This window comes from Euleptes europaea, chromosome 13 (assembly GCF_029931775.1).
Source record: "Euleptes europaea isolate rEulEur1 chromosome 13, rEulEur1.hap1, whole genome shotgun sequence".
Lineage (NCBI taxonomy): Eukaryota > Metazoa > Chordata > Lepidosauria > Squamata > Sphaerodactylidae > Euleptes > Euleptes europaea.
This window is the reverse complement of record NC_079324.1, coordinates 18,554,393-18,696,843: the sequence shown is the minus strand read 5'-3', so window position 1 is coordinate 18,696,843 and position 142,451 is coordinate 18,554,393. Positions and strand designations below refer to the sequence as shown.

The window sequence follows — 142,451 nt, the reverse complement described above, 5'->3', positions numbered from 1 at the left end:
ATCTCAGAAGCTAAGCAGGGTCAGCCCTGGTTAGTATTTGGATTGGAGACCACCAAGGAATACCAGGGTTGCTGTGCAGAGGAAGGCACTGGCAAACCACCTCTGTTAGTCTCTTGCCATGAAAACCCCCCAAAAAGGGGTCGCCATAAGTCGGCTGCGACTTGACGGCACTTTACACACACACAAGGAGTCTCAAACTGGCTTACAATTGCCTTCCCTTCTCTTCCCCCACAACAGACACTTTGTGAGGTAGGTGGGGTTGACAGAATTCAGAGAGAACTGTGACTGGCCCGAGGTCACCTAGCAGGCTCCATGTGGAGGAGTGGGGAAACCCACCCGGTTCTCCAGATTAGAGTCCGCCGCTCTTAACCACTACGCCACGCTTGCTCTCCAGAAGGTAAGGAGTGGGAAACCATCGTGTGACTCAGCAGGGCAGGCAGACGGGAGGCAGAGAAATAGCCACCACTGTCCCCCTACCACTGGCAATGCAGGTGTCGGCCGGCCGTATGAGCCAGGAAGCACTGCCCAAGCAAGCCATTTGGGGAGGGGCTGTGGCTCAGTGGTAGAGCATCTGCTTGGCAGGCAGAAGGCCCCAGGTTCAATCCCCAGCATCTCCGATTAAAAGGACCGGGCAAGTAGGTGATGTGAAAGACCCCTGCCTGAGACCCTGGAGAGCTGCTGCCAGTCTGAGTAGACAATACTGACTTGGATGGAACCAAGGGTCTGATTCAGTAGAAGGCAGCTTCGTGTGTTCATGGAAGGATGGGACTCCTTCCCCGGTAAGTCACACAGGACCCCTGCTTGTATAATAATAACAATAATAATAATAATAATAATAATAATAATAATAATAATAATAATAATAATAATAATAATAATGTGAAGTTGGTGTACTCCCTTGGCATATAGGTGTTCCTGAGGCATAATCATCTGTGGTCTGAAACACAGAGAGCAGGTGGATGACTGACATCCCCCCTTCCTTACTAAATGGTGCCCCTGGATCATTCCTCCCTGCAAAAAAAAAAAAAAAAAACCCAACAAAACCATAAGGACTTCTTCCCTGCCCTTGCCTGCTCCTCTGCTTCTGAAGGAGGCCTCTGACTTGTATTTATTATTTACTGAGGGTCATAAGCGGCCAGTCCAAGGTGCAACAGCAGGTTAATAAGATGGAAACATTCCCCAGAGAGGCTGAAATTGCTGCATATTTCAATGCAGTTGGGGGGTGAGGGGGGGTTCAGGTCGATGGCACGGAGAGGCTACTCAGCTCTTGGTCTCAGCAAAGGAGGTTCAGGGACTCGATTCAAATTAAGCCCTGGCAGAAGAAGTTGCCCGACTCAGTGAGACAGACGCAAACTCTTGTTGGACCAGGGAGACTTGGGTTCACATCCCCAGTTAAGGCAAGTTAGATGATGATGCCGGGAGAATCCCATGTATATTTTATTTGCACGGCCAACTAGTTGTGTCCAAAGCAGGAAGAGAGGGGTCTATTTTTCCTTATTAAAACAGAGGATGTTGGTGAGGGGAGCTGATCTCTGTCCCCTCCCTCTCTTTGCTTTTCTGTGTTTGGCCACTCTAAGGAGTGTTCTCCTAGCCCAACTCCAGTACAGGAAATAAACTGGGCTAGAAGAAACATAGTAACAGCACCAGAAAGCAGCAAGATAAGGCAGGGCAGGAGGGAAGAATAAGCTCCCCTGATCTGCACGCTCCATTTCTGTTAAAATAGACCTCCTGCCCAACCCTCCTTCCCTCCCTTCCAACATTTATACCCTGCTTTTCCTTTGAAGCTAATAACCCATTCCTGAGCCAAAAGTCCTCAGGAGGCCAGGAAAGGGCTGCACCGGCATTCGGGCCCCCTGCACCGGTGCCTGTGCCAATTCCACACACCGTCCTCCGGGGGGTGTTCCCGGGATGTTCCTGTGCAGGGCCAGAGGAGGGGCCACCTTTAGGAGGCCTCCTAACCCCTATCGGCCCAGGAACGCCCCTTTCCCTTACATGGAGATACGCCACCTTTTGAGGACCTTTCCCTTACATGGAGATACGCCCCTTTCCCTTACATCAGGGGTGGGGAATCTTTTTTCTGCCAAGTGCCATTTGGATATTTATAACATCATTTGCGGGCCATACAAAATATCAACTTAAAAATTAGCCTGCTATATTTGGTCAAACATTTAGCCAGGAGGCACGACCGGAGACAGCTCCAAGTGTCTGCCACATAGAGTTACTCACTTTTGAGCTCTGTTGTCCCCGGCTGGACCCAAGAGATTCAGGCAGGGCAGCATCCTTCTGAGCTAGAGATCTGCCAGGACCCATGAAGGGCCAGACCAAATGATTTCGCGGGCCTTATACGGCCCCCGGGCCTGACGTTCCCCACCCCTGCCTTACATGGAGATACGCCACCTTTTGAGGTGACGTATCCCCATGCAACCCAATGGAGCGATTGCATGGGTTTTCCATGTAAAAAGAAGGTTTGGGCCTTGGGGGGGACTTCCTTTGGGAGCCAGCGCAGCTGTGCTGCCTCCAGTCCCCTCAGGAACGGGCTGCCTGGCAGCTTACTATACATTCTTAATAACATCCTAGTAAAAATAAAGCCCCAATTCAGCCCCAGCCTTGGATGTATAGACACAAATATGCATCTTCCATGAAGGGAGAAACTACCAGCATAGTGGAGTCATTCATGTGCTGAGCTAGAACTTAAGTTCTAGAATCTCCACTCATCCATGAAGCTCATTGGGTGACTTTCAACCTAACCTCCTTCACAGGGTGGTTGTGAAGATAAAATGTAGGAAGGGAAAACCAAGTATGCAACCCCTGAGCCCCTTAGGAGAAGGGAAGGATGAACATTGGATAGATGGACTGGGATAAAAATATAATGAGCAACAGGACAGTGAAAAATTCAAACAGTGGGGCAGACGGAAGATAAAAATAGAGTCTTAAAGGGTTTGTTTGCAGTAGGGCTGTTGATTCAGTTCGGGCCGAACCGAAAAACAGCCGAATTTCCCCCGATTCGGCTGTTTTTCGGTTCGGATGAACCGAACTCAAAAAAGGCGGGAAACGGGGGAGCCGAATTTGCTGACTTCGGGGGTTCAGCAAATATATTCGGCAGATTCATGGGGGGGGGGGCGCGCCTTCACAGGGCTTCCATGAAGGCGCAGGGAGGGGGCCCTTTAAACAGGTCTGTGCCTCCCAGCTGGGAGGTGCAGATTTGTTTAAAGGGCCCCTCGCGCAGAGAGCGCAGAGGCGCTTGACAACCCCCCGCCAACCTTCCCGGGAGTCCCGGCAAGGCTGGGTGGTCTTTAAACCCCTCTGCGCTGCCTGCGCAGAGAGTGCAGAGGGGCTTGACAGCCCCCCACCAGCCTTCCCGGGAGTCCTGGCAAGGCGGGGGGGGGGGTCTTTAGACCCCTCTGCGCTCTCTGCGCAGAGAGCGCAGAGGGGTTTGACAACCCCCCGCCAGCCTTCCCGGGAGTCCCGGCAAGGCTGGGGGCGTCTTTAAATGCCTCTGCGCTGCTTGCACAGAGAGTGCAGAGGGGCTTGACAGCCCCCCGCCAGCCTTCCCGGGAGTCCCAGCAAGGTTGGCGGGGGGTCTTTAAACCCCTCTGCGCTGCCTGCACAGACAGCGCAGAGGGGCTTGTTGGGGGCCCTTTAAACAGATCTGCTCCACCCAACTGGGAGGTGCAGATTTGTTTAAAGGGCCCCCCACGCGCCTTCAGGGAATCCCCCTGAAGTAGTGCGGGGGGGGGGGAATTTTCCCCCGAACTCCGGATCCCCCCCAAATTTCGGGGATCGGAAGCGGGGGAGTTCAGACTTCGGCACGGCCCGAATTTTGCCGAATCTGAATTCTACCAAAAAAATTTTTTTAACAGACCTAGTTTGCAGTATTTGTCTAATAGTTGTTCGCACTCCCCAGGGAACTATAGGAACTGTAGTTCTGCGAAGAGAGTGATGAATGGCTAACTAAATTGTCAGCACCTTTAGCAAAATACAGTTTGAACTTTAAAGCCTGCCATTATAGCCTTCAGGGAATCTTGCTAGGGCTCTTGTGGGAGGGGCTGATTTTAAGGTAGGTAAAAGGTAAAGGTCCCCTGTGCAAGCACCAGGTCATTCCTGACCCATGGGGTGACATCACATCCCGACGTTTACTAGGCAGACTTTGTTTGCAGGGTGGTTTGCCAGTGCCTTCCCCAATCAGCTTCCCTTTACCCCCAGCAAGCTGGGTACTCATTTTACCGACCTCAGAAGGATGAAAGGCTGAGTCAACCTTCAGCCGGCTACCTGAAACCAACTTTTAAGGTAGAGGTACCAAATTTGCGGCACAGCTGCTGGTGGCTCTCTTTAGAAGAAGCTCAAAGTTTGGCAAACAGTGGGTCAGGGGGTCCAATTTTACGGGCCTCCAAATGGAGGAAAAATGGGGCCCATAACATTGGGCCCCCTGACCCAATCTTATCAAACATGGGGGTCCTTGTAAGGAGAGTGACCAGCAGCTATGCTGCAAATTTGGTGTCTCTACCTTAAAAAACAGCATGCCCACTCCCAACCCTGGAAAGATTCCTCATAGACTATAATGGAGAAGAAGGGAGGGGGATTTAAGCTTTAAAGCGCTTGCTGCAAATGTGCTGAAGTGGTTTTTCTTCCTTTTAAAAGGAGCTGTAGCCGGTGATCCCAAAACAAACCCGGAAAAAGTCTAATTGTTTTGACATTTTTGGGATCGGGATTTGCTGGCTACTGTTTAAAGGCAAAAAAAATTCCAGCAAAAAAAAAGCCGAAAAATACCAGATTTTTTTCAGTTCGCTTTTACCGAATGCAACACCTATCTGGCATCAGAGGACTTCCATACAGATACGAATAACCTTAGATTTACGGAACATTTTCTAGGTTCCGCCACTTTATAGAAGAGACACCAGACTCATCCTTCTCATGTCCTACTCCGACCTCAACTGCAGGCTGTAGAATTTTGTCTTTTAAGGGTGAGCAGTGATCAGAGTGCTTCATGTAAGGCAGCTTGGCATACTTATGCGTTCCCAACGCAACCCTGTGTGGAAGGTTAGCAACTTGGCCACAGTCTGTAAGGATCTGAACCCAGATCTCCATTTACCCGGTTTAGATGACCCGTTCACTCACCATGCACAAAGACAAAGCGGGCATGAGCATGCTGGCCATGCTTTCACATGCTTACCAACTGGTCTGCATGGGGCAGGCATGAGGAGAAACTGTGACCAGCTTTTGAAGCATTTCTGATCACGGAGAGGGTGCTCATGTGGGTGTTTCCCCTGCAGTTTCATCCTGTGCAGGCTACTCCATGGCTGCGTGGAGACGGAGGCCCAGGCCAGTAGCCTCTGGCCCACTCTACCTCCCTACATGGTGACCGAACATGCATGCTGACAGATGGCCATCTAGCCTCTGATTAAAAACCTCCAGGGAAAGAGCGCTCACCACCTCCTGAGGAAGCCTGTTCCACTGAGGAACCGCTCTGTTAGAAAATTCTTTCTAATGTCAAGACGGAAACTCTTTTGATTTAATTTCAACCTGTTGGTTCTCGTCCTACTTTCTGGGGCAACAGAAAACAACTTGGCACCCTCCTCTATGCGACAACCCTTCAAGTACTTGAAGATGGTTATGATTGGTGAGGAACTAATTCATGCTAAATCCAGGTTTGAAACACAAACAGATTTATCATGGCAAGCACAGGAAAAGAGGGAAATGGGATCACCCCGAGGGAGGGCTCAGCTTCGGCTCTTCCCAGAGCCCTCGTTTTGTATATTCCACCATTAGCAGCACCAAACTGGTGAAGCCCCAAATTGTCAAAGGAAATGGAAGAAAACCGAGATGAGTGGCTTGCACAAAGAAGCCCTCTACACAGATGTTTTATTAACACCGCTGCACAGCAGGAGGCATATTTCAACTTGCCTTTCGCCGGTGATGAAAGCAGCATGGCCTCCAGCATGCCCATGGAGGCTCTTGCTTTGACTCGGTGCACATAACAAATGTCGGGAAGAGAGGGAAGGAGGTTCACCACAGAGGGAGGACCAAGCCAAAGTCCTCCAGCCAAGCGCCCCACCTGGTTTGCCACTGTGTGAACAGACTGCTGGACTTGATGGACCTTGGTCTGATCCAGCGTGGCCTTTCTTATGTTTGAAAGCATTAGAGCTTTGTGGCTTGGACAGGGAGAACATATTTCTAGCCTATGCTTTAGAAACAAACAACCCCCATAATTGGAAAAAATGGACAGGAAATTATAGGTACCAGAATATCTGCAAGGCACTATGGGATACTAGCAACAGTTTCAACCACATGCCTAACTAAGCTTAGAGTATTATCAAAAAAGAAGAAGAAGAAGAAAAGCAGGAAACATTGCTCTCATTCTGATTTGACTTTGGACATCATCCCATGGTAGGGCATAATGCCAAGCAGTCCACCTTCCAAAACAGCCATTTTCTCCAGGAGAAGTGGAATAAATGTTTCAAATAAATAAAATAATAAATAAACAAGCCATCAATGTAGTCTGGAGATCAGCTGTAATTCCGGGAGATCTCCAGCTTCCACCTGGAGGTTGGCAACTCCACGGGTCTCCAGCTCCCCCATGGCAGTCTGAACAGTAGCATCTCTACATAGGGAAGGTGCCACCTTGTCATTGCAATAACTTTATAAAGCACAGCTGTGGACAGGTGAGGGTAGATACAGCAAAATTCTCAAGTCTCCACTGTCCTGTGTCCATCCCATTAAATATGAATTATTTGGAGCTGTGAGAGGCGGTGAACCTGGCTGCAAAGGGAACATCTCTGCTCACTCGGAGGCCCGAAGAAGCTAGACATCCCTGTGCTGGGAAGGTCTCCTTTAAACTCCCTGTATTTGCGGGCAGGAGGTTAATTAGGAAGCCAGGTAATAAGAAGTCATTAAATCTGCCAGCACAATGCTGTTAGCATAACAAGGCCAAGCTGAGAAGGTTAAAACATGGGCTCTTGTTTGCCCCGGGGCCTTCAATTAACCTCTCCGTGTTTTCAGGACGCATGAAACCCCTGAGATGGCTTTCCCGGTCTTTCTCGGAGGCTGCTAATTAGCAGGACATGGAAGGCTTGGCAAACAAGGCCACTGAGTTAAACACCATTTGTGATGCCAGCTCTAGGGTAAAAGTCCTCCCCCATCTCTACTTTCTTCCTTTCCTCCTTGAAATCTTTCCTCAAAACCAACTACTCCTGCAGTGTCTTTCTGGGAAGGGTGATGATGGTCTTCACTTAGGGTAGCCCACCACCAGGTAGTAGCTGGAGATCTCCTGCTATTACAACTGATCTCCAGCCGATAGAGATCAGTTCACCTGGAGAAAAATGGCCACTTTGGCAATTGGACTCTATGGTGTTGAAGTCCCTCCCCTCCCCAAACCCTGCCCTCCTCAGGCTCTTCCCCCCAAAATCTCCCGCCGGTTGTGAAGAGGGACTTCGCAACCCTATCTTCACTGCTACTTGCCAGGCCAATAGATGAATTCCAGACGGGAAGTCGACCTGGGAATTCAGGAAGACTTAGGCCATTTATGCAGGGGGGTTTTACCTGGGATTTGCCACTCTCTAGATGCATGTTTTCCCCACCCAAATTCTCAAAACTCTGCATGGGGGCTTATTGTTGAGTTTTGAGAACTGGATGGGGGAAATGTGCATCTAGAGAGTAGCAAATCCAAGGCAAAACCTTCTGTGCATAAATGGCCTTAGTGCCTTGGGCAGCTTGCATTGTCCCACGTAGGAAGAAGAGGTGCCCTGGGAGTCGGAGAAGGGGTATGGGTCTTTTATGCATGGCTGTTACTCGCTGTCACCCCTCCGACGACTTCGGGTCTTTGTTCGGATTATGCATGCCGTTTCCGACCATCAGAGGTCCCTCACTCTCCCCCTGCATTTCCCTGCACTTTCCCGTGTGTTTTTAAATTTGAAACGCGAGCAAAATGGGGGGAAATGCAAGGGGAGAGCAAGGCGAACTCTGACGGTCGGAAACGGCATGCATAATCCAAACAAAGACCCGAAGTTGTTCGAGGGGGTTTGTGGAGGGGAGGGACTTTAATGCCCTAGAGTCCAATTGCCAAAGCGGTAGGGTTGCCAAAGCGGTAGGGTTGCCAACTGCCAGGTAGTAGCAGGAGCTCTCCTGCTAATTCAACTGATCTCCAGCCGATAGAGATCAGATCACCTGGAGAAAAATGGCCGCTTTGGCAATTGAACTCTATGGCATTGAAGTCCCTCCCCTCCCCAAACCCTGCCCTCTTCAGGCTCCACCCCCAAAATCTTCTGCCGGTTGCGAAGAGGGACCTGGCAACCCTACAAAGCGGCCATTTTCTCCAGGTGAACTGATCTCTATCGGCTGGAGATCAGTTGTAATAGCAGGAGATCTCCAGCTAGTACCTGGAGGTTGGCAACCCTACCAACTCGAGGGATGACAGCGAGTGAAACAGCCATGCATAAAAGACCATACAGTATCCCTTATAATTGGCAGGAAGTGTGATGCCTCCAGAATAACCACAGCAGAGACATACTAGAAGCTGCCTTTGAGCGTTTGACTGGACGACAGCACAAGATTTTATGCAGCAGGAGACGGTGGGCATGTCTTAGCCTTACCAGGTGCCCACCATGGTGTTTTACCAGAAAACAGGGTAGGGATGCCAGCCTCCAGGCCGGACCTGGGGATCCCCCAGAATAACAGCTCATCTCCAGACTACAGAGATCAGTTCCCCTGGAGAAAATGGATGTTTTGGATGGTGGACTCTATCCCCTTGTAACCCACTGAGGTCCCTCTCCTCCCCAGGCTCCACCCCCAAATCTCCAGGAGTTTTCCAACCTGGATCTGGCAACCCTACCCCCCTGCTATTCCCCGACGGTGGCCGGGGGGACCTGATAACCCCAAAACAGGGGCTCCCCCCACTAAACTGTGCCAGAGGAGCATGGATGGAGTACATGGCATCGGTCAAGAGAAAAGACGAATCTTTCCAAGGGTGTTTCACAATTCACACCTGTGTGTGGAATGGCCTATAGTCTCAGTTCATCCCCTCTATGTTCCTTGCAAAGCTTTTCTAAACAGAAAATGCCTAGCGCGGGCCACTCTTCAGGGTAAACGTGATGACCCTGGAAGAAGTCCCACAGGAAACTAACCCCCCCCCCAAAAAAAAACCATCCTGCCCCTTCAAAAACAATTGTTGCTCATATTTCTCCTGTTATGGAGCCATTTCTGACAGGATGTCCAGTCGGATCTTGAGTCTGGCTCCACCACAATCCAGATTTGTAGACAAGGCTTCCTCAATAGCCCTCATGAGGGATGTAACGGTCCCCCAGTCACATGCTCTACTTGTGACTTGCCAGCTACTATTGGGCACGCTTAAATCCACACAGAGCCCACTGTCCTCGGAGAAGAAGAGCTCCATTCAGCAGTCTCACATAAAGCCAGTCACCTCTAAACTGCATGACCAACATTTACCCGCAAATCATGCTTCATTTACAGAGAAGAACTATTTTTTTTTTGAGCCTTTGTATTCTCTCTGTTACAATAAATAATAAAAAAAAGATCGTCTCGGGGCCTCCCAAGCAAGCTCTTATCATTTGACTTATGGTAGGCTGAGGTATTGGCTTCTTCCCAGTAAACTTTGACACCACCACCACCCCCGCCTCCCCCAAAGCAAAACCACTGAGAGTCACCACAGACTGCCTAACCCGGACAAAGATTCCCTCTGAACCACTCCTCGCACCAACCAGACTAAGCTCAAACATCATAGGAAAACATAACACATGATTTCATGGCTCCACGAACCCCTCAGGATGACCAGGGCATTCAAAGTTTAGTCCTCTAAGTCCTGCCCGCCCCTTGCTTGAAAGCTTACTGCACAAAATGTATGAACCTCACATAGAGCTGGCTCAAGGTTTTTCAGAGAATGCTTCCTCCCAAGCAACCTCCCTTCCTGGTAGGGCTGTCAACTGCCCGGAGTTCTCCTGGAATTACAACGGATCTCCAGATTACAGAGATCTGTTCTCCAGGAGGAAATGGTAGCTTTGGAGAGTGGAGTCTATGGCATCACATCCCCACTTTGCTCACTGACCTTCCCAAATTCTGTCCTCCCCAGGTACCATCCATACATTAGAATTTAGTATCTAAGGTCAAGAACAAACATACATAAGGGCCAAAATTAATACTAAGTGCAAATGATCTTATGCAATTATATATGATGAGTTTATTACAGACAAAAATCAACAACTTGTATACAGCCCTACTATAGCCTCTATATTTCTATTATAAATATGAACATAAAACACAATTAGCTACAAAATACAACCTGACAATTAGACCAAAACTGAGACCATAAGCATTTCAGCCATGCAACCTTCTTCAGTGGTCTAAATCCATTAAAATCCAAAATGCAATACTATTTTTTAAAAATAATAAACTTTATTACATACATACATAAAATTGGGGGAAATAAAAAGAAACAAAAATATCAATCAAATTTACATACAGTTACAGATAAAAGTAATAATAATAATAAAGGATAACAAACTCAGCTACGCATATTAAAGCCAGCAAAAACATTACTCATCTTCCTCTCCACGTTCCAGATTTTTGAAAGTTTTTTCCATTCTGGAGATTATTGGGATCCAGACAGCATCTAGATCTTCCATATCTTTATCATTTTTATAAAAAGTCAGCTTAATTAATATGTACGTTTAACTTTCTCTATCCAATTTTTTATATCCGGGAATTTGTTTCCTTTCCAATATCTTGCAAAGTTAATTCTAGCTGTTGTTAACATATGAAGGAATATGTCTTGTAGATCTTTTTGTATATCTGGTACATAATGCAGTAAAATGGTCTCAGGATTTTCTGGGATATTTATTTTGAGACTGTTAGCTATAATTTTGATCACTTTCTTCCAGTATGCCTTAGCTCTTCTTCAACCCCACCACATGTGTAGGAAATCGGCTTCAGCACAGAATGCAATATTATTATACAAATATACAAATATATATCAGTATAACAATCTTTATGACTGAATAAAAGTGGTGCTTATAAAATATGAAGTTTACTTATATGAACACCATCCAGGTTTCCCTTTTCAATTTTAGGCTTCAATAAATCTGAAAAATTATTTTCTTTTATAAAACCCTCTTGAATGGGGAGATGCTGGATATCTTGCCTACTGTGGTTTTCTATATAAAGATATTGTGGTTTGTATTTGAGAAATATATACTGATTCATTTATTCAGACTTGATGACATCTTTATGATCGGGATACCCTGATCAGTGCACCATAGTTCTAGAGTTTTTAGGGTTTTAATTCTGGAGTTTTAAATGTTAAGTTTTTTCCCCCTTTTGTTGTTGGCACCATCTGTACATTGCCAGGAATCTCCCATGCCAAAGGTGGCAACCCCATGTCCTGACTGTTAACTGAGAAATTCTGTACGTCTTGTGGTGTTATGCCCAAGCACACATCAGCACAAAAATTCATCATAAACTTTTCACTTTAGCAAATGTGGCATCAACAAGCATAATAAATACTGAATGAAGAGTAGCGGACTAACAGCCCTGTGATTAATAACTCTTCAGGAAAGGAGAAGATGGGCCATATTAGTAAAAACATCTCTGTCCCCCTTTTTGCAAATAAGGCCTTCAGTTTCAAACATGTGATAAGTACATGTTTATACACAGTCAGCTCTTCTGAGAATGTTTCATCTTATGATGAGCCAACGTGCTTGTGCTATGATCATTTGATAACCTGGACATGTGAAAAGCCAGAGTAACCGCAAGCCTTTTATCCAGGGCCGGATCTAGGGGGGCGAGGGGGCAGGTGCCCCAGGCGGCGGGCAGAGAGGGGGCGGCGGCAGGAGGAGATGGCTCATTCTATAGCGCACGCACCCCTTCGCCCGATTAAGCTGCTGCTAGGAGGTGGGGGAGCCAGCAGAGATGGCTTGTCATGCAGCATGCACACACCCTTCCCCCAACTAAGTTGACTGTAGATACGTTCATTGTAGGTTGGCTGTCAGCTATAGTGTGATGTGCATTCCATTATACAGGCAGTGTGGTGTAGTGGCTAAAGAGACTATGATTGGGGAGATACAGGTTCAAATCAACACTCTACAATGAAAGCTTACTAGGTGCCCCGCCCCCAGCCTCACATGGTTGTTGTTATGAGGTAAAATAGAGAAGGGGAGAATAATATGGCAATCTGCTTTGGGTTCCCATTAGGGAAGAAAGCAGGGAATAAAGTCTAGATCACGTTGTGCCTGTGGGTGCCGTGGTGCCCACCGACACCTTTTCTGGTGCCTGTTAAGTGTTTTTAAGTAGTGGGTGGGGCAAGGTAGGCTTTTTCCCAGGTGGGGATTTTGCTGTTGTTAATAATTCGGCAATCAGCGGTCAGGATTTTGTGAGTTATTTTGCAAATAATGTAGATCCTGAGAGTGAACTGAAGGTCCTTTGGTGGTCTTCAGGTCCTCTTTTGGACCAATTCAGCCATGTCTCCCTGTCCGATGTTGACATGATCTTTGCTGCTGTGAAGCCTACCAGTTGCCCCTTAGACCCACGTCTAGGGTTGCCAACCTCCAGGTACTAGCTGGAGATCTTCTGCTATTACAACTAATCTCCAGCCAATAGAGAACAGTTCACCTGGAGAAAATGGCTGCTTTGGCAATTGAACTCTATGGCATTGAAGACCCTCCACCCCATAAGGAATGTCTGGAAGTTTCCAAGCCAGGCTCCTCAACGTGGTGCCCATGGGTGCTGTGATGGACAAGGGGTTAATCTGCAGCAAGCTCACAGAAACCAAAAGTGGGTGGAGTCAAAAAGCTGACACTGGGCGAAAACGCATGGTCACTTTAGCCTCCTTCATTCCCTGTTTCAACCAGGATTCAGCCAGGATCGAACGCATGCGTTTCGCCGAACGTGCGTTCGATCCTGGCTGAATCCTGGCTAAAACAGGGAATACGCTAAAGCGATCATGCGTTTTACCCCACTCTGAGGGAGAGAAAGGGAGTCGAAGCTTGGTAACCAGCCTGAGAGGAAGCTGTGAAAAGAGTCTAAGATTTGTAACCAGCCTGAGAGAAGGCTGTGATAGATTCTGAGCTGGGGAGCGAGTCTGAGAAGAAGCGTGACTGTACTCTGTGAACCTACGGGTTCTGTAAAGCCTAAGATAGTAGAACACACAACCTGTGGAGTGACAGGATTGAGAACTGGGTAAAAGAGGGCCCTTTCTCAGGTCACAAAGGGGAATCAGAGACTATTCTGGATGCAGGGAAGTGTGGAGGATTACTGCCTCTGGTGTGGGGTAGTCAGAGAGAACTGGAAGAGGGATTTTGGATATTTCCCCATACTTCTGGAAGTTCTCTGTGGAGACAGGGATTAAAAGTCCCTTCACCCCTGCTAGCTAGGCTGGGAACAGAGTCTGTGAAACTGAATCTGTAAGAGTTCTGAGGGACAGAACTAAGTTTGTAACTAAGAACTGAAGGAACTTAACTTGTGAACACATCTAAGCTAAAGACAACCCGAATAACACCTAAACTAAGCTATCTCTCTGAAGGAATCTTGCATGTGTGTGTGTGTGTGTGTGTGTTTGCGTGTGGTTTTGAGTTTTCCCTCCAATTCTGCCTTTTAATCTAAAAATCCATCTTGTGAATACTGTTCAATAAACTTCCCTGTTCTGTTTGTTAAAGTTAAGAAGACTCTTGTGTCAAATTTCGCTCTGAGGTAAATACTGGTGTGGGACTAGAAGAGGAGAAAAATAATCTCCCCACAAATGCACTCAGGCTAACACTTTCCCTCAGCACACACAGTCAGGCTGAGAGAGTGGGGTATTAAAGAGGGTGAAAGGGGGGGGTGCGTCATAGGTGCCCATAAGGAATGCCTGGAAGTTTCCAAGCCAGGTTCCTCTCCATGGTGTCTATGGGTGCCATGGTGCCCAGCAGTACTTGCCTTGGCACCCACAAATCTTTTCAGAAAGTGGGTGGGGCCATTGTAAGGCATGGCATGTTATCGGCTTAGGCTGTCCTCATTCAAATGAAAGAGTTTTCTACTGGATGATCAGGAGGACTAATAAGCACCTGAGCTTTCCTTAGTCAGTCTGTAGTTTCATTTCCCCATCAGGCTTTCCTTCTTCCCTTCTTTGTTTTGATTATGCATGCCATTTCAGACTGTCAGAGATCACCTTGCTCTCCTGCATTTCCCCGCGTTTTGCCTGTGTTTTCAAATTTGAGATAAAACAGGTTCCTGAAACTTCGCGCAAAACGTGGGGAAATGCAAGGTGAGAGTGAGGCGACCTCTGATGGTCAGAAACGGCATGTATAACCAAAACAAAGACCCGATGTCGTCGGAGGGGTGATGGTGAGTGAAATAGCCATGCATAAAAGACCTATATATACCAGGATACTCCTGGGTGAAAACTCTCAAATGAGCAGGCAGTTGTATAATTAAAATACGGTTTTATTAAAGCATAATAATAGTAAAACAAGAAATTTATTTCAACCAATGAACATACACACACAAGACATACAAGAGCTAACCAAGAGAAAAGGGAGGAAGTTAGATAGGGTTTCAGGGATGGGTGATAGTTACCAGTCTTGAAGGGACATCCAGGGAAAGCACCGTTGAAGCAGAAAATGACCAGCATTTCCAGGAGCAAAGGAAAGAGCCCACACACAAGAGGGGGTGTATCCATGGATCCAACTCACACACACACTATGAATGGCCAAAGGACCAATATTTATACCCCAAAATGGGTCCTGAGGCAGTATGAGGTAAGCTGGAAGGAAAGTCAGAGATAAAAAATTGATTGCTTTTCTGGAGTTCAAACAATAAAGTAGGAGATGCTTGATGAGTCATCAGGATCCAAGAGAATGACTGGACTATTCTCTTGAATACTGATTGGTTTCTGGGATTGGTGCAGATAGGGTAAGTAATGGTCTGCTCAAAGTGCTGACTAAATTACCTTATAGGGTGACACAATGGGGATTATTGTCCAGCCATTGTCCAGCTTGGCACACCTGAGGGGTAGAGTTGCCCCATCCAGGTTGGGGAACTACTTGAGATTTGGGGGAGGAGCTTGGGGAGGACAGGGACCTCAGCAGGGTATAATTCCATAGAGTCTCCCCCACCCCCAAAGCATCCATTTTCTCCAGAGGAACTGATCGCTGTAGTCTGGAGATGAGCTGTAATTCCGGGGGATCCCCAGGTCCCACCTGGAGGCTGGCATCCCAAAGTGCTGGCATGAAACGTTCTACCCTTAAGCACTGCTGCTGAAAAATGTGGTAAAACACAACAGATGGTATGACAGTATTTTGTAAATGAGGACTTGATGGGATACTCAGATAAGCCATTGCAATTCTCACTGAAATATTTGGCTTAAGCTATTAAAAGAACAAATAGAGAGATAAGTGAAAGAAGATATTTGGGAAGCCTGGAGTCACAGTGAATGCCTTGATTGTCGCTTGGCTGATTTTGGCTTTAAGAGGCTATCATGGGTTTGCAATTTCATTGTGGTGTCAACACTAAACCCCAGAGCAGATGCATAAAATGCTACAATTTGCCTTAAGCAACACAAGTATAAGAATGTTCTCTATGAAGACACTGGTATCATTCTGAATTTGACAGTTGGGGAAAGCATGATGGGTAATTTTTGAGAGGGTGGTTGGCTGAAGATCAGAGTAGGGGCAGGATGAAATCACACAAAGGGGGAATTGGTATCTTTCAGATCAGAGTGGGCTGGTGCCTCAAGGGTTATGAGATGCAGCATGGGCCAACCCATCCACTAAGCATACCTGGCAATTGCCCAGGGTGCCAAGCTGTGTTCGAGATGGAGGGGCAAGTCAGTCTTTCTGCAATATCAGTCGGGATTGGCCTTGGTCTGAGGCAGCCCTGGGCACTGCTGCTTGCATGATGCTGCAGCCCAGGCAGCAGGTGGGCAGGGCCTTCCCCTGTCGGCAGACAGGGCAAGTGGCATCCCTGGCATCCCTGTGCCATGTCCTTCTACCCAGCTGGTGGGCAGCTGGGGCCTTCTTCTGTCTCTGGTTCTGGGAGTGGTGGCACTGGCAGCGATTTGCATGGCAACCAGTAGCCCCAGCAACCACAGCAACCATTCACACTGGTTCCTCTGTTGCTTGATGGCAGCATGACATAGTGGCAAGCTACAACCCCATTCTAGTGAAGGCAGCCTGAGTGGGGGTAGCTTCTCCGGTAGGGTTGCCAGCTCTGGGTTGGGAAATACCTGGAGATTTTGGGGGGTGAAGACTGAGGAGGGCGGGGTTTGGGGACGGACCTCAATGGGGTTTACTGCCATTGAGTCCACCTTCCAAAGCAGCCTTTTTCTCCAGGTGAACTGATCTCCTTCGGCTGGATACCACAGTTGGCCAGGCTCTAAGTAGGAACAGAAAAGAGACCTGCTTGAGTGGTGAGTGTTTTGTTTCTTTGTTGCTTCCCTAACTGCTGGGGAGCATTAGCTGAGGTTACGGTGCAGGAGGTCACTGTTTGAGGGTGTGTGAGTGTGTCTAGCCTGCTGTAGAGTGGTGCCTGTTTGAGTAAGTGTTGTTTCTGCTTATCTCTTTTGCTTGAGTGTACCCAATTGAGGAAGGTGATTGCCCCTGGTTGCAGAAGCTGATTGTTGCTGATTAGGGAGGGTCTGCTTTGCCTGGGGCTGACTGCTGGCCCCACCTTTTGCTGGGTGAGCCTTTAATTGTGTTGGGCTCCTCCTCACCAGAGGCGCGAGCCTTTGGCGCGTGCCGAAGGGCTCTTGCCCTGTGGCTCTTGGCCTGGGGACCCTTTATGGTGGGGAAAGAATCCTGCTATTAGGGCAGAGTAGATCTCTGTGCCCTGCAGGAGTTCTGAGCAAGTTAAGCATCGGTGCGAGTTTAGCAGCAGGGCAAGGAAGCCCGGGCAGTAGATCCTTATTCAGTACAAGAGGTGCACGGGGCATAGAGGGTAGGGCACTTATTTTCATCTCCAGGGTAAAAACACCAAATAAAAAATAAAATACCAGTTATGAAGATAGAAAGTGAGCAGGGGGTGGGCGGGCTATCCAATGTGTTGCATGGAGTGTCACATGTATGACTGTCTGCCTGCCCGACAGAAGTCATGGGTGTGTGCTCAGTGCAAAGAGCTCCTGGCTCTCAAGGAACAAATTTATTTTCTTGAGACCAAGGTAGCTCAACTGGAGGAGCTGAGACAGGCAGCAGGAGAGAGGTGGGTAAGGACTCCGGGATGCAATAGTTGCATCCCAGTCCCAGGGTGAAGGCTCCCTGCCAGTCACCAAGATGGATCCCTTGGTGAAGGAGGTCATGTCTCTGAGGTAAGGGGATGTGGTACCTTAGAAGGGACCCTTTTCTTGGTGGATGAACAGATATCTTCTCGTACCGAGGATATGACTCTGAGGGGAGGGGAGCTTCTTGTAGAGGGAGACTCAAGCCTTAGAAATGTAGACAGCCGGGTTTCTGGCAGGCTCATGGCCTGCATGGTGACTTGCCTGCCTGTTGTGAAGGATGTGGACATAACCTGTCATTTAGATAATTTGGTAGATAGTGCTGGGAAGGAGCCAGTGGTTGTGATGCACATTGGCACCAACGATGTGGGGAAGTGTAGTCCTGAGTTCCTGGACTTGAAGTTTAGGTTGCTAGGCAGGAAACTAAAAGACAGAACCTCCAAGGTAGCTTTTTCTGAAATGCTACCTGTTCCACACGCAGGACCAGCTAGACAGGCACAGTTGGGGAGTCTCAATGCGTGGATGAGACGGCGGTGTAGGAAGGAAGGCTTTAGATTTGTTAGGGAGTGGTCAACATTTTGGGAAGCTGGGCCTGTACAAAAGAGATGGGTTCCAGAAGAAGACGAAGAAGAAGAAGAAGACAAAGAAGAAGAAGAAGAAGAAGAAGAAGAAGAAGAAGAAGAAGAAGAAGAAGAAGAAGAAGAAGAAGAAGAAGAAGAAGAAGAAGGGTTGGTTTTTATATGCCAACTTTCTTTACCACTTAAGGAAGAATCAAACCGGCTTACAATCACTTTCCCTTCCCCTCCCCACAACAGACACCCTGTGAGGTAGGTGGGGCTGGGAGAGTGTGAATAGCCCAAGGTCACCCAGCTGGCTTCATGTGGAGGAGTCGGGAAACAAATCCGGTTCACCAGATTAGCTTCCACCGCTCATGTGGAGGAGTGGGGAATCAAACCCAGTTCTGCAGATCAGAATCCACCGCTCCAAACCACCACTCTGGCTTTCTACCAGGATGGAACCAGACTGCTGGCACGTAACTTTAAAAAGGTGGCAGAGCAGCTTTTAAACTGAACCTGGGGTGAAAGCTGACAGGAGCTAAGAAGCATCCGGTTCGGCCAGACTCATTGCAAATGGACAAAGGGAAAATTGCTTCTGATTGTCCATGTGGGGATGGGGTAGATATGAAAGGGAATGATAAAGCAGGATAGCCACTTAAGGATGCCCAAGGGCACATACCAGGCAAGTCAAAAGAGAGAGTGTGTGTGTAGATGTTTCTATGCTAATGCTAGAAGCCTCCAAGTGAAAATGGGGGAGTTAGAATGTTTGGTTTCAAGGGACAACATAGATATAGTGAGCATTACATAAACCTGGTGGAAGGGAGAGAATCAGTGAGATACTGTCATTCCTGGATACAAACACTGTAGAAATGACAGGGAAGGGCATACTGGGGGAGGGATGTTGCTATGTACATCAAAGAGAGCATAGTGTCTAATAAACTAGAAACCACAAAAAAGGGCAGACTTGTCCACAGAATCCTTCTGGGTGACAATACCAGGCCCCAAAGGTAATTTAGTACTGGGAATGTTCTATTAGCCCCCTGACCAAATGGCTCAGGGTTATCTAGAGATGGAGAATGAAATCAGGGAAGCATCCAAAGGCGATGACGTAGTTATAATAGCAAACTTTAACTACCCTGATATTGACTGGATAAATGCATGCTCCAGTCAAGTCAAAGAGATAACATTTCTAGACATTCTCAATGACTGTGCCTTTGAACAATTGGTTATGGACCCAACCAGACGGGAGGTGATCCTGGATTTAATACTCAGTGGTGCTGCCAGCGACTTAGTGCGGGATGTGGATGTGGATGAGCCAACTGACAACAGTGAGCACAATGGCATCAAATTTAATTTATATGTATGTTGAGAAAGTGCCTGGGAAATATCACACAATTGCATTTGACTTTAAAAGAGGGAATATCTCTAAAATGAGAAACCTGGTAAAAAGGAAGTTGAAAGGAACAGTTAGGAGGGTTTAATATATGGAAAAGGTTTGGGGGTTACTCAAGTCCTCAACACCAGAGGCTCAGCTAGATTGTATACCGCAGGTCACGAAAGGTAGTATAAGGTCCAAGAGATCACCAGCATGGCTAATGGGTAAGGTGAAGGAAGCTATTAGAGGGGAAAAGGCTTCCTTCAGAAACTGGAATGCTTGCCCAAATGAGGCATACAAAATCAAACACAAACTTACACGAAGAAAATGCAAGCAAACAATTAGAGATGCAAAAAAAGATTTTGAGGGACATATTGCTAAACACATCAAGACCTATAATAAGAAATTCTTTAAGTACATTAGGAGCAGGAAACCAGCTAGGGAAGCAGTGGGACCATTGGATGACAATGGGAATAAAGGAACAGTAAAGGATAATAAAGCAATTGCTGAGAAACCAAATGAATTCTTCCCATCTGTCTTCACTGTTGAAGATATAGGGCAGATACTTTTTCCTGAACAGATGTTTTGGGGAGAAGAGAATGGGGACCTGGGGCAAATAGTGGTAACAATGCAAGAAGTTCTAGAATGTATAGACAAACTGCAAACTAACAAGTCACCAGGACCAGATGGTATTCATCCTAGAGTTCTTCAAGAACTCAAATGGGAAATTGCTGAACTTATGATATCAGTTGTAATAGCAGGAGGTCTCCAGCCACCACTTGCGGTATGTTATTCCAACCTTTAATTCTGGTTTTGCATTTTGCACTTAGCATGTTTGTAATATGGGTGGTGAAGGTTTTTTGTACACTGTGACTCTTTTGTTTGAAATAACTTTATAGACAGGCACTTTGCCAAACAGCCACGCTAAGGATAATCCCGACTGAAGAAACCCTCTGCGGAGAAATGGGCGTACTGCTGGAGGCCCCTCTCGTGGAATCCCGTGGCATCTCCTTGGTATAACTATGGGAATAAGCTAATCCCTACGGGAGCTTGTGGAACATATACTTTTGCTCCCTTGAGAGTATGGACTTGTGTGCTTCCCTTGAACACAGTGTATGGCAATTGTATTGCATTGAATATTTTGATATGTGATTGTGTATAACCTGAATAGCCACACTTGGAGATCATTGTTCTTAAAGAATTCTTCATTGTAAGATAATTGTTTATTCTTTTCAGCCATCAGTGCTGGTTTAGTTTTATTATATTCTGAGTTTTGGCACGAGGTGCTGTTTGAATTCTAACCACCTGGAGGTTGGTAACCTTAGTCTCTAGAGTGCGGGGGGCAAAGATATTCACCCAAGGTGCCAATAATGCTTGGGCTTGCCCTGTTCTCATTCAGCCCACCCACCCCATACAACCTGATGGTGCTGCAGTTTGGAATTCTCTGGTTTGAATTTTCCTATTTGTAACGTTTGGCTGCATTACAAACCATGCACTATCCTCCCCCCCCCCTGCGCCCCAAATTATTCTGTAATTATTTGCCCGCTTACCAAGAGGACAAGATGCATGAATGCAGCCAGCACCATCAATGCACATGTGGCAACATTGGGAGCTGGGAGTAGGATTGCCAATCTCCAGGTGGGGCTTGGAGATCTCCAGGCGACAGAAATCGGTTCCCCTGGAGAAAATGGCAGTTTTGGAGGGTGGACTTAGGAAGGGATTCCAGCCTCCACATGGGACCTGGGGATCCCCTCAAATTACAGCTCATCTTCAGATCAGTTCCCCTGGAGAAAATGGATGTTTTGAAGGGCGGACTCAGTGCCGGATTTACGTTTAAGCTAAACAAGCTATAGCTTAGGGCCCCACTCTCTTGGGGCCCCCAAAAAATGTAAAGGAAAAAAAACCTGGATGTACATTAAGTTTGCTATGAATAAAAAATCATTTTAAGTTACAGCTTAATAATTATTTCACTATTAATATACTTCTTCTTAATTGTATTTCAGTTCAACAATTACTTATTTTGTTATGTGCAAATGGCTTTAGATACCTATTAGGTCCATAAATTACCATATAGCATATATTCAACACAAAAAACAGTGACAATTTGTTGTTGACAAAGGACAGTTGGACATATAAAGGGCCCCATTACCTTCAATAGCTTAGGGCCTCATCAAACCTAAATCCGGCCCTGGGCGGACTTTATGGAATTGTATCTCACTGAAGTCCTACTCCTCCCCAGTCTCCATCCCCAAATCTCCAGGAGTTTCCCAGTGTGGATCTGGCAACCCTACCCCCCACCCCCATCTCCTCTCAACAGCCAGGGCGGACCTGGCAACCCTAATTTATGGCATCACATTCCCACTAATGTTCATCTCCTCCCAAAACTCTGCCTCCCAGGTAGTGTTGCCAGGTCCCTCTTCACCACTGGTGGGAGGTTTTGGGGGCAGATCCTGAAGAGGGCGGGGTTTGGGGAGGAACTTCAATGCCATAGAGTCTAATTGCCAATGCGGCCATTTTCTCCAGGTGAACTGATCTCTATCAGCTGGAGATCAGTTGTAATAGCAGGTGATCTCAAGCTAGTACCTGGAGGTTGGCAACCCTACTCCCAGGCTTTGTCCCACATCTCCAGGAATTTTCCAAAGCAGAGCTGGCAACCTTAGCTGGGAGGTAACTCTTGCAAAACCAGCAAACTTTTTCCTAATGTTGGCTCGGGAATGCCCATTTCAAGCTGAGCCCGGGAAGTTTCACCCATCACTTGTTTTACCGCATGATCTGTTGTTTGTGTAGGCCAGGCCTTGGGATCAGCGGATATTTGTACTGAATTGGGTATGCTGGAACATTTGTCATAAGACACTCATGTTTGCTCAAGTCTTGAAGCTGCAACGGTCAGTTCTCGCCCGCTGGAGAACTGCAGCCAGGAGTCGATTTCTTTTTTCCATCTGGGCATTCAGAGCCAGTTCCCAGGCTGCCTTTTGCTGAATGGCCGAACCTCCTTTCCCCCTCCAAATTGTTTACTTTCTGCCTTCATGCTCCATCACCCGCAAGCATTTCTAGTTAAAAGTAAAGAGAGGCCAAATGCCATTCGTCTCAGCTAAGGGCTTGATGACTTCACTTCTTTGTGCTCTTTTCCTGCATCAAAACTGTCACTTTGTTGGCTCTTTCATTGGGGGCTGGTTTCAACTGGTTCCGAATCAGTCACAGAGACACTCAGCATCTTATTTATTTCTCTACTTATTTGTTTCTTTTGGTTGGGCTCAGAGCGGCTCGTATCATATTAATACAATTAAAACCCAACAGTTTACACTTTAAAACCATAGAATCACTTAAAATCTCCCAAGGCGCCCCAAAACCACATCACAGAACCCATTGTGGGGACCTCTACAGAGGGAAGGAACAGAGAACAGTAACCGCTTTCAAAGGGAGGGATAGTGTCTACAAAATAAGATAGATAAATAAAAAGAAAGGGAAGACCGGGGTGGGAGAAAGGGAGGAGGGAAGGGAGGCCAGCAAGATGGAAACCTTTGCTGTCCTCCATCATAGGCCTATATAAACCTATACAAAGAATATTTTCAAGGTGACCCCAAGGTTCAGTTCTTACACACAGTTATCAGTTCCACAAGGGGTACTCCCTCGTGGAACTGATAACTGTGTGTAAGAACTGAACCTTGGGGTCACTTTGAAAATATTCTTTGTAAGTATTGAACAGCCAATTGATGTATACATTTATTTTTCAATATATATGCTAGATACAATACTATATACTGTATTTTATTTAGGATTGGGGCTGAAGAAAAGACTTGAAACGGCCGTCCCCCATCTTTTCCCAAAAAGTGTTTCTTTTGGGAATGTACCTACCTTTGGAGTCTTTGAAGAAATATTTATACATAATTGGAAGAATGTGGCAATTGGTGCATTGAGACTGCACTCAACTCAAATTGTACATATTGTATATAACTTTGGTTGTTCTTATACGGTATGTACTTTTCACTCTGTTTTGTTGATGTCATTTATGTGTAAGCACCAATAATACTTTTTTGCTACGTTTGTATTGGAGACTCCGTTGCGGTTTCTGCTAACCTCCAGGTACTAGCTGGAGATTTCCTGATATTACAATTGATCTCCAGCCGATAGAGATCAGTTCACCTGGAGAAAATGGCCGTTTTGGCAATTGGCGAAAACCTCCCGCCAGTGGCAAAGAGGGACCTGGCAACCCTACGCAGGGCCTGGGTCTCATCTTCCTGGGGGCCAGCAGACCTCAGGACAGCATGGAGGGCAAAGTGGGATCTTTACTTGTAGGAGGGAATCAGCAGAAACTGTTGCTCCCTCTTCCAAAACCAAGAGTGCCATTCCATTGGAGGAGCACAGCAATAAAAGCCTCACAGATAGGGTTGCTAACCTCCAGGTAGTGGCTGGAGATCTCCCACTATTACAACTGATCTCCAGGTGACGGAGATCAGTTCACCTGGTGAAAATGGCTGCTTTGGAAGGTGAACTCTATGGCATTGAAGTCCCTCCCTTCCCCAAACCCTTCCCTCCTTAGGCTCCACCCCCAAAATCTCCAGGTATTTCCCAACTTGGAGCTGGCAATCCTATTCACAGATAAGTTTTTTAAAAACAGGGAATACTGAGCACCTATCGGGAATAATGGTTAAATTGAGATTACTCTTAATAATAGTGGTGGTGGAAAGTGCTATCAAGTTGCAGCCCATTTATGGTGACCCCATAGAGTTTTCAAGGCAGAGGGAGTTTGCCATTGCCTGCCTCTGTGGTCTTTTATGCATGGGAGTTTTACCTGGGGTTCAATACTCGCTCGACCCACACTTTTCTGTTGCGAATCCTAAAAATGCTATGCACCAGCATAATCGCCAGCTGAAATTCGGAAACATCTGAGACCCTTCCCCTTGAAAACAGTGCTTTGTAATTGGTTTAGTGCTTACTGTGAGAAAAATATCCAGTCCCCCCCCCTCCCTCCTGTGGAAACCCAAGTGCCGACTTTAAAACATTTTCACAAAATGGAGCTCTTTAAAAAGAAATGGGGTGAGGGGAGAGAATCCCAAGCATCGTTTCAAAACCCATTTTTATGTGACAAATGTCTGCTTAGAAAGAACTCTGGGTGGGAGACAAAAAGCAGGAAGCATTTGAGCCCCCGCCCCTTGAAACACTGATTTGTTATTTACTTTGAGAAAAACATCTCTCTCACACACTCACACACATGCACGGCTCCCCTGTTCCGCGCTTTGGCTTATGCATGGAGATGAGGACCTTGGTTGATCTCAGGGGAGATGGAAGAATCGGGTTTTAACAGCATCAGGAAGTCCTGAACATTGTGAGGGCTAGGCGTGAGGTCATCTCTGAGGGGTGGAAAACTCATGCATAACTCCAAGGAACAACTGGGTCAGTCCAGGAGCGAACGTGAGTTAAATTACCCATGAATAAAGGACCAGAGTCGCAACCCTAGACTTCCTTGGTTGTCTCCCATCCAAGTATTAACCAGGTGGCAACCCTGCTTAGCTTCTGAGATCTGACAAGATCAGGCTAGCCTAGGCCATCCAGGTCAGGGCCTTCATAATAATACAGAGGAGAAAATTAAGAGAGCCACAAATAATAACATGGAATTTTCTCCTGACATGTTTTTCTCAGTAGTGACAAAATTGGTGATGGTGGGGAGTAACGGTCAGGAGACATTATCCCAGCTCTTCACCTGAGTCGTGCTAATGATCCAACTAGGATTGTGCATAGTGATATACCCAAACTGAAAATAAGCCCGATATTAGCCATTTTGGTAATTTTGGGGTTTCAAGTTTACCGAATGCCAAAACCTGGGGGTCTGCCCGAAGCCGAATAGGTGATTCCTGAAAAAGCCGAATATTGATTTGGCTTTGGCTATTCGCCTTTGCTCAGGTGCATGGCTCTGTGCTTTCTCCCATTTTTCTCTTCTTTTTTTTTTACTGGTTTTGTTAGGGCCCCTTAGCTGGGCCCCATAGCACAACCCTAGATTCAACTGCTGCAGCAGCTGTTACTCCACAGGGAATGTATTTTCAAGAAGATGGGTTGGTGTTGTACTTTGAGGGTTAGGAAGGGATAGCCTCATCTGTCCAGAACAAGAAGGGCATAAATATAACGGCAACTTGACAAGGACATTGTAATTTGGAACAAAAAACAAATCAAATTAATGTTTTGAAGCACAGGTTATTTCAGCAATGAGAGTAGCTGTAGAAGCTTAGTTGCCATATTGCATTCATTGGTGCAATTTTATCTTAAGGGCTGAGCTTTAGGGGAACCTCTACAAAGATGGTTGTGAATAGCACCAATTGGCCAGCTACCTATACATCATGAGGCCACTTCCCCCTTCCTCTCCAGAGCAGTTTTTCAACTTCTTAGCAATTAAAAAAAAAATTTCATTAAAAATAAGGCCAGAAATGAACACTCCATTGGATGAATTTACATGCCATACTTGAAAAAAATTGAAAAGGTGGGCAATCAGTCTGAAGCACCTTAAGCAAAAACCACAAAACCAAGAAGAAGAAGGAGGAGTTGGAGGAGTTGGTTTTTATATGCTGACTTTCTCTACCACTTAAGGGAGACTCAAACCGGCTTACAATCACCTTTCCTTCCCCTTCCCACAACAGACACCCTATGAGGTGGGTGGGGCTGAGAGAGCATAACTTGCCCAAGGTCACCCAGCTGGCTTCATGTGTAGGAGTGGGGAAACAAATCCAGTTCACTAGATTAGCCTCCCCCCGCTCATGTGGAGGAGTGGGGAATCAAACCTGGTTCTCCAGATCAGACTCCACAACTCCAAACCACCACTCTTAACCACTACACCACACTGGCTCTCACCCACTGAAACAACATCCAGTTTCTTAATTAGTATGTCTGTGATTGTTATTCTGAGTGTAGTATACTCATTTGGCTGATGGAATATGTATTGTACCACCTGTTTTAATACTATCTGTACACACCCTGATGCTGTTTCTCTTTTCTTACTCCCAAAACTACCAAACCACAGAATTGACCCATTCCACTCCTCTTTAGTCCATCACTTTTAACTAACGCTGTTCCCATTCCCCTATGACCAGTGAGGAGGTCATAGCAGACCATCTGTTGGACTGAACCTGCCTGTACAGGCTAATCCACCACCACCCCAACAGAACTGGAAGCACCAAAAAAGTAACAAAGGAAGGCCATTTATTAGGATTGCAAGCTTTAATCAATCATCTCACTGGATAATCCATTAAAAGCAGAAATTACAGTCTGATACCTTGCGTTACATCTTGATTAATGCTTCAAAGAGTTCTTGATTGAAGAAGAAAATACAACTGTCTGCCTCGCCTCCTCGGACATTGCCAGCCAGCCACCCCCTCACATCATAACCTAGATCAGAGGAGGCCAGCGGGCTGGCTGCCCACCAAAGTTGGAGAGAGCAGGAGAAGCCAGCCAGGCCACAATAGCAGGAAGAAGAGCCGCCCTGGCAAGAGCCCCTACAGGGGGACCTGGTGGGGGAGAGAGGGCACTGCAGTGAGGGGAAGTTGAGGCTTGCCCGAGGCAACTTCCACCACCATGAATCTTAATCAGTTTGGTCAGTGGCTGGCAGAGCATCAAGAGAGGGTGCTGCGGGATGTGATCCACCAGCAGCAGGAATCACAGGCCTCCCTGGTGAGAGATTTATGCCAGGTGTTAGAGAGGTTACAAACCTAAAGGATACCTATGCAGACTTCCTCATCCTGTCATTCCTAAGGGTCCCCTGCTGACCAGGAGCTGCATTTCTCAGAAATCAGTGAGATGGGAGTTGCAGGAAATGTCCATTCTGCCATTGGCAGATTTAGTCTGGATCCAACTCATATTGCTTTAACACAACAGCAAATGTGCTAAATACCTATTTTCAATTGTTTTATAAAGCCAGCCAAAAATCCTGGTGGTGGTGATAACGGTGGGTGTAAGGGGTCAGGAAAGAAAGCACTGACTGCCATCCTATGCTGAGTTACTCCAGTCTAAGCCCATTGCAATGGATGGGCTTCGACTGGAGTAACTCTCCTTAGGATTGTACTGTGAGACTCATCCAGTGTGGATGCTCCACTGCCGCTGTGAATGTCTCTGTATTCCCTGGAACAAGGGGTTCGCAGTGCGAAATCATCCCTCTGTGAAAGCAGCCCCCATGGCAGTCCATTGTTTTCAGCGCAGGATCATAGCCTTGATGATTAGTCATCTTTCTATGCTGCATGAATGTTTCTATTCACAGTGGGGCAGGGGACAACGAATACCGTTTTTTAAAGTTGCAAGACTCCATTTGGAAGCATACAGGGTGAAGCTGCTTTGTGGCTGTTTCATAATTGCTCAAGGAGTCCCCAGAGGTCTCACGGAAATGCTGCCTGGCCCTGGCTGGCCTCTGGTTTGATCTACACAGACCTCCAAGCATACAAGGTCTAGCTCCAGCTCGGAGCCGATCTTGCTTTGGGATCAACAGGGCCAGTATTACTGCTTCCTGAAATAACTGGTGGTCTCATTGAAGAAGAAGAGTTGGTTTTTATATGCCCACTTTACCACCTAAGGAAGAATCAAACCGGCAGTGGTCACCTCCCCTTCCCCTCCCCACAACAGACACCCTGGGAGGTAGGTGGGCCAGAGAGAGTGTGACTAGCCCAAGGTCACCCAGCTGGCTTCATGTGTAGGAGTGAGGAAGCCAACCTGGTTCTCCAGATTAGAGTCCGCCGCTCATGTGGAGGAGTGAGGAATCAAACCTGGTTCTCCAGATCAGAGTCCACCACTCCAAACCACTGCTCTTAACCAGTACACCACGCTGGCTCCCTTTCCATTTTATCTTTCAATTTTATCAAGTTCAGGATTTTTTTGTGTGTGGCAAAAGGATAACCTAATTAATGGCAGATCAGCTGAGGAAGTCACCATGGACTAGTTCTCATAGAGGGAGAAATCTTCATGCCGTCAGTCTACAGGTAGAAGTGACTGGATGCCCCTCACTAAAACCAATTCTCTGCTTGTAGAAAACGAGCATGTCAGGGACATTGCTAAGTTGGAACCCTTTTCCCTGGCATCTAAGGTGATGTGTGGAGGGGACCTTGTTATGGAAGAATATGAAATCATACGAACGCCTAGCTATAAGCTTAAGTGGAGCTGTTCCTCAGTGGAACAGGCTTCCTCAGGAGGTGGTAAGCTCTCCTTCCATGGAGGTTTTTAAGAAGAGGTTAGATGGCCATCTGTCAGCAATGCTGATTCTGTGACCTTAGGCAGATGATGAGAGGGAGGGCATTGTGCATCTTGGCCATCTTCTGGTCACTAGGGGTGTGTGGGGGGAGGTAGTTGTGAATGTCCTGCATTGTGAGGGGGGTTGGACTTGATGACCCTGGTGGTCCCTTCCAACTCTATGATTCTATGATTCTATTCTGTGATTCTAGTAGGACAATCCAGACTTGTCTTCCCACCTCAGTGAGAACAATATGAGAACACAAAACTGGCCATTTTTAGGTGAAGGCAGCATAATTTCAACCTTCTTCTAGTAGTTCAGTTTTTTTAAAAACCTGATTAAATACTCCATAAAGGATATTTTACACAAGCAATGAAGGGAATTGTTGAGTCTCTCTGTGGACATTGCTCCTCTGAGGCATATGAGGTTCCCTTTCCATATTTCCCATATCGATACCTCTGAGGTTCCCCAACAGGGCCAACAGACAAGGATCAGGGAGAGCTGGGTGCAAATGCCCACGCTGCCATGAAGCTTACTGGGTAACCTTGGGTCAGTAACTCAGACTAACCTACCTTGCAGGGTTGTTGTGAGGACAAAATAAGGGTGGGAATAACCATATAAGCCACTCCAAGCTCCTTAGAGGAAGCACAGGGTGCAAATGTAATTAATAGGGTTGCCAGGTCCCTCTGCCACCGGTGGAAGGTTTTTGAGGCAGAGCCTGAGGAGGGCGAGGTTTGGGGAGGGGACGGACTTCAATGCCATAGAGTCCAATGGCCAAAGCGGTAGTTTTCTCCAGGGGAACTGATCTCTATTAGCTGGAGATCAGTTGTAATAGCAGGAGATCTCCAGCTAGTACCTGGAGTCGGAGATTGGCAACCCTAGTAATTAATGGAGCAAAAATGTTCAGAAAGCACTCCTCTGTTTAAGTTCAGCAAGACCCACTGAGCCACAAGATCAAGATAATGAGTCGGGGCCTCCCTTTCTCTCTGCCTTTACCTCCTCCCCTCCCTACTCCTCTCTGCCCGAAGCACACGACGACGTATGATTTTCCACTGCCTCATGACATCTTTTCAGTGTCTGTCATTCTCTTCTGCCCTCTTCTGTTCCTGTGCCCATTGGCTGTGGTGCCTGAGTCCAGAGGAGGGGCATGCCCATGGGGCCATCTATAATAACAGCCCCCCCACACTCTATTTAGAAACCCTTCTGCAAACTCCATCCGGCCGTGCATGGAAGCTGCCTCTCCTTCGGTGCTAAAGGGACTGGATCTCGCCGGCTGACCTCCAGAGCTGCTCCGGCTCACAGCACAGGAGAACCACCTCAAGGCAAAGATCCTTCTTGTGAATGAGCTCAAAGGGAGCCGCCTCCACCTTCACTTGGACTAGAAAGGTAATGGTCTGAGGCAGGGACTTATCCTAGGGTTGCCACCCACTCCGGATTTGTACAGACTGTTCCCATTTGGGGCTCTTGGTCCTTCACAAACACCTGTTGTTATGAATGGAGGTTGTCTGTATTGGGGGCAGAGGCAAAATAGTGCGTCCCTGAAAGAAATCAAGTTACTCTCACTTCCGACATTTTATTTGAGGATCAAGGCTGGCACTGGTGGCAAAAGAACAGCGAGTGTGCTTTTAAAAATGGGGAAGGGTAATTTTTTGTAGAAAAAATATATATGTATATCTATAGCTCAATCGATTACTAGATTGAACTGAGTAGAGACTAGTGAATACTATGAGCCATGCTCACTCTGAAACCTGAAATTGCGATGTAGGAGAGATGTACAGTAGCTCTGCTCTACTCTACCATTAGCCTGGAGAGAGATGACTGAGAGGTGATATGATGATAACCATCTTCAAGTACTTTGAAGGGCTGTCATATAGGGGATGGTGCTGAGTTGTTTTCTGTTGCCCCAGAAAGTTGGACCAGGACCAACGGGTTGAAATTAGGAAGACGTTTCTGACAGAGCAGTTCCTCAGTGGAACGGGCTTCCTTGGGAGGTGGCGGGCTCTCCTTCCTTGGAGGTTTTTAAGCAGAGGCTAGATGGCCATCTGTCAGCAATGCTGATTCAACCTTGTTGAATCTGCGGGCGCTTTTGGAATTTTGGGAACGGGTCGTGGATGCCACCGCAAGTTGGTGCTGGGTCCAGTCATAAAACTCTGGGAGGTTCCAGGCCAAGCATCATCCTATGATGGAGGCAGCTCTGTTCAAAATGGTACTCCCCGCAGACACAAAGGCGATGCCTCCTGAAGGCATCGCAAAGGTGGTGGATGCCTTTTCTGGAGCACTTCCCATTCCAGTGAGACAGAGGAGGCGGGTACCACGGTGTCCACAGGCACAACATGGGGACCGCTGCTATAGTTTATTTTGTGTGTGCTTATATAAGCATGGTAATATTTTGATTAAAATTTTAAAAACCTGAAATGTTTTCTAACGTCTCGATGGTTTTCTTTTAAGCTAACACAACTATAGAGATCGTGACTGGTAGCCGTGTTAGTCTGTCACTAGCAGTACAAAAGAGGAAGAGTCCAGTCGCACCTTAAAGACTAACAAAATTTCTGGCAGGGTGTGAGCTATCATGAGCCACAGTTCACTTACTATTGAGCTGTGGCTCATGAAAGCTCGTACCCTGCCAGAAATTTTGGTGGTTTTTAAGGTGCGACTGGACTCTTCCTCTTTTCTGCTACAAGTATAAAGCTAACTTTTAAAGCGCTAAATTGTCTGAGCATGTAAACAGCAACCTGCTCTGCCGCTCTTGTGCAGTTAATTTTCACTTGATACCCTTCTCTGTATTCCTCTGCTCTTGGTGGTGAAGTAGTGGCCAATGAGAAAGTTTTTCTTTTTCTGTGGTGGCAATCAAACTATGGCACTCTATCCCTGGGCATATGTGCCTGGCGTACACCCTATTTAACATTTAGGCGCCAACCAAAATCCCTTCTGTTCTCTGTCGTGGTGTTAGAACTTTATACGGGACATTGTTCCATTGAGATTATAAGAACAGTGATATATTTGTGTATATATTTCCCTGTATAAGAATATAACAGCTTTCTAACATATTGTATAAAAAGTACATATGATGGTTTATCTTGTAAAGGAGTACATATTTGGACACATGCAGGTTTTCTCTAAGAAGTAAAGAATTATGTGTATTGGTGGCTGCGTATTGAATAATTCCTTAGCTGGTTGCCAAAACCTCCAGGTACTGGCTGAAGATCTCCTGCTATTACAACTGATCTCCAGTTGATAGAGATCAGTTCAGCTGGAGAAAATGTCCGCTTTGGCAATTGGACTCTATGGTAATTGGACTCTATTGGACTGCCCTCCCCAAACCCCACTCTTCTTCCTCAGGCTCTGCCCTAAAAACCTCCCTCCGATAGTGAAGAGGGACTCGGCAACCCTACCTGTAGGCCATGTATGGATAATGGAAAGTTGCTGTTTAAGTTGATAGATTGCTTTGTTGCAATGTGTATAGATTGCTTTGTTGCATAATTTTAATCATTTGTTGGAAATCACGTTTTTGAAATCACATCAACCATTATATTCAGTGTATCAGTGGTACTTTATGAATATGTGTGTACCACCTGGAGGTTGGCAACCCTATTTATAGGTGGTTCCCCAGAGGTCAGTCTGAAGCAGGGAACTATTCAGTGTCTTGGGTCCATCACTGATAGAAGGGATTTTTATCAGTGGAGTGAGAACTGGACTTTCCCCTTCCATCATGCCCTGAAACATCTTTTTTTTTTCCCTCTTCCCTTCTTAATTTTTTCTCGCACATCATGATCCAGCATGATGAAGAGTTCTGGGTAACTCAGCGTCTTATTGCCTACCTACTGCGTTGTGATATTTATTTATTTGCTTGTTTGTTTGGTTATCTAGAGTGAGGGTTGCCAGGTCCCTCTTTGCCACAGGCAGGAGGTTTTTAGGGCAGAGGCTGAGGAGGGCGGGGTTTGGGGAAGGGAGGGACTTCATTGCCATAGAGTCCAATTGCCAAAGCGGCCATTTTTCTCCAGGTGCAGCGGCCACTAGGGTTGCCAGGTCCCTCTTTGCCATCGGTGGGAGATTTTTGGAGTGGAGCTTGAGGAGGGCGGGGCTTGGGGAGGGAAGGAACTTCAAACGCCATAGTCCAATTGCCAAAGCGGCCATTTTCTCCAGGGGAACTGATCTCTATCGGCTGGAGATCAGTTGTAATAGCAGCAGATCTCCAGCTAGTACCTAGAGGTTGGCAACCCTAGTTTAAGTGCAGCTGGTATAGTCCTTGGTGTATTATTTTGAGGATACTAGAAGATAGAGGCTTTTTTTTTTTTACTAAGAAGATAGAGGCTTCTGTTGGGCATGCACAGCTTGACATATGCACTATGAAAAGGGGCAGATCAGCCCATAGTGGGTGGTAATATGGGAGGAGGGGAGGGCTTGGGGGATCCATGAAAAATATTAATTCAAAATGGAGGTTCCCAGGTTACTAAAGTCTGAGAACCACTGACCTAGCCAACAGTCAAATCTAAGGTTTGTTTTTAAATTGAGGACACTAATTTTTAATATTTTGTGGGGTTTCTAGCCCTCATGGTGGCTGTTATTTGGTCAAGCCCTTTAGGTGCAATAATCAGATTCAAGGGAATTCACTGAGAGCTGAAATGTGTCGTTGTCACTCCACATTTAACTCAGATTTCTCAACCTTTGTCTTCCTTCTACAGGAGACAGCAGGACCCGTTAGAAGACATCTTTAGCACTGCGTCCCTCACGCACTCTGGCTGGGCCTTGATCTTTGGTTTCCAATGGGCACCCTTCCACTTCCTCTCGCGTTCACCTCTTTGGCATGCCTCATCCTTAGCGTCTACAGCCAGACGGCCAACAGTTTTAGGGACAGCACCATCTCTTTGGAGGTCCTCGGCCAAGATAAAGCTTACAGCCTCATCCAGCCAGATATCTTCCTGGGCTCCAAAGTTGCCTCCAACCAATCGGGATTCTTTCTCAGAGATGCTGTCACTCAGGCCCCGCAGGTCTCAGTCATGTGTGCAAAGCGGACGGAAATCAGGCAGGCCTTCAAGTACATCAATACCTTCGTGTCCTGCACCATCTTCATAGTGGGCATCATCGGCAACTCCACCCTTCTCAGGATTATCTACAAGAACAAATGCATGAGGAACGGGCCCAACGTTCTCATCGCCAGCCTGGCTCTGGGGGACCTTCTCTACATCCTCATTGCCCTGCCCATCAATGTATATAAGGTAGGCATCCTTGACAAGGATGGAGAAAGGGAAGCAAGAAACTCACCTTGGGGTGGGGGTAGGGTCACCAACCACCAGGTAGTAGCTGGAGATCTCCTGCTATTACAACTGCTCTCCAGCCGATAGCTTGCCTGGAGAAAATGGCCGCTTTGACAATTGGCCTCTATGGCATTGAAGTCCCTTCCCTCCCTAGACCCCACCCTCCTCAGGCTCCGCCCCAAAACCTCCCACCAGTGGCGAAGAGGGGCCTGACAACCCTAGGTGGGGGGCTTATCGTTTCTACAGTGCCCTTTCTTGGAAACCAAGGCTCTGGGGCACAAGACAATACCACAGTGAGGCCAGTGGTTCTACCTCCTTATTTGGAGTAATGATATGCCCCATTTAAGAATTTTAAAAATGTGTGTGTGTGTGTGTGTTTGCCCTGACCTGTATGGGGCAGGTGAGCCTGATCTTGTCAGATCTCCAAAGTGAAGCCGGATCAACCCTGGTTCGTATTTGGATGGGCGAACTCCAAGGAAACCCAGGGTTGGTTGGGGAGGGGCTGTGGCTCAGTGGTAGAGCATCTGCTTGGCATGCAGAAGGTCCCAGGCTCAATCCCCAGCATCTCCAGTTAAAAGGACTAGGCAAGTGATGTGAAAGACCTCTTTCTGAGACCCTGAAGAGCTGCTGCCGGTCTGAGTAGACAATACTAACTTTGATAGACCAAGTGTCTAATTCAGTAGAAGGCAGCTTCATGGGTTCATGCTATGCAGAGGAAAGCAATGGGGAAGCCACCTCTGTTACCCTCTAGCCTTGAAAACCCTACTGGGTTGCCATAAGTCGGCTGAGAGTGGTGGCACTTTAAACACACATTTATTTATTAATTTATTATTTTTAGTTCGTTAGTTAGCTATATCCCACTTTTCTTTCCAGTGGTAGGAAATGGGAGAAAATTTATGACATGACAGCTTCCATTTGAATAATGGTTTAATTGCACAGGTGCCCTCCCCCACTCCCAAAGTGGCCATAATCTATACTTCAGCCATCTCACCTATCTCAGTGTGTCCACCTCAAGTTCTTCTAGCTCCAGGTGGATTTTTCATGATTACCGTACTCTTATCATTGCTTTGATGAACCTGAAAAAACCCAGCCCACATTAGCTACAGTGACTGTAAGCATGACATAGACTTTGAAAAGGGTAACCAAGAAGTATGTAAGCCACCGTGGCATAGTTGTTAGAGTGTTGGACTAGGATTCAGGAGGATCAGGTTCAAGACCCCATTCTGCCATGAAGTTTATTGGGTCACCTCGGGCTAATTGCACTCTCAGTCAAACCTACCTCACAAGGTTGTTGTGAGGATCAAACAGAGAAGGGGAGGATAATGTATGCTGCCCCGAGCTTGTTGGGGAAATGGTGGGATAAAAGCATACGAAATGCATAATTTTGAAGGAAAGACACTGGCCATCAGGAAAAGCCTCTGAACTTAAGATGAATTAACTGTTATCGTTAAAATTCAGAGACGCTAAAATAAAATCACCAATTTATTATGAGGACATCACTGGGTTCATTCCTTTGGAGCTTCACTGGGAAATGAAGCAGCCCCACCTAGTGAGGAAGGCTGGCTAGAGCATTCCTAGAGTGTTGAATGATGAACAAAAGGTTATGGGTAGGGGATGTCAGATAGTTCTTAAAATCCAGATGGGGGAGGGGGTAAACATAGCAGTCTGCTCCTAAGAATGTGTGGAAATGATCTTGCGAAGTATTAATATTTGGGATCCAGTTATTTAGAATATAAACTAGTTTTGATTAGAAGAACAGCTTTGGTTGCTTAAAAGGCAAGCAGAGTATAAATGAAAAGATCAAAATGAGCTGGACATATGTTCCTGGATGTTAATGGTTTATAGACTTAGCAGGCCAGGAAGACGCTATAAGTAAAAACTAAGGAATGCAATAGATGAAGGAACAGGAGGAAATTCTGTGCAAATATAAAAAGGTGTTTTTTTAAATTGAACAACAGTTGGCAAAGACTGTCAGCTGCCATGTTTCATGTGTGTGTTACCGTATATACCCGTGTATAAGCCGACCCGCGTATAAGCCGAGGTGCCTAATTTCTCCCCAAAAATGGGGAAAAATTAGGCACCCGTGTATAAGCCGAGGGTCGGCTTATAACCCCTCCCCCCCCCCGGCAGGCTTACCTGGGCTCCCGGCAGCAAGCGGCGCGGGCCTGGCGGCGGCGGCGACACAACCAGGCAAGGGCCGGGGCAGCCTCCCTGCAGCCGCCCCAGGCCGGCAGCAGCGGCGGCGAGGCCGGGCGAGGGCCGGGGCAGCCGCCCCAGGCCGCCCTCGGCCTTGCAGCAGCGGCGGCGAGGCCGGGCGAGGGCCGGGGCAGCCGCCCCAGGCCGCCCTCGGCCGGCAGCAGCGGCGGCGAGGCCGGGCGAGGGCCGGGGCAGCCGCCCTCGGCCGGCAGCAGCGGCGGCGAGGCCGGGCGAGGGCCGGGGCAGCCGCCCCAGGCCGCCCTCGGCCGGCAGCAGCGGCGGCGAGGCCGGGCGAGGGCCGGGGCAGCCGCCCCAGGCCGCCCTCGGCCGGCAGCAGCGGCGGCGAGGCCGGGCGAGGGCCGGGGCAGCCGCCCCAGGCCGCCCTCGGCCGGCAGCAGCGGCGGCGAGGCCGGGCGAGGGCCGGGGCAGCCGCCCCAGGCCGCCCTCGGCCGGCAGCAGCGGCGGCGAGGCCGGGCGAGGGCCGGGGCAGCCGCCCTGCAGCTGCAGGAGGCCGCCCCAGGCCGCTCTTGGCAGCAGGAAGCGGCGTGGGACCGGCGGCGGCGGCAGTAAGTTCCCTCCTCCCTCCTCCCTCCTCCCTCCTCCCCTACCCTACCGTATTGACCCGTGTATAAGCCGAGTTCGGCTTTTTCAGCCCTTTTTTGGGGCTGAAAAACTCGGCTTATACACGAGTATATACGGTAAGTGCCATCAGGTCTCTTCCTACTCACGGTGACCGTATGAATCAATGTCCTCCAAAACGTCCTATCATCAACAGCCTTGCTCAGGTCTTGCAAACTGAGGGCCGTGGCTTCCTTTATAAAGTGAATCCATCTCTTGTTGGGTCTTCCTCTTTTCCTGCTGCCTTCAACTTTTCCTAACATTATTGTCTTTTCTAATGTCTCTTGTCTTCTCATAATGTGACCAAAGTATGATAGCCTTGGTTTAGTCAGTTTAGCTCCTAGGGTCAGTTCAGGCTTGATTTGATCTATAACCCACTGATTTGTCTTTTTTTTTTTTTTTTGGCAGTCCTCGGTGTCTGTAACACTCTCCTCCAACACCACATTTCAAAGGAATATACTTTATTCCTATCAACTTTCTTCAGTGTCCAGCTTTCACAACCATACCTAGTGATAGGGAATATTATGGCATGTATTAACTTGATCTTGGTTGCCAGTGACACATCCTTACACATAAGAATCTTTTCTAGCTCCTTCATGGCTGCCCTTCCCAATCTCAATCTCCTTCTGATTTCTTGGCTGCAGTCTCCCTTTTGGTTGATGATGGAGCCAAGGAATAGAAAGTCTTGAACTATTTCTATTTCCTCGTTGTCCACCTTAAAGTTAAATAATTCTCCTGTAGTCATTACTTTTGTCTTCTTCATGTTCAGCAGTAGTCCTGCTTTGGCACTTTCTCCTTTAACATTCAGCAGTAGTCATTTCACGTCTGCAGGATTTTCTGCCAGTAATTTAGTATCATCGGCATATCTCAAATTGTTAATGTTCCTCCCCCCAAATTTCACTCCACCTTAATTTAAATCTAATCCAGTTTTCCTAATTATATGTTCTGCATACAGATTGAAGACACAGGAAGATAAAATACATCCTTGTCTGACACTGTGGCTAATTGGAAACCATTCTGTTTCTCCATATTCTGTCCTAGCCGTAGCCCCTTGTCCAGAGTACAGGTTGGCCAGTGGCGTAGCGTGGGTTGTCAGCACCTGGGGCAAGGCAAGTAATTTGCGCCCCCTAACCCGTGGATTTTAGCACTCGAGTCTCTTCCACTAGATTAGTTAAAGAAACCCTTACCCCCTAAGCACATGTATTGTTTGTTATGAAAATACTGATGTAATTAAAGTAAAATGCATCTAAATACAAGTTTATTTTCAAACACTTTATTGAGTGCGAACATGCATTACACATTCTCCACATTTTCAGCAGGTCTATGAATACAAATGTAGTAACCTAGCATGGGCCATGCTATTATATGTCGTCTCACAACCATCGTAAACGACAACAAATATCAAGAACAAAAACTAAACATCAAAATGGAACCATACCCTGGAGATGATCCAAGACTGGGCTAGATGGAGCCAACTTCCTCAATCCTGTACCTCTAATTGTAATTCTTTAATAGAAGTGCAAGATATCAATCTGTATATACAGATTAATTTAAATTCGCCTGCTTTTAATTAGCGCAAATTTTTCAACATCGAATTGAAATCTACATTAAAGTCTCTCTCAATGGACAGTATTGCTAGATTACTCAGTCTTTCTTGGCTCATTGTAGATCTCTGATATGTTTTAATTAGTTTAAGTTTTGAGAAACTTCTTTCACAACTCGCTGTAGAAACAGTGATAGTAAGAAAGATTCTTAATGTGACAACAAAGTTAGTTAAACTTTCTTGCAGCTTCCACTTATACACCCAGCGAAGCAAATCTAAAGCTGACCAGTTTGCAACCTGCTCATCAGGACTGACCTCCTTATACAAGATAATGTGGTGCCGAAGTCGAGTTATTTTGGTGAGCATAGATGCAGCATTCAATTCTGTGTACTGAGCACACGTGTGCTGAATTTGTTTCTTAATAAAATCATCTTTTTCAGTATCCAACAATGTTTGGATTTGCAAAAAAGCAAATCTCTGGTGAAGCGTATTCATCTGCGTAGCACGTTTTTTAATTTCTGCCTGGAGCTGATCAATTGCTTCCAGTTGTTCTCTGCTTGTTTCCTGTATTAAGGTCAAGCCAGCATCGCAACTGTTCTCCCCATCCATCTTCTTGCGTCTTCCAACTCTTCTCTCTGTAGGTTTTGCATACCTGCAGAGCTTTCTCAGTTGCCTTTGACACTAGACTATCACGTTTTTCATGACAAAATAAAGCCAATGCTTTTAACTTTTGCACGCATTGATCAAGCACAAGTCCTTCTTGCTGCAGGTAGATCTGAGTATCATTTACTTCGGTTAGTACTGGGTTCCAAAAATGCAAGAAAGAGAAAAAAACATATGTCATTATGCAAACTAAAAGACTTCCTGCATCACCCCTGGTTTCAGAGGTTTCTTCCGGCCCATCTCTCAACGCTTCCAAAGCGTCTATTATTTTCTCAGTGTGTTCAGCAAGTACGCATACAGCTTCATGCTTTGAACTCCATCTTGTGTTACACAATCGCTTTACACGAATTGGTACATGTTTCTTAAGGCTATCCCACCTGTGGGAGGAGCTTGAGAAAGATGCATACACCTTTTCCACAGTGCCAAAGAAAGTAACAGCCTTTGTCCCAACACCACCTTGTGCACCAGATTCTTTTTTGTATGGCATGATATAGGTGTAGTATTCTGCTAAAATTCTAAAAAAAGAAAAAAAAGAAAATCACTTTCTTGCCTTGCTGCACTTTTAGCACCCCTTCATTGTATAACCATTTCTTTACTCTTAACATAATGTTTATTCACCTTCATGCCTATTGCCTTACTCTTTCAGCAAAAAAAATAAATTAATTAAAGGTTGCTAGACCCACTGGCTTACATCAACTTATGTTGAGCTGGAGCAGCTACATATGGATCGAAATCTGTCTCGTCACTGTTGAACCAACCAAACTGCCCCCTTTTGGAGACACACCTTCCAATGGTGAGGGGGTTTGTGTGTGACAGCAAAGCTGGGAGCAATACCGTAAGGTCACTGTCAAGAGACTAAACTCCTAGCAGAGTCGCTCAAGATGGAATGGCAACAGCTGAGACACCAGACGAAGATGTGTCCGTCCCCTTCAGGGATCAACGGCCACATCAGCAGAAGAGAACAGGTTTGGAGCGGTGGACTCTGATCTGGAGAACTGGGTTTGACTCCCCACTCGTCCACATGAGCGGCAGACTCCAATCTGGTGAACTGGATTTGTTCCCCCACTCCTGCACACGAAGCCAGCTGGGTGACCTTGGGCCAGTCATAGTTCTGTTAAGAGCTCTCTCAGCCCCACCTACAGGAAGCCAAGCCTTATTCATTCATTCCTGCCCTGAAAAACCTCCAGACAAAGACAACATTCAACAATAGCCATACAGATTAGCTTTGGATTACACACATTAACAGATCACTTCAGGATACAATGGTTCCATATTAACATACCATACCCTCATTAGCACATTATCTTGATACTTACAGGACAATACTTTTGCAGGACAATACTCAGCTCAAACCCAACCCCTTTCTGACTATATATTACTCTTCCTACACCCTTGACACTGAGAGACACTGTCCTTCAGTATTACTACTCTGAAGATGCCTGCCACAGTTGCTGGCGAAACGTCAGGAAAGAAAATTCCAAGACCACGGTTACACAGCCCGGATAACCTACAAGAACCAATGAACTCTGACCGTGAAAGCCTTCGACAATATTTTGTATAGATTGTTTTGTTGCATAACTTGAATCATTTGTTGGAAATCACGTTTTTGAAATTACATCAACCATTATCATTCAATCATTTATTACGGTCAGTTGACCAGCATTATAAAAATACAGCGATGCATACCATAAACCTTACCAACAAAAACAAGGCAGATTTAAGGACAAACCAGATAACACTATTAGAATAAAATATGACCGTTAATAAATTGGATAAGTTAAAAATTACTGCTGTGATTTCCTAGCCCTACATATTAACATGCAGTATCTAGCAACATATCTCGAGATCTGGGGATTATTGCCTGCTAACAGGTGGTCCAATTTGGTTTTGTCAGATTCTCCTGAGAATTTCTTTAGCAAATGATCAATCATTTTACTCCTAGCCTCCTTGTAAAAAGTACACCGTAAAATCATATGTTCGATCGTTCCCACCTCTTGAAGCAAGCATGGGCACTTTCTTTCTATGAAAGGGATCTTCTTAAATTTGCCTTCGAGTACTGCAGAGGGGAGTGCCGCACACCTGGCAAGGGTGAGAGCTCTCCTGATGTTATTGGATTCCAATATAGCCAGATAGGCCGCTGGAGCGATCACATATTTGGTGCTCAGAGGGCATATAAAACCTGGAGTTCTAGAGATATTGGCTTGACGCTCAGTATCTTCGATCCTCTGCCTGATCAGCTGTTTTGCTTGATCCAACCCACTGCTTAGAAGGGCTTGGGGGGATAGGCCTAAGTTCCTGACATAATTTAAAACAGCCCCTAGCCACTTTGATTGGAAATATTCAGTGTACCAGTGGTACTTTATGTTTATGTCTGTTCCAGGTACCACTCCCCTTCTGGTATTATAACCTCCAGGTGGTGGCTGGAGATCTCCCACTATTATAACTGATCTCGAGCCGATAGAGATCAGTTCCCCTGGAGAAAATGGCCGCTTTAGCAATTGGACTCTATGACATTGAAGTCCCTCCCCTCTCCAAACCCTGACCTCCCCAGACTCCGCCCCCCCCAAATCTCCCAACCCAGAGCTGGCAACCCTACCTATAAAATCTGATTTACAGGACCTCCCCTCATAGCAGCATATGTCAGAACTGAGATCTGGATTCTGGGAGATCTCCAGACCCCACCTGGAGGCTGGCAACTCTAACTCCTGGTGTGCTTCCAAGTGGAAAATTCCTCTTTGAACCCCCTGGCTGCTCTTTCCAGCATGACAAAGCCATATCCAAGAGCCCCTGCTGGAGCCAAGAGCCAGGGGTTGGTCAGATGGCAGAAAGGCAGCGCGCCGCAGCCAGGCCTTGGCATGTGCTCAACTGGGAGGCCTCTGGGGCAAACCATCTCTATGGACACGTGTGTTTTGGGCAGCCCTGTTCAGAGTACCACTTGTTTGGGGCACCAGCCAAGACACCTCCTGATTAAAACTAGTCAGGAGGCATCCGGGCTAGGATCCAAACTAGCCATGTGGTTGTTTGTGCGGGGGGGGGGGGGGTAAGGGGTGGTGAAGGTCTTACCGCTAGAGGCTCACATTTTGATCTCTGGGGTCTGAGATCTCTTGTCCATTTCTGGCTGGAATGGAGTTTGCAGTGAACAAAGACACCCCCCACCTAAGGTTGCCAGCCTCCAGGTGGTGGCTGGAGATCTCCCACTATTACAACTGATCTCCAGTCAACAGAGAGCAGTTCACTTGGAGAAATTGGCAGCTTTGGAAGGTGGACTCTATGGCATTATATCCCACTGAAGTCCCTCCCCTCCTTAGATCCCGCCCTCCTCAGGCTCAACCCGTAAAATCTCCAGTTATTTCCCAACCCAGAGCTGGCATCCCCTAGCTCAGCGGGGCATCCCCTAGCTCAGCATTAGCAGCCCACTCTTTTGGGAGCTAATAAGAAAAAGGATAAAAACCTAAAAAGAAAAATAAGGTGAAACTTTTGAATTCAACCTGAAGAACCTCCCAGAACGAATACATACTGGTGGGCTTAAACCTTTATCGCTGAGGCTGATGAAGCCAAACATATGGTGAAAGAGCTACAAATATCTGGGATAACGTTCCCTCTGTCACCTTTTTGGAGCAGCAAGAGGTGTTCCAGCAGACGTTGATTTTTGAAACTACTGGCATTGGACTTTCTTAATTTCGTTGGAGATAGCCATTGTGCTTTACCTACCATTGCTGTCACATTGTGAATAGCTTTGTATATATATATATTGTATTTCCTTGATAGTTATTCTAGTATTAGCACTTGTTGTTTGTTTATGTCTTGCACTTTTTCATGAATATATGTTTTTGTTACAATTGCCTGCACTGTTTCCTTCCTGCCACTACCAATTAACAGTGAAATTGAGTTTTTCTTTGGTTGTTACCACCTGGGGGTTGGCAGCCCTACTTCAAGTCAAGCCAGGGGTTTCAGTTTTGGTGTATAATGACTGCTGTGAAAAGACCTTAGAAAAGATGTTCAGGACATAAAGGAAGAGGCTAAATAGTTCTAAGAGTATCTCCTTGTATGCATTCTCTCCCTCTTAATGTAGTATCAACCCAGTTTTTATTTATGTTTACATAGGCATATAATCAAATTTTCAGCATGAACCAAGTTAAAACTTGCTAGTCCAATCTAAAGTGAACCAGTGCAGTAATTAGATTTCCCGCAGAGATGCTTCATTAGGAGAATGGAGAACGTTTTGACCCCAGACAAGGGTCACACCTTCATAAATTTATCTGACAGTTTGAAATCCTTTGCTCTCATGACTTCTGTTATCGAGATTCAGTCTTCTAACGTTTGGAAGCGAATCACTGATCTCTTAATGGGGAAATGTACATAGTCTGAATAATAGTCATGGCATGGGGTATTTTTAAAAAATCTTTGCTCAAATGGTAGAATACCCACTTTATGTATGAGAGGTAGTACTGTTATTCTTTGGGGAAAGCATTGCCTAATTGTAGAGCATGTAGTGGTTTCCTTAGATTGACTCAGACCGCTGGACCATCAAAACCAGTACTGCCTACTCAGATTAGCAGCAGTTCTCCAGAATCTCATGCAGAGGTCTTTCACATCACCTACAACTAGGGTTGCCAGCTCTGGGTTGGGAAATACCTGGAGATTTTGGGGGTGGAGCCTGAGGAGGGTGGGGTTTGGAACGGGGAGGGACTTCAATGCCATAGAGTCCAATTACCAAAGCGGCCATTTTCTCCAGGGGAACTGATCTGTGTTGCCTGGAGATCAGTTGCAATAGCAGGAGATCTCCAGCCGCCACAGAGATCTTCAGAAATCAGACCAATTAAGTTGACATTTCTGGATTCCATGTAGATTGCTGGGATGAGAAGAATTTTGGACTCGCCTGTATCTCTGCCAGAACCCATTTCTTTTTTTTTTTTTTAATATATTTTATTAGTTTTTAGTATACAAAGTGGGAAAGGAAAAAGGGTTTAGGAACAATTGTGATAGATTATACATGGTTAACATTCGGAACGGGTCCACACCATTTTCATCACTTCATTATAATCATTATAATCATACTTCATCGTCTCCCGCAATCTAATATCTACCATTCTGAATCTTCTCTTTAATCCGTATTCTGTATCATAATCAGTAAGAACTTAACTATTATATTAACATCTTATTTCTTTATCTACTTCTAACTAAAGTCCCAACATCTTCAGACGTGCTTTGACTACTCAGCGTCCGGAGTGACTAGGGCAGGCCAGTTGTCTCGTTGTCCGTGATCTCATACTGGGCTGGCGGGGTAGTGAGCATTTCAATTGTAACTGTAGTCTTGCCAGAACCCATTTCTTGACAGAGATGGCCTGCTAACGGTTCGCTTTCTCTCCTGCAGCTGCTCGCAGAAGCCTGGCCTTTCGGCGTTCACGTGTGCAAGTTAGTACCGTTCATCCAGAAAGCCTCTGTTGGCATCACTGTCCTCAGCCTCTGCGCTCTCAGCATAGACAGGTAACAAGCTGCCCGTATTCTCTCAAGCCTGGGTAGTGCCTTCGGCTAGTCACACAAGGAGCCCCATGCATGTGATCGGCCTTTCCTTCATAATGCAAGGATGCATGTTTTGGTATTTTAAGGGGTTGGCATCCAAGAGTTACAATTTAAGGCAGGGGTGGGGAACCTTTTTTCCACCAAGGGCTATTTGGATATTTATAACATCATTCACTGGCCATACAAAATTATCAACTTAAAAATTAGTTTCTTGGGCGGTCCTAGCAGCTTCATAGCTAACGACTCTTCTGCAAGGGGGGGAAATGTTCCTTTTCTCGGCAAAACAAACTCACATCTGCCTTGAATAGAGGCTATTTCTGTCTGCAGGAGGGGGTGGATCACCAGTCTTAGATCCTTCTGAGTTAGAGATCCGCCAGGACCCACAAAGGGCCAGACCAAATGATTTCGTGGTCCTTAAATGGCCCCTGGGCCTAACTTTCCTCACCCCTTATTTATAGGGTTGCCAGGTAGTAGCAAGAGATCTCCTGCTATTACAAATGATCTCCAGCTGATAGAGATCAGTTCACCTGGAGAAAATGGCCGCTTTGGCACTTGGACTGTATGGCATTGAAGTCCCTCCCCTCCCCAAACCTCGCCCTCCTCAGGCTCCACCCCCAAAATCTCCTGCCAGTGGTGAAGAGGGACCTGGCAACCCTACATTGAACTCCCTCTCTTCCCCAAACCCTGCCCTGCTCAGGCTCTGCACCCAAACTCTCCCACTGGTGGCTAAGAGGGACCTGGCAACCCTATGGGCAGAAGCCCTACCTGGTCCCACTCACTTATTTAAAAATCTTGATGAGTGCCAGATAAGGTGCCAGCGGGCATCTCCTGTTGGGGATCCCGGAGCTAATCCTCCCACAATGCGTTCATCCTCAGTTGGTTGTCAAGTTGCCAATAGGCATGACTTCATTTCTTGTGCTTGTTCCGTCCGGTGGCAGATACAGAGCTGTGGTCTCCTGGAGCCGGATCCAAGGGATTGGCATCCCCATGTGGAAGGCAGTCGAAGTGATTCTCATTTGGGTGGTGGCTGTCATCCTCGCCGTCCCGGAAGCCATCGCCTTCGACCTGGTGAATCTGCCTTACCGCGAGGAGACCTTTTGGGTCTGCATGCTGTCCCCCCATCAGACAACCAGCTTTATGACGGTGCGTCCTCACTCTGGAACCTGAACAGCTGATGACCTTGTCTTGGTCGCTTATTCTTTTCCTTTTGACCACTTGAGTAGCCAGTGTCGTATAGTGGTTAGAGCGTTGGACAAGGATCTGGGAGACCCGAGTTCAAATCTTCACTCTAAAAAAAGGGGGGGGAAAGAAGGGGAAGAAACCTCTAATAGAAGACAGAGGAGAAAAAAGTGCAAAGCACCAGAGGTTACAATGACACATAGGTCTGTAATGAGTAAAATAAAATACATAACAATGAGTAAACAAAGGCACATAAAGATAAAATGGAAAGTCTCCCAAACCCAATTTGAAAACTTACAACAGGAGACAATGAAGCCATAAATTCAGTTAACACGTGCAGTGCAAATGGCTATGGGCTTAAGTGAGCACATTGCATCCCCCAGGTTTATATGCATGTAGGGAAATACATCCTTAAGGGGACCAGGAGTAAACTGAGGAAGTATTTCCCTACATGCGTATAATCCTGGGGGATGCAATGTGCTCACTTCAGCCCATAGCCGTCTACACTGCACATCTTAACTGAATTTATGGCTTCATTGTCTCATATTGTACGTTTTCAAACTGGGTTTGGGAGACTTTCCATTTTATCTTTATGTGCCTTTGCTTACGAATTGTTATGTATTTTATTTTACTCATTACAGACCTATGTGTCATTGCAACCTCTGGTGCTTTGCAAATCTTCACTCTGCTGCGGAAGCTTGCTGGGTAACCTTGGGCCAGTCACATGCTTTCAGCCTAACCTACCTCACAGTGTTGGTGTGAGGATAACATGGTGGCGAGGAGAACAACGTAAGCTGCTTTGGGTCCTCATTGGGGAGAAAGGTGGGGTATAAATGAAGTAAATAAATAAAATAATAGTTGCACTCAAGTTGAGGCACTTTGAAGCATTGGCCTTGATCTCAATTTTGATCCTCTCTGAGCTGTCGTCCATTCCCATCACGCTAAACAGAAGATCTGCCCTGCCTGTGTGTGTGTGTGCATGTGTGTGTATGTGTGTGAAGTGCCATCAAGCCTGACTTATGGTGACCTCAGCAAGGGGCTTTCAAGGCAAGTGAGAAGCAGAGGTGGTTTGCCATTGCCTTTCTCTGCAGAGCCTTTCTTGGTGGTCTCCCTTCCAAGTACTGACCCTGCTTAGTTTCTGAGATCTGATTAGATTGGACTGTACCATGCTGCCTTCTATCTGCTTTGCCTGTGCTCCTTCTTTATTGTTGATTCCAAAAACATTCAGGGTAGGGAGACAGCGTGGGCACTGGGGTTGATTAAAGGGCTGATCTAAGAGTGGAGTTGACTTCTTCTGTTCTCTCTCTGCAGTTCTACAAGAACGTGAAAGACTGGTGGCTCTTTGGCTTCTATTTCTGCCTGCCTCTTGCCTGCACCAGCGTCTTCTATACTCTTATGTCCTGTGAGATGCTGAGCCAGAGGAACGGCATGAGGATAGCACTCAATGACCACATGAAGCGGGTGAGGACACCCCCCCCCCTTATAGGGTCTGAGGAGCAGGCCCTCTTCCTTGGCCAGGGCAGGAAGAATGGAGCCTTCAGTCAGTCATTTATTAATATGGCCAGTCATATACAGAAGAAGAAAATAGCCAACAGTTGTCTAAAATCCCATCAATATTAAAACCAGAAATTCCAAATATAAAAGTATAAAATACATAAATACAAGTATAAAAAATATAAAATACATAAAATCCTAAGAGGACGCTGCTATGTACATAGATAGTAAGACAGGTCATCCCAACAATTTGTGCCTAATTGTGGGCATGGCAGCACAAAATTTAGCAGTGTCTATGGCAACTCTTGGATTTTCATCTGAGAGCAGCTTCCTTGCCCTCTCCGCCTCCGAGTTATCAGAGAGCCTGTTAGTCCATGGCCGGATAAATTTGCCACAGATCTCTTCATAGTAAGGGCAGGGGTTGAGAATAAGCTCCATGGTGTCTACATCCCCTGTACTGCACCAGCATAATCTCTCTGAGATAGGGATTTTGTAATATCTACCTTCTAGGAGTGCTGAGGGGAAGGCCGAGCATCTGGATTGCGAATAGGCCCTTCTATGGCTACTTATTTCCAGAGTGAAAAGATATGCAGCAGGGGCCACAATGTATCTGGATTTATCCGGGGCTAAGAAGGTGGGAGTTCTTGCTAGATCCATCTGCCACTTGATGTCCCTCACTCTTTGTTTCACCATTTTCTTAGCCTGATCAGCCCCCAACTCCAGAAGCGAAAAGGGAGAAAAGCCCATCTGTTCTAGCTTACCTCTAACTGCTTTTATCCACCGTGACTGGTAATGGAGCCTTCTAATCTGCCCTCAGCTCCTTCTTGTCTACTCCAACGGCAGCAGCTCTTTAGGACTTCAGGTGTAGGAGGGATCTTTCCCAGTCCTGCTACTGGATTTTCTTGAACAGGAGGTTCCCAGTATCTGATCTGGGATGTACTGGCTGGGAAACATGTGCTCTGCCACTGAGCTGTGGTCCCTCCCATGCACTGCGACAGGTTGCCCTCCATGTGGGTTGCTGGTGGGACATTTTTGTTGAGCATCCCCATCCATCACCATTGACACTCACCTTCTTCTTACTTTTCTCTCTGCAGTGCCACATGCAACACACAAGGTTCTTTGGGGTCCTGTCCATATTTTATTATGGCAGCTTCCTTGCTAGGAAATAAAATAAAAATGCAGCACACTGGCTAAAGTGTTTATTAAAAAAATCAATCCCAAAAGCTCTGAAATATACCATAAGCACCGTCACGGGTAAGTTGTCTACATTCTTATCTAAGCGGATACTTTACGCAAATTATCTGAGAGGAAGATTGCTAAGATTCACATCTCCTTGTTACTGGCTGATGAAGCTTTGCGTGCCGAAACAGTAGTGGAATCCGGACTTGCCGTCCCATCATACTCAGCAACTTCCAGCCTTTCATTGCTCTGTTCAGCGTCTGCAGTGCTAAAACTCCAGCTTAAAAACTATCGGTTGCATTTCCCGCGCTTGAGTTTATGAGCCAAGAGCTCATCATGAACACTTGTTTGTCTGCACAGCTGACGTTTGATTTGCTTATATCTGTAGTGAACTTTGTATAGTTTGTATTCCTAAAAGTTTCTCTGCCATGTATTTCTGTTGAGAATCTTGTATGTGCTTATGGTATATTTCAGAGCTTTGGGGATCGGTTTTTTATAAACACTTTAGCCATCGTGCTGCATTTTTATTTTATTTGCCAATTTTCCCAGAACAGGTTGTTCTTTTTGTAGCCTCAAGTTTCCTTGTTGGGGCCAGATGCGTCAATGCGGGGCTGCCATGATACTAACAGCTAAGGCTTACAGTGGTGAACCCATCCTTTCTCCTGTCTGCCAGACGCACAGCTTGTTCTGCTTGTTAATTCAGTCCCCTTAAGCAGGAGGCCTCTATTCCTATGGGTTCTTATCACTAGGGTTGCCAACCTCCAGGGGGTAGCTGGAGATCTCCTGGGATTACAACTGATCTCCAGGCAATCAGTTTGCTTGGAGAAAAGGGATGCTTTGGAAAGTAGACTCTGGCATTATACCCCATTGAAGTCCCTCGCCAAACCCTGTCCTCCTCAGGCGCCACCCACAAAATCTCCAGGTGTTTCCCAACTCAGAGCTGGCAACCCTACTTATCACCCTGGTTGGTACGCGACTGTAAGTAGGAAGATGCAGACTCCAAAGTGTGACTGATACCTATTAAGCAGTTTATTGAAAGGCGCTCCTGCATAATACGCTACAAAAGCAAAGTGCAAACTGAATCAGATGCACGTTACAGGTATACATATGAAAAAGGCATGGATATAAAACCATAAGAAAGGTGCAGATGGCTACATAAAATAATATGGACTAACAGAATGACTTCCATTTGCAGTTTGCTTTTGTAGAATATTATGCAGTAGCACCTTTCAATAAACTGCTTAATCTGTATCATTAACATTTTGGAGTCTGTCTTTCTACAGACATTCAGGTACCCACTGTGGTGATAGGAACCCATATAAACTGAGGTTTCCTGCTTAAGGGGAACAAATTAACACTGCTGCCTCCTGGTATATCCTTCCTGAGATTAAACACATTTGTTATGCCTTTTTTTTTTCCTTGAGAAAGAGACCGGCTCCCACAAGTGCACCAAAGTGACTCAAATCGTCAATTGAACTAACACACATCATGATTTGGTTAAAGCCAAAGAGTGTCAAGAGAGAATCCACAGCCGGTATTCTCTTTTCCTCGCTCATCGGTGGCCTGCAGCCCCTCATGTTCCCATCTCAAAGCCTCACCTGCTGATGCACTTTGGTCACGCCAGTACCTAGCGCAGCAGCATTTCATGTTTAAAAGGCTCTGTGGAGCAGTGGTTGATACAATTACAGGGTTCATTAGCACCCACCAACCTGTCAGTCTTCTGACCCATGTACCTGATGCTCTTGTTAGCATCTAGCTCCCCAAATCCCAGCCCTCGTGTTCTTTATGATGCTTCACATGAGTCCAACGCATCATGAACAAGCTAGATGTGCCACAGAAATGGGAACATGAATTTGCCGTCTGCTGAGACAGGCCATTGTTTTGTTGGGGTCAGTATTGTCACACCTGACTGGCAGTGATTCTCTATGGCCTCAGGTGGCGGCCTTCCGCATCACCTGAACCTTTTATCTGGGGATGCCGGGGATTGAACCTGGGATATTCTGCATGCAAAGCAGGTGTTCTACGACTGAGCTACAGTTCCTCTCCAAAAGGGAAGAGTCTGATGCTTGGAAATCCTGCTGTAAAGAATAGGAATTTAAAGGCTAGATGGCCATCTGTCAGCAATGCTGATTCTATGAATTTAGGCAGTTCATGAGAGGAAGGGCATCTTGGCCAACTTCTGGGCATGGAGTAGGGGTCACTGGGGGTGTGTGGGGGAGGTAGTTGTGAATTTCCTGCATTGTGCAGAGGGGGCTGGACTAGATGATCCTGGTGGTCCCTTCCAACTCTATGATTCTATGCTCCACACACAATCCAGTTGTAGTGTTCTGCTTCCCTTCTGCTTCCTCCTTCAGTCTCCGCACTTTGTCCTTGTACCTTCCAGCGCAGGGAAGTAGCCAAGACAGTGTTTTGCCTGGTGGTGATCTTTGCCCTCTGCTGGCTGCCTCTTCACCTGAGCAGGATCCTGAAGAAGACCATCTACAACCCTCATGATGTCGACAGATGCGAGCTTCTTAGGTAGGAAAACTGTCAGACACCTGGTGGATTCTTCCTAGTGCTGACAGAGACCTCCAAAATCATTGAAAATTAAGCAGGTTGAACAACAACTTCTTGAAGTAGGCCGTTCGAATAATTTGTGGTTGGCTTCTTATTTAATTAAAGCAAGAAAGACAGAAGGTACAGAACAGTTGAGGTGGCTGCTATTTTAAAAAAATTTGCCATAAAGTTGCAGCCAATTTATGGCGACTCTGTAGGGTTATCAAGGTAAGAGGCATACAGAGGTGGTTTGCCATTGCCTGCCTCTGCATAGCAACCTTGGACTTCCTTGGTGGTCTCCCACCCAAATACTGACCAGGGCTGATCCTGCTTAGCTTCTGAGATCTGATGAGATTGGGCTAGCCTGGACTATTCAGGTCAGGGCATACCATATTAGCTAATCTTTTTTTCCCCATTTGTTCAGCCCATAAAATAGTCATCAGTATACAACAGTTGATTAATTATTTGCTATATTTATTTCCAAAGATTAAGCATTATATGCTTTCCTGAAAATCATCACTGACAGCCTGCCAAGAAGATATAAGATTCTTAACTTTTAACCTGGTTTGTTGAATATTGGTTGAGCTGCAGGCAGTTATCATGTGATGTTGTTTCACTTTGTGTCATGAAAAGCTCCAGCTGCCCATCTCCGCTAGGGTTGCCAACTCCAGCCTGGGAAATTCCTGGAGATTTTGGGACAATGCCTATGAAGGGAACATTTGCCTGTGATCTATGGTATACTATAGTGTCTGCTCTCTGAAGTTTCCATTTTCTCCAGGGAACTGGTCTCTGTTGTCTGGAGATCAGTGGTAATTCCAGAAGAACTCCGGTCCCCACCTGGAGGTTGGCAACCCTAATTCTCCACTCATTAAACTTCTGTTAAGAGGAGGTTGAGTGGGGACATGATTGCTTGTTAGAAGAGGGCAGGGAGCTGTTCCTGTTGGCAGCAGAGGAGAGGACTCGCAATAATGGGTTTAAATTGCGTGAGGAAAGGTACTGGCTGGATATTAGGAAATATATATATATATTTACAGTAAGATTTGTTTGACAGTGGAATCAGCTACCGAGGGAAGTGGTGAGCTCCCCCTCACAGGCGGTCTTTAAGCAGAGGCTGGACTAGCACTTGTCAGGGTTGCTCTAGGCTGATCCTGTATTGAACAGGGGGTGGACTAGATGGCCTCTACGTCCCCTTCCAACTCTATGATTCCATGATTCTATTAAAGAAACAGGGCATTTTTCCCCCTGTCCAGTTTGCAGCCTTCCTAAGGTAAGAATATCTCTGCCAGATCAGGCCAAGGGGTCCATCTAGCCCAGTCTTCATGCTGAAACTCCCCACTTCTTGAAGCATCTTCTCCAGCATTTTGCTCTTCCCCACCCCTTTTTAGTATCGTTAGCTTCCTTTTCACTGTTTAGCTTCCTCCTGGTCATGGATTACTTTGGCATCAACATGGCCTCGCTCAACTCCTGCATCAACCCCGTGGCTCTCTACTTTGTCAGCCGGAAATTTAAGAACTGCTTTCAGGTAGGAGATTGTCTCCACTTATCAAGGGCCAGAGGGTGCTACATGAAGCTTGGGGGCATGATCATACCAGCTAGGGTTGCCAGGTCTCTCTTTGCACTGGCGGCAGGTTTTTAGGGCGGAGTCTGAGGAGGGCGGGGTTTGAGGAGGGGAGGGACTTCAATGCCATAGAGTCCCATTGCCAAAGCGGCCATTTTGTCCAGGTGAACTGATCTCTATTGGCTGGAGATCAGTTGTAATAGCAGGTGATCTCCAGCTAGTACCTGGAGGTTAAGCAAACCACAAAAAAGAAAGCACTCCTGGAGGTTGGCAACCCTACATACCAGCCAAGTTCTTACTGGGATAAAGGAGAACCAGCTTTCTTGAGATTGCTCTCCTTGTCACTATATGTTCCTTTCCTGACCTCTGCACATGCTTTTATGCAACTTTGCTACCCATATGCTCTCCCAAAAAGGCTAAAAATGTAATTAAAAATAGAATAAAAACCAAATAGCATAAAATGACCATAAAAGCATCTTGTAATGCTGAAAACAACCCTCGAAGAAGAAGAAGAGAAGGAGTTGGTTTTTATATGCCGACTTTCTCTACCACTTAAGGAAGAATCAACCGGCTTACAAGCATCTTCCCTTCCCCTCCTCACAGCAGACACCCTGTGAGGTAGGTGGGGCTGAAAGAGCTCTAAGAGAGCTGCTTCCAGCCCAAGGTCACCCAGCTGGACACGAACATTCACTTGGGAGTCTTGGTGAATACTGGCTCTATTCAATTCAAGATGGCATTTTCTTCTGGCACAAGGAGTTGTGCCCATCCCAATGTTCTTCCACTGAAGGAAAGGGCTACCACCAGTGGAATGGGTTCATAGGATCCAAGCCGTTGGCTATACCCAGTATCTCCTGGCACTGTACCTTATTTTAGTGATTGTAATGGATTTTGTACCCTCAGCATTTTTAATGAGTGGTATTCACTTAGGGTTGCCAACCTCCAGGTACTTCATATACACAAAATACAACTGTACCATGGATGTATAAAGAGTTCAAAACCAAAAGGTAAGTGGAAACATATACTTGATGACTGATACTGAACCTGCGGGTCTAAGAGAATTCGACACTGATGAATGACATTGTGTACTATTGGCTGATGAAGCCCTGAAGCGAAACGTGAACACAATCCGGAGTCCACGCCCATGAACCTCCCCTCTGCACCATGGTTGTTTGATATTTATGTATGACTGAGGATTCCTCATTGTACACATTGGTTCTATTAATAAGATCATTGCTATGGGCAACTGAGTTCCTTCAGCAGTTCCTATTGCGCACGATCTAACTACCAGTTACTGCACATGAGCAGCGTTGCTGGTACTGGAATTGCTTCTATCACCTCTACTGCGCATGATCAACCCCTGCCACTATCGGAGTTCCATCCTAGAAAGGCCTTCTCCTCTGTGATTGCCATCTTTGGAAATAGACCTTTGGGGTTTCTATGAGCCATTGACTGTTTGAATTTTTTGTAACCATTAAGACTATTTGGATATGTTTCCACTTACCTTTTGGTTTTGAACTCTTTATACATCCATGGTACAGTTGTATTTTGTGTATATGATGTGCAAGTCCTTTGACTATTGAACATTGGTTGTGAATATATATTTTGTATTTTGAAATTGGAGCTTGTGCTGTTCTTCTTGTTTGTACTTGCTATTTTACAGCACTGTTTGTAACTTGTTGCAACTTCCAGGTGCTAGCTGGAGATCTCCCACTATTACAACTTATCTCCAGCCAATAGAAATCAGTTCACTTGGAGAAAATGACCGCTTTGCCAATTGGAATCTATGGCATTGGAGTCCCTCCCTTCCCCAAACCTCGCCCTCCTCAGGCTCCTCCCCCCAAAAAAATCTCCCGCCAGTGGCGAAGAGGGACTTGGCGACCTTATGTACACTGCTGCAAGCTTTGGAAAAGTTGTGTATCAAGTTTGAAAGAAGAGACTCTCCAAGGCAGCTGCCCTCTGGATTCCCTAAACCAGAGGTATTCACTCCACAGCTGGTGGAGAGCTACATTCACAGTTACCATCAACAGAAAGAGCCACGTTAGGGTTGCCAGCTCCGGGTTGGGAAATACCTGGAGATTTTGGGGGTGGAGCCTGAGGAGGGCGGGGTTTGGGGAGGGGAGGGACTTCAGTGCCATAGAGTCCAACTGCCAAGGCAGCCATTTTCTCCAGGTGAACTGATCTCTATTGGCTAGGGTTTCCAGGTCCTCTTCACCACCGGCGGGAGATTTTTGAGGTGGAGCCTGAGGAGGGCAGGGTTTTGGGAAGGGAGGGACTTCAATGCCATAGAGTCCAAGTGCCAAAGCGGCCATTTTCTCCAGGTGAACTGATCTCTATCGGCTGGGGATCAGTTGTAATAGCAGGAGATCTCCAGCTAGTACCTGGAGATTGGCAACCCTAACCACAAGCCATACCGGACAAGGGCCTTACCCACTTTCCTGAAACATGGTGCATGGGCCACATCGGGGAATGGTGTTCAGAATAGGAACAGGTGGCATGTCATGGAAGCATAGGTGGCTCCTGAGTCACTGAATATCACTGTTCTAAATGCTGTCTGCTTTGTGTCTCCCAGTCATGTCTGTGCTGCTGGTGCCAGAGACCAACTCTTGGCATCGTGCCGACAGACGACAAAGGCTCCGTTGGTAAGTGGAAGGCCAATGGGCAAGAACTGGGCCTCGACCGGAGCAGCTCCCACTTGAGTAACAAGTACAGCTCATCTTAGGCAGAAGAACAAGAGGCCGAAGGTCCACCAGGATGATGGAGTTGACCAGCCTGGTCTGGCCCTCATTTCCTGGGGTTCCTCTTGACTTCCTCTGATTTCTTCACCTTCCTCCCTCAGAAACTAAGATACCAACCAGCTCCAAAGGAAGCCACACTGGAAGAGGCCTTCCTCGCCTCTTATTCTCCTGGAGTTTCCCCACGAACTATTCTTTTTCTCCCTAAACATCAGAAGAATTGCTTGGGTGGAACAAACTAAACGGCCATCAAAGGTGCTACCTTTGGCTTAAGTTTTTCCCGGATGAGTAAAGAGCCATCAAGCCACAGCCAAATTATGGTGACCCCAGCAAGTGGCTTTCAAGGCAAGTGAGAAGCAGTGGGGGTTTGCCACTGCTTTCCTCTGCAGTCTTCCTTGGTGGTCTCCCGTTCCCAGTACTGACCCTACTTAGCTTTCGAGATCCGACAAGATCAGGCTATACCATGCCATCTTCCCTCCTTTCCTGGAGACCAGTCTTTAAAACCTGGACATGATTGAGAATCTTCTCCCTGCCATAAAACAGCTCTTTGGGACATTGTTTCCCCATTTCCATCACCGCCAAGAAGTGATTGATACTGTTGGATCAAGACTGTAGTGTCCAAAATCAGAAGTGGGGGCATTTTTTGGAGTGCAGATAATCTGCAGGGAGGGGGCCACTGGTAGTCGTGGGTGGGTGGGTGGGCAGGTGGCAAGGATGGTTTCTTGCCATAAAACGTAGCTCAGGTGGCTTTGGAAATAATTACCGTAGTTCATAGATGAGTAAGCCATGATAGCTCTGTGGAACCTCCAAGTCCAGAGGTAGTATACCACTAAATAAATGAAACAAGAGAAAGGCCTCCACGTCCCCCTTGCAAGCTTTTTAGACGCATCAGGAGGGCTGTTGTTGGAAACAGATTGGTTTGGGGGCAATGTTTCCCCCTCTCCTCCCACAGTTCCAGTTACCACTTAATCCCCCGAGGAACATGTGAGGACGGCTTCTCCTTCTCTCCCTCTCTGACCAGCCCCCTAAGCTTTTCAGTGGGGTGATGCAAGCATGAGCTCTGCCCGAGTTACTTCTCCCTTCCACATTTTTCTCTCTTCAGTCTCCAGATACCTGAAGGGGCTGAATACTGCTGAGTGACAGCAGAGGAGAGGTATGTAGAAATGGGGGGAACCTATCCCATTTTGATGCTGCCCTTCCCTCAAGGAGTCAGGGCAGCATCCATGGTCTTCCCCTCTTCTTTCTGATTCTCACAACAACCCTGTGAGGTTGGTTAGGCTGAGAGAGTGACTGGCCCAGGGTCATCCACTAAGCCACATAGCTAAGAAGGGATTCAAACATGGGTCTCCCCAGTCCTGCTCTGACACTCAAACCAGTACACTGTGGTAGTTCTCCTGTCGGCCTGGATTTTAAACATCCCAAGCCATAAGGATGCTGGACATCGATCTTCACTGTCCCATCCTGACAACTAGGGTTGCCAGGTCCCTCTTTGCCCTCTTCTCAGTGGATCCTCCAATCCAGAGGTAGTATACCACTAAATACTAAATGAAACAGGGGAAAGGGAAACTGACAGTTTTAGGGGTGGAGCCTGAAGAGGGCAGGGACTTAGGGAGGGAAGGGACTTCAATGCCATAGAGTCCAATTGCCAAAATGGCTACTTTCTCCAGGGGAACTGATCTCTATCTGGGGAGATCAGTTGTAATAGCAGGAGATCTCCAGCTAGTACCTGGTGGTTGGCAACCCTAATGACAACCATGAGACAGCTGCTAGGAACCTCAAAAGCAGATCTGGTTGCAGAGACAGAAAGCATCTTCACTGGAGAACGGATGAATCGAGAGCCCCTCCATATCATTCATTAAAGAGGCAATAATGCTGAGATCCTACAACCCTTCCTGGACTTTGCTGAGCTATCTCAGGATCCTCTGAGTCCAAAAGAAATCCAAGCCAGGCCCATAGGGACGCTCTCCTGCCCTTTCATTCCTTCTCCCCTCCAACTGCCCCGCCCAACAAGCAGGGTTGCCAACCTCCTGGTAGTCGCTGGAGATCTCCTGCTTTTACAACTGATCTTCAGCCGATAGAGATCAGTTCACCTGGAGAAAATGGCTGTGTTGGCAATTGAACTCTATGTCATTGAAGTTCCTCCCCTCCCCAAACCCTGCCCTCCTCAGGCTCTGCCCCAAAATTCTCCAGGTATTTCCCAACCCGGAGCTGGCAACCCTACCAACAAATCCCAGCTAAGGCTGCAGTCCTGTGCGTGATTACGTGAAAGGAAGTAGTATTCAAATAGGTGGGACTAACAAGTCAACGTAAGAGTATAAAAGGGCAAGAGTCCAGTAGCACCTTAAAGACTAACAAAATTTCTGGCAGGTATGAACTTTCGTGAGCTACTCCTCACTTCTTCAGATAACATGGCTACCCATCATGATGTATCTCCATGGAAGCAAACGCAGTGTTAGTTCCCTGCTATTCAGAGGGACGGTGGTGATTTCAGACCTCGTTCTAGCAATGTGAAACTCTGGATGAATTTTTGCCTGACATTTATACCATTACTGCCATGCTATGTACATACAGTTCTTAGGTTGCATATATTCAGGGTTATACGTGTCTTCAACAATACCACCTGAGAGTAAAAAAAGCCAAGATACAGGCTGAGGGATGGAATATACTTTCTGAGAACTGCAGTTTCCCTCCTTTTTAGAAGCAAAGTTACTAGTCCTTTTTGCCGCGTGACTATGCTTGAAAGCGTATCGGTTTACAGCTGCTGAGCTGGCAGGGGTGTCTGAAAAAAATCTGCAGGGCAGGGACTCAGATGATTCTGGATTTGAGCTGGTGATTTTGCTGGCGCATAGCATTTTTTAGAATTCACAACAGAAAAGTGTGGGTCAAGCGAGCATCGAACCCCAGGTAAAACTCCCATGCATGAAAGACCCTTGTGTCAATGAGCTTTGGGAAGGGGCAGTGCCTCGACTTTTTATCTTAGGTGCCAAAATGGCTCATGGCCTGAGCAGCTTCTCTTTCCATCCAGTGATTCCAGCCAAAAGCCATGAATGGTACCAGGAAAGGAGTCATTCAGTACCACTCCATGGATTTCCAGACAGCCCCCATATAGGGTTGCCAGCACCAGGTTAGGAAATACCTGGAGATTTTGGGGGTGGAGCCTGAGAAGGGTGGGGTTTGGGGAGGGGAGGGACTTCAATGCCATAGAGTTCAATTGCCAAAGTGGCCATTTTCTCCAGGGGAACTGATCTCTGTCACCTGGAGATCAGTTGTAATAGTGGGAGATCTCCAGCTACCACCTGGAGGTTGGCAGCCCTACCCCCATATGCAGCTCAGGCGTGCATGAAACAGTCTTCTTTCCTGCCAAAACTGAAGTTCATTCTGTGTGCGCTGCACTTTCCAAGCAGGACAATGTGTCCTGAACCAAGAGATAGGGCATAAATCACATGCCCAACCGGATCTGCAGAGATGCATTTATTTTTATGACATCCCACCCCCCACCCAGCTTATGCTGAAAAACCATACTGAACCCGCCTCCTTCAAGCTTCGAGGACCCAGTGTTTATGCAAGCTCCACCCATTCTGCCATCCTTTCCTGCAAGCCTGGAATCCTTGTGAGAAAGGTAGTCTGCCAATGAAGCATTAAAATCAAAATCAGCCACAACCTGTTACCACCTGCCTTGTTCGTCCCACCGCTGCCATTTTGGTGAAGCTCCTTTTGTAGAGATAACACTACCAAGGACATGTGAGATCACATTGTCAAAGAAAGAATTGCCACACACCCCAACATGGGAAGCCTTTCTCAATCCCTGGCAGTTTGAGAGCCAGTGTGGTGTAGTGGTTAAGAGTGGTGGTTTGGAGCAGTGGACTCTAATCTGGAGAACTGGCTTTGATTCCCCACTCTTCCACATGAGTAGTGGACACTAATCTGGTGGACCAGGTTGGTTTCCCCACTCCTACAAATGAAGCCAGCTGGGTGACCTTGGGCTAGTCACAGCTCTCTTACAGCTCTTAGCCCCACCTACCTCACAAGGTATCTGTTGTGGGAAGGGGAAAGGAAGGTGATTGTAAGCCAGACTGATTCTCCCTTAAGTGATAAAGAAAGTTGGCATATACTACCCAACTCTTCTTCTTTATCCCGTTGCCTTACCACTCCTGTGGTTACATTTTCAGTATCAAGCAACCCAGTCTTTGATTATTTGGTTTTTTTGTGAAGCGTTGCTACTTCGACTTACTGGTGTGTGCTTTGTATAGAGCGACTTTGTCCCAGACGCGTGTATATATTGTACAGAACGCCACTTAAACTGGGGCTTCATATTATTAATAGATAATAGAACTATTTAACGTCCATGATGTATTCAGGATCAAGACAGTTCCATACTGTGCTAGACAAGGGAATGTTAACACCAGGCAAGGAAAGTAACCATTACAGGTTAAGTATCCCTTATTCGGACATCCAATATCCAAACTAATCCGAAAACGGGACCTTTTGAGCCGTCATGCAGGCATTACTCGCAGGCCCTCAGCTGTGCCATTGATGGTTCAATGTACACAAAATTATTAAAAATATTGTTTAAAATTACATTCAGGCTATGTGTATAAAGTATATCTATCAAACATATATAAAACATGAATGAATTCCATGTTTAGGCTTGAGGCCATCCCCAAAATATCTCATTGTGTATATGCAAAAATTCCAAATTATTCCAAAATCATCTTGCTGGCTTGCCCTACCTCCCCCCTCTATTATTCTGTTTTTTGTGAACTTGGGGCAGGGGAGGGAATGTCTGAGTGCAGAGCCTTTCAGTGGTCACTATTTTAATCGAGTGCCATCTGTTGTTTTTACTATGTTTATATTGTATGGTTAGCTCTTTTCAGTTTTAATCGTATGAAAATGAAGGTTTTATATTGTGATTTCAACTTTGTTACCTGCCCTGAGCCCAGCTTTGGCTGGGGAGGGCGGGATAGAAATTTGAAGTATAAATAAATAAAATATGGAAAGATCCGAAATACGGACCACTTCTAGTCCCGAGCAGTCCGGATGAGGGATGCTCAACCTGTACATCCTTGCTCAACATAATGTAGCCGGTCCTCATTCATAGCAGGCAGATGACCAGGTGGAGACCCAGTAACATGTGAACCCAAGACATTCATGAATGTAATCAGGGCTCCAACAGGTTGGTCATCCTCACTGCCACATGCCTGCAACTTCTTTTTCAGGTCTTATTTACTCGGGGGGGAGGGAGGAGTATTATAAAGGACATGTAAGAGAATGAATGTATTGTGATTTCGGATGTTGCCTTTCCTGTAGGTTATATAGCCATCCTGTAGACATGCTAACTTTGGATTAAAGTTCATTGACTGTGTCACAAGTTTGCTTGGTACAAAACATTGGCACAAGGCTGCAAGGGACCGGCGTAAGGCACGCCAAGCTGACCGTTAACTTAGGATAGGCTTCTTGCCAGCTTGCCATCTTTGAAGCTTCTCAGCTGCTTCTTGACACGGGATCAAAAACTGGGGGCGTGTATCTCTGGGGATGGTTGGTTGCCTTCCCAGAACTAACTTCTACTTGCTGAAAAGATTTGCCCCTAACCTGAGTGAAAATTTAGAGCTGGTGCATGGCCCCATGCTACTGAAGGCTGCTGATGAACCATCCAGACCGCCAGGGCCCTGTGATGTGTGAAAGAACAGACAAGGGGATCCCAAGCATTTCAGATTTTGTTCTCGCAAGCAAGGAAGGAATGCATTTCATTCTCTCTTCCCATTCATATTCCTGCAGCTCTCATTTTTTTCAGTTTCCTTTAATATTGGTTGCAAAAGCATACCAGGTCTGTGTGCATCCCAATTAAAAACAGGTGGCAAAAAAAAAAGAATGCTGCATTAAGTACATAACTCCGTTCCCTGAGAAAAAGAGTTTTCATGGGAGGATAAAGGCAAGCTTCTAGTCCTTATAGTTACAAAGACGGGCTTGAAGTCTTGTGAGTACTGCAAGGCAAAATCAAATGTAACTAGGGTTGCCAACCTCCAGGTGTTGGCTGGAGATCTCCCGCTATTACAACTGATCTCCAGGTGACAGGTATAAGTTCACCTGGAGAAAATGGCCGCTTGGAAAAGGTGGACTCTGTAGCATTATACCTCATTGAAGTCCCTCCTCAGGTGCCACCCCCAAAATCTCCAGGTATTTCCCATCCCAGACCTGGCAATCCTAGGTGTAACTGATTAAGTTTTTCCAGAGGATAAAAGGTGTCTCTCCCTGGCTACTAGAAACAAAGCTGCAAAGTAAGTAAAAATCTGGAAAGCTCTTCAATGGGCATGATTAACATGGCCTTGAAATTAAAATTCACAGAAATAATTAGCTAGCAGGTTCTTGTAGGTTATCCGGGCTGTGTAACCGTGGTCTTGGAATTTTCTTTCCTGACGTTTCGCCAGCAACTGTGGCAGGCATCTTCAGAGTAGTAACACTGAAGGACAGTGTCTCTCAGTGTCAAGGGTGTAGGAAGAGTAATATATAGTCAGAAAGGGGTTGGGTTTGAGCTGAGTATTGTCCTGCAAAAGTATTGTCCTGTAAGTATCAAGATAATGTGCTAATGAGGGTATGGTATGTTAATATGGAACCATTGTATCCTGAAGTGATCTGTTAATGTGTGTAATCCAAAGCTAATCTGTATGGCTATTGTTGAATGTTGTCTTTGTCTGGAGGTTTTTCAGGGCAGGAAGCCAAGCCTTATTCATTCTTAAACTCTCCTCTTTTCTATTAAAGTTGTGCTGATGTTTATGAATTTCAATGGCTTCTCTGTGCAATCTGACAAAATAGTTGGTAGAATTGTCCAGTCTTTCAGTGTCTTGGAATAAGACCCTGTGTCCTGTTTGTGTCAGTCCATGTTCAGCCACTGCTGATTTCTCAGGTTGGCCAAGTCTGCAGTATCTTTCATGTTCTTTTATCCTTGTTTGTATGCTGCGTTTTGTGGTCCCGATGTAAACTTCTCCACAGCTGCAAGGTATACGATATACTCCTGCAGAGGTGAGGGGGTCTCTTTTGTCTTTTGCTGATCGTAGCATTTGTTGTATTTTCTTGGTGGGTTTAAACACTGTTTGTAGGTTATGTTTTTTCAAAAGTTTCTCCATCCTATCAGTGACTCCTTTAATAAATGGCAAGAATACCTTTCCTATGGGAGACTGTTTTTCCTGAGTTTTCTGATTTTTGTTTGGTTTAATGGCCCTTCTGATTTCATTCTTGGAGTAGCCGTTTGCTAGCAGTGCGTGATTTAGATGATTAGTTTCTTCCTTGAGAAACTGTGGTTCACAGATCCGTCTTGCACGGTCCATTAATGTTTTGATTATTCCTCTTTTCTGTCGGGGGTGGTGGTTGGAGTTTTTGTGTAAGTAGCGGGACCACAAAACGCAGCATACAAACAAGGATAAAAGAACATGAAAGATACTGCAGACTTGGCCAACCTGAGAAATCAGCAGTGGCTGAACATGGACTGACACAAACAGGACACAGGGTCTTATTCCAAGACACTGAAAGACTGGACAATTCTACCAACTATTTTGTCAGATTGCACAGAGAAGCCATTGAAATTCATAAACATCAGCACAACTTTAACAGAAAAGAGGAGAGTTTAAGAATGAATAAGGCTTGGCTTCCTGCCCTGAAAAACCTCCAGACAAAGACAACATTCAACAATAGCCATACAGATTAGCTTTGGATTACACACATTAACAGATCACTTCAGGATACAATGGTTCCATATTAACATACCATACCCTCATTAGCACATTATCTTGATACTTACAGGACAATACTTTTGCAGGACAATACTCAGCTCAAACCCAACCCCTTTCTGACTATATATTACTCTTCCTACACCCTTGACACTGAGAGACACTGTCCTTCAGTGTTACTACTCTGAAGATGCCTGCCACAGTTGCTGGTGAAACGTCAGGAAAGAAAATTCCAAGACCACGGTTACACAGCCCGGATAACCTACAAGAACCAATGAACTCTGACCGTGAAAGCCTTCGACAATAATTAGCTAGCAGACTTATTGATTACCCCACCTAGGCTTATGTTGGTCATTCATGGCCCAAACAGGAAACACAACAGAGGACCAAAGTTTGTAAAGCTTTTCTAGCTAGTTCTTACCCAGGATGACCAGGCAAGCAGCTATTTACAAGCCTGAATGAATACAGATTTCAGAATTCTTTCTGTCCAGTGCAGAATTTTCTGTTTTCCATACAGAGACCTGAATACCAAAACAACACATTCGGATCATTTCCACCTTTACATTTCCTTTCTTCTGAGGGCTGCCTTTTCCCCTGAAAATGTATCTGTATCCTGTTTTTCAACTATGGTTCTTGCAGCAGCCACATTACTAGTAAAACGCAACTTTCTACTTAAAAAATAAGCATGCTTTTCAGTTTAAAAACTATAAAGTAAGTGGACCCATGAGGGAAAAAATGAGATGAAGGAAGACGGGAACAGATTTAAAAAAGAAAGAAAGGAAGAAAGGAAAAGTCAAAATCCTGAACTCAAATATAAAGAAAACAAAATATAATTAAAACACACACATAAAAAATGGAAAACGTTGAAGAGGGGAGAAGAAGAGGCAAGCCCTGAGCTGAGCTAGCGGCAGGTGCACGAGGGTGTCTTTGCCCACTTTCCTCTCCTTCCTGTAGGTTGCAGAGCAGTTGTCCTACAGATGAGCTAGGACAGAGGTTCCCCAAACGTTTTGAGTCCAGGAGCACTTTTCAGTAGAGAAATTCATCACGGAGCACTAATTTTCACCTAGCACCGATATATTATACTAAATGACAGCAGTATTTTTCTTTCCAATCTCTTCATGGAGCACTAGGAGATATTTTGCAGAGCACAGTTTTGGAATCTCTGAGCTAGGACATCTGCTATGGAGAAGTCATAGGCAGGTAAAAGCCGGGTGGGGGGGATGTTGAATGGAGAAACTGCTGGAAAGGAGGGGTTAAACAGCTCCCCACAGTCCACCACTCAGCCTGAATCCACCTCCAGCTGTTTTACAAGATAAAATAAAACCCATGGGGGAGAAAAACTGTCACGAATTACCTGTAGCTGGCAGTTATAGCGTAATCTTTAAGAAAAGTTACCCGAACTGCACTGTTGCCCCAGTGACTAATGGCCTAAGGATCAGGAAGGAGCTTTATTAAGAAACTCTGGGATTAGCATACTTCCTGGCTGAACGCCAGCAAAAGCCACCAACAGCTGACCCATTGCCGGGAGCATGTCTGTCGGATTTGTAGGGGAAGGAACCAACTCCTGGCAGACGGTGACACTGAAGCCTTTGCTCTCCTCCCAGCTCAGCGTTAATAAAACATGTCCACATCCCAGATGCTCAATGCTCTTATTCTAAAGGGGCCTAACTAAATATTTGATTCTGCTACCCTCCATCTTGCATATGCCTCTGGGGAACACAGGCAAGCCCATGTGTCCGGCGCATGAGGGACAGAGCCGAGTGGAAGTCCCATTGTGCAGGTACCATGCGACTAAACATTTGTCCAACTCCCTTGCCTTGAGACAGGGCATTGGTCTATCTGGCCCGGAATGGCCGGCTCTACCTGGTAAAACTCCCAGAGGTCTGAGGCCAGGGTCTTTTCCAACCAAGATTCCTCTGGAACTAGTGATGCTGGGGATTGAACCTGGAACTTTTCGCATGCAAAGAGTGAGTTGTGCCACCAGAGACAGCGTGGTGTAGTGGTTAAAAGCGGTGGTTTGGAGTGGTGGACTCTGATCTGGAGAACCGGGTTTGATTCCCCACTCCTCCACATGAGCACCGGATGCTAATCTGGTGAGCCGGGTTGGTTTCCCCACTCCTACACATGAAGCCTACACATGGTTTCCCCACTCCTACACATGAAGGGTGACCTTGGGCTAGTCACAGCTCTCTTAGATCTCTCTCAGCCCCATCTACCTCACAGGGTGTCTGTTGTGGGCAGGGGAAGGGAAGGTGATTGTAATCTGATTTGATTCATCCTTAAGTGGTAGAGAAAGTAGGCATATAAAAACCAGCTCTTCTTCTAAGATCCTCCTCCCTATCAGGGTACGGAAACAGCAGTATGTAGTCTCTTCTGCTCATTCAAACGTTGTAATGCCACCAAGGCAGTAAACATTTGCAGTGTGTCTGTTTCAGGCCATCTTGGCTGTTCCCTGCAATGTCTCCAGCTACTCACAGGGAGATCTCTGCTTTCTCCATCCGTTCAAACCTCTGACCTAAGGTCAACTGAACTCTTTATTTAGATATTTATACCCTGGTTTCCTCCCCAGTTGGGACCCAGAGCAGCTTACCACATTGTTCTTCCCTCCAATTTTACCTAACAACCACCCTGTGAGGTGGAACCACCCTATCAGGTGGAAAGAGAGGTACTGGCCCAAGGTCACCCAACAAGCTTCCATGGCAGAGTGAGGATTCAAACCTGGGTCTCCCAGATCCGAGTCTGACACTCTAAACACTATACTACACTAGCTCTCAACTTGGAGATATTTGCTTATTTGGGCTTAAATCGCTCGCCCTGGCCTGCTCTATTACCACTTCCTAGCTTGCAGGAGTCCACAAGATACTGCTGGGGGTGAGGGGGGGGGGCAGCTGATATTCTCAGGATGCTAAATTTTGTGCCCTGGTACCAAACTTTACTTTTGTTTAATGCAGCCATTTGAATAAGCACAGAGATCTAATGAAACTTTGACTCATCTGAAGTTATGCCATTACAATGATAAGTCAACTCATTCAGCTTGATGAAGAGTTCAGGTGAACTCAAAAAGCTTGCACACTGTTTTGTGTTACATTAGTTAGTTAGTCCTAATAAAAGGTATGACATGGGTTGTGATTTGTTTTTCTGTTTGGGGCCAGAACAGCTGCAAGCAGCATTTGACCATCTTCAGATGTCAGAGTTATTCCCTGACTGGACAAGCTGCTGCCTTAAAAAGATTCCCCCTAAACTTAAAACTGCATCAATACTCTCCATACATAGATTATACAATCAAACAAATCAAGAATTTTGTGTTACTTTGTTAACAGTGTGTCCACTTTTTGATATTCATTCACCACAAAAAAGATAACCAACGGTGCATGTCAGCAATCGCTGGCAAAAGAACTGTCAACAGTTACTGGTGAATGTCAGCAATCACAGGCAAAAAGACTGTCAGCATTTACCAGTGAAGGTCAACCATCAATGGCAAAAGAATTGTCAACATTTACTGGTGAATGTCAGCAATCACAGGCAAAAAGACAGTCAACATTTACCAGTGAATGTCAACCATCACTGGCAAAAGAATTGTCAACATTTACCGGTGAATGTCAGCAGTTGCTGCCAAAAGAACTGTCAACAGTTACTGGTGAATGTCAGCAACCACTGGCAAAGGATTATCAACATTTACTGTTGAATGTCAACAATTGTTTGTTTTCAACCCACAACAATGTGTATGAGTTTTCTTCACATATTACACTTACTGAACTCATGATTATTTGTTGCAGAATATGTGATTTAAACATAGAATTTCCCCCCAGACGAACTGTTTTTTTAACATGTGCCTCAGAACGAATGAAGATGCGGATTAGGTATTTTAGTATTTATTAGGAAAATCCACTCCAAACCCATAAAAAAATAAAGCCTAGCCCCCAAGTCACAACCCAACAACAGTCGCTATGTACAACAGTGCATGCCATGCTGGCCCCACTGGGCTACTCCATGTTCACATCCTCCTGCGCCTTGTATGCCTCCATGCTTGCCTGCAAAAACAGAAAGTCTGAACTGAGAATGTGGTCTATGCTCCGTGGACAAATACTCTCAGGGGTCTCCTGCAAGGGAAACCAGGAGATTGCCGCACAGGAAATCCAGCGCATGGAACTTGTGATGGAGACCCTGAATTTGAAAAGGGCACCTTCCGTGCTCAGGATTCTTAAGGGATTCTTGCTATTGTATTGAACAGATCGGGATGTTGTTCTTCTAGTGGTGTAGTGGTTAAGAGCGTTGGTTTGGAGCGGTGGACTCTGATCTGGAGAACAGGGTTTGATTCCCCACTCCTCCACATGAGTGTCGGAGGCTAATCTGGTGCACTGGATTTGTTTCCCCACTCCTACAAATGAAGTCAGCTGGGTGACCTTGAGCTAGTCACACTCTCTCAGCCCCACCCACCTCACAGGGTGTCTGTTGTGGGGAGGGGAAGGGAAGGTGATTGTAAGCTGGTTTGATTCTTCCTTAAGTGGTAGAGAAAGTCGGCATATAAAAACCAACTCTTCTTCTTCTTTTAGTTGACACGAGCACTCGTATTCCAAGGATTGCAAAACCCATGTCCATTTCTGACAGGGGAGAATCATATTAAGCCTACCTTGGGAGGGGGGAGACTATGGTTTGACCTACCTCAAATTTGCTAAGCACATGCTGGCAGACGCCTGTAAGTTCCTCCAGCCCCTTCTGGAACGCCTCAATAGCAGAGAGGCCTCCTGCGAGGAAGGGAAGAAGCATTCAGACTGAGAGGGCTGAGATTGACAATATTACAAGGCTGTCAGATTAGTTTGATAGGTGCATGATAGATCAGATAGATCTGGTAATGATGCAGTCAGCCTGGAAAGTCCCTGGAGAGCTAGAGGGAGCTGGCCTAATCCAGTTATGACCAGGTGGCTGATGCAATACAGGAGCAATGTCAGAATGACTAAGTATCTACTGTGATTGGTGGCTGCGACTACCAGGTGTATATAATGGAGTGAAATTGAAGCTCTGTGTGGAATGCTGAGTGGAGAGAATGTGACAAGTATCTGTAATATATCTTTGCACTGTAAAATAAACTACACTTTTCTAAGTAGCAGAGGACTTTTCTGATGGTGTTATCCTGGAATGACTGCCAATCCGCTGGCATCTGCGTCAGAGATCGGATTACGTTTTTATTCTACCCTTGCTCTGAGAAGTTCCAAGTGATGGACACTTCTCCCTTGCATTATGCTCGCTCTCTCTCACACACACACACACAAATCCCAAACACCTTGGGAGCTAGCATGACCCAGTAAGGCCCCAAGGATACCCAGTAAGGTGCGTGGGTTCATGGCTGTTAGTTAGAATGGATATTAGTCATGCTGCATACCTATTCTCTCTAGTATCAGAGGAGCATGCCTATTATTTTAGGTGTGGTGGAACACAGGCAGGATGGTGCTGCTGCACTTGTCTTGTGGTGGCTTCCTGGAGGCACCTGGTTGGCCACTGTGTGAACAGACTGCTGGACTTGTTAGGCCTTGGTCTGATCCAGCAGGTCCTTTCTTATGTTCTTATGTGGGGAATTGAACCTGGCTCACCCAGTTCCTACTTCAATGCTCTAACTACTACACTGTGTTTCCTCCCTCAGTCCTGTGCCCTGTTCAGCTGTAATCAAAAGCTACCCAGGAAGCCTAGCTGCTTCCAGGCAAAAATCCACAATGATATCTCTCCACATTCCTATTCTGTTGTGGTCTTCCAACTTTCTAGAGCAGGGGTCCCAAACATTTTTGAGCCTGTAGGAACCTTGGGAATTCTGATACAGGGCACTGGGCACAACCTTAAAACGGCTGCTGGAGGAGGCAAAGCCAACCACAAAAAGAAAGAGGTTGCATATTACTCTACTAATAGCTCCAATAGGAGCCCCGTGGCGCAGAGTAGTAAGCTGCAGTACTGCAGGCCAACCTCTGCTCATGACCTGAGTTTGACCCCAACGGAAGTTGGTTTCAGGTAGCCAGCTCCAGGTTGACTCAGCCTTCCATCCTTCCAAGGTCGGTGAAATGAGTACCCAGCTTGCTGGGGGTAAAGGGAAGATGACTGGGGAAGGCACTGGCAAACCACCCCATAAACAAAGTCTGCCTAGTAAACGTCGGGATGTGACGTCACCCCATGGGTCAGGAATGATCCGGTGCTTGCACAGGGGACCTTTACCTTTTTTAATAGCTCTTCAGCATTTCAGGCAGAAGCTTTGTTTAACAAAATACTTTTTTTATCTGCACAGACGATCAGAAGCCCTGCTACGGAAAAGCCCCATTTAGCCCCACTTGCTTTCTGAAAACACTCAGCGGGCACCAGGAAAGGTGTCGGCAGGTACCATGGCACCCATGGGCACCACACTGGGGACCCTTGGCCTAGTGGTTTGTCTTGTTCTGCACAAAAAACACTTGCTGCAATGACCAATGATTTCTGAGGGTTGTAGGATCCCCAGACTGCCAAGATGCTAAAAGGCAGATCTCCAGAAAGCCACAGAGTTACTGGTGACAGTGCTGATTGCGCATGGAAAGACATGTGCGTATATGGAGTGGCTTCAACCAAGTCAGACCACCTGCCTCTTCCAGCTCAGTGCAGTATATTTTGTCTGACAGTGGCTCTTCAAGGCCTTGGGCAGAGAAAAGCCTTTCCCAGCATCCGTAACCTGAGATCCTTGAAAACCCGGCAAGCCAGCCCCATTGGCCCTCCAACAGGTAGGACTGTAGGCTTTACCTCTGGTCTGGATCCGGAAGTTGATTTTGCTTTCAGAAGGATGAGTGATGCTGTAGCCACAGAACTCCACTTCAGGACTGTGAAGAAGCAGGTGTCCACAGGAAAAGAGAGAGAGAGAGGCTATAATCAGCAGTGTGAGCTCATAAGAGCCAGGGAGACCAAGGTCTATGGTGGAACAAGAAACTTCCCTGAAAGCTGGGTCGCGTGCACGGTGCACTAAGAAAAAGAAGTTCTACATGAACTTCTACATCCAAAAAAGCACCAAAGCTACCTGTATAAGTGATGCAGAAAAACCTGCATACAGCAGTCTAAATTGCACAACAGCTGAGTCCATAAAAACCAGCATAAAAACTACATCGTGAGAGCCTATAGGATCTAATCCTGCCACGCTGTCACCATAGCCAATCAAATGCCCTCCTTGCTACTAAAGAAGCCTCTCAAGCAAGGCATGAAAACAATAGCCATCCTCCACTGTCCCCCCAAGCAACTGGTATTCAGAGGTATACTGCCTCTGTACATGGAGGTTCCATTCATCATCGTGTCTAACAGCAATCAGAAAGCCTCTCCTCCATGAATGTGTCCCGGCCCCTTTTAAAGCCATCTCAGGCCCAGTCTACATGTGCAGGCGACAGAGTGGGATGTACCACTTAGAACATAGAGGGTGGGGCCATGTTTATAATGTGCCATATAAAAACTCCCTGCAAATTAAAAACAAAACAGCACGCACCGTTTCTAGCCTAGCCCTTTGTATGATGGACCAGTTCTCCATTTACAGGGAATTAGTAATGAAATAGACTGTTGAAAAATGTAACCCTTCCCCTGCAGTCTGAAGTGGTACAGTCCACTTGACCACCTCAATCTGTCACATATTCTGTTTATTTCCTTTATTTATAGCCCTACTTTCTCACTGAGGCTCAAAGTAGATTACAAGATTAGAAAAATAATGCAATAAAGAAAAACAGAGAAGAGAGCATAAACCATGCAACAACTGGATGACAAAAAACTGAGAAAACAGTGAAATAAAAAACCAAGTAATATGTACAATAAAGTGTGCAATTAACTACAACCCTATTCCCTTTATAAAAGTGCCTTCTTCACTATTTAGGCTAGGCCTCAAGTGGCTAGCGCCACATCCCCTGGTAGGGAATTCCACAAACTGGATTTCATTAAAACGTAATCACATAATGGCCACATGTTCCATTAAATAAAAACGAATAAGCATTTTCCTAAAGCTTCCCTGACTGGCCATCTCGCGGAGAGTTTTGCATTACTCTAGGCTCCTTGCTATTCGCAAGCCTGGCATATACAATCATAGAGTTGGAAGGGATCACCAGGGTCATCTAGTCCAACCCCCTGCACAATGCAGGAAATTCCAACTACCTCCCCACACACACCCCAGTGACCCCTACTCCATGCCCAGAAGATGGCCAAGGTGCCCTCCCTCTCATAAAATTGGCTTGCTGACATTTTGAGCACGGTTGAATACGAGGGGTTCAAAATAAACACGATCCATCCACTGTGGGGTGGTTCCTGTGGTTTCAGCAGCGGCTTAGCAAAGGCAAGTGTTCCCTTCAAATGGTGATAATTCTATTAGGCAACTTGCGTTCCTGCCCTCGTCCCGGCCGCCCCGTCATTTCGGCATGCGGAACCTGGACTTACTCTTTCATGATCATGTACCGAAGGGAGTTGCCCAGGGTGTGGTCCTCGTTGTGCAGCACGAATGTGACACAGCTTTTACCGGCCCCATCAGCTCGTACCTGCCAAGTGGGACAAAATACCTGTCAGACGCCTGGAGGCCTTCATGCCCACCCCACTGCAGCAGTCAAGAGGCATGGTCAACCTGGCTTTTGAATGTATAAAGCTGCCATACCGAGCTAGTATCCTTAAGCAATCTAGCTCAGGTCTGTCTGCTCTGATTGGCAGAGGTCCCCAAGGTTGCAAGCAAAGAAAGGTCTTTCCCAAGATCTGCCACCTGAGATAGTTTAAATGGAAATGCTGGGGATCAAACCTGGGACCTTCTGCATGCCAAGCAAATTTTCTACCACTGAGCTGCAGCACTTTGTTAGGTCAAAAGCAGGAACTTTCATGGCAAGAGCTCTCCAGAAGCCATCACCTCACGTCCTATGGAAATGCTTTGAACAAGACTGTGGATCACAACAGCATTTATTTGACAGTGTTGTACTTGGAACCCAGGAGATCTGGTTCAAGTCGTAACTGAGAACTAGTGTGGAGGCTTCATGTCTGGTGCCCTCATAATGGAATGCCTAAGGGTCTACTTATGCTAGAGTGGATCTCCATTGAATCAGGACCTTACAGCTTTAACAATATTTCAATGCATGGCAGACGGATGACTTCCCCCTCCTATAGATCTTAACTGGTCAATGTCACCCCAAATGAAATCAGGTATCCTTAACAATGTCAATCCAACCCCGCCCAAGTGAGTCCTTTATCCCCTTTGTTTTAAAACAATCAAGATTCCCTCCCCCCACTCAGCCAGCCTCTCAGCAGCCCCTGATAGCCCAACCCAAAACTGGATCTTTCCAGTCCCATATTCAAACCCCAATAATATAAAATGATCTCTTTTGCCCAGAAATTCAGAGCCAGGCACCCTTGGGAACCAAAAAGGGGCTCTGATCTGCCCAAGGGACCAACTCTTCCTTCCACCATCTTCAAGGGTTCCTAGACCACGTCATTTGACAGGCAAAGTATATTTTATATTCTCTCTTTTATTCCCCTCTAGACTGCAATTATTCCCCCCCCCCATATTTTGACACAGGAGTAGATTGTACGCTAGTTTTCTCTGATGCATACAATGCTCCGCAGGGCCAACTGCTTAGTTTTTTATTTGTTTTCTCTCTCGACTTTTCATTTATGCTGTCCCTTTTAACCTTAATAAAAGCATATGAGTTAAACGTCTTTTGCTACTTTCCATTTCTGGAAAATACACAGCCACGCCTGACCCATGTATTCACAGGTCCCAAAAAGACAGTTCTGACACTGTCTCTCTACGTTTTCAGTTTTTGTGTTTCACACCGAGAAACTTTTCTTTTCTAACAGTGCAATTTTAAGCAGAGCTGTGTGTGTGAAGTGCCATCAAGTGTGAAGTGCCATCAAGTCGCAGCCGACTGATGGCGACCCCTTTTGGGGGGGTTTTCATGGCAAGAGACTAACAGAGGTGGTTTGCCAGTGCCTTCCTCTGCACAGCAACCCTGGACTTCCTTGGTGGTCTCCCATCCAAATACTAACCAGGGCTGACCCGGCTTAGCTTCTGAGATCATCTGACGAGATCAGGCTAGCCTGGGCCATCCAGGTCAGGGCAGAGCTGTGTGTGTGTTAAGTGCCTTCAAGTCGCTTCCGACTCATGGCGACCCTATGAATGAAAGTCCTCCAAAATGTCCTATTTTTGACAGCCTTGCTCAGGTCTTGCAAACTGAAGGCTGTGGCTTCCTTTATTGAGCCAGTCCATCTCTTGTTGAGAGGGCAGAGCTACACTGATGTAAACTGCCTTACAGTGCAATTCTATGGAGTCAGTTAGACTGGAGTAATTCACCATAGGATCACACAGTTAGAGAAGTGGAACTCTGTTTAGACCACACCATAATTTCCGTGAATGATAGCATGACTGTCCCCTCTGCCAAACCACTGGCCTGTCGTCCCGGTGGCCAATGAAGGTTGCCAGGTCCCTCTTCGCTACCGGCGGGAGGCTTTGGGGGCGGAGCCGGAGGAGGGTGGGGTTTGGGGAGGGGAGGGGCCTCAATGCCATAGAGTCCAACTGCCAAAGCGGCAGTTTTCTCCAGGCGAACTGATCCCTATCGGCTGGAGATCAGTTGTGATAGCAGGAGATCTCCAGCTAGCACCTGCAGGTTGGCAACCCTAGGGCCACCACGTGGAAGTCTTGCTCACATGCTGCTTTCTTACACCGGCGTTAGAAGCCCCAACAGAAATGCGGTGCTGGCTGAAGGCACAGCCACAGAATCGAGGTCAGAGTGACGCTATTAAATGAAGGATTGCTGCCCTTTTTTGCTGGCCCCGTTCCTACGCCTAACCGGAACACCAAGATGAGTGTGCTATGATTCCCCACGCGTAAAAATAATGGCCATGCAGAGGCAAAGCTTCGCCTGTTGAACTTCAGCCTGCCATGCACCCCACTACGCACACAGAACCCCCCCCCCCCCAAGCCTCACCCACCATCTGCAGCACCCGCGGCTTCGTTGCGCCCTCCTCGTCTCCCATCTCTTGTGCCGGCTTTCCACGCGCGCAGGATTCTGGGAGCCGTAGTTCGTAAAACCAGCGACTGCAACTCCCGTCAGCCCCTGCGTCAGAAGCAGGCGAGTGTGTGTGTCTGTCAAAGAGACGCGCGCAAGGGTTCTTGGTTATCGTAGTCCTCCCTTGACCTTCTGGAGCCGAGTGTGGAATTCTGTTAAGAAAGAGACTATTTAGACTCTTCGAAATAATGAAAAAATATTAATAAATAAATAAATAAATAATAATAATAATAAAGCACTTGTGAAGGGAAGGGAACCGTGGCAGACTGGGTCTAAAAATATTGGTTGCCAGGAGACAACTATAAGACTATCATTTATTTTTTTATAAGAAATAAACAAAAATTTCAAAAAATACACAAGTGGGGAAAAGGTACAATTAAAAATTTTGCGAAATAAATGCATATATATTTTTAGCAATTACAGTGTACATATATTGTACATATTACTGGTATTCAAACTAAAGTCGATGCATTTACCTGGGCTGAATAAAGACCTTGCATTCATGGCTCATTACCAATGCTGATTTCTCCACACCCATCTCTCCCCTGGACATCACAGACTCTTCTGCATACCACCCCTAATCCCATCACGCCTGCTATTCACATTGACATACTAATGCTTGTCTGAATTCACTCTCCTCTACTTAAAGACAGATGGATTCACATCCTAGCTGCATCTGAAGAAGTGAGCGGTGGCTCACGAAAGTTCACACCCTGCCAGAAAATATTTTTGTTAAGTCTTTAACGTGCTACTGGACTCTTGCCCTTTTCTAATATTACTGGCAGTATACAGTAGATACTAAATGTAAATACAGATTGTCATAATTGAATTTTTAATTTTTTAAAAAATTAAATCAATAATTTTAAATAAACCTTATTATATTTTCAAGCTACTAAAAGGTCATTCACGTTTTTAACATATTGTCTAAAGTGTAAGGGGGACCCACCCACAACTATAAGACGATCATTTGTTTTTTATAAGAAATAAATGAAATTTTAAAAAAATACACAAGTGGGGAAAAGGTACAATTAAATTTTTTGCGAAATAAATGCATATATATTTTTAGCAATTACAGTGTACATATATTGTACATATTCCTGGCAGTATACAGTAGATACTAAATGTAAATACAGATTGTCATAATTGAATTTTTAATTTAAAAAAATTAAATCAATAATTTTAAGTAAACCTTATTATATTTTCAAGCTACTAAAAGGTCATTCACGTTTTTAACATATTGTCTAAAGTGTAAGGGGCCCCACTTCCTCAACGGCCCACTTGCCATTGGGCAAGCTGACCCCCTGGCCAGTCGGCCAATGAAAGGAAAGACCCGCGGAGAAGGGGCGGGCCCGCCTCCCATGGCCATACAAACCGGCGTTCCGACAGCCGCTCTTCTTCCGGTCGGAGGTGCCGCGGACGACTACAATCTCTCACCCGTCGAACTCAATTTCCCAGGCACGCTGTGCGGTCGGGGGCGGAAGTTCACGTGCTGTTTGCTTATCCGGTGAGAGACGCGACGCCCCTAAAGGAGAGAGAAACTGGGCTTCGGGCGGGCGCCCAGCCAGGTAGGCTGAGCCAACCGTGGGGGGGATGAAATTAAGACCATCGTCATTATTAGTAACAGCTACTGTGTCCTGCCGCTCTCACCTGCAGAAGGGCCTTCGTGTCGTCGGGGGGGTGGGCAGGCTCTGTAATGCGAGAATTCCCACACACGTACGCAGAGAGGCTGGCGTTGGACTCCTAGGCCAGGGAGGTGGTTTCCTGGGCTGTAGCCATGGCAACGCTAAGGGTCCTCTCCTGGGTGTGTGTGGACGGGGGCTTGTGCCCCTCTCCTCATTCCCAGCAAGCCGATTTCAGAACCGCGGTAGTCGTATCAGTGGAAAGAAAAGGGCAAGAGTCCAGGAGCACCTTCAAGACTAACAAAAATATTTTCTGGCAGGGTATGAGCTTTCTGAAGAAGTGAGCTGTCATTCAAAAATATTTTCTGGTAGGGTATGAGCTTTCGTGCGCCACAGCTCACTCCTTCAGAAAGCTCATACCCTACCAGAAAATATTTTTGAATGACAGCAATACAACAAATGCTACGATCAGCAAAAGAAGAAAGAGACCCCCTCACCTCTGCAGGAGTATATCGTATACCTTGCAGCTGTGGAGAAGTTTACATCGGGACCACAAAACGCAGCATACAAACAAGGATAAAAGAACATGAAAGATACTGCAGACTTGGCCAACCTGAGAAATCAGCAGTGGCTGAACATGGACTGACACAAACAGGACACAGGGTCTTATTCCAAGACACTGAAAGACTGGACAATTCTACCAACTATTTTGTCAGATTGCACAGAGAAGCCATTGAAATTCACAAACATCAGCACAACTTTAACAGAAAAGAGGAGAGTTTAAGAATGAATAAGGCTTGGCTTCCTGCCCTGAAAAACCTCCAGACAAAGACAACATTCAACAATAGCCATACAGATTAGTTTTGGATTACACACATTAACAGATCACTTCAGGATACAATGGTTCCATATTAACATACCATACCCTCATTAGCACATTATCTTGATACTTACAGGACAATACTTTTGCAGGACAATACTCAGCTCAAACCCAACCCCTTTCTGACTATATATTACTCTTTCTACACCCTTGACACTGAGAGACACTGTCCTTCAGTGTTACTACTCTGAAGATGCCTGCCACAGTTGCTGGCGAAACGTCAGGAAAGAAAATTCCAAGACCACGGTTACACAGCCCGGATAACCTACAAGAACCAATGAACTCTGACCGTGAAAGCCTTCGACAATATTTTGACAGCTCACTTCTTCAGAAAGCTCATACTCTACCAGAAAATATTTTTGAATGACAGCTCACTTCTTCAGAAAGCTCCTACCCTGCCAGAAAATATTTTTGTTAGTCTTTAAGGTGCTACTGGACTCTTGCCCTTTTCTACTTCTGCAGACAGACTAACACGGCTACCCACTGTGAATTAAAGACAGACGGATTCACATTCTAGCTGTATCTGAAGAAGGGAGCTGTGGCTCACGAAAGCTCATACCCTGCCAGAAAATATTTTTGTTAGTCTTTAAGGTGCTCCTGGACTCTTGCCCTTTTCTACTACTGCAGACAGACTAACACGGCCACCCACTGTGAATTATCTTCAGTGGGAAGAAGTTGCCTTTCGCACACGCCCACTTTCTTATAGTCGTGGGGCGGGGAGGCTTTCTGTGCCGAAAGTCCCAGGTTCGGCCTCTGTTTGAAGGGATCTCAGGTACTGGGGAAAGGTTTAGACTTTGCTCCGCCGGAGAGCTGCGTCTGCCTCTTAGCCGAGTAGACAGCGTCGAACCTGTCCGCTTTGGAAGCAGCAAGGCTTTTGGGAGGGGGGAGGGGTGTGACCCAGTGGGGTAGCAAATGGTTGTCTTCAGAAGGCCTCTGTCACAGGTTTTGGCATGTCCAGTAGAGCGCTGGTTCCCAGGAATTTTTGGAATGGTGACCCACAAGTCAGCGGTTTGAAATTAAATCAAGAGTTTCCAGTCTAGACATTATCTGCTGTATCTGAAGAAGTGAGCTGTGGCTCACAAAAGCTCATATCCTGCCAGAAAATATTGTTGTTAGTCTTTAAGGTGGACTCTTGCTCTTGCTCTTTTCTACTACTGCAGACAGACTAACACGGCTACCTTCTAGACATTAGGAAGGATTTTCTAACAGCTAGAGCGGTTCCTCAGTTCAACAGGCTTTCTCTGGAGATGGTGAGCTCTCCTTCCCTGGAGGTTTTTAAGCAGAGGCTGGATGGCCATCTGTCAGCAGTGCTGATTCTATGACCTTAGGCAGATCATGAGAGGGAGGGTATCTTGGCCATCTTCTGGGCATGGAGTAGGGGTCACTGGGAGTGTGTGAGGGGGGAGGTAGTTGTGATTTTCCTGCCTTGTGCAGGGGGTTGGACTAGATGACCCTGGTGGTACCTTCCAACTCTATGATTCAGTGAAGTACAAATGTACTTGGTATGGGGACCCACTTAAAACAACAACAGAGAATGCACCAGTCAATAAAACCGCAAAAGCCTGGGACCCACAGATTGGGAACCGCTAGTTAGAGGATATTGGCGAGCAGGAATGTGTTGTGTCTGTGAATCTAGAGAGCGGCTTCTAGTCAGGGTGGACTGTACAGAGCTAGGTTTATTTTTAATTTTATTTTATAGAGTGTATACCTTGCCCTTGTATGGGTCACTAGGTTGGTATAAGACTGCTTTATATGTTTACTTGTTGCTGGTCCCCTGCTACATTTCCACCAGTCACAAAGCTGTCAAAGGGCCAGTGTGGGGTGTCTGGTCAATCTAAGGTCTGGGCAGGAAATCAAACTACAATCCCAATGTAAGGGGGGCTGTGTGGGTGAAAGAGTAAGCGGGGGGAGAAGAGAAACTCAAAGGGGTTCTCTGTGACTTGCTTTGAGAGCAGTTTCTGGCATCAGCCCTGTAAATCTATTCTCTGCAGGGCTGAGGGCCATCTTGAATTTGGGACAGAAGAAGAGTTGTGTTTTTTGTTGGGATTGATGTCGTAAGCGCTGCCTAACCAGTGGCCATCGGGGGCTCTTGTGACACCATGTGCTCATCAGATCACGGTGGACCTGCTGATCTATCTGTACAAGCTCAAATACCCTACCAGTCCTTCCTTGAGAGAATCTCTTGCGAGAAATGCACAACAACTTCACTGAATAAGGAGATTATCTGGAAATGCTCTTATACTTAAAGGTGCATATCATGCCAGGAAAGACCTTTCTTGGCTGTATCCTGTTAAGCAACAGAGTTCTCTCTCTACCAGTTTGGGAGGGGAAAGCAGAAGACGGTTAATGTGGTATGTTTTCTGCGGGCCTCTGTTAGGACTTCCAACCTCCAGGGAAGAATTACTGGATACCCATTATATTGGCAACTATGAACTTTGTACAAGTGATATACTTTGCATTGCAAAGAGTGGACCTGTTTTGGAAGACTTACCAAGTTACTTTGATGTACTGTGAGCTTATTGCACCGTATTGCATAGCTTGTAACAACTGCTTGGTCGTAATTTCGCTATTGCATGACTTGTTAATTACATTTATTTTGGGCATAGAAGTGTATGTGTGTGATATTTAGCCAGTAGTGCCATAGTGGTTGTTTAACCTCCAGGTGATGGCTGGAGATCTCCCGGTATTACATCTGATCTCCAGACAACAGAGATCAGTTCACCTGGAGAAAACGGCCGCTTTGGAAGGCAGACTCTATGGCATTATATCCCACTGAAGTCCCTCCTCAGGCTCCACCCCCAATTTTTTTAGGTAATTCCCAACCTGGAGCTGGCAACCCTAGCCTCTGTGCAAGAAGCAGGACTTACTGAGAGCTAGGGCTGTAGGTCCTACACTGTGGGACTTGTGTGCAATGCAAGTGCTGTGTCTAGGAGTATCTGGAATTGTAATAAAGAACAGGGTTCTGTTTGAATCAGTGTGTTTGTGTTTTTGCCATATCTAAGGGTTGGGACGGACTTCCAGTGTGTCCAAAAGCTGAAGTTGAGGCTTCTGGGTCCACTTGAGTACCAATACCTCTTCTTGTTTTGAAATCAAGCAGTGGAAAATTCACATTTTACAAGAGGTGAATAGCACCTGTGCTGGCCTCAAAGAAAATGTACATTTCTGCCCAGTCCTGGGACAAACCCTGAAAACAGCTCTGCTGTTTATTGCCGGCTCTGGAGCAAATTGTATTATGACTGTAAGTGGTTCCTACTGGTTACTGCAGATTATGTTGCCAATCCTTCTCCAGCTGGAGCTGTCCTTACATTTTTTTGTAAGGTAAAGAGTAAACAAATAAACACCTGTGTGCTTCTTTAAAAGCAGAGTCAGATGGTTAATGTCTTGTAAAATGGGTGTGTGTGCGGAACTGAGGGCTGGTTTACCAGTCCAGTATTCAACATCTTGGTATGTTTATGTCACTATAGGTGAAGTAGTGTCATGAACAAAGTGTATAGGGTTGTCTTGGAGAAGCTGTGGTGAGCAGGGTGGTGGTGTGCCCTTGGCAACCAAGTGTGCAGAGAGAGCTGTTTAAACAGCCAGTTCATCTTCTTCCTTCCAAAGATTAAAAAAAAGAAGGAAGCATGTGCTGATTACCCAATTCTAAAATGAACTGTGAGTGCAGGAGGGCCCTGTGTTCTTTCAAGTTTTTTACGATGGCGTGACATCTTAAAGCCACCAGTTTTTCAATAAGCTAGTTAGGGTCGGCTGCAAAGAAATGTTCTTTCTGCGGATCTCTTCTCCCTCCGCCAAGCTCACTTAAGAGACCAACGGAGCATCTCTGCATAAGAAAGCTAAGTTAGTTGAACTGGATTTCAGGGGCTTAGGCAGTAGGGGAGCTTTTGAATGTGAGGGAGTAGGCAAGCCAGAGGTGTAAATAATTCTGCAGTTGTAGGTCTATTGAAACAAGACTGTTTGAAAACCAGCATTGTAGGAGACTGACTGAGCAAAGCAGGCCTCGATTGCCAAACATTTTTCCCCTGGTGATGGACTTCTGTGCAAGTTGCTACTTTTGTGACTGGCTCTTTGTTTGAGCTTCGCTTGCATGGGTTGCTCTGCAAGGATATGGAGTAGTCAGGTGATGAGCTGGCCTAAATCATGTGCTCCCTTCATGCTGCATGGTGTGTTTGCCTTGTGCAGGGGGACTCTGCTGTTCTGTGAGGCTGGAATGGCACCGCTTCACATTCATCTTTGTCACGGGTGGGCAATGTGTAGCGACTGAGGAATAATTACTTGGCAAGCTGTAACTGCAGTAGGGTGAGCTTATTGTACAGCCCCAGATACTCAGGCTCCTGAAAACAGTGTTGCAGTTGTAGTAGTACAGAGTAAATGGATTGCAGGCGGCTGCTACAGCTAGCTGCTGCTGGTTCTTGAAAAGAAGACTTGATGACACAAGAAAAGATGGTACTAGATTGCCAAAGACAAGTTTGTTCTGATAAAAAACATAGGGGCACAAGCAGTCTAACTGGGGTTCTCATTGGTAAATGTAGAATTTACTGTTCAGGAGTCTGGTGCCTTTGTATGTATGTAAAGTGCCGTCAAGTCGTAACTGACTTATGGTGACTTATGTTTGACAGTAGGGCAGGGGTGTCAAAGGCAATGCCGGAATCCGGCCCCTTGCGAGCTTTTATCCAGCCCGTGAGCCAGCCAAGGCAGCCACCCCCATCCTGATCTGGGGCAGCCACAGACACACACATGCTCCTGAGGTGTCAGTTGTCAAAGACTGTTAACTAAAATTAACTACTGTAAGAGTGTTGCTGTTTTAAGCATGTTTGTATTTTAAGTAAAAAAATAAAGTGAAAAATAATATCATTAATTGGCTTTGCCTGTGTCTTCTATAAAAGTTGTATCTCCGGTACCTGGCATTAATTTTAATGGTACGCATGGCCCGGCCCTACCAAGTGACATTTATGTCATATCCGGCTCTCATAACAAATGAGTTCGACACCCCTGCAGTAGGGTTTTCAAGGCAAGAGACATTCAGAGGTGGTTTGCCATTGCCTTCCTCTGCAAAATGAGCCTGGTATTCCTTGGTGGTCCCCCATCCAAATACTAACCAGGGACAAACGTGCTTAGCTTCTGAGATATGACGGGATCAGGCCAGCTTGGGCCCTCCAGGTCAGGGCCTGTTCCCTCTACTCTGTGTAAATTTGCATACCTCTGAGTGCAGGAGGGAGGGAGACTTTCAACGAGATGTCTTGGGAGAGTGAGAAGGGCTGGAAGGCCACAAGCTTTCTCTCTGTTTCTGGCAAAGGCTTTCCCTTTTGTGGCTGGTCTGGCTAAACAGCCAGGATGGATGCCTGGCACAAGGTAAAGCTCAACCAGTCCATCATTTCACCTTCCTAATTGCCCGAATAATCAGATGCACTTGAGCTTACTGAGCCCAACCTGTACCACCCTCAGGGTGGCTTCTCTCGGCTTCTTACAGTGATAGCTCTTTGGGGATCTGTCCTGCAGGGCTGAATCATAAGTCTTTCCCCACTGGGCTCCAGTCATTTGGCTGGGATTGGGAACACTTTTGTGTATTGCAGCTGCTAAATGAAGGCAGTTTGAAGTAGCCCCAAGTGGTAAAATATCAATTTGCTTCTTGCATTTATGGCACAGTGTTCACCAGGTGCCTTTTAGTTTTCATGATTATCATTGTTCAACATATTTATACCCCGCTTCTCCCAATAAGAATTCTGTGCGAGGGAGGGGGAATATCTAAGAACGCTTAATAAAAGGACAAGCACTTCACACCATCCCCATGTGGAACGTGACCTACTTCTGATGGCAGTAACCTGCAAATGGGCTTCTGTGGTGGCCCAAACTGGATTTGGGGAGTTATGCAGCCTACAGCAGAACCATTTGATCCAATTATTGTCTTTTGTAAGTAACTGCAACTCATTCCTGGATTACTGTGAGTAGCAAGCTGATCTGTTGCCAGGATCTCAATATACTTGCCCAAGCTCCATACTCCAGGAAATACAAAGGAACTTCAGAACATAAGAAAAGCCATGCTGGATCAGATCAAGGTCCATCAAGTCCAGCAGTTTGTTCGCACAGTGGTCAACCAGGTGCCTCTGGGAAGCCCACAAACAAGACCACTGCAGCAGCACTATCCTGCCTGTGTTCCACAGCACCTAATATAATAGGCATGCTCCTTTGACAGAGAAGCTTTTCTCTGTCAGAGGAGCATGCCAGAACACAGGGTCATTGCTGAAGTTGGAGGGTGACAGATTCAAAACAGATAAAAGGAAGTATTTCTTCACACAAAACATAATTAAATTGTGGAACTCCCTGCCCCAGGATGTGGTGATGGCTGCCAACTTGGAAGGCTTTAAGAGGGGAGTGGACATGTTCATGGAGGAGAGGGCTAGTCAAAAGGAATACTAGTCATGATGCATACCTATTCTCTCCAGGATCAAAGGTGCATCCCTATTATATTAGGTGCTCTGGAACACAGGCACAACAATGCTGTTGCAGTCATCTTGTTTGTGGGCTTCCTAGAGGCATCTGGTTGGCCACTGTGAACAGACTTCTGGACTTGATAGACCTTGGTCTGCTCCAGCATGGCCTTTCTTATGTTCTTATTTTAGGTGAAGAAAAGGAAGAACATCTGATTGCAAAGTTGCTCTTCTGATTTTACATGCCTACTATGTGAATTTATCCTGGTGACAGTTAAATGGGGCTGAACTTTTACAGGGCATCTGGAAAGAAGGAGCTGACCCCTCTGTGGTTCTTTCCCCCCGTGCTTACATACCAAAGGTTCAGGTAAAAGGTAAGGTAAAGGTCCCCTGTGCAAGCACCGGGTCATTCCTGACCCATGGGGTGACGTCACATCCCGACGTTTTCTAGGCAGACTTTGTTTACGGGGTGGTTTGCCAGTGCCTTCCAAAGGTTCAGGAGCAGTGGCTTAATTCTGGCTATGTTGTGTTGGGCAAGTGCTTTGTGTGCCCTTCAGGTGCCTTCTGAGAGAAGGTGGGTGGCAGCCTGGGAGAGGGCCTTCTTGGTCGTGGCACCAAAACCCTGGAACTCTGTTCCTGGGAAGATTCATATGTCCTCTTCTGTTGCCATCTTCCACTAGCAGGTGAAGGCTTTTTTTGTTCGGTTTGGCATTCCCTCAACAATCCCTCCTTTCTGACCAATGTTTTAATTGTTTTTATGCCTTTTTATGTATTTAACTCTGGTTTTAATAGTTCTAATGATGTGTGGTTTTGGGGCAGTTAATGGGGTTAAAATGTGATTTTATTATGTATATTTTAGTTTGTTAGTTGCGTTGATGGCCTTTGTGAGGCCAGAAAGGTAGGATATACATTTTGTAAAATAAATGAGTATTCTCATTCTCTCCCTGTTGTCCTTCTAGCCAGCCTGCAGCTATGGCCATCCTCTTTGCGGTTGTAGCCAGAGGCTCCACGATTCTGGCCAAACATGCCTGGTGTGGAGGGAACTTCCTAGAAGTGACAGAACAGATCTTGGCCAAGACCTCCTCAGAGAACAACAAACTCACCTACTCACATGGAAAGTGAGGACTGTTCTGTGTGTGTTTGGGGGAGGGGGAGAAGAACAAGATCCTTTACACTGGTCCCGACTGTCAGATGAATACACCTTGAATGTCTACTTTTCTCAATAGCTTGCCAAATCTTTGCATGTGTAGAACTCTCTGATGTGGCTCTAACACTTTCTGGGGAAAACTGCTGAATGCACACTGGATCTGTTCCTTTTGACTGATGGCTGGTGAAACTGTTTTTAAGAAAATGAAAACTATTGTGGTCTCTGAAATTTGACTTTTTAAGTGGAAGAACTAACTGGGGTGTGCATAAAATATGGTGCAAATTGGCCTAGGTACTGCTGTGCTACAAAACCTCCTAAGAGGAGTGTGGATTGAAGGCACTGGTGAGTGGAAAGTTTGGTACCTGGGAATACCCTCTGCAGCCCCTAACGGCCACTGAAATTCTGCTGCACACTTCAGTGTGCATTTTAGACTGCAGCGGGAAGTGAAAAAATTATGCTTAGCTGTTGGAACTCCTAGGCATCTGTGTAAACACTCCAGTGGATCCAACCCACAAATTGGCATGCCTTTTAATAGTGACACAATTGATCTAGTGTAGGTCGAGGAACTGGTAGGCATGAGTTCAAATTCCCCCCCTCTTGAAGTTTTCTTGGTGAACTTGGGCCCTTCATACTTTCAGCCTAGCCTACCTCACAGGGTTGTTGTGGGGATCAAATGGGGAGGGGAGAACCACATACACCACCCTGAGCTTCTCAGAACTGGAATGGAATAAAAATGTAATGCAGTTTTGAATAAATGACTGGTGAGACCTTAAGAAGTAAGAGAAAGGATCTGTTTGCTGACTGCAGGAAGTGTTTATGCATGTGGAGATAGGAGCATTTGACTGGTGCTTCAAATATACATTTAGTGTATGATGTAATATGTCCTAGATCAGTGATGGCGAACCTTTTAGAGACCGAGTGCCCAAACTGCAACCCAAAACCCACTTATTTATCGCTGAGTGCCAATGCGGCAATTTAACCTGAATACTGAGGTTTTAGTTTAGAAAAAACAACGCATACATTAACATCTTTTGCCTTAAAAGAAAAACACAATAACAGAGCTTTCAATGATACAAACAACTTTTTATTGAAAGGTAAAAGTTTGCATTTGGCATGCTGAAGCAGACCCTTCCCTCTCCCACCTGCAAACTCCACCGGCAAACGACACCCCCCAAAAAAACCCAGACTATGCAAACGGAGGCTGATCCCCCCACCCCCTCTGGCTGAAGCAGACCCTTACCTCTCCCACCTGCAAACTCCACCAGCAAACGACACCCCCCCCAAAACCCAGACTATGCAAACGGAGGCTGATTCCCCCCCCCCCCAGCCATTTGAGCTTTACCACTCAAACCGCTGCGGCAGCTCTCTCTCTCTCTCTCTCTCTCGGCAGGCGGACGCCCTGGTGGGAGGGCTCGGGGACGCGCAAGCGACTCACGAGTAGGGAGGCGACTCACGAGTAGGTAGCCGGGGAGCACCAAGTGCAGCCGAGCTGCTGCTGCCGGGCGTGGGAGGGCCTCCGGAGGCGGCAGGCAGGCAGGCAGCTCCTGCCTCGGACCAAAAAAACTCCTGGGAACCACGAGGCACCCGGGAGGCTACAGTGGAGGTGGGTGGGGCAGAGCCGGAAAGGCCAGCGACTTGCAGGAAGAGCTAAGTCACGGCCTCAGCTCAGCGAGGGAGGGGCGAGGAGCAGCTGAGCCGCGGCGAGCTGGGCGTGCCGGCGGAAAGAGCGACGCGTGCCGGAAATGGCACGCGTGCCATAGGTTCGCCAACACGGTCCTAGATGCAGCTGGTTTATCAAATCTCACATCTGCCTGTCTAACTCCTCTAAATATGTACTTGTATCATGTCTTGGCCTAGTTACCTGTTCCACTATATCTGCGAAGACCGGATTATATACCTCTGCATCACTGATGATGTAAGTATGCGATAAGAAGTTGAGGTGTGTCCCATTGTGCATGCTTGTGGATTTCCAGCAGTGACAACAAACATAACAGGGCTAAAATCCACCGGATGTGATATTTGAATGTCTGTCAACATCTCCAGTGTGTACAGCAAGGTTTGAGCTCCATACTTAAGGTCAAAAGAGTGTCACATTTGAGTATGCTGGAACTAGCCGGTCCTTGTTCTGTGGAGCATGCAGCCTCTAATCCCCTGGTTTCTATGTATGCTGGGTTTTGGATTTGAATCCAGTATATAGGCTACTGGAAGAATTTGTTTTTCTTCACAGACGCTGTTTTAAATGTGGTGTTCAGGAAGTTTCAAAGGTGTTGTCTTATATGGAGAACTTGCATTTATATCTATATCGTATCTATACAACGTGGTGTAGTGATTAAGAGTGGCGGTCTCTAATCTGGAGAACCGGGTTGGATTCCCCACTCCTCCACATGAAGCCTGCTGGGTGACCTTGGGCTAGTCGCAGTTCTCTCTGAACTCTCAGCCCCACCTACCACACAAGGTGTCTGTTGTGGGGAGAGGAAGGGAAGGAGATTGTAAGCCGGCTTGATTCTCCCTAAAAAAAGGTAGAGAAAGTTGGCATATAAAAACCGGCTCTTCTTCTGTCTGAGCAGTATCTCGTTCTGTAGAACAGCAGTGGTATGGGTGATAGTAGAGCTTCCAGGAGTACATACCACATCTCTGGTTCAGAAGTTTCTTTCTACAGACTGTTTTCTCAGCAGTTTGGGAACTGATGGGGGAGGCAACATCAGGTGTGAGACCACTAACATGAGCATAAGAATTGCTCATTCACATTTCCGTTTGGTCAAGCATTCTGTTTCCGTCCATGGGAAGCTGGATGCCTCTGGTGTTCAAAGCAGGGCATGACCATGATGGTCTTCCCATGTTGTCATCTGGTACTTGAAGATATACTATCACTGAACATGGAGTTTCCGTTTAACTGTGGTAGGTAGTAACTGTTAATTTGCCTGTTTCCATGAATTTGTTTATCTGAGGATCTTCCTCTGCCTTTAGAACTTTGAGCGTTCCAGAGCTTTCACATTCCTGAATGAAGTCAAGAAGCGGTTTCAGAACACCTATGGTTCTCGCGCACAGACGGCTCTGCCATATGCCATGAACAGCGAGTTCTCCACTGTCCTGGCTGCACAGCTGGTGAGATTCGGTGATAACAGCCTGTTGCATGTTGTTCTAGAACAGGGGTGGGGAACCTTTTTCCTGCCAAGGGCCATTTGCACATTTATGACATCATTCAGGGGCCATACCAGGTGTAGATCTCCTGGTGGGGGAGGAGAGGCTAGGGTTGCCAGGTCTCCAGCCCACCACCTGGAGGTTGGCAAACCCAGGGGAGGCCACACAGAGAAGGCCTGCAGGGTGCCCCCGCTCCCCCCTCCCAGGCGGGAGAAAGAGAGGGAGAGGAGGAGTGACAGAAAAAGAAGAAGAAAAGAGAGAAAAGCCTCCCCCCCACACACACACCCATGCACGCCGGCCCCACACTGGGCCCCAGTCTCCATGCCCTCCCCCCCAGAGTCCACAAAAGCCCCCCCCCCAAGCCCAATTGGCTCCCACATGCATGCTCTGCCGCCGGGAGCCACCGGCCTCTTTCCACCACCCACCACCTTGCTGCTCAACAGCCGACAGGCAGCGAGAGGGGCTTACAATGTGCCGTGGCGTTCCTGCACGCCGCGACTGTAGGGGACAGCCTTGGGGGAAGCGTCCCTCCCCCTCCCCTCGCTGACCAACAGCCGACAGTCGGCGAGAGGAGGTCCAAAGGGCGCTGCAGTGCCCCTGTAAGCCGCGGCCCCAGGAACACCTTTGGGGAGGGCCGCCCTGTGCCCCGCCTCCGTGGCAGGGCTCCGGAGCTCCCGAGGGCCGAAAAAAATGTCCTCGGGGGCCACATACGGCCCCCGGGCCTGACGTTCCCCATCCCTGTTCTAGAACCTCCAGCTTTTGGCTGATCTTTCCATGCCATTTCTTTTAAAATCAAGCTTGGAAATGCAATTTACTTCTACAGCCCAAAAGTATTACTTGTTTGTATATACTAAAATAAGTTACCTGACCTCTAAGGAGCCCACCCACTATGGTTCTGCATAAGTAGTTATTCTTGCAGCTGGGAGGAGACCATGACTTTTGCTGAGATGTATCAGGCAGCTTCCTCTCTGTCGGTCATCTGGCCTCACGGGAGCCTTTAATTTATTTCTTTTGGTGCACTAGGTTGCCACCAGCACACAGCTTGGGAATTACGGGGCTAGGTACTATGCCAATGAAGTCCCAAGTTCATTTCAAACAGATCGTGTAATCAATCGGGGATTTTCCCATCACAGAATTGGAGAGCAGAGGGAGATAAGAGGCGAACAGGAATTCTGAGCGCTGAAGAAGCATCTGGGTGGGTGGGGGACACTCTTGCACAGCTCCCACTGTGGGGATCCAGCCTTTTCCTGGGAAAGAGCTGTTTACGTTTTTTAGATTGTGCTATGGAGTCTCGTTCATCCTAGTCTGACCTCCCCTTTGGCCAAATCACATATGATTCAGGCATTTATATCTTAACTGTTCTTCCCTCCTTGCAGAAATACCACTCTGAGAACAAGGGCGCTGAACAGGTGGCTGAGACGCAGGCCCAGGTGGACGAACTCAAAGGGATCATGGTCCGCAATATAGGTATTTCTGCTGCTTGTGTATATAGGTGCAGCCAGCACTCGCATGAGTGTGGGAGAGGGGAGAAAGCTTGGGGTATTAAGATCAGTATGCGCCAGTGTGCTTCTGCCTGCCATCTATCTTGGTTGTGGGAAGGGACAGTAAAGGAAAGGAAAGATGATCTGGCCTGGGAAAACCCCTATGTGTCAGCCCTTGGCCCACAGAACCAGAAATCACCACAAAGTCATATAGAGTCCAAACAGATGGCTTTTACTGGTCAAATAGGCAAACAGTGCAAACGAATAAAATGACAGCTATGAGAGACTCACTAGCTGGGAGATAATATAAGGCAGAAAAGGCGGGAGATTACAAGCATAGGCTGAATACAGTTTCCCAGGAGCTGAGTTCCCAGGCCTAGGTATGCGACCTTGGGGGCCAGACAATACAGCGCAGAGACAGAGGCAATAACGAAACCGAGATAGCAGCCTGACATTCTGCTCCCCTCAAGGCCCCCTCCCAGTTCGCAAGGGGGCTGGCTTATCCGGGTAAGCAATGTGAAAGGCGTTGACGAGGTCGGGGGCGGAGACATCCCGTGCGCGCACCCATTCGTCATAGGCAGGGGGGAAATGTTTCCAACGGACTAAATACTGCAGGTTGCCATGGTGAACACGGGAGTCAAGGATCTTGGAGACTTCGAAGTGTTCCTCCCCCCCCCCACCATGATGGGTTGCGCAGGAGGTGGATCCGGATGCCACTGTGGAGAAGCAACATGGGGTTTGAGGAGGCTAATGTGGAAAACAGGATGCACACGCCTCAAGGACTTGGGGAGAGCCAGTTCCACCGTGACAGGGTTTATGACCCGGGTGATGGGGAAAGGGCCAATGAATTTAGCACTGAGCTTATGGCACGGACGGGTGGAACGGAGATTTTTGGTGGAAAGGTAAACCAAAGCACCCACTTGCAGATCACCCCCGGGGGAGCGATGTTTGTCAGCTTGCGCTTTGTATTTACGCTTGGCTCGGTCGAGGTTGCTAACGAGCCAGGGCCAAGTGGTACGGAGGGCGTGTGCCCAGGAGGCAATGTCGGGGTTCCCCTCCCCCTCTACATCATCTGCAGGAGCAATAGGACTGAAATCTTGTCCATATACAGCAAAAAATGGGCTAAAACCTGTGGATTGATGCATGGCATTATTGTAGGCATATTCTGCTAAAGGTAACAGTTCCACCCAGTCATCCTGGTGGTAGTTAACATAACAGCGTAAATAACATTCAAGTACAGCATTGACACGTTCAGTTTGACCATCAGTTTGAGGATGGTATGCACTAGACAACCCTTGTTCCACACCCACCAACTTGAGGAAAGCTTTCCAAAACTTAGAAACGAAACCACTTCCGCGGTCACAAATTATCTTACGCGGAAACGAATGTAAACGAAAGATATGCGTCACGAAGAGGCGGGCCAGTTTCTGAGCAGAGGGGATCCCTGCGCATGGAATCAAATGTATTTGTTTAGAAAACAAATCAGTAACAACCCACAACACAGTTTTACCCCCACTGAGAGGGAGATCAGTCATAAAGTCCATAGCAATCACTTCCCAAGGTTTGCTGGGCGTTTCAAGAGGTTGTAGCAGTCCCGGGGGTTTGCCCTGCGATCGTTTCGCAGCGGCACAAACGGGACAGCTGCGGATGAAGGAGTCAATGTCGGAACGCATTCCCCCCCACCAGAACTGTCTGCGCAATAAGTGAAGGGTTTTCAGAAACCCAAAGTGCCCAGCTGTTTTGGCTCCATGAGCTAAATGTAAAACGTCCTTCCGGAGAGCTTTGGGTACATACAATTTCGAGTCCTTGTACCAGGACCCTCCCTGTTCCAAAACACCAGGGGGTAGGGTATGAGCGGAGCGTTCTAAAAGGCACTGGTCCCGAAGGACATTTAAAAAGGACTCGGAGATGGGGACTTTGGAGGGGGCCCCCCCGTCGGCCATGGAGATCTTAGAAACAGTTATGGGGCTAGTGCTTACGTGCGGCGGCGCGCAGACTGCAGGCGGCTGGGCGGCCGGTTGGGCTGGCGGAGCTTGTAAGTTGGGTGAGGCGTGCTGATGCTGGGATCGAGTTTGCACAGCCAGCATAGGTAGGGCCCCACGTTGCATAGGGGTGAACAGAGAGTTGGTGGGTCTCTCGAGTTTTACCGGATATTGTGGTAAACGGGAGAGGGCATCCGCGAGAACGTTCTGCTTCCCAGGGACGTGCTTCAGGGTGAAACGGAACTGAGCAAAGAACTCCGCCCACCGTTGTTGTTTCGCCGATAGCTTATGGGACCCCGTGAGGGCAGCTAGATTTTTGTGATCGGTCCAAACCTCAAAGGGGACTTTAGACCCTTCCAAGAATTGTCGCCATAGAGTCAGTGCATGATGAACTGCTGAGGCCTCTTTCTCCCAGATGGGCCAGTTTAATTGAGCGTGCGCAAATTTTTTTGAAAAGTAAGCGCAAGGGTGAAGAAGACCATCCGGTCCTTGCTGGAGGAGAGCCCCTCCCATGGCTACATCAGAAGCATCGACTTGCACAATGAACATTTGATTTGGGTCTGGGTGCCGTAGCACCGGCTCCGAAGTGAAGAGGCGTTTGAGGGCCAGAAAAGCGGCTTGGCATTGCTCAGTCCATAGGATTTTTGCGGAGGGCAAGGCAGCCGAGCTTACTTTTCCCTTAGTTTTCAGTAGGTCCGTAATGGGTAGAGCCACCTGGGCGAAGTTAGGGATGAATCCCCGATAGAAGTTTGCAAATCCCAGAAACTGTTGTACTTGCTTACGGTTGGTGGGGGGAGTCCAATCGAGGACTGCTTGGACTTTGGCGGGGTCCATGCGAAGACCTTGGTGGGAGATGATGTATCCCAAAAACGTGAGTTTGCTTTGATGAAATTCGCACTTAGCTAGTTTTGCGAAAAGTTGATGGTCACGCAGGCGTTGCAGAACTTCCCGGACCAGAGCCACATGCTCGTTCATAGTTTTCGAATAAATGAGAATGTCATCTAAATAGACCACCACCCCACGATATAGAAGGTCATGTAGGATTTCATTGATGAGTTGCATGAAGACCCCCGGGGCCCCTTTTAATCCGAACGGCATCACTAGGAATTCATACATTCCGAAACAGCTAGAGAAGGCAATGAGGTGCTCATCCCCTTCGCGGATACGGACTCGGTAGTAAGCTTCCACCAAGTCTAATTTAGAGAACACACGGCCTTCCTGTAATTGTCCCAAAATATCGGATATTAATGGGATAGGATAGGCGTTGGTCTGGGTAACCGCATTGAGCTTTCTGAAGTCAATGCACAGGCGAAGGTCGCCCTCTTTTTTCCGGACGAAAAACGCGGGGGCCGAGTTTGGGGCATTCGAAGGGCGAATGAACCCTCTGGCGAGGTTTTTGTCCAAAAAGTCCCGGAGGACAGTGCGCTCGGAAGCGCTCATAGGGTAAATCTTACTCTTGGTTAATGTGCAGTCCTTTACCACTTCAATCGCACAGTCTGAGGCCCGGTGGGGGGGTAAGGCATCACATTCCTTAAGGTCGAAGACATCTTCAAAGTCCCGGTATACAGCAGGTAGAACCGGTGGTGCTGGGGCAGTAGAGGTTAATGCTGGAACGGGCGGATATAGCAGAGCAAAGTTCTGCCGATGCTGGTCGCAGGTGGGACTAGCGAAGGAGATAGTGTTTGTTTCCCAATCAATACTGGGACTATGTCCTTTAATCCAGTTAATTCCCAAGACCACTTCAAATCGGATAGGGGCTATAGTGAAGTCTATTTGTTCCCAGTGGGAACCAATTCCCATTGCCACCCCTATGGTGCGGTGATCAACTGGACCCCCCTGGAAATGGCTTCCGTCCATTTGGGCAAATTGGACGGGGGCGGGTAAAGCCTCAGAGTCGGCTCTGAGTGCAGCAAAAGTGGCTTCGCTTATGAGAGTGCGACAGCAACCGGAGTCAATTAGTGCTTTGACGGGGAGTTGTGGACCACCGTTAAGGTGTTGTAAAACTGCATCCACGTAGACGGTGGAGTCCACTTCTTTGATTTTGGTAGGAGCATTCGGTTTGATAGGAAGATCCTGAGAGGTCTGTGGAGACGCTCCATTCACCACAGACCGGAGCCGTTTTTTGACAAGTCGAGGGGAGATTCCAGGTTTAAGGCTGGAGAAATCCAAGGATTTTCCTCATCCGAAGAGGGAAAGTTGTCCCCCAATGGGGCACTTGTAATCCGAGACCCGGCGGGGTCGTTGGTAGTAGGCAGGGAGGCTGGGTCCCCGGCATGGAGTGCAGAGGGTGTGGGTCTTCCCGGAGCTGCGCTGCGGGTGGCCGCGGTGCCTCTGCGTGGTGGACGACCTCGGGCGCGGGTTGTCGTGCTGGGACGAAATAATTCCTGGCGGCGCGGGCAAACGGCTGCAAAGTGGCCCATTTCTCCGCAAGTAAGACAGGCACCCCTCTGAAATCGGGCTTCACGTTCCTGGGGGGGACGTGGGGGATTTCGTGGGACGAGCAGTGGTGCCTTGGGTTGAGGCTTTTGGGTGCCTTTTTCCTTGTGCTTTTGACGAACGAGAGAAATAAAGCGTCGGCGGCTTTCCACTTCCTCGGCTAATAGGATCCAGTCTTCGAGGGTATCGGGATCGCCCCGCATGTAAGACCAGTTCAGAATGTCAGGATGCAAGGCTTCCCTGAAATGATGGATCAGGGTGGTCTCGGGCCAACCTACAATTTTACTTGCCAGTCGTTGAAATTCATCGGCAAATTCTCGAACTGTAGCAGAGCCTTGTTTTAATTGTAAGAGTTCCGATTTGGCTCTTTCCCCCAGGAAGGGGTCCTCAAACCTCCTTCTCAGGGCAGTCATGAAGTTGTTGAGGGAACGAATAGCACGAGAGCGGGTGTCTGTACGGGTACCCCCTGACCCGGTATCGGAACGGGCTGTCTCTGAGCTATCAGGGTTTGTTGTAATTGCCTGTTCTCCTGAAGCATACGTTCCATTAGTTCCTGGAGTTGATCAACACGGTCGGAGAGCTCCCGATTCTGGGCTCGTAAGAGATGAACCTCCTCACTTGGGCCACCAGTAAGATGAGGTTTACTGGTCCGGAAGCTTGTGGCCCATTGAGAGCTATCCCCATATAGATCCTCGTCTTCAGACTCTCCTGAGTCTCGACGTCGGTCAGCCAAACGGCGTGCGCGTTGGGTCGCGCGCGACGGGACAAACGCCGGGGAAAAAGACAGACCTGATAGCCCTTGTACATTGTCCTTGGGGCGCGTGTCCACGTTCGCCCGATCCCTAATCCTTGCTGCAGCCGCCCTGGCTGCTTCCGCAGCTTCTCTCTCTCTTGCGACCTTAGCCGCTTCGGCGGCTTGCTGATCCGCAAGAACTTTGGCGTTCTCAAGTCTTAGGGCAGTCTCTGCCGTAATGCGCGGCAAAAGTTCTGTCTCCAGGAGTGAGAGTATGGGGTCGGGTTCCCCGCCCAGCAGAGGTTGTACTCGAACCGCCAGTGCGGGTGCCTCGGCTCCAAAAGTCGAGGTCAAAACTTGAGCCAAGGTGGCTACCGGGGTGTCCTTTGTACATTCCACAAGGAGAAGAGCGGTGCTAATAGCGACTCGCTTGGCCTCAGCCTGACAGCTGGCTGCATCCGGGATCAGGGAAAAACCCTCCGGCGGGGCTCCCGCCATGGTAGAAAGAGTTTCTCGAGAAATAAGATTATCCAAAAGTCCAGTTAATATTTGTAAATCCTCAGTTGCCAACCGGGCATCGTCCAGTAATTGATCCAAGTCTTGAAGATCTAAGCGAGTATCAGTATCCTCCGACGTTAACATCCAGAGAGTTCCTGTAAGAGATTGCCACTGTTCCTGTACCAGTCCCCTCAAGCGGCAAACCTCTCGGGTCGTCCGGAAAAGTTCAGCGATTAAGTCTTGTAACAGAGTAGGATCCTCAGAGAAGGGCTCCAGGGTAGTAGATCACCTGGAGAGCTGCACAGCTCCCATCCAAGTGGCAGGCGAACCCCCCTGGGCTCCAGCCTGGCTAGTAGAATGGTGAAGAGATAGCTGTCATAATGTCAGCCCTTGGCCCACAGAACCAGAAATCACCACAAAGTCATATAGAGTCCAAACAGATGGCTTTTACTGGTCAAATAGGCAAACAGTGCAAACGAATAAAATGACAGCTATGAGAGACTCACTAGCTGGGAGATAATATAAGGCAGAAAAGGCGGGAGATTACAAGCATAGGCTGAATACAGTTTCCCAGGAGCTGAGTTCCCAGGCCTAGGTATGCGACCTTGGGGGCCAGACAATACAGCGCAGAGACAGAGGCAATAACGAAACCGAGATAGCAGCCTGACACTATGTCATTGATAGGGGACATGCCATATTAGATCTTGAATCAATCCTTTTCTGTATTAGATTTTGTATTAATCCATGCTTTGATTACACTCTGCCCTACTGAGTGGGAATGTTATGGGAAAGAATGGTGACAGGAAAGATTCCTTGAGAAAATGCCACAGGGAGCTGTTGTAAATAACAAGTCCTGTAGCGCCAATAGAGATCTAAGGCATATTGTTTAAGGAACCTCACAAGGACAGTGAGTATCCATAGGCTATGCTAGAAGAATGTATATCTTAAAGCAATGATGGCAATCTGACTTCTATGTATATCAGTAGCACACACATTCTCAAGGTTGTCCACGTATTTCAAAGAAGACCCCAACAACCAATGTATCGCCAGTCCACATTCCAATATTGATTATACTAACTCAGGTGTCACTAGTACGTTTTTGTCACGTACTGCTATGTCACGTGCAAGTCATAATGTTGTATTACACACCAACGAAAAGGTATATAAGGTGACATTATGCTCGTGTCAAAGGTGCACTGTCTTAGCAACCCATTGAGTTGCTGGCAGTGGCCTATTATGCGTAATAAATCTTTTTTTCTTAACCGGTTTGTGTGTCTGGTTATTTGACTTGGGACAAAAGTACCAAGGCCCAAACCTTAGCGTAACCTACAGGTGGCGCTAACATCATGGGGGGTTCATTTCAGAATAAAATCAGATGGGACAAAATGCAAGGCTAATGCTGCTAGCTTTGCCCTTGCCTGGGATGCGCTGGCAGCCCTGCTGTTCCCTTGCCAAGCTGTTGGGCCCTTTGCGTGTCCTCTGCGCTTTCAAATTGGACCTCTTCTTCTGGCAAACCTTCAGTGAAGGATATTGCACTGGGGTGGAGTTAAGCTCGCAAAGACTTGGCCGAGGGACTGAAAGCATCATCTTCTGGGGTGAATGTCCTGCTTGGGCAGCAGCAGGAGGGGAGCTGCTTTCCCACTCACGTTCTCACTGTTGTTTTCTTCTCATTCTAGATCTGGTGGCCCAAAGAGGAGAAAAGTTGGAATTGCTGATAGACAAGACTGAAAATCTTGTGGATTCGGTAAGTTCCAGAAGCAGGGCTTGGGGCGTCTCTTGAAAATGTGAAGGTGCAGAAAAGACAGGGCAGGAAGGGAAGAATGCTCCACCCTTGCGGACATGTTCTGTGTATGGCTGTCTCAAGGAAATAGCAGGGAAAGCGCCAGAAAGAAATACCTTGGGCCGTTTGGCTCCTGAGTAGATTGGACTAACTGGCCTTTAAAATGCTGCTTTCAAGTTTTCAAGTTATACAGTATGCTTTTGACCTATAAGTTCAGAGAAGCAAAATAAACTAAATGTTCTATTGCAAGGGTGGTGAATCTCCTTCTCTTCTAAGCAAGCTTGTGGTTGGCAGATGCTATCCTTGGGATAGCTTGGTCTTGCTGAGAAGTTTCAGCTGACAAAAGTGTATATGAGAAATGTGCATTTTGGATTATAAACCTACTCCCAAATCGACCATTGAGTATATTGAGAGCCAGGTCAAGTACTTCTGTTGGCACCCAGCAGGAGGGGCCAACATGCCTCTGTTCTGCTGTGTCCAGAATCTGTTTCCTGGTGTTGGTGTTTCCTGCTCTCACTTCATTGGAGGCCATTGCATGGTGCATAAGGAATGGGGCTGAAAATATGCGAGATATGCTTTTCTGTCATTACATCTTTGTGCCACACTCCAAGGAATTTGGCACGATACAGACACTAGGGGGTCATTCCTTGTAACTTCTATAGAGCGGCAAGACATCCAGCCGGGGTTGCCAGTCAAGCCCAGACATTTTGAAGGTATTTGGCTGGTTTAAGGAGGCAAGCTGAGGCCATGTTCATTCATAGGAAGCAGCTTGGGGCGTGGTCCCAATATTTGGATCCTTTCCTGGACGCAGGCTGTTGAGGTTTTTGTAAGAGGTGGAGTTGATTTTGCCACAGTCCATGTTTTTAGGGGGTGGCTTACTCCCTCTCCCCATCAACAGTGTCCTCATGCCTGTTTTTCCATTCACTTTCCAAAAGTATGCTCTTTGGAAAAGCTGGTCCTGTAGTATTTTTTTCCCCTTTGATGACTGACTACGTACACTGACAGCCTATATGGACAGGAGTAAAGGTCCACCGCCCATGAGTTACTGCAGATGCAGCAAGAGATTCAGTATTGCATCTCCCTAGTTCCAGGCTAGCCTGACCTTGTCGTATCTGAGAAGCTAAGCAAGGTTGGCCCTGGTTAGTACTTGGATGGAAGACCACCAGGGAAGTCCAGGGTCACTATACAGAGGCTGGCACTGGCAGACCACCTCTGAACATCTCTGGCCTTGAAAACCCTATGAGGTTGCTGTAAACCAGCTGCAGCTTGGTGGCATTTTCCTCCACCACCACCATCACTGGTTCCTCTCCAGTGATGCTCCAGTCCCCTGTGCAAGCTCCAGGTCATTCCAGACTCATGGGGTGATGTCACATTCGACGTTTACTAGGCAGACAGTGTTGATGAGGTGGTTTGCCATTGCCTTCCCAAGTTGTCTACACTTTACCCCCAGCAAGCTGGGTACTTATTTTACCGACCACGGAAGGATGGAAGGCTGAGTCAACCTTGAGCCGGCTACATGAAAATGACTTCTGTCGGGATCACTCAGGTCGTGAGCAGAGCTTGGGCTGCAGCTTACCACTCTGCGCCACGGGGCTCAAATTATGGGGGGGTATTTTATATTTATTTATTTCAAATGTATAGCCCGCCTTCATTCCCAGTCAAGCTGGGCTTAGGCGGGTAACAACCTCTAAGATCACATAAAACCATAAAAACATCAAGAATTAAAACACAGCATTGTAATAACTATAAAACAAGATGGCGTTCAAACAAACCAGTAGCCACCATGGAACTGGATTTCAGCAGATCAAACCCCTACAGATAACAGGAATGGGGGAGGGGAGATGGGGAGGCCAGAAAACGATGGACAACTCCCAGCTACCCTCAGTTACAGGCCTTGCAGAATGGTTCCGTTTTGCAGGCCCTCAGAACTCTTTGTCCCGTAGAGCCCTGATGTCACTGGGAAGACTATTTCACCAGGCTGGGGCCAGGGCCGAAAAAGCCCTGGCCCTTGTCGAGGATAGTCCCACATTCTTCGGGCCAGCGACCACCAACAGATTGTTATTTGTAGAGCACAGTAGAAAGCAGTTACAAATACATTTTCCCATCTACATTATTAAAGCTTTTGTACATTTCATGGTGAAACACTGATTTGTTTCTTAACATGAGGAGGCGATACAGACTTGGGCCTGTGTCAGGCAGTCTGGCCAATCAGGATCTGTCCAGGAGATGGGTGTTCTGGTTTAACTGTACCATTCCTTTGAATGGGTAAACTGTTTTTCTCTTGAGCCCTTCTGATAAGCGGTGTACAAATGCTGTAAATAGTCTTACAGGGAAAACAGGAAGGAGTTGGAGGGAAGGGAGTAACCTACGTTACATGTCATTCATTATATATTAAAAACACACAGAATAAATATTGACTCTGTGTCATGAAGCATGTCTCTGTGTGCCACCACCTCCGCTAGTAAGACAAAGGACAGGGCTTTTAATGGTGGCACCATGTTTGTGGACCTCCTTCCCTAGGTCTGTGTTGGGCACTAATGCTTTTTGGACAGTAGTCCCCCAAGAAATGTAATGGCTGCTGCAGTCTTCTATAGTATTAAATATATTGACTTGCTGGGCTATTTCCTTTTTTGAGAGCTAATGTGATGCAGAATGTTGGACCAGGATTTGGGAGACTCTGTCCCACTCTGCCTGGGAAGCTTGTATCAGCCTAATCTTCCTCCCAGGGATGTTAGGATAAAATGAAAGAGGGGAGAACATTGTTAACTGCTGTGGGTCACCATTGGGTAGAAAGGAGGATATAAATATTCACATGCTACTTTTTCCTCTTTGGAACAGCTAATTGTTGTCAGCTGTCCTAACTGTGGCCAAAAGGTGGAGTATGAACTTTTATAATAGTACATTGGGATACCTGTTAGCAGCTCTCCTGTGCTCTTTTTGCAGTCTGTCACCTTCAAAACAACCAGCAGGAACCTGGCTCGAGCCATGTGTATGAAGAACCTCAAGCTCACCATCATTATTGCCATAGTAACAATTGTAAGTTTCTCTGCTTATCGGGTGATTTTGATAATGCCCTTTCTGGTTCTCTTCCCTTCTTCTATTCCCCCCTCCCATATTTCACTTGACCTTTTCTGCAAAAATATTGTAACCAAGATAAATGGAGCACACTAGCCTTATAGAATACTGGATGCTTGTCATATCGTGAATGCTTTAGTTGTGGTACTCCCTGGCCAAAAGTAGTATGCCATCACAACCTGGAGATTTTGAGGATGTTGCCTGGGGAAGGTGGATTTTGGGAGGATGTAATATCAGTTTTTGGGTCATGCTTTAGATATTCCCAAAAATCTCCGCGATGAAGACAAGGGGGAAATTCCTAGAGCATCACTATGGAGGCCTTTTTCCAGCTATTTTTTCTCCTGTTCCTCAGTTTCCAGGGTTGGGGAAACTGACTGGCTGCAGTCAGGCAAATAGCCAGTCTAGCCAAGAGTGATGGCTGCTCCTTAGAGCTCCCTATAATTCGGCCCCATTTCTGCTGAAATGTAACAATGTGAACCAACATGGGCCTTGCACCCTGGTGGAAACAGCTACGTCCATTCTACCCACAGGTCATAATCTACATCATTGTGTCGGCTGCCTGTGGAGGGCTTGCGTGGCCGAATTGTGTATAGAAGTAGCTGTCAGAACCAGTCGGCCATGTATAAGAAGAGCACACGCGAGCAAGAACTTATGTGAAGGAACGACCCTCGTGAAACAAACTCGGACCTCCTAGTTCTTCATCCTTCCAGGACACTCAAGTCTTTTTTGCCTTATCACCTCCAAGAGAGTCTGCAGCCCCAAGTCACGGCCTTCAGGGGGTGGCACCTCTTTCTATTAAAACCTACTTGAAGGGAGCTTCATTTGTCTTGACTGCAGAGCTGACCCAGGTGGAAGGAAGGCTGTTGATGTTGTGAGGGTCTATGCATATTTCTGTGTGATCATGCTTTGCACTTTACTGTCCTGAGGCCCTGGTTGAGGGGAATGGGAAGAGCGGAAGGTGACTTCTCCATAATTTGGTCACTGGGAGGGAAAGGAAACCACTGGACCCAAATGGGTTCCTGTTCATGTATTCTGGCCCAGATGGAAGTGATAATTGGCTTCCTCCCATGCTTACTTTCCCAGCGGTGCCTTTCCTAATCTCCTGTTGGGATACAACTTTGTCCATGAGGAGGAGCCCCCTTGTGACCTAGGGAGGGGGTATCTATTCTTGGGCATGGCGGTGGGGTCTATTTTGTGAGTCAAACGAATGGTGTCTGTAAATGTTTAATGTTGCTGTAATGATCTGCTTGTTTGTGGTTTTAAAGAGCTCTTCTGTTATGCCTGATTTCTGTGTTTAATAGGTGCTCATCTTTGACTTCACTAGCTGGGGCAAACAAAGGGGCAGCTATTAAAGTCCTAAAGAAAAATGGCTACAAGATGCATTTATCTAATTCTGAATATATGGAAGCCATTGAGCTGGGCAGGAATAACCAGCTTTCATGCCGTAAGATCTAAGGGGTGGGTAGGTCATAAGCTGCTATTTATCTGGGGGATGGAGTTAGAGAGGCTCAAGAGTGCTGAAGGTTTGGGAGTCCATTGCAGGGCAGTGGGCCAGCGGTGGATAACTTCAACGGTTACGCACTCTGTTGAGTTGAGGGCAATTTGCTTAAAATCTGTTGCTCAGATTCAAACTTGTCAAACCTTTAAACACAAATGCTTGAACCTTTTTGCCTTGGAAAAGCACGTGGGTTTTTTTTTTTTAAGAGATTGGGATGGCAAGCAGTTTATGAGAAATGAGTGCTGATTCAATGTGCTAGAATTTAGTTAGCTACATACATTGTGTCCTTCCACCACAAGCATCACTGAGGTATTAAGAATCTTCCCATGCGTGGTGGTGGGGTTAACAGTCCACTCTGCAACCACTCTCCATCTCCAGCAGGGCCTTCCCGACACTCACTGGTGAGCATTGTGGTTTTGCCTCACCCATTACTCTCCCTTGGTGGGAAGGTCTGATATTCTGGCCCTGCTCAGTTGCCAAGCTCTGGACACAGGCTCCTGTCTGAGAATGGCATTATCCTCCTTTTTTGTCCTTTGCCTCTCCCAGGCACAAGTCAATGTTGAATTAACTGTGCATGTTTTAAGGCTTGTTAAGTAATGATTTTCTATGATTTTGGTTGCCTTTATGTACCCTAAAATAAATGGCTTTCTTCTGTTTTAAAAATGCACTGATGCATTATTGTAAAATAAAGTTAATCGGTTTGAATAAATTCATGGTCCTGGAAACAGTTGATATGAATCCTCTCAGCAGGCAGGAGGGGGAAAGGGGCTACTGGTTAAGTTCTCCTGCTACTTAGGTTTTCCTTACGGATGATCAGTCCTTGGCCACTGCAGTTCTCCTTCCAGGGTAAAGAAGCTCATTCTTAAAACTGCCTCAATGTTAAGTAGGCTTAACTCACTCTGGTAGCAGTGATTGAACATGAATTTCAATACCCTTCTTAATCAGGAAAACTGAGGACTTGATAGAAAATAGGTTTTACTACTACAAACTTTTTGGGGGGCTGCATGTTAACCTACATTTTCCTTACGCCAGAAATGTATGGGCACTTCTGGGTTGTCATCTTAAAATCCTGTCATGACAGATCAAAAACCAGTCCCAGTATAGCACTTTTTAAAAAGTTGCTGATTTATCACTGCCAAATCATTCTTCTAAAGAGCATAAGAAAAGCCATGCTGGATCAGACCAAGGTCCATCAAGTCCAGCAGTCTGTTCACACAGTGGCCAACCAGGTGCCTCTAGGAAGCCCACAAACAAGACGACTGCAGCAGCATTGACCTCCCTGTGTTCCAAAGCACCTAATATAGGCATGCTCCTCTGATCCTGGAGAGAATAGGTATGTATCATGACTAGTATCCATTTTGACTAGTAGCCATGAATAGCCCTCTCCATGAACATGTCCACCCCCCTCTTAAAGCCTTCCAAGTTGGCAGCCATCACCACATCCTGGGGCAGGAAGTTCCACAATTTAAAGAGATGCTGTGAGCTGTAAACCAAGCTTAGAGCTGAAGGGAAGGTTGCCAAAGCCAGTTACCTTTCACTGAGCTGAAGTATGCACTGAAGTTATATAGCAGCTTCCACTTTGAATAGGGTCATGGTAATCAGTGTGTCCTAGAATCAATTCAACCACCTCTCACTGCTGTAACCCATCAGGAGAAGCAGCACTCTGTACATTGCAAACATTTTAAAACTTCTAAGACTTCATAATTTCCCCATATTTGTTAGTTTGATTTTACTAGTACAACTGAAGTCTCTCCATACCCATTCCACATACAGATTAACATACTAGAAGTAATTGGTAGGCATTCTTAATGGCTTTTAAGCCAGCCTCTTTCATGCCGTAAGATCTAAGGGGTGGGTAGGTCATAAGCTGCTATTTATCTGGGGGATGGAGTTAGAGAGGCTCAAGAGTGCTGAAGGTTTGGGAGTCCATTGCAGGGCAGTGGGCCAGCGGTGGATAACTTCAACGGTTACGCACTCTGTTGAGTTGAGGGCAATTTGCTTAAAATCTGTTGCTCAGATTCAAACTTGTCAAACCTTTAAACACAAATGCTTGAACCTTTTTGCCTTGGAAAAGCACGTGGGTTTTTTTTTTTTAAGAGATTGGGATGGCAAGCAGTTTATGAGAAATGAGTGCTGATTCAATGTGCTAGAATTTAGTTAGCTACATACATTGTGTCCTTCCACCACAAGCATCACTGAGGTATTAAGAATCTTCCCATGCGTGGTGGTGGGGTTAACAGTCCACTCTGCAACCACTCTCCATCTCCAGCAGGGCCTTCCCGACACTCACTGGTGAGCATTGTGGTTTTGCCTCACCCATTACTCTCCCTTGGTGGGAAGGTCTGATATTCTGGCCCTGCTCAGTTGCCAAGCTCTGGACACAGGCTCCTGTCTGAGAATGGCATTATCCTCCTTTTTTGTCCTTTGCCTCTCCCAGGCACAAGTCAATGTTGAATTAACTGTGCATGTTTTAAGGCTTGTTAAGTAATGATTTTCTATGATTTTGGTTGCCTTTATGTACCCTAAAATAAATGGCTTTCTTCTGTTTTAAAAATGCACTGATGCATTATTGTAAAATAAAGTTAATCGGTTTGAATAAATTCATGGTCCTGGAAACAGTTGATATGAATCCTCTCAGCAGGCAGGAGGGGGAAAGGGGCTACTGGTTAAGTTCTCCTGCTACTTAGGTTTTCCTTACGGATGATCAGTCCTTGGCCACTGCAGTTCTCCTTCCAGGGTAAAGAAGCTCATTCTTAAAACTGCCTCAATGTTAAGTAGGCTTAACTCACTCTGGTAGCAGTGATTGAACATGAATTTCAATACCCTTCTTAATCAGGAAAACTGAGGACTTGATAGAAAATAGGTTTTACTACTACAAACTTTTTGGGGGGCTGCATGTTAACCTACATTTTCCTTACGCCAGAAATGTATGGGCACTTCTGGGTTGTCATCTTAAAATCCTGTCATGACAGATCAAAAACCAGTCCCAGTATAGCACTTTTTAAAAAGTTGCTGATTTATCACTGCCAAATCATTCTTCTAAAGAGCATAAGAAAAGCCATGCTGGATCAGACCAAGGTCCATCAAGTCCAGCAGTCTGTTCACACAGTGGCCAACCAGGTGCCTCTAGGAAGCCCACAAACAAGACGACTGCAGCAGCATTGACCTCCCTGTGTTCCAAAGCACCTAATATAGGCATGCTCCTCTGATCCTGGAGAGAATAGGTATGTATCATGACTAGTATCCATTTTGACTAGTAGCCATGAATAGCCCTCTCCATGAACATGTCCACCCCCCTCTTAAAGCCTTCCAAGTTGGCAGCCATCACCACATCCTGGGGCAGGAAGTTCCACAATTTAAAGAGATGCTGTGAGCTGTAAACCAAGCTTAGAGCTGAAGGGAAGGTTGCCAAAGCCAGTTACCTTTCACTGAGCTGAAGTATGCACTGAAGTTATATAGCAGCTTCCACTTTGAATAGGGTCATGGTAATCAGTGTGTCCTAGAATCAATTCAACCACCTCTCACTGCTGTAACCCATCAGGAGAAGCAGCACTCTGTACATTGCAAACATTTTAAAACTTCTAAGACTTCATAATTTCCCCATATTTGTTAGTTTGATTTTACTAGTACAACTGAAGTCTCTCCATACCCATTCCACATACAGATTAACATACTAGAAGTAATTGGTAGGCATTCTTAATGGCTTTTAAGCCAGCCTCTTTCTAGAGAACTCCACGTTACAAAATGTTTAGAGGAAGCTGTACTTAGTAATTAAGAGTAAGAAATAGCAAGGATGCTTCATATTAATCAGGAAGGAAACTAAGTGTGAAATCACATTTATTCATTACTTGTCTCAGTCAAGTGATTTTTAATGGGTGAGTTTTGATTTTTGTCTGATACATTCTTCATAGGCACCTATTTTCCCCACACACGCAAAAAAGTACACACCCTGATAGATGAAAGTGTCAGGACAGGCAGAAAACTCTCTTGCCTACAGATCCAAACTGCCTCAGGTAAGGCAAGTCCTTTGGAGGTGGCACACTGTGACAAAAATTAGGCCAAGTGAAAGAAAGAAGCAAGAGACGCTTTGCTACTAAAGGCAATGTATTACTAGCCCCTTCACATTTATTAACTACAATATCAAGTCACATTGGTGGCAGAAAGTAGGGCTGGCAGGCTAGTTTGCATTCTCAGTATGATTGTGTTCTTGCGTTCAATAAGTGTCAGCAGCCACTGATTTAGTTTAAAAACCAAATTCCTTCATTTAAAAAAAAAAAACCACCGTAGAAAAGAGTTATACAAAAGCAGAACAGGATGTTTTAGCATCTGGGATTGGGGGAGGACAACTGGAGAGAAACACCTCAGATGTGCGGTCAGTTTTTTTTGGAAGTGGCAGCATCGCCAACACCAAGGTCTTGCGCCCAGTTCAAGAGAGAGCAAGTCAGGTACAAGTGACTTCACAGCAATCCCACACACACAACGGCAGAAAAGTCTCACTGGTGGTGGTGCTAGTTTGTGAACTGAGATATTCCTGTGACAGCAGATACAAATTTTGTATTACCAATATATATAAAAACCTGTTTCAGCCCCTACAATAATAAAAGTAGTGAAAAGACACCTAATATAGGACGAGTAAAAAAAAACTTAGTCTCCATGAAAAAATGATGTTCCAGGTGACATTTTCAAGAGTAATTTCTAATTCTGCCAAAAAGATGCCAAGGAATCGAAGCTTCTTGCTAATACAAGAGCTCCAACCCACACTACTTTCCCCAGCAAGCACATGGAGAAAAAAGTTCAAGTGTAGACATCAGGCTGCCATATACACTCCAAATACAGACGATACTATCGAACAGTCCTCTGGGCTCAGCAGCAAGAACATAACAGCAGGAACAAAAAGGCAGTCCATTTCCACCATCAAGTCAAAGCAAAGGCAAGAGGAGGTCTGAGTTCAAGTAAAGATTGTCCGAGTTGGTCAAGTCCGGTAGTGAGGGAATGGGAGTTTCCACAACCTTCTGCCCAGCCAGCTGGGCTTCGGTCTACCTACCTCCTCATCAACATCTGGGTGTTGGTCAGCATTTCTTCACATTGGCTCAGTAACACCCATCCTTCCAAGAGTCATCAATGGAAACACTGGCCTTTGGAAATCTGCTAGAATATAGACATATTTAGTACTTTAGACAAAGTACTCTTAGAGTTGTGTTGTGACATTACTTTCTATCCCATCTTTCCTCCAAGGAGATCAGGGTAGCATACACGGCTCTCCACTCCATTTTATACTCCTATGAGGGTAGTTAGGCTGACAGAGTGACTGACTAGCCCAAGGTCACCCAGTGAACTTCATATAGCAGCAGGCAATTAAATGAGGGTCTGCCCAATTGTAGTCCACACTGCCTCTCAAGAAAAGAGAAAGTTTGATCAGCAAACCCACAGGATATATCTGTTGCTGGACTGCATCCCCCGAATAAGGCTTACATACATCCTCTTGCCCCCATATAAATTACTGGGGAAGCAAAACCAAGTTCAAATTTGTACGTGAATATTTTTGAAAGATACTGAGTTTTTAAATCACAAGTGTCCTTTTGAAAACAGAAGTTCTCTTGAGAGCCCTGTAGCTATCTGGCACCAGGCTTCTTGATGCCCATGAACACTGGTTTTGAACCAGTCCCACACAGGTCAGCTTCACATGGCAACACAGTTCAAACACCCCTCTATTTCACTCATGACACACATCCTTCATTCATCGCAAATATCCACTCCCTGTTTAAAACAGAACTGTGCAAATGGAACTTCACCTAGTTCAGCATGAACAAAACTGATGGTCTGTTCACAAGTGTGCCTTGCTGTGAGCTCCTGGAAATGAGTACTCAGTTGCTATTATGGCCAAGCACAGGAAAATGCTCACTTTGCAGGTGGGGGGGAAGACATTAAACATGTTTGATAGATACAAAAGCTGATCACTTTCCAGCTATACTATATGCTCAACTCACCCAAATATTTTTTTTCTTTTATAACTTGGGTAATCATTTGATCGTAAAACAATGTTGAAAAGCAGGGTGATGTAGTCTGCTAAATTTGTTTCTGAAATTGTGTTTTTTCTTAAATGTATGCTGGACATCTAAGTTCTTTCCCTTTCCTTTTTTCCCCCTTCTGTACCCCTTTTATTTAAAAAAACTTTGCAGGACACACAGGGTCACCATCTCTTCACTTACCATTTCATGCTATTTGGTTCTTACCTCTTGGCTGGCTGGTTCAGCTTGCTCTTTGGAGCCATTGCTCCCCCTGCAGATGTTCGGGTTTTAGCCAGGGAATTCTTTGCTCCGGTGGCTACACAACTGCTTCTAGCCATAGAACCGCTAGTGCCTGCAGAACCTGGGTTGAGGGTGGAAGACGGCAGCTTTCGAACTCTTCCAGTAGGACTGGCGTAACCAGTAGCTCTAACAGGCTGTCGTGGTGGTAGGAGAGTGTTTGCACAGGAGCCCGCTTTCATTGGCTGTCGGACTGTTAAGGGAGACTGCCCAGCACCAGAGGAATAGCGCAGCTTGCTTGGTGCCAGACCTTGAAATGGAGTGGAAAAGAGGGCATTAGTAAGATTGTAGGGTTTTAGAAGAGTTCATTTTTATACCCCGATGTTCTCTACCTTTAAGGAGTCTCAAACTAGCTTACAATTGCCTTCCCTTTCTCCGCCCACAACAGACCCTTTGTGAGGTAAGTGGGGCTGAGAGAGTTCAAAGAGAACTGTGACTAGCCCAAGGTCACCCAGCAGGATTCATGGTAAGGAGTGGGGAATCAAACCCAGTTCTCCATATTAGAGTCCACCACTCTTAACCACTGCACCCACTACACCATGCAAATGAATCACAAAAACAGTCACAGCTTACTGCCTGCTGGTTGTTGGATTCTGGAGAGACGGTTACCAGGAACCTGGAGATCTGACTCCAAGCTGCGGCTGTTCCTTACAGACTCCAAGGAACGCAGGCCTGTTCTGGCCAGGTTAGGCATGCTGTGCCGCAGCTCCTCTGTGAAGAAACAGAAGTGATGAAGAATACAACTGCTTCCACGTATATTCTCTCTCGTATACATATATACCCACCCTTACGGGCTAAAGCGATTCACTCAAGAACATGGCAAGCTTGGCAAATGTATCACATACCTTCGTTCCCAGAGTATTTCAGCTTGTCTTGCATAGAACTTTGCATGTTTCTCCGTGGGGGCCGAATCCGGGTGCCCGTCACCCTGCCGTAGTCTGCGTTTGTGGATGGGGACTGGCACCGGGGGGAGCTGAGGGGGGATGGGGAATATCTGCTGTGATAGGAAAGGGAACAGTCGTCATCTTCATCCTCCAAACTGTAGGTGTCGAAGTCCTGGTCACTGTAGGTGCCTCTGCGCAAAGAATGCAAGGAGGCACTGGAGCTGCGGCGAGAAACGGAGGCAGAGCTGGAGGCGCAGTCCTGACGGAGACCTAAGAATGGCCACAGAGGAGACAATCATTGCTCGATCATGTTACCCAAAGGTCTCATCTTCTGCTTCTGTTCTTTTCCTGTAATCTATTTACAGAGCATTTCAAGCTTTAAATAGATGTTTCCTCGGTTCATATTCAAGCCAAAAACCCAGCCTTCTGTGTGGAAGACTGCCCTGGCTGCTGTGAACTTGACAGCCAATTTTTACCAAGTCTTAGAGATCACTAGAACATCATCAGTCCTCTCCTTACATTCCACACAGGCAAGGACAACTTCATTTACTCAGCAAAGCCATTTAACTGCCCAGGCTAAAGTGGTCAGCTTGTGCAATTATTTAAAGTGAAACAGAGCAGAATAAACAGCAAGTAAGTTTATTTTGGCATATATCGGCTTTAAAAAACCATCCTTGCTGTAAAGGCAGCCCTAATATAGAGAAGTGTTTAAATGACTTCCACGTACTTTCTTCCTGTAGGCGGGCCATAACTTGGACATCAGTCAAATCCTGCAGTTTGTATCCCATTGATATGGAGTCATCTGACGTACTGAGTTCACTTTCAACAGAGGACTGAGAGCTTAATGCTGAATGCATACTCAAATAACCTTTCAGAGGCAGCAGGAGAGAAACAGAAACCAATGTTTCAGACAATGTTTTAAATATTCATTTATAAGTAGTCCCCTACTAAGTAAACAATCCCATTTTTAAAAAAATACAGTGAAGCTTCAAACTAAATTGACCAAGTTTACCAGTGGAGCAATCTAGAAAAGGCCTAAAAATGCAAGAAGGTTTTCTTTTTTAACGCAGATTATGAAGGAAGAAGACTTCTATATGTAACATTCGCTTTGCATATATAAGCCCAGATGCTGCGGTTAAGAGTTCATATCTTAGGATACTGACAAAAGGCTTCTACCTTGGGGTAGGAAGCAACTATAGCTATGATTGGGGCAGGAAGCAACTATAACTATGATGACCTGGGGTGGGGGGGAGAACCTAGAAAAATACCCACTGCCCTCTTATTCCCCCCCCTCATTTTTCCAAGGCAAAAACTGAATACTTTGTGGAGCATTAAAAGAACTCCTGTATTTTCTCTTTAAGCATGATTTCCAATTCAAGGTTTTACTCAACTGTAATGAGTTGTATGATGAATTTTATTTTTGACCATCTGTAACATTAGATTATTTCTGTATATACTGTAGACACAGCATATAAGGACATATTTATTGTTTAACTGTAGTTTAAATTTATTGTTTAAATCAGTGGTTCCCAAAGAACCACTGGGGGACAATGGGATTACCTAGGGGAAACACTAAGAGGCAAGGGGGCAGCAGGGGGCGCTAGAGGTGGGCCCCTTCAACTGTGCTGTTCACTAATTTACAATAATTCAAGCTATGGCACCATGCTGACAAATTTGGTGGAAACTCAGATTTTTTTCCAGACTTTTCCACTGGATCAAGAACATCAATTTTGTTGAATAAATTTCAAGTAAAAAGTTTTAATTTGATTTTGAATAGATGTGCAATTAATTGTTACTGTTTTGAAATTTTATTGTTTTGAAATTTTATTGTTATTAACTTCTTCAGTGAGTCCTACAAACCCCTATTTTGAATAATGCTTTTTATAGGTTAGGGTAGGGGGTGCTGGGGTTGAGTTTGTGGAACCAAGGGGGCGATGGCCCAAAAAGTTTGGGAATCACTGGTTTCAATCCACAATGAACAGCTGCAATATAATATTCAATTGTGCACCAGTTCAACATTACAAAAATTAATATGCAAATATGCTGCTAGCCCTATTGTGTCTATATGATACTGTTATTGCTCAAACACACTTTTTTGTATGCTACAAAATTTGTTCTGATTTAAACTTATTCCCCGCCCACCCCCAGCCTTTCAGATGGCCAATTCTAGGGCAGCACAGGATGCAGCCATTTCCAGCTCTCTTTAGTGGTGAGTAAATTTGCTCACAGAAAACGGAGGCATTTATACTATTACATTTTTCATAGCTATGTCAAACTACTGCAATTTTAAATCCTAAGTTATAAAGACACTTTATGTTTTTAAAACTGTAAAATAAGTTTAGAGCTTGATAAGAAAGTGGATCTTGCATATATTTCATTTTTTCCTTCAAATTTTAACACACACACACCCCAAAAAAACACAGGGGGAAAGTGTTCCCTCTCCTCCACTCATGGTTTCAAACTTTTTAAAAAGTCAACATCTCTAGAGGCCACTAGAAATAGTTCCAGCTTTGCTACTTCAAGCATCCCTCCAGGCAAAACTTGCCCACCTTTGGCTGCTTTGTCATGCAATACGTCAGGGGCGGGATGACAGCCCTTGAAGTAGTTTAGGTGGAACTACCGTTGGGCTATCACGCCACAGTGAAATTCCAGTGAAGATCCTAGCAGCTACTCTCACTGCCCAACCCATGGGGCAAAGCAGCATCAGCAATTTTTAGGGAGCTGATATCAAAAAGGCATCTTCTGGTCATTTAAGACCCCATATTTTCAGAGTCAAAGTGAGGCATTTCATAAGTGACTTGTTTGCAGACATGCCTTGTATGTTACAAAAGACATTCCTCTCTTAGCCAAAGACATGCATGCCAGTATTTGAAAGGGACTAGCTCTACCAGATGACTAATTCTTCTGTTTTTTGAATGGGCTGGATCCCATCTAAGCTCCATGGATGGAAATGTGATTTCTATGGCTCCCCACATCCCACTGAAATGCAAACTGCTTCCCATGGGACTGAGGTCTCCAGGAAAACCTGGGAGACCCCCCTCCCTGTTAATTGTGTTGACAGGAATCAATCCCAGTCTTCTGAGTTGCAGTAATTAAAAATCTCCTGGAGTTTGGACAAGATTTCTCTAGATTATCTCTTTTGAAATTCAGACACAGAATGGATCAAGGCTACTATGACTCAAGATTTTACACAGTGCTTTTTGGAGGGGGCATCTTTGGCTTTAACATCTACACTTACCAAGATGTTTAACACAGACTTGCTGCTTGAGGGCAATTCTTGTCACATACAAGAAGGGTGAGTGAGTAGCTATTTACCAAGATCAGGGATTCAAGGAAATGGGAGTTCACTCATTGAAAAGGAACCCACATTAATTAAAGGGCAAGAGCTATGACTAAGCAGGATGTGCACTTGTCTCACCTGATCAGTCGTCAATTCCCAAGACCCTTAGCACAAACAGCTGCTGTCATGTTGATTCCACAAAATAAAAATAAAATTACTAAGGCTATATATAAGCAGACTAAAAAGCAGTGAATCATGCTCATTTTGCAATCCAGATTCCTGCTACACTGACTATGACAGGCCTTGACAAATTTCTTTGGCTGTAGGAATCAGCCCAAAAATTTAGGAACCAGACTCGTTTTTCAGTTTTCCGAGTTTTGTATATTAATTACCATATTTTCCAATTACTGATATCATGAAACCTAATCCTAACCTCTCTGTTTCTTGTAATTCTATTAGTGTATTAATAAATACAGAGATAGCCCTGGTTGTCATTGCTATAACAAAAAGCTAGCCCCTAAACTTCTCTCCTATTTCTGATAATTCTGTTATTGCTTTAAAATCTCGATTTGACTGAATATTGGAGCCAGTATAGAAAGCAATTGGTTAAAAATGAATTTATCTGCCACCACTGAAAGTTAGCATATCAACAAGCAATGACAAGAACTTCATGCATCTGTATTTTTATGATATAGATCAAAACATATTCTGATGTGAAGCGATAAACAAACTTTGTACTTCTCACTGAGAGACACTACAATAAAATCATTGCTAAAAATACTAAGTGCCACAGTGAAATTTTTAGGCATCATGGTGACCTCGCACCTGGGATTTCTCAAGCCCTGGATTACGAAAACCCTAAATCTGAGCAGATCTGTCTCTGATTATACCAGGATCGGAGAAGCATGCCTATTATATTAGATGCTGTGGAACGCATGCAGGACAACACTGCTGCAGTTGACTTGTTTGAGGGCTTTCTAGAGTAACCTGGTTGGCCACTGTGTGAACAGACTACTGAACCTTATGGGCCTTGGTCTGAGCCAGCATGGCTTGTTTATGTTCTCACAAGGCACCTCAATCAACTCAGGTGTATACATAAACCTGTCTCTCTCCATCTCTCCTAAATCCACAGTATTAAACTAGAATTTCGCGCAACAGAGTAAAGAGGCAGAATGCTAATAGCCTATTAATTCCTCTCAACAGTCCCTAAAACAAGCAAGAGGAAAGTTTTCTATCCAGTACATGTTTAACTGCAGGAAAAGCAAAGTGCCAAAGCTCTGAACCATGGAGAACCACAGAAGAGTTTTATGAGCTTCTAATTTACTTCTTATACGCTGACACTGTTTGTAGCCTGCCCCACCAACATTAAGAGCAGGGTCCTTATGAATATGCCCCCCAATACTCCAACACTGTGAACACTCCCTGATCAGAGATTCCCAAGTAACCATTCTCTAAAAAGACTATGTATTTAGCATGTGCTATAAATGTCAAATTTTTATATTGCCTTTTGACCAAGATGGTCTTCAAGCAAGTTGGTTAAAAGCAAAAAAAAAAAAAAAAAAAAGGTACAATGAAGCAGATATTTTGTTGTTTTTTCTGTACTTCAGATTGAGGGGAGAAAGCATCTCTATACATTCAAATACATACAATGTGATACTATTCTCCCCTATGCATTCCTTTCATAAGAAGTAACAAAAGAAGTTATACAATGGCTATTTTAACAGGTACAATCTCCATGACAGCAGCTGGATTATACCAGTTCATAAATTCTTTGATGCCTGCCTTCACCCCAAAAATCCAAGCAATATTTTGGGAACTATTATTAGCCTCTCATTTGGTCCTGGATTTTAAAAATCAAGCACAGAAGAATGTTACTTTTAAATATCCTAACTAAATGCAAATTCTTAACTCTAAATTAATCGCACACCTGCATCTAATAATAATCTAATAGTGAGCATGCCAAGCACCATGTTAAAAGGATTTACCCTGAGGTAAACATTAGGAAAGTTGCATGGTTAAGCTGCTATGACTGTCAGGTTCTTCACTGAACACAAGATCTAGACAGGCTCTTGACTTGTGGCCAGAACTTGGCCTGAACTCATGTCAAGTCCTTGGTTCCCAGGGCTTGGAGGCTCCTGTGTATACTTCGTTAGTGCCTGTTATTACAGCTGTGGCGTGTTGTGTCTTCATTCATGAGAAATGCCTATCTCGCTGTTGCCTAGCCTGTACTGACTCTCCATTGCTAACCTTGCCTGCCTGCAGTTAGTTCTTTTAATTTGCCTTTTAGTTCCTAATAAAGTTTTACTGCTTCAGATCTACCTGTCTGGATGAGTATGCTTGAGGGATGCTAGAGGCAAACGCCTGAGACCGACAGTGACCTGTACATAATGATTGCGCCTCTCTTGGAAAAGCTAGTAACTTTTAGACCAAACATTTTCAACCCTCCCCCACATTTTATTTATTTAGGGTCTTGTGACTGCACATGCAATGCTCATCCTGAAACACAGGAACTATTGTACATGCAAGTAATAATAACAATTCTTCATACAAAAATGAAGCAAGAAATGGCATTGAAAAAACAGAAAACTCTGCTTGAACAGGCTATTCTGCCAGGGCTTTGTCCTAAGGACCAATCAAATGCCCTGGCAACAAATTACATTTGATACACCCCAGTCGTGGACTTTCCATTTAGAGTTTTCAAAAGCTCCCAGAGATAGCACAGACAAAGAAGGGCATTTGAGCTAGAAAACTTTCCTGAAACATTGGATGGAAGGAGAACCTAAGCAATCATACGCCTCCTCCACCACCCCCTTGCCCAAGCCCCATGCATTTCCCACCTCCGATCCTTCTGAAAGGCCCCCGGGTGCCATGCCGTACCTGAGCTGCCACAGGTTAGTAGCGATTTGTTAGTTGATTTGTAGTGCCCAGGAGAGTTTAGTGCATTACTACAGGACCCTGAGTCTGTATTCAAGTTATGCACACTTGGAGACGCCAGTGGACTGCAATACAGGGATTTCCACCTACTGGCTAGAGGAAGATACAACAAAGCCATGAAACAACACCAAGTTAAATACAGATACAAAGGAGTGGAGAGACACAACATGTCAAATGACCATTTGCATGCATTACATGCCAGACACACTCACCCCCTGAACCAGGATACAAACCAGTCATTAGATTTCCAACTATGACTGGCAGATTAAAATGTCTGGAATTAAAAGAAAAGACGACAATTCTCAGTTCTCCACTTGTGGCTCTCTTTCTTAACACTGCAGGCCTGGAAATGTCAGCTTAACTATGTGATTTCTATTGCCTTGTGATACCCCCCCACAAGTCCTCAAGACAGCTTGCCAGGCTACACTCAAACCACAGCTGTACTGCCTTTTCCTACCCTTCCCAGGCAACATACAGAAGGGGTAGATGAAGACATTCAGTACAGAGACAGCCAATTCATCTCCCCATGTAGGAAATACACAACTCCCCCTTCAAGCCATTCTGAAAGTAGGGAAAGGGGAAGCATGATTCTCAAGTAGGGCTGCAACCATTTAAACTGATCCCTCTATCAGTTTGATCTGCAGCAATGGTCAGGTGATGTTATTTAGCTCCACCCTATGAGAAGCGTTAACTGCAGACCTCTGTATATTAAAGCTCTATTGAAGGGATAGGAGTTTCCCCCCTGGCTAGTTGGCAACCTTATACCCAAGATGCAAGCCTCATTACAGTGCATTGAACATCCATACTAGCAAACTAGCCAGCCTTCCCTAGGCAACTAAAAGCAATTTTTTTCTCTCTCCCTATCCAATATGGCATAGAACAAATGACTGTAATGTGCAAACACAATACATACTGTATGAGATGTAAAACGTATGTACAGTTAGTGTTAGTCAGCTATCCTAGCACGCACTGGGACCACACACAGGTAGAGTGGTGCCATGACAGTTTCCTCTATAAACTCTGCAGGAAGAGAGCTTCAGCCACCTTCTCTTACTTCTCTTTAAGGCACTTTCACTTAAAGCACAAGAAAGTTTTGGAAGAGCTGCTACAAATAACTACAAAACCACATGGGTGCTTGGCACCCAGACATTACATCTGAGCAAAATTTCCCATGGGCATCCCTGGCGGGAACTAATAAGAGTTCAAAGAGGAGTAGCATTATTAGAGCATGGAATTAGAGCATGGAACAATCAAGGATGTATTCTGAAGAATCTTTAAATTCATCGACTCAAGCCGCAACCCACACACAGAACGAGCACTTTTCTCTGAATGGCAACTGAATGCATTCTAGAGCAGCCAAACTGGCCACAAAGTAGAAAGGAGAAGCAGCATACACAAGCTGGCTTTTATTTTCTCCTGCTTCATCCTCCCAAAAATACAGTTCCAGGCTACAAATACAGGATATTTTGACAGCACAAAAACATGTTACAATCTTCCCTTAGGTACCCACTTTAGCATCATCAGTTTGAAAAAGGGTAGATTAGTATTCTGCTGTAAAGCACTGGGGAGTTACACTGTACTTCTGCTTCTCTGAACAGTGTGACATGACAAAAAATGGTTTTGGAGGGATGTCTCTCTTTACCAGCCATCAGAGCCTTCCTTACCTGTATTCTATAACCTGGCTAGGGTTTGGCTCAATGCAATTCCTGTGGCCTGCAAAAAGGGGAGGTGTGGCCAAGAATCAAAGATAGTATATTCAGTCATAGCACTGTTACTGGCATGTGACTGGATCACTAAGCAAGCAGTAAATTAGAATGAAATTGCAAAAGTACTTTGAAATGTTGCAGAATACGATAAAGTATAAGTAATCAAGCCAAACTGAGAACCTGTTAAGCATTGTTCTTGCAACCGGCAGTATTTTTTAATAAATACATTTTTAATTTGACTAGTTTCCCCTACCTTGGGCTCAGAGGAAAAGGAGAGTTACAAAACAAAATAGCAAACATGGTGGCAAAGCCTTCATACAATGAAGACTCCTTTTGCCTTTCCCAGTTTTCCTCCATCTTCTGCATTAGGTCAAATAATCTTATGAATGTTTGAAAGTACACATAACTCAAGTTAAGAAATAAGCTAACATAAGAGAATTGAAAAGCTTGTTTCAATTTGTGCAAACATTCCATTTTCTGAATTTTAAAGTCAAAGTGAAAGCTCAAGAAAAGAAGCTATGGCTCTTTCAGAAACCAGTTGTGAGTCAAGAAAAAACTCAACAGGCAATTGTTTAAGGATATATTGTACACCAGGACTGAAATCTAATAACAGTTCATCATCTTAACCTACACTTACATAGCAAGTATGACAGTATAATGGAAATACGCTACAATCGTCAATAATATTATGCAATATAACGGAATATCCAATTTTATTGCTACTCTTTAATTAAATTTATTTCTATGAGCCCTATCGTACAGAGTGGTAAGGTGCAGTACAAGCTCTGCTCATGACCTGAGTTCAATCCTGACGGAAGTCAGTTTTCAGTAGCCGACTCAAGGTTGACTCAGCCTTCCATCCTTCCAAGGTCAGTAAAATGAGTACCCAGTTTGCTAGGGGTAAAATGGAGGCGGCTGGGGAAGGCAACGGCAAACCACCCCATAAACTGCCTAGTAAACGTCGTGATGTGATGTCACCCCATGGGTCAGGAAAGACCCTTGCACAGGGGACTGACTTTACTTTAATCACATTACAGGCATGCCTTTTTTCTAAGCTTTTGCCTTGTTCTTCAATTTGCATATAAAAATGCTGAGGTAACTATCCTGTGTCTAAGTCCAGATAATAAACCTGTCTTTTTAATATGTAGTTTGATGGTTTCCATTTTCAATTTGTCTTTGTTTTTGCCAGTTAGAAAAATAAGAACAGGTTCTTTATGATGTGGCCACATACAGCGCCCTCTCAAATGATTGTTGTCATTATTGTTTAAAAGTATAAATGCCTTTCATTAAAATTCCATAAATATACCACAATACTATCTTATATATGTTATAATGATGCAAATTAACCGTTTTCATGCAAAAGAACTGTACATGAAGCAAGGAGATTGCAATAGCTGTTCTATATGTGAAATCCATGATTTCATGGATGTTGCAGTCTCCAAAGGATGGCTATTGACCTATGGATCTTAACACAAAATTTAGACACTAACTTTGAGGGGGAAATTATTACAATTCTACAAGAGTTTCCAGAGGAAAGGCAGCATGATATTTTAAAGTATCTTTAACAGAAAATATTTCCTTTGGTAGCTATAGAACACGTAACAGAAATTCACATTTAACTTAATATTTCTGGAGATATCTGCCTTTGCACAAGGATGGGATCTTAGGGTCACTGTGATGTCAGAAACCCTTATCTGATTAGGACGAATCTACCCAAGGATCATGTACACCATCTTTCTTACAGCAAGTTTAGTAAGATTATCTCCATGGCACCCTGCCCAGCACTTAATGCTAATGCTATCTGGTTTAGCCAGTTGCAGCAAGAAGTCTACAGAGCAGGTCAAGAAATCAAGGTTCTTTAGCTAAACACACTTTGCTCCCAAACTCACAGTATTTAACATGGAACGAACTGAATCCTCCAATACTTTTCTCTAAGCGCTCTGGATACCTTAATCCGAACTGTATGCTCAATTCTTATGATATGCTAATGACAGAATTTTGGCCCTCCTGTTTCTCAAGGTATACATAATACTATGTAAGGGGCATCAATTGGCTCACTTACCTTGGTCAAGCCTACTGATGAGGGTACGGCATGCTGCTTCTGTCTCAGGGCTAGGGTGATCCAACACCTGCCGGCACCATTTCAGGGGAGACTCCTTTTCATCTACAGATGCCTTCCTTGGTGAGACATACAGCCTTAAGTAGGAAGAAATGTCAATATCACATCAACAAGCAAATACAATAGCTTTACCAACCCACCCACCCACCCTTGTAGAGTAGTTTGGCTGGTAAAGTGCAACATTCTTTGCTTTACTAAGGTCAACCAAAAAAAGTTTCCAAAGCAGCTAACAGGATAAAACTGAAACAATGACAAACGAACAGATACCAGAAAAACTTCCAAACAAATGAAAACCCAAACATTAAACATAGTAGCATAAAACTGCATTTCCTTAACCCTTTAAAACTTTACTATCAAACCCCCACAGAACTTAATGTACAGCAGTTAACTCTCAGTCCCAAACCCAAAAGATTGTTGACAGTATCAGACAGCACTGAGGTCCAGGATAATCAACCAAGGTGACCAAAACACTCAAACTCAAATGACAGTGATCCAGAGACAGGAAGCTGGAGTGGGTCTGACATCACACTCTTAAAGACTTTGCCTAAAGACAGATTAGACATTGGCCTATAATTGTGTAGATTAGCAAGACCTAACAGTGAGGGTTTATTTTCTTGTATGTGTAAAGTGCCCTCAAGTCACAGTTGAATTATGGCAACCCTGTAGGGTTTTCAAGGCAAGAGACGTTTGGAGGTAGTTTGCCATTGCCTGCCTCTGTATGGGCTGAAAGAGTTCTGCGAGAACCATGTCTAGCCCATGGTCACCCAGCAGGCTTCATGTGGAAGAGCAAGGAATTGAACCCAGTTCTTCAGACTAGAGTCCGCAGTTCTTAATCACTACACCGCTCTGGCTCTCTTTGTTTTCTTAATGAAGGCCTAATCACTACATCTTTGAAGGCAAGCATTACTTATTCCTCAGGCAGTGTTGTGTACAGCTAAACTACCCCCACACGTTTGCTGCACTGCCGATTAGGTAAAACAGTTTACTAGGCCACATAAAATATCTCGAGACCCACTCCTTCCATGTGGTGTTTTTGGAAACAGAAGGTCTGGTGGAGCTCTGCCAGCAAACTTACTGCTGGGACGGAAGTGATCTGGCTGCCTGTGGTCACAGAAGATAAGCCACAATGAACATGCATCTCAGTAAGACAGTCAGGGAGATAACGTTAAGTCCTCTTTAAATATAGGTTCAGATTAAGAATAGAGAATTGCTCCTCAGCAATTGAAGAGTAAAACAGATCTACAAATAATAGAGTTGTGAAAAGGAAAACAGGTTAACAGTAAGTCACAATATTGGTGCCTAGTTCTCTGAAAGTGACACTGCAGCCCAAAATTAAAGAACTGTTTGATTAGATCACAGGAAGGAGGGAGTTAAACACGGTCAGAATTAAGAATTTGCCATTTTGCTTCAGGCCTACTTTCTTAGTTTAAACCAGGGGTGGGGAATCTTTTTCCCGCCAAGGGCCATTTGGATATTTATAGCATCATTTGCGGGCCATACAAAATTAAAAATTAGCCAACCAAGCCCCAAGCAGGCAGCTGCCCTAGATGATCCCCCACATGCGGGCAAGCAGGCAGGCATCCAACCAGTGGCATCTTGGGTGGTCCTAGCAGCTCCATAGGTAACGACTCTTCTGAAAGGGGGGGAAAAGGTTCCTTTTCTCGGCAAAACAAACTCACATCTGCCTTGAATAGAGGCTATTCCCATCTGTAGGAGGGGGCCAGTCTTAGAACCTTCTGAGCTAGAGATTTGCCAGGACCCATGAAAGGCCGGACCAAATGACTTCGCGGGCCTTAAACGGCCCCCAGGCCTGACGTTCCCCACCCCTGGTTTAAACCTTAAACTGATAGAAATAGCACCCATCTTTAAGTTATGGTCTATGTCCCCAAAATACATTATTAAGTTGTATTCGAATCAAATGGTATTCAAGAATTTATATCCCCAAAAATATCCGACAGGATAGAAGAAGATGCATCACAATGATTTAGGTCAGCTAAAGATTCTGGCTCAAAGTCCTGCCTTCTGGCTGGAATGGCCTCAGCTTCTCATTAGTTCAAATGTTTCTTTTGCTAGTGAAGAACAGAATAAGCAAGGAAAACAGAGGGTTCCTAGCAGTTATGTTTAAAGAAAGACATTTATTGAAAAGGAGCAGGTAATGAATATGTATCTTCCATAATGAGTTAGTCAAACCTCAAGTTATTTGGAAGATAAATCTCAGTGTTCTTAGTTATCTATAACAGATCAATAAATGCAACTAAAATTATGGCCCTCTTCCACAGAAGCCGTCATCTCACAAACATTACAAAATTTCCAGTTCTCACAAAAATATAAAGGATTCTTTTTACAACCAATATACAGACCTCCAAATATTGCTTCCACAGGCAAGTTACCATTTGAACTGCAGATTCCAGATGTGCACCACTCAACAGAAAACATATGCCAATCACAAAAAATAAAGAAACTACACATAAAGGGCTCCCCTCTTTCCCCAATTACTTCGATCCAGTCATTTATTCATGCAAAAACTTGGCCATTGCACATACTATATTTCATTGCAAGTATGACTGACACAAAAGGTACTGAATACAAACTGGATGAAGACAACGAATCTGGGAGGGGATGCTTAACCTTTCCCATCCACAAAGTTCTCTCACTCAAAACCCATGCAAAGCTGGGGGAGGGGGTGTTACAAGCACAATATGGGTACTTGTCCTCTTCCCCCCTCCATGGGCCTAATAGCAGCTTCGGTGGGGGGAGGGAGAGAAGTACTGCAATTAGGAAAATGGGTGTGTCAAAGATGCTCTCCCCCGTTGCCTGGGCTTCATTTCAACATTATAAAAGACATTGGGAGATCAAGTCCAACCCACCCTCCTCCTTCATAATGAATTCAACTTGAGTTGTTGTACACTTATTTCTCCATTATACTGTTCTGTTGACAGGTCTGGGGAAACACTTGTGGTGCCTCCTCAGACTGATTATGTTATGTCTGCCTCCAAACCCATTGTGAATAATCACAGACTGATAAAACTACTCTTGCTTCATATTTAGGAAAGACTGCTGACAATATTCAAGAACATTAGTCTCATTGGTAAAGGATAAAGGCTTTGTTACTTTCATTTTATCTAAAAATCCTGCTTCAAAAATGGAGTCTGTAGACCAGTCCCCTCGTTTTAACATTAATATTTTGCCATCTAACATGTCATGGAACCTACCAGCAGTCCTCTTCATCAGTCCCATTCTCAAGCTCTAGCACTTCTACCTCATCCAGAGCTGTCTCGTTCAAAAGGTCTTCTACATCTGTACTCTCTTCACTCATTCTCAGTATTGGCTCAACACCTCTGATGGTGAAGTTTTCCACCTGCACTGCGCTGCTACAGTCCCAACTGGATAAGCCACTGGTATTATCATCGTTGCTCTGCTTTTTTGTACTGCTCACAAACTGTGCATTGGAAGACTCTTTCCCAGAAGCAGTGGCACAGCTATGCTGCACTGTGGCCTCTACACCTTTTTTCAGACATTCTTCCCTCTCTTCCACTTCTGACTTCATTTTACTTAGTGCTGAGTGCAGGTCTGCCACTATTTGCAGCTCTTGCTTATCCATCAGAGCGTTGATGCTATTATTCATTTCCATTCCATTGAGCCTGGAATTGCAATTATCCACTCCAGCGTCAGTCTGGCTCAGCAGTTTTGCCTCTGGCACACTTCGGAGGCTTCTAGTTCTCAACTGCTGATTCTGGAGCTCAAGTCTTCTGACAAGTTCCTGCAGCTTCCGGACCTCCTCCAGTTCTGGGCCCACTTGATCGGCCATTGGTTCTGCATCTGGACCCATTGAAGAACCTTCTGTTGAACCTCTTCCCAGCTCTGTTCCAAGACTATGGTCTTGCTGAATGACAGGGGCACTCCCAGGAACAACCATTTTCACAGAACTCCTGAAGAGTCTTGCTAGAAAAAGGATTGCATAAGGAGCAGGTTAAAAGAACAGTAAGCACACTGAAGCTGAACATATCAGCTATTCCAACTGAATGCCCTCAAGGCGACTGGTGTTTACATTAACAATACGTAGAGCCAAGCTTTTAGGACTCTGAAGAATAGTACACTGTGCTTTATGCTAGGCATGAACTACATTTGCCCAGTATAAACAGTCTTCCACACTATGGAAAAGGCAATTAAACTATACCCAGTGTGTAAGCAGCTGTCAGTAATGAGTGGCAATATAAGTTGAGTGCTCTGTAGTTCTACTGACTGCACAAAGAACTGTCCACATAGAAGAGGTTTCAAGCAGGCAGCTTTAGTGCTGTGAGATCAATTTGGAAAGAATAAATGCACTTCTAACTTATTCAGCACTTCTGCATGGCAAAACAACAAAAGGAAACAAAAAAGCTACCAGGCACAGATATTTCTCTAAGCTCATGCTGAATGAAAGATTGAGACACCATGGAAATAATCTTTCAACCAAACCCTGAAGAGTTTCTAACAAATATCTAGTCACTTATGTGCTTAGGATTCTTGTAGTCCAGATCTTCAGTATTTTACAAAAAATGCAGTTATGACAACATATTTGTCTTGCTGAAGATCTGAAATGTAGACATGCTAGACCAGATGTTAAATGCCTGAATACTAATATTACATTTAATAATTGGAACACCTATTAAAACATTGTGTAGTAGCTACACAAATTACCATTTTGTGTAGAAACATATCAGTCCTCTTACACTTAAAATCATAGCTTAGTACCTATACACACAGGGGGATGAGTTACTGAAGCCTGGAAACTAAGGAATTTCCTGTGTCAGGCAATGAAAATGCCAGACAGAAAGAGATGTGTCGTTCCTTCATTCCCACTATCCAGATATGCAGCAAGAAGTAGCTCATAAACATACTACTGTAGAAGTTGTTAAGAAATGATCCTGTAGTACAAGGAAATGTAGTGCAAGGAAATATAGTATACTAGCAGCTCAGTTACAAAGGGCACATATGAAGCTGAACATAGATAACATTTTCGAAGACTTTTTGCCCCCTGTGGCAATTGAAAAATGTTAAATGCTCTAATACAATCGCCCTGACCTGGATGCCCCAGGCTAGCCTGATCTCGTCAGATCTCAGAAGCTAAGCAGGGTCAGCCCTGGTTAGTATTTGGATGGGAGACCACCAAGGAAGTCCAGGGTTGCTGTGCAGAGGAAGGCACTGGCAAACCACCTCTGTTAGTCTCTTGCCATGAAAACCCCCCAAAGGGGTCGCCATAAGTCGGCTGCGACTTGACGGCACTTTACACACACACACACTAATACAATCAAGAGAACAAAATCCCTGGGTTTCAATTTACAATGTACACAATGGTTTGGAAAACAAACAACATGCCTACAACTTTATTGGTTGGTTTGGAGCAATCTATGTTTACACAGACATGGGTGTGTGTGGAACCGCCTCTGTCAATTAGCTTTCATGTGAGTCTATATACTTATGTACTCTGTTTAAAGCTAACAGCAATGCCAATGAGTATATGTCAAGTCTTTCATTATTGTAATTCCCTATTATTATAGATGCTGTGCACCACAAATTATGACATGAGAAAAACCAATACAATGTCAACCCAAGCTTCTGTATATCCCATTACTACTTAACTTTATTCGTTGCAATCACAGAACAGCAAAGAATGATACATAGACAGAGTCATCAGGACATCTACATACATTAAAAGGTAAAGGTCCCCTGTGCAAGCACCGGGTCATTCCTGACCCATGGGGTGACGTCACATCCCGATGTTTACTAGGCAGACTTTGTTTGCGAGGTGGTTTGCCAGTGCAAAAGGGCCTTACAATAGTAAAGTTTTTTATTGGTTTTTCAGATGTTTCTCTACTCAAGTGTACAAGTATTGAAAAATAAATTGGATGTTATCCCTAAAGCAACTCCTATGCAAAAACTCTCAATGACATTTCAAATAAAAAACCCTTGTGTAGCATGTGAAAAATCACTTGCCTCTTATTTTCAAGATGAAAAACACTACCCTACAAGTAAATTCATTGTAAACTAAACGTTTTAGAAATGATACCTAGTGAGTAGTGGTAAGGTGGTTACTTTTATACACAAGTAAAAAGTAGCAACACACACTCAGGAACAACATGACTTAAAATAGGCCTTCGAATGCATATCCAGTCTCTAATATTGCACCCCTATTTAGAGTTACTTTCGTCTGAGCCCACTGGCTTCAGTTAGCATAAATGGAGAAACTGTATAGGACTGCACTTTAAGAGACTATCATTCCTAGGAGGGTCTACCTAGACCCAATGACCTAGAAAAAAAATAGCAAGGCTTCAACCAGCATCCAAAGGAGCGGGGCTGTCTCTCAGTGTAAGGGAATCCTAATTAACTAGGGAGTAAATCCCATTGAACTTAGTAGGGCTTACTGAAAGACAGTGTTGTATAGTGGTGTGAGTGTCAGACTAAGATCTGGGAGACCTAGGTTGAACTCCCCACTCGTGTCATGGAAGCTTGCTTGGGTGATCTTGGGCCAGTCACACAGCCCCTAACTTACTTCATAGGCATGTTGTGAAGATAAAACAGAGGACAGGAGAATGATGTAAACTGCTTTGGGACCCCATTAGGGATAAAAGGATGGGTATAAAAACCACTAAATAAAACCACCCAAGGCGAAAACCAGAGGAAAAGATCTATAACTGCTACAGATAACTGGTTTTATTTTGTTAAAATGGCCCCCAAATGGCCTTTCACAATACTTTCCACGGGGAATAGCTCTCTTTCATCACCTACTTAATAGAGACATAATATGACCCAGCTCTCTCTGCAAAAACTTGCAAAAAGAAATCCTTAAAATGTTTTGGGCCATTTTCTAAAATTAGAAGCCAAGTCTAAGATTTGGCTTTTCTAATCCTAGATCTCAATGCACACAAGAGCAGGCACTGACAATAAATTTCTGTTCCTTCCTCATGAGATCAACTGCAGCTCCCAGCACCCATCTCCTTATATTCTTGAGAAGTAGAAGTCCTTACCAGTGCAACTGTCAAAAAGGAGTGCAGCAGCCCGGTCTGGATCGATGACCTCATAAGCCAACGGAGGGGGAGCTGCATGAAGCTCTGAAGGGGGGGGGGGGAGAAACCCAGACACAGCAGGCAAAAAGCAATTTACTGTCGGAAACAGGACCTGGGTCAGTCACCAAAGGTAGCACATGGCCCCTCCACCGTAGAAATGCAGAAACATAAACCTCCCCCCTGCCCACCACCCCAGCAGCAACTAGGAGAGCAGGGTAGCTCTCTCCCAGGAGGAAAGCCCTCAGCACATCTCCTCGTTTTTACTCCACAAGTTCAGGACAGCAACCTGCATCCCCCCTTCCTTCGGTCCTCCCCCTCTACTTCAAGTAAGCCCAAGAACCTGGCAGTACAATCGTAAGAATGCTTTCCAGGGAGCAAGCTCCATCGGGCAGACCTGCTTAGGATTGTCGACGGCTTTTACGGTCAGAGTTCATCAGTTCTTGTAGGTTATCGGGGCTGTGTGACCATGGTCTTGGTATTTTCTTTCCTGACGTTTCGCCAGCAGCTGTGGCCGGCATCTTCAGAGGAATAACACTGAAGGACAGTGTCTTTCACTGAAGGACAGGAGGAAGGACTGTCCTTCAGTGTTACTCCTCTGAAGATGCCGGCCACAGCTGCTGGCGAAACATGAGGAAAGAAAATACCAAGACCATGGTCACACAGCCCGGATAACCTACAAGAACTGCTTAGGATTGCTCTCCATACCAACAATGCTCATATTCTTCTCCCTTTTACCCTTCCTTATGTCCCCTATATGAAGGCAAGAAGCTACCTTATACTGAATCAGAACCTCGGTCCATCAACGTCAGTATTGTCTACTCAGACCGGCAGCAGCTCTCCAGGGTCTCAGGCAGGGGTCTTTCACATCACCTACTTGCTAATCCCTTTAACTGGAGATGCCGGGGATTGAACCTGGGACCTTCCGCATGCCAAGCAGGTGTTCTACCACTGAGCCATGGCCCCTCCCCCAATATGTTATACCTTCAACACATGAAACTGCCTTATGCTGAATCAGACCCTTGGTCCATCAGAGTCAGTGATGTCTACTCAGACTGGCAGCAGCTCTCCAGGGTCTCAGGCAGGGGGTCTGTTCACATCACCTACCTGCCTAGTCCTTTTAACTGGCGATGCCGGGTATTGAACCTGGGACCTTCTGCATGCCAAGCAGAGGCTCCACCACTGAGCCACAGCGCAGACTGCAAGCTCCTCGGGACAGGGGCACCTGCCTAGGCTGGCTGTTCTCCCCTAAGCTCACGGACAGCCCCGTACAGAAAAGCATCAAGAAAAGAGGGACACGGGCGATGCCCCCCACCCACACCGCTTAGAGGTGAGACAAGACAGACAGGTGTCCATCATCTCCATCTTCCTCCAGCGCCCCCAAAGGCGGAGGGGGCTGATTCCCCGCAGCAGGGAAAGAGGGGCACAAAACGAGCTGGGAGAGGGGGGCGTTTCGGCCAGCTCCACCCCTCACCTACTTTCAGGAAAGCCGGGGGGGGGGGCCTACCCAGACAATCCCAAACCCGGCCTCTTCGTCGTCCCCCTCCCCACATCACTAACGACTAACGACTAACGACCAACTCGGGGGGGGGGAGGAGGAAAGAATGAAAGGGAGGGGCTGTTCTGAGGCGGGAATGGCTCCCAGGCAAGCGGCGGGCCTCACCTGCCCCTCCTCGGCGGAGGAGGAGGAATAGCTCAGGAAGGTCCTGAAGGCCCAACGATGGAGAAGCGGCGGGGGGAGGGACGCGACCCGACCCGCCTGAAAGAGATGGGGCGCTCAGGGCGCCTGCGCGGCCGTTGAGCGCTTTTATAGCCTCCTCATCCTGTTTCCCCTCCCCCCTCCCGGCCGGCCGTGCGCGCGCTCCCTACCTGCCGCTCAGGCGCGCTCGAGCTCCCACTGGCCGGCGGCCTGTTTTTTTTTTTTTTTTCCTTTCTCCTCCCCACTCCCGACCTTATGGGTGAGTTAGAGCCTCATTTGCATAGAAGAAGGGAGGAGGCCAGTCAGAAGAGAGCGGGAAAGGAGGAGGGGAAAGAAAGGAGAGGGGAGGGGAGGCAAGCCCCGCCTACCCCCTGCTTTCAAGCCTGATCGGCGCGCGAGCGGGTTCCCGTCCCTGCGCTTGCGCAGATGTGTCGGGTTGCAAGATACTTTTGCCAGGAGGGCACGGCGCGGTTAGTAGGCGGCCACCTGCTGGGAAGGAAGCGGGGGGGAGGATGCATTGTGTGTGTCTATGTATGTAAATGACATGCAAAGCGGGCGCGCCCTCCTTTTTTGCGCGAAGGGGAGGGCTGTGGCTCAGCGGTAGGGCATCAGCTTGGCGCGCAGAAGGTCTCAGGTTCAATCCCCGGCATCTCCAGTTAAAAAGGACTAGAGAAGTAGAAAAGGGCAAGAGTCCAGTAGCACCTTAAAGGCTAACAAAAATATTTTCTGGTAGGGTATGAGCTTTCGTGAGCCACAGCTCACTTCTTCAGAACTGCAGTAGTAGAAAAGGGCAAGAGTCCAGTAGCACCTTAAAGCAGGGGTGGGGAACCTTTTCCCTGCCAAGGGCCATTTGCACATTTATAACATCATTCGGGGGCCATAACCAGGTGTAGATCTCCCAGCGGGGGGGAGGCTAGGGTTGCCAGGTCTCCAGCCACCACCTGGAGGTTGGCAACCCCAGGGGAGGCCATGCAGAGAAGGCCTGGAGGGCACCCCTGCTCCCCCCTTCCTCCTCCCCCCCAGGCAGGAGGGCAGCCAGCAGTGGGCCCGAGAAAACGAGGCGCCAGGGGGGCGCAGCCCGCAGCCGATCTGCAGGGGAGGGAGGAAAGAAAACAGAGAAAGAGGAGGAGGGAGGGAGGGAGGGGAAAAGAGAGAGAAAGGGAGAAAGAAATGGAGGGAGGGGGAGAAAGAAAGAAAAGGACAGAGGGAGACAGACAAAAAGACAGAAAAAGAGGGAGAGAAAGGAGTGACAGAAAAAGAGGAAGAAAGAAAAGCCTTCCCCCACACACACGCTGGCCCCACGCAACCAGGCCCCAGCCTCCACACCTCCCACGCACACACACACCCGGCCCCGGAGCTCCCGAGGGCCATGGAAAATGTCCTTGGGGGCCGCATACGGCCCCGGGCCTGAGGTTCCCCATCCCTGCCTTAAAGACTAACAAAAATATTTTCTGGCAGGGTGTGAGCTTTCGTGAGCCACCGCTCACTTCTTCAGATACAGCTAGAAAGTGAATCCATCTGTCTTTAAATGGAGAGTGAATTCAGACAAGCATTAGTATGTAAATGTTAACAGTATGTAAATGTGAATAGCAGGCGTGATGGGATTAGGTGTGGTATGCAGAAGAGTCTGATGTCCAGGGGAGAGGGGTGTGGAGAAATCAGCATTGGTCATGAGCCATGAATGCAAGGTCTTTATTCAGCCCAGGTAAATGCATTGACTTTAGTTTGAATATCAAATGTAATTCAGCAGTTTCTCTTTCCAATCTCCTTTTGAAATTCCTTTGTAAGAGAACTGCTACTAGAGAGTAAGTGATGTGAAAGACTTCAGCCTGAGACCCTGGAGAGCTGCTGCCCGTCTGAGTAGACCATACTGACCTTGATGGACCAAGGGTCTGATTCCGTATGAGGCAGCTTCATGGGTTCATGAGAGCAGCATCTATGTTTCTGATACTGCTGACCTCCTCTCTCGGCCGGGCTAGGCTGTGGTTCAGACTGGCCTGCAGACGTGCTCGGAATCTTGTGGCACCTTCAGGTCTGATTTATTATGGCAGAAGCTGTCCTGGATTAGAGCCGATTTCATCAGCCGTCATTCAGTTGGGTGAAGGGGGGTGTAGTGCACGAAAGCCCCTGCCACAATAAATCACTTCAGGCTTGGCAGTGCCTCTGTTGCGGTGGACTGAAGCACCGATCCCTCAGAGATCTGTTAGTGCCTTCCTTTACTTTGATCCGTGAAGGCAAATGTTTGCTTTTTAACTTCCAGCTTCAGCACTGGCTGCACGGTATGCATCAGTTTTGCTTCTCTATCCCAGTAGCTTTTCGTGCATCTTCAAATCTGTTTTGCACCCAGTACCATTAATCCAATTAAGTATGGAACACATCTTGTGAAATGCTATTTTAAGACGCTTCAAACAGCAGGCTGGGTGCTCTTTCTCCGTCATGCCTTGAAACATCTCCCCACCCCCAGTTTTGCACACTCTTTGTGATATTTATTTATTTATTTATTTATGTAGGCTGCCCTCTATCCCTTGCAAAGGCCGGGCTCACAGCAGTTTACATCAAGCAACATTTACATACAATAAATACAAAAGGTCTAATTTTAGTTAAAATTGCTAGCTTCAATCTCAAGCAATTTAAAGGAATTTATCAATTTAAAACAATGTCACTCAACTATCGGCACACAAGACCATGAGCCAGCCTAGGGAGGCCATCGGGGTCCCCCAAAAAGGTCAGATGAAAAAAGGGGGAGGGAGTCCAGCTATGATGGAAACCGTTGCTGCCCTCAACCGTAGGCCTGATGGAGCTGTTCTGTCTTAAAGGCTTGTGGAACTGTGTTAAATCCTGCAGGCCCCTGGTCTAATTTGAGAGAGACTTCCACCAGGTCGGGTCCGAAAAGCCCTGGCCCTGGTTGAAGAATAATAATTGGTTTTTATACACCAATCGTCTTTACCTTTTAAAGGAGAATCAAACTGCCTTACAATCTCCTGCCCTTCCTCTCCCCATAACAGACACCTTGTGAGGTAGGTGGGGCTGAGAGAGTTCTGTGACTAGCCCCAGGTCACCCAGCTGGCTTCATGTGGAGAAGTGGGGAATCAAACCCGGTTGTCTAGATTAGAGAATCCACCTCTCTTAATCACTACACCACAGCGGTACCTCTTGGGCCGGGGACAACCAGTAAATTGGTGTCAGATGAGTGCAGTGCTCTCGGGGGGTGGAGGCTACCCGCAGGTATATTAGTTGGCCCTAATAAAATGGTACTATATGATTTGGAAATCTGGGGTGTGTGATGCACACTCCCTTGTGATCTATTCCTGTGGCACTGCAGCCAGGCTCTGAAATAACAAACACAAAAAACTCCAACATCCTGTGCGAAGGTCTTTCGGCCCAGTCTGTCAGGAGGGGTTTCTCACTGACCTCCCAACAAAACAGTCTGGCCATTTATGCATGGCTGTTTCCTCATGGCAACCCTGCAGACCTCTGTGGGGCTTTGCCTTGATTGTGCATGCCTTTTCCAACCTGCAGAGGTTACCTTGCTCTCCTCTTGCGTTTCCGTGAATTTTGCCTGGGTTTTCTGGATTCATGTTTAGCCAGCATCCAGAAAACCCTGGACGAAATGCGCGGGGAGAGCAAGGTGACCTCTGCCGGTCTGAAAATGCATGCATAATCAAGGCAAAGCCCAGAAGCAGTTGGTGGGGTGACCAGGAGGAAACAGCCATGCACGAATGGCCTTTGTTGCTGTTATGCAGTAAATGCACACTTGGAGGGGTGTGCTTCTGTAGTGGGGAGGTTGCATATTTTGATTATTTGGGACACACTGGCTTGTATTCAACCACACTGCCCCTCCAGAGGAACAGCGCTTTTCTTTATGGAAGGGTGTGTGTGTAGATTTCTGCCAATTCCCTCTTCCCACTTTGAACCCCCTCTTTGCCTCTTATGGTGTTCCTGGGGGGGTGCTAATCCCCATGAACTAAATTTGGAGGGGGAGGGATCCTTATGCTGTTGCAAGAAAGGGAAATGGAAAAGTTTCACTCTGCAGAGTCAGCGGATGGTTGGCTATGCACCCATATTTTGTACGTGAGCGAATACACTACCATACTTCTCTCCCCAGTAGATAAAATATTTGCATCTCTTCCAAATGCTTTCTCTCCTTAGCCCTCCTATGTAAAACTGTTTCTCCTCCACTGGGAATCCTTGTATCTAATGGCCAGAGACTGACCTCCGTGTGGCTAACCAGATCCACACAATGGGACCAGCCACAGCCTATGATTTAGGGTTCATCTGGTTTTTTAAAGCAAAACACACACACAAATTCATTTGGGAGTGACCCTTCTCATTAACTATGCATGTGCAAATGTTGCAAAGAAAAAAGGCATGATCGTTTGGGGTTGCTGCATGAACACTAGCAGTGGTGAGCAGAATGAGGTGGGGGAGGACTTGAATGGTGGGGGGAGATCCAGTAGGAAAGGCTATGGTGGTATTGTAGCTTGTACGTGATGAGAAGGAGAAGAGTTGGTTTTTATATGCTGACTTTCTCACCCTTTTGAAGGAGAATCAAACCAGTTTACAATCTCCTTCCCTTCCGCTCCCCACAACAGTCACCTTGTGAGGTAGGTGGGGCTGAGAGAGTTAAGAGAACTGTGACCGGCCCAGGGTCACCCAGCAGGCTTCATGTGGAGGAGTGGGGAAACCAACCCTGTTCTCCAGATTAGAGTCCGCCGCTCTTAACCACTACACCACGCTGGCTCTCTTGAGAAGGAAGGTGGAACTGGCACTGAGCAGTGGAGGGGCAAAAAGGGATTTCCCTTCCCCCCATGAGTCCTCATATATTCTCCCCCCCCCCCCTTGTATTACGTTTCCAGGATGCTTCACACAATTAAGCAGGCTATGGCGTATGTACTTGGCATGAGCTTATCTCCCCCTTTATCGTTCCAGAATGTCTGTGTTCCACTCCACTAGAATTCCTAACATTAATTCCAAAATTAATTCCTAACATTAATTCCAGAATTAATTCCTAACATTAATTCCAGAATAATCTATGGTCTGCCGTAGCTTTCATCTTTTCAGTTCATTTCCATATTTCCTCCCTCCTCGTTACTGATGTGGGGTTAAAACATTTCAAAAAGGCAACCTCGATTACAATGGCACATATGATTGTATCCAGAAAAAAATATATGTGTGCAGTCTTTTCTAATGCATACATATGCTCCTGGGGCATGGGTTAAATACAACACAAACTTTGATATAGCTGTGTATACATCGAGATTGTTCTTTTGTAGTATTTTCTGAGTGCATATATGCACACTTGTAATACTGAAGGGCCCAAAAGGTGCATATGAAGGAGAGGAACTGAAATCTGCAGCAAAGAGGGTTGGAGCAGGGGAGGGAAAGGTTTTGCAAGCCCTGTTCTTAGGCAGATTTTTGCATTCTTTTTTCCTAGACAGGTTTGAGCATCATTGTTGTATAGTCCTTTAACACAAAGGTTGAAGAGGACACGGCAACGTCCGTTTTGCATTCTATCATCCCAGCTGGTGACAACTACCATCATTTGGGCCATTTGAATGGTGGTTGCCCCATTATGGAATGGCCTTCGGGGTGGGGGGAAAGGGTCTCTTGTCCTCCAGAAGGCTTTGTGAGACCAAATTGTTTAGGAGAGCTTTTCGTGGTGGTGAGTTGAGCTGTGTCTTTTTGTCGACCTTTCTGTTTTATTGTTCTGGACTTACTCTGATGTAATTGGAATGTTTTAATCTGTGGGCCACTTTGAGTTCCTGGGGGGGGGTGTAGAAATATTATAAAGAAATACATTTAAATAATCTTGCTCACTTTTCCTCTGCCCATTTTATAAGATTTTTTTTTTAATTCAGTGGGTCTCTGCTATACAATTGCAGAGCTCAAACACTCATGCAGAGTTTAGGTTGCGTGTTTTGTTTTTGCAAAATCACACAGTTGGCGGCTGCCATTTTCAGAAGACGTGAGCCCTACACCTGGCATGCAGTCCTTTTCCTCTTCCCCTCTTTCAGTTTCCATTCTGGATCTCGCTTCTGCAGGAAGGTAACTATAGCCCACTTGGGAATCTCAAACCTTTCTTAGTTCTGTGTATGTTTGGAATTGTGTGTGTATGCGTTTACCCTATTTGATTACCTTTTTAATAAAATCCTTAAAATTTATAATAGCTTCCTCATTATTGGATTGCTCTGTACTGGCTCACTCACCTGGGGCAGAATTGGCTCAAAGACCCCCTCGCCAGCCTCTTGCATAGCTCTATCTAGTCTCCAGCTAATTTCCCCCAATAAAGGAGACCCCTGTTCTTGGCGTAACAGTATGTCCTCCAGGAACTGTCTGATCCCCTTTTTAAACTATCAAAGGCAGCAGCCACCATCATATTCTGTGGTATAAAGGTAAAGGTACCGGGTCATTTCTGATCGATGGGGTGATGTCACATTCCGACGTTTACTAGGCAGACTATGTTTATGGGATGGTTTGCCATTTCCTTCCCCAGTCATCCATACTTTACCCCCAGCAAGCTGGCTACTCGTTTTACCGACCTCGGAAGGATGGAAGGCTGAGTCAACCTTGAACCAGCTACCTGAAACTGACTTCCATCAGGATCGAACTCAGGTTGTGAGCAGAGCTTGGACTGCAGTAATGCAGCTTACCTCTCTGCGCCACGGGGCCCACTATTCTGCGGTAGTGGATTCCATAAATGAATTGTGTGTTGTGTGAGGTATTTCCAGTCGTACATCCTGAATCCATGGCCTGTCAATTTCATTGGGTGCCTATAAATTCTAATGTTATTAAGAAAAGGAGAAATATTTCTATCCTCTTCCTTCACACCATGCATAATTTCCCATCATGCTCCCTATCTTTTTGCTAAGTTACAGTTTCTCAGTAATGATAATTCTGTGAAATATTCCCCTTCCCACAGAAACAGAAGACCCATTCCCAATTTTGCCTTGCAGTTTTTATTAATAAACCTTTTTATTCCAACTTTGCTCCAAGGAATTCAAGGCAGCCTATGTTATTGTCTCTTTCTGTATTTCACAACGACACTGTGAAGTAGAGTTTGGCCCAAGAGCTTAATGGTAGGGTGGGGGAATTTGGATTTCTTCCAGTTTCCAAGCCAATTCGAACAGTTGCAATATGAACTAGCCAATTTTTTTTTAAAATAGATTTCCGTGTTTCCAGATCACATATGCTGGTCTTTGACCGTAATGAACTATAATAATAGTTTTAAACTACACAGACGATTAAATAAAGAACTCTGGATCCGCTCTTTGCGCATAACACTGCAATGTTTATTAGAACTGTGTGTGGAGGTTAAGGATTTGTTGCAAAGAAAACAGACTGGCAAACCAAGACAATGAAGCTAAAATCTATAATACCTCCTTTCCCCCTCCTCTCCCCCCCCCCCGCAGTCCCTTCCCAAAGCAGCTTGTTGAGGGAATTAAGGAATCCATTAGTCAGCTTCTGAAATTTCACCTGTTGCTGGGAAAAACACTCAGATTTTAAAGAACCCCTTTTGGCACCTGGGGGAGAGGGAGGCCTGCGGAAAGGAAATCTGCCCAAAAGGTAAATATTGACCAAGGATGAAAGCAAGATGCAAAGTTGCTGAACCAGTTGTTTTATCAAACTCATTTCACTCTGGAGGACTGGTGATTTTGGATGTTCTGGGGATACCATGGAAAGATCTGAGGACCAAATGAAAGGAGACCAAAGCTTTATCTTGAAAATAACCATCAAAGTGTGGTGGTTATTTCTTTCAATATATCATTTCTCCTTTGCTAAGGGCTTAGTAATCGGTATGTAATCTGTCCTCACAACCGTTCTACTAGAGTTAGGTCACTTTTATGCCTGTTTTGTGATGAGCCTCCTTAGAGGAAGAGAAACAGAGTCAAGCTGAGCTAGTTTACAAATGTACGTCCAGTGCGTAATGACCTTTGTTTCCTGCGCATTCTTTGGCTCACGCTGGATGTTAAAAAACCCTGTGATTCAGGTGACGTCAGCTGAGAACCACGTGAGGGCCAGGGGAGGGAGATAAATGGATCCCCTTTACTGGGACCTGAAATTGGGGCAGTCCATTACCATCGCTGCAAGCCCATTACCATCGCTGGGTCCACTTATTAAGACAGGAGTACAGCAGCACCTTAAAGGCCGTCAAAATTTATTCCACTCTGAGCGAGAATAAATGTTGCTAGTCTTTAAGATGCCACTGGATTCTTATTTTATTTTGCTGCGATAGACTAATACGGCTAATGGGAGTCTGCTTATGTCAATACAAAAAGGAAGGTTCCCCCCCACCCCGCACGATTCCTGAGTGTGCATCTATGGGGTGGGGCTGGGTAGTGATACAAGAAGAAGAAGGGTTGGTTTTTATATGCCGGCTTTTTCTACCACTAAAGGAGGAATCAAAATGGCTTATCATCACCTTCCCTTCTCCTCCCCACAACAGACACCCTGTGAGGTAGGTGTGGCTGAGAGAGCGCGAAGAGAACTGTGACTAGCCCAAGATCACCCAGCTGGCTTCATGTGTAGGAGTGGGGAAACAAATCCAGTGCACCAGATTATCCTCCGCCACTCATGTGGTGGAGTGGGGAATCAAACCCGGTTCTCCAGATTAGAGTCCCTCACTACAAACCACCGCTCTTAACCACTACACCACACTGGCTCAAGTTGGTACCAGGCCCAGAGAAAGGCTGCTGGAGCCCTGCCTGCCAATCACCCCTTGGTGCTTTCAGTCATCACGTGACGAACATGCATAGCAACTAGCCCCACTGATGCTCAGCAATGTGGAAAATGGCTCAGTGGCATCACGTTTGGAGGTCAGGAGCCTGCTCTGAGCTTTAGTGTGAGACTGGCCAGCGCTCCCTTTCTGTATCAGGGGCTGCAGGACAAGACTGATATTTTAGGCCCAGGCGGTGTCAAAGAGATTAAGGAGAAAAGGCCCTAACATATCTGCTTCAGAGAAAAGTTGCCAGCCAAAATACTACATATACTGTATAAATATTCTATATATCTTTTTCTTCTGCAGGGAGAAAAGCATTTTGGGAGTGATTTTGATAGGGAAAAATAGCCCCAGGGAATAGCATCAAGCATCCCCCGCACCACTTCTCCAATCAGATTCAGAGTTCCACTGCAGCAGTGCTAAAGCAAAATGAAAAATGGTCAGGGGCTACTCCCCAGGGATCTTCTGTTGCACTGATTTCTTAGAATTGCTGGGCACCCACAGATCTCCCTGAAGGCAAGTTATCTACTCAGGACTGTAGGATTTCAGACATTTCTTTGGCAAGCGCCCCTCTTTTGTTTGTTTTTGTGTCAGGATCTGCCCTTATTCAGTAAATTAAGTGGACACAAATCTCTTTTCCGGGGGGGGGGGAAGGTGGCAAAAGATGAATCACGAGAACAAATGCTGCTAAGGCACTGGAAATAGCCCGGCTCATGGTGGGGCTGCAGGCAGTCTTCTCCCCGGCTGCCTCTTCTGACCAGGAAATCCTAAGAGAAAATTGGAGAAGGAATAAATGTGCTGATCTAAAGGTGAGTTCTGCAAGCTATGACACAAGCCAGAAGAACAGTGGATGGAGCATCACAGACTGATGGTAATATGCCCCATTCAAGGGTACATGCAACACGCTACAAAAGCATCTGCCAATGTCAGGTGGCAGCCAAGGAAGGGGAAGCGCCCTTTCCATTCTGGCTGATGCCATGGAGCAGCAATGCAGGAGGGAGGGAAGGACTGATGCCTTTGGACAGAGCGGCAGCGGGCATCACAGCCAATCGCTGCCTCCATACAGCTGTGACTATGGTCATTTATGCATGGGTCCTTTGACTCACATCCACCCCCGGACGGACTCGGTTCTTCCTTGGAGTTATGCATGATTTTTTCATCCCTCAGAGTTCACTTTGCTCTCACCCCTTTTCTTGGGTTTTCCCAATGCTGTTTTGCCACAGATTTAAAGTCTGCTCTGAGATCAACTTGGTTCAAATTGTAGCCATTTGTGTACATTAGGCATTCAGGGTTTCCCCCTCATCAGCCAGCGGGAGCCTCGGAGCCAGGAGGAAAGGGGCGGGGAGGAAGCGAGTGTTTGCATACTCAGGAACCAACATAGCCACCTGATTCCCCCTTCCATAGCAGCTTGGTCTACTTGTTAATAATGGGGCTTACTCCCAGGAAATCGTAGGGGACGGGCAGCTGAGCCCCAGGCTGGTTTTTTCCCCCTTTTCTGGAAGCATTTAAAAGGGCTCAAGTTTGTATGGGGAGGAAGAGAAGCTTTTTGGCTGGAACACAAGTTGTATGGATGGGGGGAGACGTTGACACACATGCCCACACACGCTCCCTCCCTCTGCAGCTGTCGCCCATTTAAAGAGGGAGGAGGAAGACAGGAAAGGCCATCCAGAGTGCATCCACAATGGCTGAAGGGAGCAAATGCCACGTGAGAAGCACACTCACGACGTGACGGCGGCAGCGCTGCCTCACCTTCTCTCTCTCTCCTTCTGCAGCTATTGCCCATTTAAGGCCAGGAGAGGGGAGGGAATGTGCCGGAATGCATGCACGCACGAAACTGGGCTGGGTGGGAAACGAATATGGGTGTCTCTCATGCGCACGAGAAGCATCACTCACTGGGAGCTGGGGGTGATGGTGGTGACGTTTTCCTAATAATAAACACAGCCAATTACAAAGCAGCATTTTCAAGGGGCAGTGACTCAGACGCTCCAGATTTTTGCTGGTGGTTCTGCGGCACAAAAACTTCTCCAGGACTTTCTTTGGGGTGAACAACTACCATGCATAGCATTTTGAGAATTTGGATCAGAAAAGGGTGGGTCAAGACAGCGTCGAATCCAAGGTAAAATTTCCATGCATAAAAGACCTATGTTACAGGTTGAGTATCCCTTACCTGGACTGCTTGGGACCAGAAGTGGTTTGTATTTTGGATCTTTCCATATTTTCGAATAGTTTGGAATTTTTGCATATACATAATGAGATATCTTGGGATGTGACCCAAGTCTAAACACAAAATTCATTTATGTTTTATTTCTACTTTATAAACATAACCTGAGTGTAATTTTAAACAAGATTTTTTAATAATTTTGTGTACATTGAACCATTAACGGCGCTGCCGAGGCCCTGTGAGTAATGCCTGCATGCCAGCTCAGAAGGTCCAGTTTTTGGATTAGTCTGGATATCAAATAAGGGATACTCAACCTGTACTACTCAGAATTTTTAAAATGCTTTAGAGTGTTCAAAGCACTTCACAGCCATTATTTCAGTCATCCTTATGAGCGCCCTGTAAGGCAGGCAGGTACTATTATTTGCATATTGCAAAAAGCAAGACGGAAAAGTCACATGACCAAACACTACTGTCCATAAGAGGGGAAAGCTGATGCACTTAAGAAGGTGAGCTGCAGCCAAAACTTAGTCTGGAAAAGCCCCAGCATCTCTGGTTTGGCCTGTAGGCTACTCCAGTGTATTTTTCCCTGTCCCTGCCACGCCTACTCAAGGGCAGGCCCCACTTACCTAGAAGAGCTTCTCATAGCACTTGTCACAGTGGACAATGTCGCGGTGAATGTAGATTTTGTCCAGCAGGTCTCCCATTGGTTTGTGGCAAATCCCACACTATGGATAGAGAAACAGAAGCAGCCACACTTTAGGCAGAATTAAGACACTAATGTTCTCCAGCAGGGTTGCAACAGTTACCATTCTCTTTTTGTGCAAGTGTAGTTTCAAGAGAAAGGTAGGGCTGTTGAAAAAAAAAATCGGTATGGTTCGGGTCCGGCCGAACCCAGCCGGACTTGGGTCCGGTTCAGCCGAATTCCGAACCCCCCCTTTTGGGAATGCCACATTCGGCGGGAAATTCGGCATTCCCGAACAAATTTGGTTTAAAGACCCCCTTGCCCGGTTTCCCGGGACTCCCAGGAAATGGGGGGGGTCTTTAAACTCCCTACCTAGGCTCCCGGGACGTCTTGCCCAGCCCCAGACCCAACGGCAACCCGCGGGAGTGGGGGAAGGAGCCCCCCAACCCCCACTTACCAGGGAAGGGGTCCAGAGAGGCGGCAAACGGAGGATGGTCGGAGCCACCGCCCCGCGACCGGGCAAGCATGCCAGAAGCCTCGGCAATGGAGAGGGCGGCCCAGCCGAGCCATGCCCGACAGGCGGGGAGCAGCAGTAACCTCAGACCCCCCCCCGCAGTCCCCCGGCCCTTCTTCCGCCCATCAGCTGGTCGTGGGGGGGGTTAAACTGCTCCGCGGAGCAGTTTAAAGACCCCCCTGCCTGGTTTCCAAACTGCTCTGTGCTGCCTGGGCAGGCAGCATGGAGCAGTTTAACCCCCCCCCCCCGCTTCCAGGGACTCCCGGGAAACCGGGGGGGGTCTTTAAACTGCCCAACGACCAGCTGGCAGCCCCGCCCATCAGCTGGTCGTCGGGCAGTTTAAAGACCCCTGCCTGGTTTCCTGGGACTCCCAGGAAGCCAGGCCGGGAGGGGGGGTTAAACTGCTCCGCTCTGTCTGCCCAGGCAGCGCGGAGCAGTTTAAAGACCCCCCACCTCGTTTAACCTCCCCCCCCCCGCATGGCTTCCCGGGAGTCCCAGGAAACCGGGCGGGGGGGTTTAAACTGCTCCATGCTGCCTGCCCAGGCAGGGGAAAAGGAGTCGTTTTTCCACCTTTTTTCAGTTCAGTTCAATCCGAACTGAAAACCCCCGAATTGGGGGAAACTCGGCTGTTTGTTTGGTTCGGACGAACTGAATCGACAGCCCTAGAGAAAGGTGCTTCACAAGTTTTGGGGGAGGCAGTAGCTTAACCATAGACTACGTTCTTTGTGTGATGTAGTTGTTAAAGGTGTTGGACTAACACATGGGAGACCCTATCGAAATCCCCTCCCAGCCATGTCACTGGATGGCATTAGGCCAGTTACTGCATGGCCTACCTCACAAGGTTGTTGTGAGGATAAAGGAAGGAAAAGCTACATAAGCCACTCTGAGCTCCTTGGAGGAAGGGAGGAATAAAAACATTATCAGAGAATATGCCCCCCTTTTTCCCTATGTTGTTGGGAGCCTTTCTGTTTCACCCATTTTCCCTGCTGGAGTTCCCAGTTCATTTGTTTCCTTTATGCCATGTATGTATTGTTTCCCACACTGTTTATATGTTATATAGAAGTGGCAGAAAAAATAATACTAAAAATTGCAAACGTTGAGCAAGAAAAATCAACAAGAGCAAACAGAAAACAGTGCAAAAAATTTTGAAAAGCCAAATTCCTGTTTCTGATCTCAGCTGTACAGACAGTTTGCTTTTAAGAGTAACTAGGGAAAGTTGAAGGCAGCAGGAAAAGAGGAAGACTCAGCAAGAGATGGATTGACTCTAAAAGGAAGCCATAGCCCTCAGTTTGCAAGATCTGAGCAAGGCTGTTAAGGTTAGGACACTTTGAAGGACATTGATTCATAGGTTCGCCATGAGTCGGAAGCGACTTGACGGCACTTAACACATACACAACACTGTTTAAAGGGGAGCATATAATTTTACATTACCTATAATTCCATTGAAATAAAACAGAAGTCCAACTTTAACAACTAACAAAATTTATTCTAGAATAAACTTATCTGGTGAGTCGGGGCTCGCTTCATCAGATTCATGGGCTGCGTAAATCCTTAGCAGCTATTTATACTTAGCTTTACTTAGTTATACAAAGTACATTTGATCTCTAGGATCTGGAGACCCATTCATTTCTCTTAATTGTCACCTAGGTTATATATTTAAATTTAAATACATTTAAAATGAAATCCAAATTTAGTTTCGTATTAAGGAAAGCAATGCTTTGCAAATTAAATTATGCACACTTGCGTCTATTTATTTGGCTCGGCACAGGAGAGAGAGTACACAGACAGCTATGCAGTTCAGTTAAATCTCTTCTCTCCACCTCCCCAACCACTAGAAATCCCACTGAACATTCCCTTGATTTCTGAGCTTTCAACAGGCATTGCTTACACATTTTCAGACCTTTCTTCACAGTCTCATGGCTTACAGCGTTGCTATTTTTTAAATGAAAAGCTCAGGTTCTTTGGATGCTGAATGCTGTGCTCGCACGCTTTCAGGTTTAGCTTAGCAGTCAAACGGCTGGAATGCTATCTTTTTAAAAACCGTAACCCACAATACCAAATTCTGTGCACCTGTACCAAGTAAGTTCCACCCTTCTATCAGATCTTCAGGTGACAGCAGGTTTTCCATCTGGAGAGGGTCAGTGAATTTGGTCCCTGGCTCACTTCTCTTCCCAACTTTCCTTCATACTATCATTCTGCATGGATTATCTTTTGCAGAAGAGGGCCCTTACCCGGAAGCAGAAATCATGGCAGCAAATATTCAATTTCTCGATTTTTATCTTAGGACTGTTGAGGATCTCGCGGCCGCAGTAAGTGCAGATTTCTTCATTGGGCCTGACAAAGAGAAGGAGGAGGCTGTGAGTCAAGGGACCACAAGGAAGTTCTTCATCACGGCCTCAGCAACAGGGCCGGCTTACCACCCAAGTAACCCAAGCTGTAGCTTAGGGCACTACAACCAGAAGGAGGATGCCTGCCGCTGATACATGGCTGGAGCTTGCCTTGCTCCCAGCTGGGACTGGCACGGGAGGAGGAGATTGACGTGGCCTATGCCCATCGTCGCATCCCAAACCCGTGCTGTTTCCTGGCTCCAAGGTCAACTCCAGAGGTACTGGGGCTCATCTCGCCTCTAGCAGAGAAAGAGCAGAGCCTCCGTGGAACCACAGAACACCTTGATCTGGCAAAACACTTCTAGTTTGCCCTGCCCACCTTTCAAGTTTCTCTGAAGGCAAGATGATGGAAGATCCATGCCTGGATATCCAGTACTGGATCTCTCTCACATTCTTTCTCTCCCTTTCTCTTTTGTAAAGAGCAGCTGCAGGGAGACCCAATACAGTGAGGGGAAAGGAATGTAATTCTTCCCCTGTGTGGGTTTTCCTGACCTCAAACAGCCCCTTTAGAGCTACTTTTTTCTCTCGTGGAGGAAATGTTCAGACAATCTGTTCACGCTGGGATGAACAGGAGCCCAAAAAGGCCGTTTGAGGTCAGGGAAACCTACAAAGGAGGGGGAGAGTTAAAACCACTCTTCCCATTTGCTCCAGATATGAATCCCAGGCCCTTTAGTTGCTATAGAATGAGCTGTGTGATTTGTTTTCATAGGATGCTTAGGTTGCGTATGGCTGGTGGGAGGGCAGAGGGAATCTTCACCTGAGAGGCTGTGTCAGCATTTGGCAGTCCTGGGCCTCATCTTGCCTTTTCTGGGAGGACATAAGAAGAGGCTGCCTGCTGCACCCCCCCTCATCACCCCCTTCATCAATTATTCCTCATCATCCCCCTCATCAATTATTCCTCATCATCCCTTTCATCAGTTATTCCTCATCAACCCCAACACCTCCCTCCAGGAAGGTCAACGATAACACTTTTATTTCAGTGCAGCAGGAAAGCTTTCTTTCTTCCTATTTCTTCTAGTGCAGGGCCATCAACCCTCCCTGCCTCTGCTTTGCTACCGCCTCAGGCTTCTCTGCCTTTCTGCCTGTGCCGTCCCCACCCCAATACAAATCCTCAGAACATCTAAATATAGCAAAGGAAGTGCATCTTGCATCAGAAAAGAGGAGACAAGAGGAGACATTGTTGTGAGTGACCTGAGAGAGAACTGATATTGAAACGTGAGACGATGCACATCTGTTTAAATGCGTGAAACGCCATTCCTGTTGTAATTATTGTTCGGGTTTTGTTCATTGTAAGTGAGTTTAGAATGGGTTTCTGCCACATCAGCTTCCCAGGGTGATAAATGACCCTTTTACCTTCTGGGTGGGGCACTCTGCATGTAGCTGACGCCGCCGTAGTTTGATCTCTCCAGTGTAGACAAGTCAACCAAGCTGCGGCTGGAGAAGGAAGGCAAGAAGAGATTTTTTAAAAAAATGTTACATCATTTATACCCCACTTTCCCCCTCCCCACTAGGGACCCAAAGCTGTTTACATCGTTCTCCTCTCCTCCATTTTATCCTCACAACAACCCTGTGCAGTAGGTTAGGCTGAGAGTATGTGACTCGCCAAGCGTCTCCCAGCACGTTTCCATGGCAGAGTGGGAATTCAAACCCGAGTCTCTCAGATCCTAGTCCAACACTCTAACCACTACACCATGCTGCCTCTCTGATAACTGAAACTCAACAGGTACCAATTGCAAACAGTGTGACTGAGGGATACAGGAAGACAGAGACATTGCTGTTCTATGAGGTTAGGTTAAAAT

At 46.2% G+C, this 142,451-nt stretch overlaps 4 protein-coding genes and 1 long non-coding RNA gene across 7 annotated transcripts in view; 2 read left to right on the top strand and 3 right to left on the bottom strand.

The window, feature by feature from the left end:
* The first annotated feature begins 33,070 nt into the window (after positions 1–33,070).
* Positions 33,071–54,797, top strand: LOC130486243 (endothelin receptor type B-like). The gene is made up of 7 exons (XM_056859482.1): positions 33,071–33,535; positions 43,969–44,081; positions 45,056–45,260; positions 46,608–46,757; positions 50,353–50,486; positions 51,918–52,026; positions 54,632–54,797. Exons 1-7 carry the CDS (start codon positions 33,083–33,085, stop codon positions 54,779–54,781), a joined length of 1,314 nt encoding a protein of 437 aa, XP_056715460.1. The 5' UTR covers positions 33,071–33,082; the 3' UTR covers positions 54,782–54,797.
* An 11,693-nt stretch (positions 54,798–66,490) lies between these two features.
* Positions 66,491–73,515, bottom strand: LOC130486427 (DNA-directed RNA polymerases I and III subunit RPAC2-like). Its single transcript, XM_056859700.1, has 5 exons — positions 73,454–73,515; positions 70,925–71,022; positions 69,266–69,342; positions 67,178–67,260; positions 66,491–66,546 (listed from the first exon to the last, which is right to left on the bottom strand). Exons 1-5 carry the CDS (start codon positions 73,496–73,498, stop codon positions 66,499–66,501), a joined length of 351 nt encoding a protein of 116 aa, XP_056715678.1. The 5' UTR covers positions 73,499–73,515; the 3' UTR covers positions 66,491–66,498.
* A 1,534-nt stretch (positions 73,516–75,049) lies between these two features.
* On the top strand, positions 75,050–99,737 carry VAMP7 (vesicle associated membrane protein 7). Of its 2 annotated transcripts, none has more exons than XM_056859524.1 (8): positions 75,050–75,095; positions 83,411–83,569; positions 85,456–85,513; positions 86,566–86,703; positions 88,116–88,206; positions 95,546–95,613; positions 98,593–98,685; positions 99,255–99,737. In XM_056859524.1, the coding sequence occupies exons 2-8, from the start codon at positions 83,424–83,426 to the stop codon at positions 99,315–99,317; spliced, it is 657 nt and encodes a 218-aa protein (XP_056715502.1). In that variant the 5' UTR covers positions 75,050–75,095; positions 83,411–83,423; the 3' UTR covers positions 99,318–99,737. The 2 variants fall into 2 exon arrangements, with proteins under 2 accessions (XP_056715502.1, XP_056715503.1); XM_056859525.1 differs by lacking the exon at positions 75,050–75,095 and adding an exon at positions 77,826–77,900.
* Positions 99,738–105,087: 5,350 nt separating this feature from the next.
* On the bottom strand, positions 105,088–124,544 carry LOC130486141 (SLAIN motif-containing protein-like). 2 transcript variants are annotated; one of them, XM_056859349.1, is made up of 9 exons: positions 124,458–124,544; positions 120,663–121,392; positions 117,394–117,527; positions 113,569–113,718; positions 108,139–108,279; positions 107,373–107,681; positions 107,101–107,238; positions 106,456–106,777; positions 105,088–105,370 (listed from the first exon to the last, which is right to left on the bottom strand). In XM_056859349.1, exons 2-9 carry the CDS (start codon positions 121,364–121,366, stop codon positions 105,313–105,315), a joined length of 1,956 nt encoding a protein of 651 aa, XP_056715327.1. In that variant the 5' UTR covers positions 121,367–121,392; positions 124,458–124,544; the 3' UTR covers positions 105,088–105,312. The 2 variants fall into 2 exon arrangements, with proteins under 2 accessions (XP_056715327.1, XP_056715328.1); XM_056859350.1 differs by lacking the exon at positions 113,569–113,718.
* Positions 124,545–142,026: 17,482 nt separating this feature from the next.
* Positions 142,027–142,451, bottom strand: part of LOC130486600 (uncharacterized) — a 7,137-nt gene continuing 6,712 nt past the window's right edge. Inside the window, exon 3 of the long non-coding RNA XR_008933745.1 lies at positions 142,027–142,086. This is a non-coding gene — a long non-coding RNA (uncharacterized LOC130486600). The remainder of the gene's footprint in view (positions 142,087–142,451) is intronic.

What these genes read in the sequence shown, in the direction of transcription:
- VAMP7 (XM_056859524.1), top strand. Translation starts at nt 83,424, where the DNA reads ATGGCCATCCTCTTTGCGGTTGTAGCCAGAGGCTCCACGATTCTGGCC. An exon ending in ACCTCTGCATCACTGATGAT is followed by an intron (nt 85,514 to 86,565) that starts GTAAGTATGCGA and finishes CTCTGCCTTTAG; the next exon opens with AACTTTGAGCGTTCCAGAGC. An exon ending in TTATTGCCATAGTAACAATT is followed by an intron (nt 98,686 to 99,254) that starts GTAAGTTTCTCT and finishes TTCTACCCACAG; the next exon opens with GTCATAATCTACATCATTGT.
- LOC130486427 (XM_056859700.1), bottom strand. Translation starts at nt 73,498, where the DNA reads ATGGGAGACGAGGAGGGCGCAACGAAGCCGCGGGTGCTGCAGATG. An exon ending in AGCCGCGGGTGCTGCAGATG is followed by an intron (nt 71,023 to 73,453) that starts GTGGGTGAGGCT and finishes CCCACTTGGCAG; the next exon opens with GTACGAGCTGATGGGGCCGG. An exon ending in CTTCCGGATCCAGACCAGAG is followed by an intron (nt 67,261 to 69,265) that starts GTAAAGCCTACA and finishes CCTTCCTCGCAG; the next exon opens with GAGGCCTCTCTGCTATTGAG.
- LOC130486141 (XM_056859349.1), bottom strand. Translation starts at nt 121,366, where the DNA reads ATGGTTGTTCCTGGGAGTGCCCCTGTCATTCAGCAAGACCATAGTCTT. An exon ending in CATCAGTAGGCTTGACCAAG is followed by an intron (nt 113,719 to 117,393) that starts GTAAGTGAGCCA and finishes ATCTTCCTCTAG; the next exon opens with CCAGTAGGTGGAAATCCCTG. An exon ending in CTGAACCAGCCAGCCAAGAG is followed by an intron (nt 105,371 to 106,455) that starts GTAAGAACCAAA and finishes TCTATATTCTAG; the next exon opens with CAGATTTCCAAAGGCCAGTG.
- LOC130486243 (XM_056859482.1), top strand. Translation starts at nt 33,083, where the DNA reads ATGGGCACCCTTCCACTTCCTCTCGCGTTCACCTCTTTGGCATGCCTC. An exon ending in TCAATGACCACATGAAGCGG is followed by an intron (nt 46,758 to 50,352) that starts GTGAGGACACCC and finishes TGTACCTTCCAG; the next exon opens with CGCAGGGAAGTAGCCAAGAC. An exon ending in GACAGATGCGAGCTTCTTAG is followed by an intron (nt 50,487 to 51,917) that starts GTAGGAAAACTG and finishes TTCACTGTTTAG; the next exon opens with CTTCCTCCTGGTCATGGATT.